The following is a 144,179-nucleotide window of genomic DNA, read 5'->3' as shown; positions in this document are numbered from 1 at the left end:
AGGGCGTGTTTTCCTTGAGTTATGTAACAGCTCTCCTGTTTACATAAGGGCGTGTTTCCCTTGAGTTATGTAACAGCTCTCCTGTTTACATAAGGGCGTGTTTCCCTTGAGTTATGTAACAGCTCTCCTGTTTACATAAGGGCGTGTTTCCCTTGAGTTATGTAACAGCTCTCCTGTTTACATAAGGGCGTGTTTCCCTTGTATGACAGGAATTCTTGACAGGTAGGACTGGAAATGCTTATGAAGGACACCTTTGCAGAACTGATTTCACTTTTCCCTAAAACTGCCTTTGTGTATTCTAAAATACGCCTAAGGCAGCAATGGAACTGGTCCGATCATTTTTGTCCACAAATTGAGAAAGCTAGGAAACATGTGAATAAATCTGTTTCTGCTTTTCTCAGAGACTATAGAATGGGGTCCATTTACAATAACAATCTGCGCTTTTATATGCAAGAGATGTATAGGAGAGTTGGAGTACACTTTACTGATGAAGGAAACAGAGTCTTCCTCAACAATTTTAGACTCTGTATAGGTACTTATTTATAAGTACCAAAAACTCTCAATGAACTGAACGGCTCTTTTTAGAGCCACTTAAGAACAAAACACTGCAGCTTGATGTTTATCTCCCAAAAATTCAAATTTCTTTTTCCTTGGATCCTCGCACCCAGCGCGTTAGGAACCGCATACCCAACGCATTAGGATCCGCGCACCCAACGCAAGAGGATCCGCATACCCTGCGCGCATTTCGCCATTTTCTTTTTAAAAAGGGGGCACCAGGTGGTCCTTCTGGGACCCCCTAAGCAGATCTAGAGGGTCAGAGTATTTCCACTCTGCCCCCTTTTTATGTTTCACACACTTATTCCCCTTGCTTCTTCAGCCTCGCTTCTACCGAGGCAGAAAATGGCCGCCAACAGTTCCTGGTTTTGAATGTAGAGAGATGCTTGACAACTAATTAACATTCAGCGCGTGTCGGCAGCGTGCACGCTCGGTTCGGGGAGGGGGCGCTTACGGTGCGGGTAGGGTGCGAGAGTGGAGAGTGAGCAATAGAGATTAGTAGAGAGTAGTAGAGAGAGTAGCAGAGAGTGAGTAGTAGAGAGTAGTAGAGTGAGTAGTAGAGAGTAAGTAGTAGAGAGTGAGTAGTAGAGAGTAGTAGAGAGTGAGTAGTAGACTGAGTAGTAGGGAGTAGAATAGAGTGAGTGATAGAGAGAGAGTAGTAGAGAGTAAGTAGTAGAGAGTAGTTGAGAGGAAGTAGTAGAGAGTGAGTAGTAGAGTGAGTAGTAGAGTGAGTAGGAGAGATGGAGTAGTAGAGATTAGTAGAGAGTAGTAGTAGAGAGAGTATTAGACAGTGAGTAGTAGAGAGTAGTAGAGAGTGAGAAGTAGAGAGTGAGTAGTAGAGAGAGAGTAGAAGAGAGCAGTAGAAAGTGAGTAGTAGAGAGTAGTAGAGAGAGAGTAGTAGAGAGTGAGTAGTAGAGAGAGAGTAGTAGAGAGAAGTAGAGTAGTGGAGAGTGAGTAGTAGAGAGTAGTGGAGTAGTAGAGAGTGAGTAGTAGAGAGTAGTAGAGAGTGAGTAGTAGAGGGTAGTGGAGTAGTAGAGAGTGAGTAGTAGAGAGTAGTAGAGAGTGAGTAGTACAGTGAGTATTAGAGAGTAGTAGAGTGAGTAGTAGAGAGTAGTAGAGAGCGAGTAGTAGAGAGCAAGTAGTAGAGAGCGTGTAGTAGATAGTGAGAAGTAGAGAGTAGTAGAGAGTGAGTAGTAGAGAGAGTAGTAGAGAGTAGTAGAGTAGTAGAGAGTGAGTAATAGAGTGAATAGTAGAGAGTAGTTGAGAGCGAGTAGTAGAGAGGGAGTAGTGGAGAGTGAGAAGTAGAGAGTAGTTGAGAGCGAGTAGTAGAGAGTGAGTAGTTGAGAGGGAGTAGTAGAGGGTAATAGAGAGTGAGTAGTAGATAGAGAGTAGTAGAGAGTGAGTAGTAGAGAGTAGTAGAGTGAGTAGTAGAGAGTGAGTAGTAGAGAGAGAGTCGTAGAGAGTGCATAGTAGAGTAGTAGAGAGTGAGAGGTAAAGAGTAGTAGAGAGTAGTAGAGTGAGTAGTAGAGAGTAGTAGAGAGTGAGTAGTAGAGAGTAGTAGAGAGTAGCAGTGTAGTAGAGAGTGAATAGTAGAGAGTGAGTAGTAGAGAGCAGCAGAGAGCGAGTAGTAGAGAGCGAGTAGTAGAGAGTGAATAGTAGAGAGTGGGTAGTAGAGAGTGAGTAGTAGAGAGTGAATAGTAGAGAGTGAGCAGAAGAGAGTAGTAGAGTGAGTAGTAAAAGTGAGCAGTAGAGAGAGAGTATTAGAGAGTAGTAGAGAGTGAGAGGTAGAGAGTAGTAGAGTGAGTAGTAGAGAGTATTAGAGAGTGAGTATTAGAGAGTGAGTAGTAGAGAGCAATAGTAGAGAGTAGCAGTGAGTAGTAGAGAGTAGTAGAGAGTGAGTAGTAGAGAGTAGTAGCGAGTGAGTAGTAGAGAGTGAGTAGTAGAGAGAGAGTAGTAGAGAGTAGAAGAGAGTGAGTAGTAGAGAGTGAATAGTAGAGAATAGTAGAACGTGAGTAGTAGAGAGTGAGTAGTAGAGAGTAGAAGAGAGTGAGTATTAGAGAGTAGTAGAGTAGTAGAGAGTGAGTAGTAGAGAGTAGTAGAGAGAGAGTAGTATAGTGTGAGTAGTAGAGTAGTAGAGAGCAGTCAATCCGTGTCAGTCAGTGTCAGTCAGTGACAGTCAGTCAGTCTGTCAGTCAGTCAGTGTCAGTCAGTCAGAGTCAGTCAGTGTCAATCAGTCAGTGTCAGTCAATCAGTGTCGGTCAGTGTTAGTCAGTCAGTCAGTCAGTGTCAGTCAGTCTGTGTCAGTCAATCAGTGTCAGTCATTGTCAGTCAGTCAGTATCAGTCAGTGTCAGTCAGTATCAATCTGTCAGTGAGTCAGTGCCAGTCAGTCAGTGTAAGCTAGAGCAGCTCTGCTGACCTGGGTCTCTGGCACTAAAGCAAATCTGCTGACTTGGTTCTCTGGCTCTAGAGCAGCTCTGCTGATGTGGTTCTCTGGCTCTAAAGCAGCTCTGCTGACTTGGTTCTCTCCCTCTAAATCAGCTCTGCTGACCTGGTTCTCTGGCTCTAGAGCAGCTCTGCTGACCTGGTTCTCTGCCTCTAGAGCAGCTCTGCTGACCTGGTTCTCTGGCTCTAAAGCAACTCTGCTGACTGGTTCTATGGTTCTAAAGCTGCCCTGTTGACTTGGTTCTCTGGCTCTAGAGCAGCTCTGCTGACCTGGTTCTCTGGCTCTAAAGCAGCTCTGTTGACCTGGTTCTCTGGCTCTAAAGCAGCTCTGCTGTCCTAGTTCTTAGGCTCGAAAGCAGCTCTGCTGACTTGGTGTCGCTGGCTCTACAACAGCTCTGCTGACCTAGTTCTTAGGCTCCAGAGCATCTCTTCTGACCTGGTTCTCTGGCTCTACAACAGCTCTGCTGACCTGGTTCTCTGGCTCTAAAGCAGCTCTGCTGACCCGGTTCTATGGCTCTAAAGCAGTTCTGCTGACCTGGTGCTCTGGCTCTAAAGCAGCTCTGCTGACCTGGTTCTCTGGCTCTAAAGCAGTTCTGCTGACCTGGTTCTCTGGCTCTAGAGCAGCTCTGCTGACCTGGTCCCTTGGCTATAAAGCAGACCTGCTGACCTGGTTCTCTCCCTCTAAAGCAGCTCTGCTGACCTGGTTCTCTTACACTAAAGCATCTCTACTGACCTCGTTTCTCTGGCTCTATAGCAGCTCTGCTGACCTGGTTCTCTGGCTCTAGAGCAGCTCTGCTGACCTGGTTTCTCTGGCTCTACAGCAGCTCTGCTGACCTGGTTCTCGCCCTCTAGAGCAGCTCTGCTGACCTGGGTCTCTGGCTCTAAAGCAGCTCTGCTGACCTGGTTCTCTGGCTCTAAAGCACTTCATCTGACCTGGTTCCCTGCCTCTAATGCAGGTCTGCTGACCTAGTTCTATGGCTGTAGAGCAGCTCTGCTGACCTGGTTCTCTGGCTCTATGACGGCTCTGCTGACCTGGTTCTCTGGCTCTACAGCACCTCTGCTGACCTGGTTCTCTGCACTCACGATGCACGCACCCGACTTCACGAAAATATATTTAAAAATAATATAAGTTTATTATAAGTACAGAGAGTAGTAGAGTGAGTAGTAGAGACTGAGTAGTAGAGAGAGAGTAGTAGAGAGTGAGTAGTAGAGTAGTTGAGAATGAGTGGTAAAGAGTAATAGAGAGTAGTAGGGTGAGTAGCATAGAGTAGTAGAAAGTGAGTAGTAGAGAGAGTAGTAGAGTAGTAGAGAGTGAGTAGTAGAGAGTGAGTAGTAAAGAATAGTAGAGAGTGAGTAGTAGAGAGTGAGTAATAGAGAGCAGTAGAGAGCGAGTATTAGAGAGTGAGTAGTAGAGAGTAGTAGAGAGCGAGAAGTAGAGAGGGAGTAGTAGAGAGTGAATAGTAGAGCGTGAGTAGTAAAGATGAGTAGTAGAGTGAGTAGTAGATAGTGAGTAGTAGAGAGAGAGTAGTAGAGAGTAATAGAGAGTGAGTAGTAGAGAGTGAATAGTAGAGAGTGAGTAGTAGAGAGTGAGCAGCAGAGAGTAGTAGACTGAGTAGTAGAAAGTGAGTAGTAGAGATAGAGTAGTAGATGGTGAGACGTAGAGTAGTAGAGAGTGAGTGGTAGAGAGTAGTAGAGTGAGTAGCAGAGAGTATTAGAGAGTGAGTAGTAGAGTGAGAGTAGAAGAGAGTAATAGTAGAGAGTAGTAGTGAAAAGTAGAGAGTAGTAGAGAGTGATAAGCAGAGTGTAGTAGCGAGTGAGTAGTAGTGCGTGAGTAGTAGAGAGAGTAGTAGAGAGTGAGTAGTAGAGAGTGTATAGTAGAGAGCAGTAGAGAGTGAGTAGTAGAGAGTGAGTAGTAGAGAGTAGTAGAGAGTGCATAGTAGAGAGTAGTAGAGTGGTAGAGAGTGAGTAGTAGAGAGTAGTAAAGAGTGAGTAGTAGAGAGTGAGTACTAGAGAGGGAGTAGTAGAGAGTGAGTAGTAGAGTAGTAGAGAGTAGTCAGTCAGTGTCAGTCAGTGTCTGTCAGTGTCAGTCAGTGTCAGTCAGTCTGTCTGTCAGTCAGTCAGTGTCAGTCAGTCAGTGTCAGTGTCAGTCAGTCAGTGTCAGTCAGTCACTCAGTGTCAGTCAATCAGTGTCAGTGTCAGTCAGTCAGTGTCAGTCCATCATTGTCAGTCAGTGTCAGTCAGTTTCAGTGTCAGTCAGTGTCAGTCATTATCAGTCAGTCAGTGTCAGTCAGTTTCAGTGTCAGTCAGTGTCAGTCAATCAGTGTCAGTCAGTGTCAATCTGTCAGTGTCAGTCAGTCAGTGCCAGTCAGTCAGTGTCAGCTAGAGCTGCTCTGCTGACCTGGTTCTCTGGCTCTAAAGCAGCTCTGCTGATCTGATTTCTCTGCCGCTACAGCAGGTCTGCTGGCCTGGTTCTCTGGCGCTAGAGAAGCTCTGCTGGCTTAGTTCTTAGGCTACAGAGCAGCTTTGTTGATCTGGTTCTCTGGCTCTACAACAGCTCTGCTGACCTGGTTCTCTGGCTCTGAAGCAGCTCTGCTGACCCGGTTCTATGGCTCTAAAGCAGTTCTGCTGACATGGTTCTCTGGCTCTAGAGCAGCTCTGCTGACCTGGTTCTCTCCCTCTGGAGCAGCTCTGCTGACCTGGTTCTCTCCCTCTAAAGCAGCTCTACTGAACTGGGTTCTCTCCCTTTGGACCAGCTCTGCTGACCTGGTTCTCTCCCTCTAAAGCAGCTCTACTGACCTGGTTTCTCTGGCTCTAGAGCAGCTCTGCTGACCTGGTTCTTAGGCTCTAGAGCAGCTCTTCTGACCTGGTTCTCTGGCTCTAAAGCAGCTCTGCTGACCTGGTTCTATGGTTCTAAAGCAGCTCTGCTGACTTGGTTCTCTGGCTCTAGAGCAGCTCTGAGGACCTGGTTCTCTGGCTCTAAAGCAGCTCTGCTGGCCTAGTTCTCTGGCTCAAAAACAGCTCTGCTGACCTGGTTCTCTGCCTCTTGAGCAGCTCTGCTGACCTGGTTCTCTGGCTCTAAAGCAGCTCTGCTGACCTGATTCTCTCCCTCATAAGAGCTCTGCTGACCAGGTTCTGTGGCACTAAAGCAGTTCTGCTGAACTGGTTCTCTGCCTCTAAAGCAGCTATGCTGACCTGGTTCTATGTCTCTAAAGCAGCTCTGCTGACATGGTTCTCTGGCTCTAGAACAGCTCTGCTGACCTGGTTCTCTCCCTCTAAAGCAGCACTGCTGACCTGGTTTCTCTGGCTCTACTGCAGCTCTGCTGACCTGGTTCTCGGCCTCTAGAGCAGCTCAGCTGACCTGGGTCTCTGGCTCTTGAGCAGCTTTGCTGTCCTGGGTCTCTGGTTCTAGAGCAGCTCTGATGACCTGCTTCTTAGGCTCTAGAGCAGTTCTGCTGACCTGGTTCTCTGGCTCTACAAGGGCTCTGCTTACCTGGTTTCTCTGGCTCTACAGCACCTCTGCTGACCTGGTTCTCTGCACTCACGATGCACGCACCCGACTTCGCGAAAATATATTTATATATATATATATATATATACGTTTATTATAAGTACAAATATGTTATTTTTATGACTATCTTAGATAATCTCTTGCCCTAATATGTATATTAAATACACATACATATCATTTTGAAACATAAATTTGTTTTGGGGGCGTTGCGAACCCAGCGCGCCCCAGCACGTATCGTATATGTCATCACGCGGGACCCGCCACCGTGCAAGCATCTGGTACCATAATGCTTGTGTCGCGAATGTGCGGGAGCAGGAGTCGCGGACTGGTCGCATACCAATCGCGCACATCACGTAATATTAAATGTATATGATGTAACTGAAAATCATGCAGCGTCGCACACTGTACGCAGATCCTTCACGACTTTTCTAAAATAGCGGCTAGAATCCACGCACCCACCGTGATGTGTACGCTTTGAGTGCGCGACTATGAAATTTTTTGGGAATTTTTTTTTTTTTTAAAGAAAATTATATAAATATATTAACATAAAAAATTAAATACAAAAAAATTAATCAATATTTCTGTTTGATTTTTTTTTTTTTGCAATTGTCAGAAAAATCTATATTGTTATTTAATGAATAAAATATTTATAAATGAACAGTTAAAAAAACTGCAGAAAATCATTACAAAAAAAGGTATAACTACGATCACACTTAAAAATTAGTATTTAAAAAACCTTTGAAATTTACTGAAAAAAACATAGGTTTCAGAGACGTTATAGATAGAAATTAGAATTTAAAAAAGCTTTGAAATTCACTGAAAAAACATAGGTTTCAGAGACGTTATAGTTAGGAATTAGCATTTAAAAAACCTTAGAAATTCATGGAAAAAACCATAGGTTTCAGTGGTGTTATAGTTAGCTGGCCATTTCACTCTTGCAAAAACATAGACATTCCTCCGTTATAGTTAGTTCTGCTAACTATATCTCGCGCGCCCGCAATGCACTGCTGATGATGTCACATATTGCATCATTCATGACATGGTCAGTGATATCACTGATGACATCACTGATGACATCTCAAATAACATCACTGATGACATCATCCATGTGACAATCTGATACACCTCATCATACACTAGTATAACTTTTCATCACTCACTGTAAAATACAGAGTACCATATTTGAAACCATTGACACACCAATACCAGTTACTACATACCCACTCACTGATTCCTAACTCTACACACACAAATACCCATTCACCAACAGAATTATTTAAGCATGTAGTCACTGATTAATAGAACACTATCAAATGCACTTATACACATATATAGACATTTACACATCAGCAGTCATCTTAGTCGGTTATGCAGTCATCCTACTCACTCACTTAATAAAAAATTAATCACACTTACATTTACTCACTTACACAATTATCCAACAACACCTCATTTATTCAAACACAGAGTAATTCATAGTTAATATGTTAAAAAATCACCATTGCAATTATACACTCATTCATATAATTACTCTCACAATCACTGACTCTTACACATATTTATATACACCAACTCTCACATACAATGACATTTATTTTTTTACTTTGTTGAAGATGTACAACTAAAACATATATTCGCTCTCCAACACACAAATAAATACACTCAGTCACCCAAACAACTGTTTCCACATGCACTCTTAAACCTATACACCTAATCAATCAACCATTCTCACATCTATGCATAGAGTTACACACACCCCATCCAACCACACACAAACTCAGTGTCCCATACAAATACTCACCCAACTAATCAATAACTAATATTAATACTCATGTAGTTAGTGACCAACTGATGCAGCATGTTATACAACAGAGACTGTGATGCACACATTCACATAGCTTAGTTACTAATCAATGTATTAAGTGAGACACTTTTAATTACTCACTTAAACAGACAGTCAGGCAGCTACTAAATTCTCCATCCAGACAGTTATATATCCACTCAACCTTCAATACAGATTGGTATATATATATATATATATATATATATATATATTCACTGAAAAAACCATAGGTTTCACACACGTTATAGTTAGGAATTAGCATTTAAAAAACCTTGCAAATTCACTGAAAAAACCATAGGTTTCACACAAGTTATAGTTAGCTGTATATTTCACTCATAAAAAACCAATGAAATTCCATGTTATAGTTAGTGCAGGCAACTATAACTCACGCAACCGCAATCCTCTGCTGATGCTAATACTGTATTTAGACACTTATTTGCCCATGTCTTCTTCCATTAAATTTTAGCTATACATAAATTACAAATATTTTTTTTTCATAAAGACACATATGTCATCAGCAGAGGATTGCGGTCACGTGAGTTATAGTTGCCTGCACTAACTATAACGTGGAATTTCATTGGTTTTTTATGAGTGAAATGTACAGCTAACTATAACTTGTGTGAAACCTATGGTTTTTTCAGTGAATTTGCAAGGTTTTTTAAATGCTAATTCCTAACTATAACGTGTGTGAAACCTATGGTTTTTTCAGTGAATTTGTACGGTTTTTAAATGCTAAGTTACTTTACGCAGTTTGTGCCGTGCGCGCCCACTTCACGCAGTTCGTTCCGCGCTTTGCGCACCGCGCGCCCACTTTACGCAGTTAGTGCCGTGCACGCACGGTGGGCACGCGGTGCGCTACGCGCACCGCGTGCCCACGTTACGCTGGATGGGCCATGTACGCACTATGTGCTTCGCGCACCGTCCGCACACGGAGGAAACATTATGCGCTTCGTTGTGAAAGGTTTTCGATTACATGTTTGAGCTGTAATAGGCCATGCACAAATGGTGCGCTGCGCTCACCATTTGCACACGGGGGGGGCAATTGGGGGGTTTGTTTTTTTTTATTTATTTTTTGCCGTACGCGTACGGTAAGCGCTTGGTGCGCGCACGGTAAGCGCAATCGGCGTTTTTTCATAAAAAAATTAAATTTAATTTTTGCCCTTGGGGGTCCTTCTTGGACCCCCTGACAAAGGCTAGGGGGTCAGGAGCTGTCTAGCCTGCCCCCTTTTCATGTTATCCACCTTTGTTTTTCCCCCACCTCAGAGTGCGAGAGAGAAAATGGCGGCCGACACTTCCTGGTTTCGACCGATTCGAATGTTTACTAAGATCTAACAGCCAATCAGAATCTCGCTCGCGCACGTCACCGTACGCGTACGGTAAGCTTACCGTAAGCGCACGGAGCGCGCTTACAGATATATATATTGATTTAAATGCTATTTTCTCAGGAAATACTGAACAGATTTACACCAAACCTACAAAAGGCACATCCTTGACCTGTAGACTACCTCTCTGCCCAATTTCAAGTAATTCTGTTCAGCCGTTCGGGCTGTAGCTCGGACTAAAGGTCCTATGGGAAAATGCATGGGTAAAACGCGTTTTGGGACCCCCCCTTTTTCTCTGCGCCCGCTTGACGAATCCCCCCGAGACTTTCAGGGAAGGAGCGGAGCGTAGCACCCCATTAGTTTTGAAAATTTTGCGAAGATTCGTCAACCGGCGCCAAAGTTATTCCAAATAGAATGTTGCGGATTTCCTATGGAAACACGGTCCTAACTATAACTATCTACTGGCGACCGCCAGTAGATAATATATTATCTACTGGCGGTCGCCTACCCTGAAAGTCTCGGGGGGATTGGTCAAGTGGGGGCTGAGAAAAAGGGGGGGTCCCAAAATGCGTTTTCCCCATGCATTTTCCCATAGGACCTTTAGTCCGATCTACAGCCCGAATGGCTGAACAGAATTTCTTGAAATTGGGCAGAGAGGTAGTCCTCAGCTCAGGGATGTGCCTTTTGTAGGTCTGGTGTAAATCTGTTCAGTAGTTTCTGTGAAAATAGCATTTAAATCAATATATATATCTGTAAGCGCGCTCCGTGCGCTTACGGTAAGCTTACTGTACGCGTACGGTGACGTGCGCGAGCTCAAATCTGATTGGTTGTCACATGACTGTAAACATTCGAATCGGACGAAATCAGGAAGTGTCGGCCGCCATTTTGTGTGTTTCACACAGAAAAAAAAGGGAGATAACGTGAAAAGGGGGCAAGGAAGAGAGTTACAGACCCCCTAACATTTGAAAGGGGGTAAGGAAGGACAGAAAAGTACGAAAAATACATTTATTAACTTTATAAAAAAATCACGGGGTCCGCTTACGGTAAGCTTACCGTACGCGTACGGCAAAAAAAAAAAAAACATTAAAAAATAAATAAAATTCAGATTTAAGTGTTTAGATATTAGGGGGCTCTAAAAAGAGCCGTTATGTTTATGAAGTGATTTTTTAGTGGTACCTACAAGTAAGTACCGATGCAGAGTCTAAGGTTCAAGAGGAAGACTCTGTTCCCTTCTTCAGTGAAGTGTACACCATCTCCTCTATAAATGTGTTGCATGTTGTAACGCAAGTTGTTGTGGTAAATGGAACCCATACCATAGTCTCGGAGGAAAGCAGAAACAGATTTGTTGACGTGCTTTCTTGCTTTGTCAATCTGTGGACAAAAATGATTGGACCAGTTCCATTTTTGCCTTTGGCATATGTTAGAATACGCAAAGGCAGTTTTAGGGAAAAGTGAAAACAGTTGTGCAAAGGTGTCCTTCATAAGCATTTCCAGACCTACCCCAGTCAAAGTGCCTAGGTCATTGCCACCACAGTGCACTATTATGAGGTCAGGGTGTTGGATTTGCATGAAGGATTTCACCAATGGCATCAATTGGTGCCACTTTAACCCTCTCTGACCAATCCATTTAATGTCTACATTTGGCAAAGCAAGGTCTCTCACCATACCTGTTTTCTCTGCATACTTTTCACTCCAGAAGACATAGCTGTGTCCTACAATCCACACTGTGAACATCTTCCAAAGAGATCTGGATGCACTCAGGAGGTGTATTTCAGTAGAATGGGAAAATGAAATGAAAGACAGTTGGAAAATGGAGGCATACATATTTTTTTAAATAAAAAGAACTCATTGGCTGCTGTTTCAAACCATTCTACACTCAAAACTAGGCTGCATGTTTACATTTTTAGAAGCATGTTTTGTAATGGTTCAGAAAATTGTGTTCCCACAGAAGAGTAAATTGGATTTGCAGTAAGGTTTGACAGGTCAAGCAGTCTTGCTCTTTGCAAAAGAAACATTGTTTGATGAACTTCTGAACTCTCAGCTCACACCAGTGTTCCATGAGCTGTTGCTATGCTAGGAGGTAGAAGTCATGTTGGGGGAAGGGTGCATTTGGAAAAGGGTTGATATTTTCAACCAATAGAAATGTGTTTTTCCATTTGAAAAAATGTGGGAAGCAGTATTATTTGAAGTTAACATGTATATGTGTGGAAAAAGAGAGGGAAACATTGCCATTATCTGGTTCTGCTGAGAGGAGAGAGGTGTACAGAACAGAGATCCTGGCTATGATAATCTGCTGTTTGAGTGCCACATTTCTTTTACAACTAACTAATTTTAAAGGTGAGTTATGAGTTTGAGAGGTGATGTATGTGGAAAATTTAGAAAAGAATAATATAATTGGGATTCCTTTTGTTGAAGTTGTGTTTTTCATTTTGTGTTTTGGGAGAAATTTAAATGTAAGGAACATGTAAAATATTATGGACTATGTTTTCACCATAAATTAAGGTGTACTGGTATGAATGAGGAATACTGTTTTCTGCATAGAATCAGAAGATGCCAAAAAAAGAGTAGTAAGTGTGCTTTAAAAATGGCAAAGAAATTTCGTTTTCTGCCTTATATCAATTCATGACTCTGTGTGCAAAGAGGAATTGTTGAAAGAGATTTATTTGGTGTTATTCTGGTAACTGTAGATTTGCATTACTAGGAAAAGGGCAGCTATTTTTCTGAAGAAGCAGACTCTTAGCACACACCCAGCTGCTTATCCTTTTGAATCATGCATTTTCTGCATAATATCAAATCATGACTCTGTGTGCAAAGAGGTATTGTTGAGAGAGATTTATTTGGTGTTACTCTGGTAATTGTAGATTTGCATTACTAGGAAAATGGCAGCTATTTTTCTGCAGACTCTTAGCACACACCCAGCTGCTTATCCTGTAGAATCATGCATAGTAGTCACAACCGAGTGGTGTTTGAGGTTGCAGTGAGTAATGCAAATACATTCAACATCACTAAGGCTGGTTGCCTTTGCTGGAGTGTAGTCAGTCACCCAGGTTACACATGTTCCTGGTCTCAAAAAGCTGTTTGGACATGTGCTGTTTGCAGATTCAGAAAAGTGGACTGAAAAAGTGTCAGACTGAAAAAGTACTTATCACTTGCCAAAAAAAGAGTAGTAAGTGTGCTTTCAAAATGGCAAAGAAATTTCGTTTTCTGCCTAATATCAATTCATGACTCTGTGTGCAAAGAGGAATTATTAAGAGAGATTTATTTGGTGTTATTCTGGTAACTGTAGATTTGCATTACTAGGAAAAGGGCAGCTATTTTTCTGCAGAAGCACACTCTTAGCACACACCCAGCTGCTTATCCTGTAGAATCATGCATAGTATTCACAACCGAGTGGTGTATGAGGTTGCAGTGAGTAATGCAAATACATTCAACATCACTAAGGCTGGTTGCCTTTGCTGTAGTGTAGTCATTCACCCAGGTTACACATGTTCCTGGTCTTTAAAAGCTGTTTGGACATATGCTGTTTGCAGATTCTGAAAAGTGGACTGAAAAAGTGTCAGACTGTAAAAGTATTTATCACTTGCCAAAAAAAGAGTAGTAAGTGTGCTTTCAAAATGGCAGAGAAATTTCGTTGTCTGCATAATATCAAAGCATGACTCTGTGTGCAAAGAGGAAATGTTGAGAGAGATGTATTTGGTGTTATTCTGGTAACTGTAGATTTGCATTACTAGGAAAAGGGCAGCTATTTTTCTGCAGACTCTTAGCACACATCCAGCTGCTTATCCTGTAGAATCATGCATAGTATTCACAACCGAGTGGTGTATGAGGTTGCAGTGAGTAATGCAAATACATTCAACATCACTAAGGCTGGTTGCCTTTGCTGGAGTGTAGTCAGTCACCCAGGTTACACATGTTCCTGGTCTCAAAAAGCTGTTTGGACAAGTGCTGTTTGCAGATTCTGAAAAGTGGACTGAAAAAGTGTCAGACTGTAAAAGTATTTATCACTTGCCAAAAAAAGAATAGTAAGTGTGCTTTCAAAATGGCAAAGAAATTTAGTTTTCTGCATAATATCAAATCATGACTCTGTGTGCAAAGAGGAATTGTTGAGAGAGATTTATTTGGTGTTATTCTGGTAACTGCAGATTTGCATTACTAGGAAAAGGGCAGCTATTTTTCTGCAGACTCTTAGCACACACCCAGCTGCTTATCCTGTAGAATCATGCATAGTATTCACAACCGAGTGGTGTATGATGTTGCAGTGAGTAATGCAAATACATTCAACATCACTAAGGCTGGTTGCCTTTGCTGGAGTGTAGTCAGTCACCCAGGTTACACATGTTCCTGGTCTCAAAAAGCTGTTTGGACAAGTGCTGTTTGCAGATTCTGAAAAGTGGACTGAAAAAGTGTCAGACTGTAAAAGTATTTATCACTTGCCAAAAAAAGAGTAGTAAGTGTGCTTTCAAAATGGCAAAGAAATTTCGTTTTCTGCATAATATCAAATCATGACTCTGTGTGCAAAGAGGAATTGTTGAGAGAGATTTATTTGGTGTTATTCTGGTAACTGTAGATTTGCATTACTAGGAAAAGGGCAGCTATTTTTCTACAGACTCTTAGCACACACCCAGCTGCTTATCCTGTAGAATCATGCATAGTATTCACAACCGAGTGGTGTATGAGGTTGCAGTGAGTAATGCAAATACATTCAACATCACTAAGGCTGGTTGCCTTTGCTGGAGTGTAGTCAGTCACCCAGGTTACACATGTTCCTGGTCTCAAAAAGCTGTTTGGACAAGTGCTGTTTGCAGATTCTGAAAAGTGGACTGAAAAAGTGTCAGACTGTAAAAGTATTTATCACTTGCCAAAAAAAGAGTAGTAAGTGTGCTTTCAAAATGGCAAAGAAATTTCGTTTTCTGCATAATATCAAATCATGACTCTGTGTGCAAATAGGAATTGTTGAGAGAGATTTATTTGGTGTTATTCTGGTAACTGTAGATTTGCATTACTAGGAAAAGGGCAGCTATTTTTCTGCAGACTCTTAGCAAACACCCAGCTGCTTATCCTGTAGAATCATGCATAGTATTCACAACCGAGTGGTGTATGAGGTTGCAGTGAGTAATGCAAATACATTCAACACCACTAAGGCTGGTTGCCTTTGCTGGAGTGTAGTCAGTCACCCAGGTTACACATGTTCCTGGTCTCAAAAAGCTGTTTGGACAAGTGCTGTTTGCAGATTCTGAAAAGTGGATTGATAAAGTGTCAGACTGTAAAAGTACTTATCACTTGCCAAAAAAAGAGTAGTAAGTGTGCTTTCAAATTGGCAAAGAAATTTCGTTTTCTGCATAATATCAAATCATGACTCTGTGTGCAAAGAGGAATTGTTGACAGAGATTTATTTGGTGTTACTCTGGTAATTTTAGATTTGTATTACTAGGAAAAGGGCAGCTATTTTTCTGCAGAAGCAGACTCTTTGCACACACCCAGCTGCTTATCCTGTAGAATCATGCATAGTATTCACAACCGAGTGGTGTTTGAGGTTGCAGTGAGTAATGCAAATACATTCTACATCACTAAGGCTGGTTGCCTTTGCTGGAGTGTAGTCAGTCACCCAGGTTACACGTGTTCCTGGTCTCAAAAAGCTGTTTGGACATGTGCTGTTTGCAGATTCAGAAAAGAGGATTGATAAAGTGTCAGACTGTAAAAGTACTTATCACTTGCCAAAAAATGAGTAGTAAGTGTGCTTTAAAAATGGCAAAGAAATTTCGTTTTCTGCCTTATATCAATTCATGACTCTGTGTGCAAAGAGGAATTGTTGAAAGAGATTTATTTGGTGTTATTCTGGTAACTGTAGATTTGCATTACTAGGAAAAGGGCAGCTATTTTTCTGAAGAAGCAGACTCTTAGCACACACCCAGCTGCTTATCCTTTTGAATCATGCATTTTCTGCATAATATCAAATCATGACTCTGTGTGCAAAGAGGTATTGTTGAGAGAGATTTATTTGGTGTTACTCTGGTAATTGTAGATTTGCATTACTAGGAAAATGGCAGCTATTTTTCTGCAGACTCTTAGCACACACCCAGCTGCTTATCCTGTAGAATCATGCATAGTAGTCACAACCGAGTGGTGTTTGAGGTTGCAGTGAGTAATGCAAATACATTCAACATCACTAAGGCTGGTTGCCTTTGCTGGAGTGTAGTCAGTCACCCAGGTTACACATGTTCCTGGTCTCAAAAAGCTGTTTGGACATGTGCTGTTTGCAGATTCAGAAAAGTGGACTGAAAAAGTGTCAGACTGAAAAAGTACTTATCACTTGCCAAAAAAAGAGTAGTAAGTGTGCTTTCAAAATGGCAAAGAAATTTCGTTTTCTGCCTAATATCAATTCATGACTCTGTGTGCAAAGAGGAATTATTAAGAGAGATTTATTTGGTGTTATTCTGGTAACTGTAGATTTGCATTACTAGGAAAAGGGCAGCTATTTTTCTGCAGAAGCAGACTTTAACACACACCCAGCCGCTTATCCTGTAGAATCATGCATTTTCTGCATAATATCAAATCATGACTCTATGTGCAAAGAGGAATTGTTGAGAGAGATTTATTTGGTGTTACTCTGGTAATTGTAGATTTGCGTTACTAGGAAAAGGGCAGCTATTTTTCTGCAGAAGCACACTCTTAGCACACACCCAGCTGCTTATCCTGTAGAATCATGCATAGTATTCACAACCGAGTGGTGTATGAGGTTGCAGTGAGTAATGCAAATACATTCAACATCACTAAGGCTGGTTGCCTTTGCTGTAGTGTAGTCATTCACCCAGGTTACACATGTTCCTGGTCTTTAAAAGCTGTTTGGACATATGCTGTTTGCAGATTCTGAAAAGTGGACTGAAAAAGTGTCAGACTGTAAAAGTATTTATCACTTGCCAAAAAAAGAGTAGTAAGTGTGCTTTCAAAATGGCAAAGAAATTTCGTTGTCTGCATAATATCAAAGCATGACTCTGTGTGCAAAGAGGAAATGTTGAGAGAGATGTATTTGGTGTTATTCTGGTAACTGTAGATTTGCATTACTAGGAAAAGGGCAGCTATTTTTCTGCAGACTCTTAGCACACATCCAGCTGCTTATCCTGTAGAATCATGCATAGTATTCACAACCGAGTGGTGTATGAGGTTGCAGTGAGTAATGCAAATACATTCAACATCACTAAGGCTGGTTGCCTTTGCTGGAGTGTAGTCAGTCACCCAGGTTACACATGTTCCTGGTCTCAAAAAGCTGTTTGGACAAGTGCTGTTTGCAGATTCTGAAAAGTGGACTGAAAAAGTGTCAGACTGTAAAAGTATTTATCACTTGCCAAAAAAAGAATAGTAAGTGTGCTTTCAAAATGGCAAAGAAATTTCGTTTTCTGCATAATATCAAATCATGACTCTGTGTGCAAAGAGGAATTGTTGAGAGAGATTTATTTGGTGTTATTCTGGTAACTGCAGATTTGCATTACTAGGAAAAGGGCAGCTATTTTTCTGCAGACTCTTAGCACACACCCAGCTGCTTATCCTGTAGAATCATGCATAGTATTCACAACCGAGTGGTGTATGATGTTGCAGTGAGTAATGCAAATACATTCAACATCACTAAGGCTGGTTGCCTTTGCTGGAGTGTAGTCAGTCACCCAGGTTACACATGTTCCTGGTCTCAAAAAGCTGTTTGGACAAGTGCTGTTTGCAGATTCTGAAAAGTGGACTGAAAAAGTGTCAGACTGTAAAAGTATTTATCACTTGCCAAAAAAAGAGTAGTAAGTGTGCTTTCAAAATGGCAAAGAAATTTCGTTTTCTGCATAATATCAAATCATGACTCTGTGTGCAAAGAGGAATTGTTGAGAGAGATTTATTTGGTGTTATTCTGGTAACTGTAGATTTGCATTACTAGGAAAAGGGCAGCTATTTTTCTACAGACTCTTAGCACACACCCAGCTGCTTATCCTGTAGAATCATGCATAGTATTCACAACCGAGTGGTGTATGAGGTTGCAGTGAGTAATGCAAATACATTCAACATCACTAAGGCTGGTTGCCTTTGCTGGAGTGTAGTCAGTCACCCAGGTTACACATGTTCCTGGTCTCAAAAAGCTGTTTGGACAAGTGCTGTTTGCAGATTCTGAAAAGTGGACTGAAAAAGTGTCAGACTGTAAAAGTATTTATCACTTGCCAAAAAAAGAGTAGTAAGTGTGCTTTCAAAATGGCAAAGAAATTTCGTTTTCTGCATAATATCAAATCATGACTCTGTGTGCAAATAGGAATTGTTGAGAGAGATTTATTTGGTGTTATTCTGGTAACTGTAGATTTGCATTACTAGGAAAAGGGCAGCTATTTTTCTGCAGACTCTTAGCAAACACCCAGCTGCTTATCCTGTAGAATCATGCATAGTATTCACAACCGAGTGGTGTATGAGGTTGCAGTGAGTAATGCAAATACATTCAACATCACTAAGGTTGGTTGCCTTTGCTGGAGTGTAGTCAGTCACCCAGGTTACACATGTTCCTGGTCTCAAAAAGCTGTTTGGACGAGTGCTGTTTGCAGATTCTGAAAAGTGGATTGATAAAGTGTCAGACTGTAAAAGTACTTATCACTTGCCAAAAAAAGAGTAGTAAGTGTGCTTTCAAATTGGCAAAGAAATTTCGTTTTCTGCATAATATCAAATCATGACTCTGTGTGCAAAGAGGAATTGTTGACAGAGATTTATTTGGTGTTACTCTGGTAATTTTAGATTTGTATTACTAGGAAAAGGGCAGCTATTTTTCTGCAGAAGCAGACTCTTTGCACACACCCAGCTGCTTATCCTGTAGAATCATGCATAGTATTCACAACCGAGTGGTGTTTGAGGTTGCAGTGAGTAATGCAAATACATTCTACATCACTAAGGCTGGTTGCCTTTGCTGGAGTGTAGTCAGTCACCCAGGTTACACGTGTTCCTGGTCTCAAAAAGCTGTTTGGACATGTGCTGTTTGCAGATTCAGAAAAGAGGATTGATAAAGTGTCAGACTGTAAAAGTACTTATCACTTGCCAAAAAAAGAGTAGTAAGTGTGCTTTCAAATTGGCAAAGAAATTTCGTTTTCTGCCTAATATCAAACCATGACTCTGTGTGCAAAGAGGAAATGTTGACAGAGATTTATTTGGTGTTACTCTGGTAATTTTAGATATGCATTACTAGGAAAAGGGCAGCTATTTTTCTGCAGAAGCAGACTCTTAGCACACACCCAGCTGTTTATTTTGTAGAATCATGCATACAGGAATTGTTTTTAGATATTTAATTCGTGATGGTTTTATTGTGATTTTCACTTGTAGGAAAGGGGTACATAGTATTTTAAGATTTGAAAAGATCATAAAAAATATAGTAATGTATTTAAATAAAATAAAGGAATTTTTTTTTTACTTTCTTTCAGGTATTGCTGAAGAGCAGTGAACAAAATTTAAGATGCCTACAAAATCCAGAGTAAGGAAAAACCAGAAAAAAAATCAATATTTGAAGACAACTGGAGGACCCAAGTTAGTTGGAGATGCTCATGTTGGGAAAAAGAGAAAGTCGTCTGGTAAGCAGACAACATTTTTTTAAAAAAATATCTTCAAAAAAAGGAAAAATGTACAAAATGTCTGTACTGGAAATACTGTTTTAAATCGAAAAGAACAGGAAAAAATTGAGCATTTAGTTAATGCAAATATACCTTCAGAAACAATAAAGATTAACTTAAAAAGAAAAACAGCGTTTAAAGAGATTCGTAGAAAAATGTTTCAGAGAAGAGTTATGTCCAATTTGATAAAGGATGTGAAGAAATATAAGAAAAAAGCGAAATTTTATAAGAGAAAAAAAGAAATTGAAGCCATTGTAGCAAAGGCTTTAGAATTAAAAAGGAAACTATTCATTTTAATTTTGAACAGGATGCGTACATTAGATAAAATGGTCAATGTACTGAAATCACAAAGCAAAAGGAAAAGACAAGTGAAAAGAACAAACTTTTGTAAAGTGTTTTTAGGAGAATGGATGCATAGTTCAAGTAGTGAACCTTTTTTAAATGAAGAGAGTTATCTTCAAAGTAATAGTTTGCTGCATGCAGTTGACACCAGAGGTCGTGCTTATGAAGTGAAAAACGGTTGTATAATGGAGAAGGAGAAAATGGTTCCAAGAGATGAGGAACAAGTGATGGCAGATGAGGTTATGGGGAGACGTCCTAAAGCCCCAGTGTATACTTGGAATTGTAGTAGTATTTGCACTGTGCGTCAGGAATCTATTGATAAATTTCGTGAATTTCTAAGAGAATATAGTAAAAAAAGTGTTAAACAGAAGATTAAGGTGCTTCAAAGTCTAGATCCATGCAGAGTGAGAGAGAATACTGGTTTGCAAGGACACTCTCTGGCTTGTCTATCTAGGAAAGTGTGTCAAAGTGTTTTTCACCATTTTAGGATGCTGGCAGTTCATCATACTGAAATGAGAAAGTTTGTGAGACAATTGTATTTTGCTAAAAGTCCAGAAATAAAGTTAGATGAATTGAATAGGGCTCTGTTCCGTGGATCGGTATCAGATGTAGAGAAGGTTACTGATGAAATTCAGTTTAGTTACTTTGGTCCAGAACAAGAGAGTGCAGGTAATGACACTGTTATCGAGGAAGATGTGGAAGAGAATGTAGAACCCTCTGTAAGTAAGGAATTTGATAATCAAATGACAAAATTTGAAATCATCTCTAATGAAAAACCAAATATTACTTGTATTTGTTGCCGCAGAACTCATTATAAAAATAAAACCAGGAATGTTGATCTCTACAGAAAAAGTAAAAATGAAGATAATTATAAGTGGAAGGATTTTGCAACATATATATTTCTGGAAAATTGTTTTGAATTGGGTGAAGATCAGCGTATTTGTAAATACTGTTATAACAAGTTAGAAGAAAATAGAATGCCGACCAGAGCTGTACATAATAATTTAGAATTGGATGCTATTCCTGGTGAACTTTCTGATTTAAATACTTATGAGTCTATACTCATTCAATGTGTCCATCCGTTCCAGACCATAGTACGTATGGAGCCAAAAACAGGCAACTTCCCTCCTTCAGATTTACAGAGAGGTTTAAAAGGTAGAGTTGTCTATTTGCCATTGGATTTGAAAAAAAATATGGAAACTATTGATGCAGATACTTTGGAAACTGAACCATTAGTTATAATGGTTAATGGTGTACCTACAAAGAACAAGAAAATTTGGCAGGAGCTGGTGGATGTACGGAAAGTACAAAGAGCAAATTTGTATTTGAAAAAAAATAATAAATGGTATGAATCAATTTATATAGAAGAAGAAGAAGAAGATTTACAAGAAGACACAGAAACACCAACTGGTCAAATTGAAAAAGTGGACAAGTCAAAGGAAGAAGAAATTTATGAACATTTTAGCATACATCCTCTTCATTCAAAAGAAGTTGTGGGAGATACTATTGATCTGTTTCAGATGAAGAAAGCAAAAGGAACTCCCGTGAGTGTATGGGAGGAGAGCTTGGAAGCTCGATGTTTTCCCCAGCTGTTTCCTACAGGAAAAGGAGGACGATACGATGAACGTCCAGAACAGATTCCAGCTTCTGAGTATCGGACTACAAGACTATATGCAGAAGATTCAAGATTTCGTCAAAGTTTTCCTTATTTGTTCCATCTTTTATTTGAAAGCGACGTGTCTGCATTATCTTATGCAGTAAATCACATTTTAAAAAGTGGAGTACATTTTCAAAATGTGTCTGCTAAGGATTTTATGGAGAAAGTGCAGCACCGAGATGATCATTTGGAAACACAACTGATCAATCTGATGGCTTGTCAGCGTGGGACAAATGAATATTGGTACCGACGCCATGGTGAATTAAAATGCATGTTACGGAATTTAGGAACTCCAACATGGTTTCTAACCCTAAGCTGTGCCGAGTACGCTTGGGATGATTTACTGGATTTTCTACGAGAGGCAAATTCAAACATTAAAAACATCGAAAACAAGACAGCAGGAGAACTGTGCTCATTGGATCCGGTTAATGTTTGCAGATATTTCAATCATAGATTTGAGGCTATGATGTCCTTCATCTGCAATAAAAAAAATCCTCCTCTTGGAGAAGTTGTGGATTTCTTTTGGAGAAAAGAGTACCAAGCAAGAGGTGCTCCTCATATTCATATGCTGTTGTGGATCAAGGATGCTCCAAAATTTGGAACAGATGCTGATGAAGCAGTGTTATCTTCCATTGAAGAATATGCAACATGTGCTATACCTAAAAGCACAGAAGAGAAAAAGTTAAAAGAGCAAGTTTTACGTTTCCAAAGTCATCGGTGTGGAAAATACTGTCGACGGAAGTACAAGACCAAAGATAAATTCTACACAAAATGTCGATTTGGATTTCCTAGACCTGTTCTTTCAAAAGGAAGAGTCAACAGTTATATGTCAGCTGTGCGACATACTATAACCAGAAAATCTCCCAAAAATACATACAACCTAAAAAGAAAAGAAGAGTCTAAATTTATAAATGACTACAACCCAGTCATTTTATCCATGTGGAATGCTAACATGGACATTCAGTATGTGGCAGACAATTCTATTGCTGTTGCTCGGTATGTCACATCTTACATCTCTAAATCTGAGAAAACAGAATTGAAGGAAATGTGGGAAGAGATTTCTCACGAGAAGACTGTCAGTAAAAAGCTGTACAGTTTCAGTTTAAAGATGTTATCGCATCGAGAAATTGGATCCTACGAATGCTCAGATAGGTTATCATCTGCAAGTCTTTACTCGAAATCCAGAAGAATAATTTGGGTAAGCTTAGGCCTTGCAGGAATGAGAAATCTGGTACTCAAATCTGTTGGAGAAACTGAATATTTGGCCGTGAACGACCCAGAAAGTACAGATATTTTGAAAACAAACATGTTGGACACATATTACCCAAAAAGAAGTCATCATCTTGAGAACATGTGTCTCTATGAAGTGCTGCAGAACTACATTTTTTCACGGAAAACCACAGAAGACATCAACAATGGAAAATATAAAGTCATTGGTGAGGAAGGATGTTTGGTGAAGCAAACAAAAGGAAGTTTGATAAATCACAGGAAGCTGAGTTGCGACACTACTGACAAAAAGGAATTTTACTACTTGGCACTTTTACAGCTGTTTAAACCATGGCGTTCAGAGGACGAATTACTGGGAGAATTTCAAAGCTTTGAAGATTCATTTAATGCTAGCAAAGACAGCATAGAATGCAGTACTTTCACAACTTATGTCCAAATGTTAAATGAAGAAATTGAACAGGAAGCAACAATTGCAGCTGAAGTAGCTAGAGACAGTTCTCAAGACAGTCAAAGTTCTGGAACACTCAGTCAAGATCCCCTAGGACAACCTGTTGTACAAAATGAAGCTGCAATAGCCATGACTGAAGTGGAAACGGCTATGAATCCAGCACAGGAAGATTCAATAGACTTACTAAATCTGGAACAACAACTGAATGAAGAACAAAAACAAATTTATGAAGAAGTCACCCAAAGAATTGATCATGGATTACTACATGAAAAAAAGAGTGCTCATGCACATCTTTTGAACCAATCAGGATGTATGTGAGTGGACAAGCTGGAACTGGTAAAAGTTTCTTAATAAAAGTCATTAGAAGCTACCTACAGCAAAAAACAGCTTCAATTTTGTCTTGTGTGGTAACTGCTCCAACTGGGTTAGCAGCCTATATCATTAAAGGAGTTACCTTACATCGCTTGCTAATGTTACCAGTGGAGCATGAGAACAAAATAGAATACCACAAGCTAACAGGAGAAGCATGCTTAGAAGTGTCAAGAGTGTTGAAGAAGATGCAAGTTCTGATTATTGATGAGGTAAGCATGGTATCAAACTTAATGCTTGCCTCTGTGCATTTAAGAATGCAACAAATTCTAAAGAGAGATTATGACGTGTTATTTGGAGGAAAACACGTCATAGTTTTTGGAGATCTTTTACAGCTCACTCCAGTTAAAGGACAACCAGTGTTTAATACTGTGACACATGAAGACACGAAGAAGTCATTAGGAAGCATTGGTAATGCGAATATTTGGTCCTTCTTTGAGTACAAGGAACTCACTACCAATATGAGGCAAGCAAACGACGAAGATTATGCAAGTATTTTGAAAGATATCAGAATTGGACTACTCACAGAAGTTGGCAAAAAAGCATTACAGAGTAGGATGCTACATAATTTATTTCCAAATGAAGAAATAGTTGCAGAGAAAATATACAAGAACATTGCTGAAAAAAATACTGTAATCTGCTTAATGCCAACACTACGTGAGTGCTCAATATTCAATGAGGAACTTTTGAAATTGGAAAAGAAAGAGATTAAAAAAATGGAAGCAGAGGACAAAATTCAGCATGAAAGAATTACTTTTACATTTACAGGCAAACTGAAAAATAAATTGGATTCACTAGAGAAGAACATTTCCAAAACAGCTGGATTAGAAAAAAATCTATATGTTTGCATGAATTGTCGAATGATTTTAAGGAGAAATTTGGATGTAGAAAAAGGTTTAGTGAATGGAGCTATGGGAAGAGTTGTGGGTTTTATTAATTATCAGAAAAAAGAAGGAATTGATTGTTTAAAAATAAAATTTGATCAGATAGAAGAAGTTAAAGACATTTGTCGTTGTTCAGTTCGTTTCATGCTTGTGAAAGACTTATATGTACGTAGGAAGCAGTTTCCATTTTCTCTAGCATGTGCTGTAACTATTCACAAGTCTCAAGGATTGACTGTAGATAGTGCATTTGTGAACATTGGTTCTACTGTGTTCAAAGAAGGTATGGCATATGTTGCTTTGTCACGAGTGAAAACATTATCTGGTTTATTCATGATAGACTTTGATGAATCAAAAGTTAGTGCTGATGCAAATTGTGTAAAGGAGTATAATAGATTAAGAAGAACCTATGCTCCTCATTTAGGTCAGTATCCTGTTTTGGAAAAACGGGTTGTTTCTCGTAAAAGGAGAATTGAGAATATCTGTAATGAGGATGTAGAGAAGAGAAAACAAAAGAAGAGTGATGTAATTGCAAGGACAAAGAAAAAGGACAATGTTGAAGAGGTTGTTGGTTGTCATTTTGAAAATAGCTCTGGTGTTAACTGCTATGCTAATGTAGTGCTGAATGTTGTATTTTTTCTTGAAAGTTTGCAAGAGCAAATAATAGTAAATCAGGGGAAAAGAGTGCTGAGTCTCCTTTTTGAAAAGCTGAGTGTTGACAAAACTAAAATAGAAAGTGCTACTGAAATTAGAAAACTTTTAGATGTATGTTCAGGATGTACACAGTTTTCTCAAAATGTACAGCAAGATGCTCAGGAATTCTTGATGTATTTTCTTCAGGTACTGGAAGATGAAGGGGTACAAATAGAAAATATGTTTGGTCTCTCTTATAAATGGGAACATAGTTGTGAAAACTGTTTCAATACATGTGGCTCTAATGTTGATTCTGAAAGGTTTATATATTTAACATTGCCAGAGGCTAAATCAGACACTTTCACTAAATTAGTTAAAGATGCTAATCATAGCATGGAATGCGGTGAATGTAAATCTGACATGTTTTCAACGTTAATTTTAAAGGAATACGGACAGTATGTAATTTTAATGATGCAACGATGTAGGCCTGATGGTTCAAAATTGGATACTTTAATAAAGAAGTTTACAGGACAGCAATTATCAATTTCAGTTAAAACTTTTGTAACAGTTGCAATAATTTTCCATGATGGACCTACTGTAACTTCTGGACATTACACAGTTTATCTTAAATGTGAAAAAGGATGGACAATGTGTAATGATTCCCAATTGATTTACAAGCAACGTTTGCCTTTTGATTTAGCAAATCTAATCTTCCTGAAACCTAAATTTTAGACAGAATTGTCAACATCTGTACAAATCAATTTTACCATTTAATTGGATTACCATTGGAATTTTCTAACAAAAAGATTTTTTAAATTACCATTTGGCCAAAAGGAAAGGTAACCAATTTTAATGTGGACTTATTTAATTCCTAATTAATCTTTCGGGAACCAAAATTTTAGAGAGAATTGGTAACATCTGTACAAATCAAATTTTCGAATTTTATTGAATTTGCATTGGAAATTTAATCAACAAAGAATTTAAAAATTACCATTTGGCCTAAAGGAAAGGTAACCAGATGTATTGTGGAGTTATTTGAGATATATTATTTTTGTGATTATGCTTCTGTAACAAAATTGTCAGACGGTATTTTTTAGAAATAGTTATTGTTATTAGATGATATTTTTATTGAATATTTTGCATTTCTATAATGTTATGTTTAAGTGAGAAGAGATTCTGGGCTTTTTTAAAACAATCTTTTGCCCGCTGTTAAGTGATGAATGCAATTGGTTTCACGATTTATAGTGAAATGCAATATATTCTGAAAACAGCAAAAAAATGGCAAAAAATTGTTTTTGAAAAATATGTAAATACGTGTACTGTATTATAAAATGTTTTATTAAATATTAATACTTTTTTCTTTTTTTTCAGATTGAGAAAGAAAATTTTCGAAAATTATAACCATTTTTCTAGCAAATTAAATTAAAATTTAATAGATATTTAATTTTTTGGGTGGGTCAGGTAAGTCAGAAATTTCTTGGTTCCTTTTTTTCCTCTTCTCCTCAATCAGATTTTCAGTTTTTCGTTATAATCCCTCAAGGACCTTGTAATGTGGTAATTGTTTTTTAGTGTTTTTAAAAAAAAAAAAAAAAAATACGCTTACCGTACGCGTACGGTAAAAAAAAAAAAGATAAAAAAGTTTTTTAAAAAAAGAATAAAAAAAGTTGAAAGGTAAGGTTGGCTCTTAAAAGAGCCGTTGTGTTCATTCAGGGACAGAGGAAAGAAAGAATGGGAATATTAGCTGGTAGGACAAATGTGCTGGTCTATTCTGTTGTTGATTAGGGCAAGACTGGTCTCCCCACGAACAATTAGACCATGGCAATTTGAGCACCGCATTGTAACCCTTGCAAATCGAGGGTTAGTTTCCAGAGGACCAGAAAAAGGTGATTCTCCCCCCACAGATGAAGGGCTCAGCTGACCTGCCGAAGATGTACTCGGCTGAGCTGCTGTGGATGTGCTCGGACGACTTACTGAAGTGTTTGCTCCAGTATGTCGAGCATTTGTCCTAGGGTGTACATCCTGAAGGTGTCTCAACATAGTGTGATTCCCGAAGGAATACTTCTTGTTGGGATTACCTCTGGAAAGTACACGCTGGCAAAGCTTGCAAGTCACTAAAGGAGCATTAACCTTTTTCTTGTCCTCTGGAAACGTAAAATACTCCCATATAAAAGAGCTCTTTTGTTTCCTCCTTCTCTGCCTGATGGTGGTGCTGCTAGCTTCACTTGAAGAAGAGGACTGCTGGTCTGCCATCGTATCCCAAAGACAATTCAGCTCCTACTCCTAAGGGGTCACAAGCAGAAATGAGGGGAATGGGTGTGGTGTAGGAGAGTTCTAGAACTGAAAGTAGTTTAAACCAATCAAAAGTGTTGTTTAATGATCACATGACCCACCGTGCGCGTACGTTACGCTTACATTACGCTTACGGTGCGCTTACGGTGCGCTTACGGTAAAAGTACGCATGCGCGTATAAAAGACACGCGCACGAGCGCATGCGCATAAAAGGCACGCACCAACACTTCCGCGTAACGTACGCGTATGACGTATGCGCTTACGCGCCGCGTACGCACGTCTACGCAAATTGCGTAACGATACGAGTAGAAATATTACGTAACGTACGCTTACGGTAAGCTTACCGTACGCGCACGTTAAAAAAAAAAACATGGAAAAAAACAATCACTATGTTATACTAATATATCTAACCTGTTTGGATAAAAAAAAGGTGAAAAAAATATATATTACAGAATTTTTTAAATTTTAGAATAGTGGTTAAAGAGAATATACATTTTTTTAAAAAAGGAAAAAACCTTGCCAAAAAAAAAAAACACATTAAAAAAAAGAATTAGCATTTAAAAAACCATACAAATTCACTGAAAAAACCATGGGTTTCACACACGTTATAGTTAGGAATTAGCATTTAAAAAACCTTGCAAATTCACTGAAAAAACCATAGGATTCACACATGTTATAGTTAGCTGGAAATTTCTCTCATAAAAAAAACAATGAAATTCCCACGTTATAGTTAGTTAAGCTAACTATAACTCGCGCACCCGCAATCCACTGCTGATGACGTCACATATAACATCACTCATGACATGGTCACTGACATCACTCATGACATCACTGATGACATCTCAAATGACATCACTGATGACATCACTGATGATATCATCCTTGTGATAAAGAAGCAGACCTCCTCTCACCCTAATATAACCTTTGATACACACATTAAAAAATAGAGACTTAAAAATAAAAAAAATTGGAAATTCCAATACCAGTTTAAAAAAAATCTTCTGTAATTCTAAGAACCACATACACATCTTATCATTTACCAACAGTCCTATACAGTCACTCATACATGTACTCACTCATATGTACTCATACACCTGTACATCCTGTTACACAATGCCACTCATCCATAAAGTTACTCACACACATAGTCACTCATGCAAATAAAGAATCAAACATCCATTTAACAACATATACAGTTAAACACACAACACCACACTTACTTCAAAGGAAACTTACACATACTTGGTCTTTTAAACAATCACTTATAGAAACACATGCTTAGTCATAGAGGAACTCTTTCAAACTCTCACTCACACATATACTCACTTATATACACCAATAGTCACATATACTATTATAAAACATAAGTAGTTACTCATGGAGACACTATTGAGACAGTCATTCACTCACTAACACACCCACACACACACTTATCCACCCATACAGTCCTGCACACATGCTGTCTTCAACACATACATTGAGTCACTCATTCATGCACCTATGCACTACGTAATACCCCCCACCAAACCATGCAGACACTCAGACAGTCATACTGATACTCAAAAAAACAACTAATAACCTATATAGACACTCATGTAGCTACTCATCAACCGATGCAGCCACTTATACACAAAGTGAGAGACTGATACAGATATTTACATATTATAACATTACTCGCTAAGCCATGTATTCACTTTGATACACTTTATCAGTCAGTTACAAAATATATTTTTCAAAAAAAATCATCCATTTAGACACTTATATACCCATTTATTCTTACATTGACCTTGAGATATACATATCTAAAACATATTTAATTTTCAGAAAAACACACATTCACTGGATGATGTCATCAGTGATGTCATCAGTGATGTCATTTGAGATGTCATCAGTGATGTCATGAGTGATGTCAGTGACCATGTCATGAGTCATGTTATATGTCATCAGCAGTGGATTGCGGGTGCGCGAGTTATAGTTAGCTTAACTAACTATAACGTGGGAATTTCATTGGTTTTTTATGAGAGAAATTTCCAGCTAACTATAACATGTGTGAAACCTATGGTTTTTTCAGTGAATTTGCAAGGTTTTTTAAATGCTAATTCCTAACTATAACGTGTGTGAAACCCATGGTTTTTTCAGTGAATATATATTACCTACTGGCGGTCGCCAGTAGGTAGTTATAGTTAGGACCCCTTTTCCATAGGAAATCCGCAACATTCTATTTTGAATAACTTTGGCGCCGGTCGATGAATCCTCGCGAATTTCTCAAAATAGGTGGGGCGCTACGCTCCGCTCCTACCCTGAAAGTCTCGGGGGGATTCGTCAAGCGGGGGCTGAGATAAAAGGGGGGTCCCAAAACGCGTTTTTCCCATGCATTTTTCCATAGGACCTTTAGACAGAGCTACAGCCCGAACGGCTGAACAGAATTACTAGAAATTTGGCAGAGAGGTAGTCCCTAGGTCAAGGAAGTGCCTTTTGTAGGTTTGGTGTAAATCTGTTCAGTAGATTCTGAGAAAATAGCCTTTAAATCAATATATATATCTGAGCCAGCTTACGGTACGCTTACCGTAAGCTTACCGTACGCGTACGGTGGCGTGCGCGAGCGCGATTCTGATTGGCTGTTAGATCTTAGTAAACATTCGAATCGGCCGAAACCAGGAAGCGGCGGCCGCCATTTCGTGTGTTTCACTCTGAAAAAAAAAGAGTGAAAACAAGAAAAGGGGGCAAGGAGGAGAGATACAGACCCCCTTACATTTGTGAGGGGGTCAAAGAAGGACTGTAAAGTACAAAGAAAACATTTATTGATTTTTAAAAAAATCACGGGGTACGCGTACGGTAAGCTTACGGTAAGCGTACGGAAGAAAAAAGAAATAAAAAAAGAAATGAAATGCAGATTTAAGAGTTTAGATATTAGGGAGCTCTAAAAAGAGCCGTTGTGTTTATGAAGTCATTTTTTAAGTGGTACCTACAAGTAAGTACCGATGCAGAGTCTAAGGTTCAAGAGGAAGACTCTGTTCCCTTCATCATTGAAGTGCACACCATCTCCTCTATAAATGTCTTGCATGTCATAACGCAAGTTGTTGTGGTAAATGGCACCCATACCATAGTCACGGAGGAAAGCAGAAACAGATTTGTTGACGTGCTTTCTTGCTTTGTCAATCTGCGGACAGAAATGATTGGACCAGTTCCATTTTTGCCTTTGGCATATGTTGGAAAACACAAAGGCAGTTTTAGGGAAAAGTGAAAACAGTTGTGCAAAGGTGTCCTTCATAAGCATTTCCAGACCTACCCCAGTCAAAGTGCCTAGGTCATTGCCACCACAGTGCACTATTATGAGGTCAGGGTGTTGGATTTGCATGAAGGATTTCACCAATGGCATCAATTGGTGCCACTTTAACCCTCTCTGACCAATCCATTTAATGTCTACATTTGGCAAAGCAAGGTCTCTCACCATACCTGTTTTCTCTGCAAACTTTTCACTCCAGAAGACATAGCTGTGCCCTACAATCCACACTGTGAACATCTTCAAAGGAGAACTGGATGCACTCAGGAGGTGTCTTTCAGTAGAATGGCAATATGAAAAGAAAGACAGTTTGGAAATGGAGGCATACATATTTTTTTCAAAACAAAAAGAACTGTTTGGCTGTTTCATACCATTCTAGAATAAAAACTAGGCTGTATGTGTAAATTAATAGAAGCATGTTTTGTATTGGTACAAAAAAATGTGTTACCAAAGAACAGTACTATGGATTTGCTGTTAGGTTTGAAAAGTCAAGCACTCTTGCTCTGTGGAATTGAAACATTGTGTGGCGAACTTCTGACCTAACTCCACACAGCAGTGTTCCATGAGCTGTTGCTATGGTAGCAGGCAGAAGTCAAGTTGGGGGAAGGGTACTAGGCAGAAGTCAAGTTGGGGGAAGGGTACTTTTGGAAAAGGGTTGGTTTTCAACCAATAGAAATGTGTGATTACATTTGAAAAAAAGGGGGAAGCACTGAGATTTGAAACTTACATGTATATGTGTGGAAAAATAGAGGGAAAGTTTGCCATTATCTGGTTCTGCTGAGAGGAGAGAGGTGTAGAGAACAGAGATCCTGGCTCTGATAATCTGCTGTTTGAGTGCCACATTTCTTTCACAACTAACTAATTTTAAAGGTGAGGTTAGAGTTTGAGAGGAGATGTATATGGTAAATTAAGAAATGAATAATAGAAATGGAAATCCTTTTGTTGAAGTTGCGTTTATCATTTTCTGTTTTGGGAGAAATTTAAATGTGAGGAACATGTAAAATAATATGGACTATGTTTTCACGATAAATTAAGGTGTACTGGAAAAAAAAAGAATAGTTTAAGGGTTTGAGGTTGGACTCAGTAATGCAAATATATTCAGCATCACTAAGGCTGGTTGCCCTTGCTGGAATGTAGGCAGTCACCGAGGATACACATGGTGGTGGTCTGAAAAAGCAGTCTGGACATGGGCTTTTTAAAAAAAATCTGAAAAGTGGTTTCATAATGTGTCAGTCTGTAAAAGTGATTTTCACTTGCCAAAAAAAAAGAGCAGTAAGTGTGCATTCAAATTGGCAAAGAAATTTCGTTTTGGGACTAATGTGAAAACATAACTCTGTGTGCAAATGAAATGCAATATATTCTGAAAACAGCAAAAATAAGGCAAAAATATTTTTAGGTAAATATGTAAATACGTGTACTGTTTTTTTTTAAATGTTTAAAAAATATTAATACTTTTTTCTTTTTTTCAGATTGATATAGAAAATTTACGAAAACTAGAACCATTTTTTAAGCAATTGTTTTATAAAAAACAAATGAATAAATATTTTTTGGAGTGGGTATGGTAAGTCAATAATAATAATTGTAGTGTTTCAAAGTCCTTGAAATGTGATTATTGATTTTTAGTGTTTTTTTAAAAAAAAAAAAAAAAATACGCGCACCGTACGCGTACGGTAAAAAAAAAAAAAAAAGTTTTTAAAAACATCTATAAAAAAAAGATGAAAGATAAGGTTGGCTCTTACAAGAGCCGTTGTGTTCATGCAGGGAGAGAGGAAAGAAAGAATGGGAAAATTAGTCTCTGTGACAAGTGTGCTGATCTATTTTGTTGTCCACTAGGGAAACACTGGTCTCCCTATGACAAATTAGATCATGACAAGAGGCACATCGAATATCAACCCTCCGAAATCGAGGGTTAATTTCCAGAGGGCCAGCAAAAGGAGATGCTCCCCCCACAGATGAAGGGCTCACCTGACCTGCAGAAGAAGGAGTCAGCCCTGCAGATGATGGTCCAGGCTGAGCTGCTGTGGATGTACTTGGTTGACTTTCTGAAGAGTTACCTCCAAAAAGATGAGCATGTGTCCTTCTGTGTACATCCTTGAGGTGTCTCTTCATGGTATGATTCCCAAAGGAATACTTCCTGTCAGGATTACCTCTTGAAAGTACACGCTGACACAGCCTACAAGTTACTAAGGGTGCATTTACCTTTTGCTGGCCTTCAGGAAAAGTAAAATAATCCCATACATAAGAGGGCTTTTGTTTCCTCGCTCTCTGCCTCAAGGTAGTGCTGCTAGTGCTAGCCTCACTCTCAGAAGAGCTCTGCTGTTCTGCCATCGTATCACAAAGAGGACCCAGCTCCTTCTCCTAAGGGATCACAAGCAGAAATGAGAGGAATGGGTGTGGTGTAGGAGAGTTCTAGAACTGAAAGTAGTTTCAACCAATCAAAAGTTGTGTTTCATGATCACATGACCTACCGTACGCTTACGGTACGCTTACGGTACGCTTACGGCAAAAGTGCGCATGCGCGTAAAAAAGACACGCGCTTGCGCGCATGCGCATAACAGTCACTACCCGACACTTCCGCGTAACGTGCGCGTGTAGCGTACGCGCGCACGCGTCCCACGCGGAGTACGCGCGGCTACGCAAATTGCGTAACTATACGCAAGCAGCGTAGAAAAATTACGGGCGTTGTGTAAACCATACGCTTACCGTAAGCTTACGGTACGCGTACCAAAAAAATAATAAAAAAAAAGAAAAAATGTACTGCAAATAAATTTTACATGTTTATTATAAAAAATATATTAAAAAAAAACATATTAAAGAATTTTAAAAATTTAACCATAATCTTTATAAAAGGTAAGAAAATAAAAATAAAAATATGTTAAAAAAAATAGAAGAAAAAAAAAAAAAATTAGCATTTAAAAAACCTTGCAAATTCACTGAAAAAACCATGGGTTTCACACACGTTATAGTTAGGAATTAGCATTTAAAAAACCTTAGAAATTCAGTGAAAAAACCATAATTTTCACACACGTTATAGTTAGGAATTAGCATTTAAAAAACCTTAGAAATTCAGTGAAAAAACCATAGGTTTCACACATGTTTTAGTTAGCTGGACATTTTACTCGTAAAAAACCAATGAAATTCCCCCGTTATAGTTAGTAGAGCTAACTATAACTCGCGCGCCCGCAATGCACTGCTGATGACGTCACATATTACATCACTCATGACATGGTCAGTGACATCACTCATGACATCACTGATGACATCTCAAATGACATCAATGATGACATCACTGATGACATCATCCTTGTGATAGAGTGGCAGACCTCCTCTTCCCCTAATATAACCTTTGATACATACATTCAAAAATAGAGACTAAAATTTACAAAACAATGGACATACCAATAACAGTTACAACAACCTCTTCAGTAATTCTAAGATCCACATACACATCCACTCATTCACCAACAGTCCTATACAGTCACTCATACATGTACTCACTTATCATATGTACTCATACACCTATACATCCTGTTACACAATGCCACTCATCCATAGAGCTACTCACACACATAGTCACTCATGCTAATAAAGAATCAAACATACATTTACTTGCATATACAGATATACACACACCACCACACTCACTTCTACGGAAACTTACACATACTTAGTCTTTTAAACAATCACTTATAGAAATACATACTTATTCATACAGGAACTCTTTCAATCTCTCACTCTCACATATACTCACATATATAAACCAATAGTCACATATACTAGTTTTAAACATATGTAGTTACTCATAAAGACACTATTGAGACAGTCATTCACTCACTAACACACCCATACACACACTCATCCACCCATGCAGTCCTGCACACATGCTCTGTTCAACACATACAAACAGTGAGTCACTCATTCATGCACCTATGCACTACGTCATACCCCCCACCGAACCATGCAGACACTCATACTGATACTCAAAAAACCAACTAATAACCTATATAGACACCCATGTAGCTACTCACCAACCCATGCAGCCACTTATACACAAAGTGAAAAAATGATACAGATATTTATATATTTAAACATTACTCACTAAGCCATGTATTCACTATGATACACTTAATCAGTCAGTTACACAATCAATTTTTCTAAAAGAAATCATCCATTTAGACAGTAATATACCCATTTATTCTTCCATCGACCTTGAGATATACATATATAAAACATATTTAATTTTCAGAAAAACACACATTCACTGGATGATGTCATCAGTGATGTCATCAGTGATGTCATTTGAGATGTCATCAGTGATGTCATGAGTGATGTCACTGACCATGTCATGAGTGATGTAATATGTGACGTCATCAGCAGTGCATTGCGGGCGCGCGAGTTATAGTTAGCTCTACTAACTATAACGGGGGAATTTCATTGGTTTTTTACGAGTAAAATGTCCAGCTAACTATAACATGTGTGAAACCTATGGTTTTTTCACTGAATTTCTAAGGTTTTTTAAATGCTAATTCCTAACTATAACGTGTGTGAAACCTATGGTTTTTTCACTGAATTTCTAAGGTTTTTTAAATGCTAATTCCTAACTATAACGTGTGTGAAACCCATGGTTTTTTCAGTGAATATATATATATATATGTAGCTCCTGCTTGTCCCAAACTTGCGAGATGCACTCGAGCTCGATCACGGGCCTCAAGCTGCAGCCCTGTTCAGTAGTGGAAACACTGGCTTGCTGACTCCTTCCGCAGCCGCAACACCACTGCCTGACGCGTTTCGAATTTCTTCATCAGAGGCTGGTGGTGAGAGGAAAATGACGAACAGTCCGGTGCTGACAGCTTCTGAAATACACGATCGCGCGCCCCCATTGGGCTGCTCTGGATGAGCCTGCGCGTTGCTTTCTGGAGGCTGTAGTCGTGGAGGGATGTAGATATCCCCTTATACTGTGTGCATAAATGTACTGTTGGTGATTTAAAAGCCCACCGATGGGCTTCAGCGAGCAAGCGTTTCTTGATGTCAGTGGTCGTGCTCCACTCTCGTGGCCCCCATTTTCGCGGGTGGTGCATCTCGGCGGCCAGGGCGCCGCCTGAATATGTAGCTCCTGCTTGTCCCAAACTTGCGAGATGCACTCGAGCTCGATCACGGGCCTCAAGCTGCAGCCCTGTTCAGTAGTGGAAACGCTGGCTTGCTGACTCCTTCCGCAGCCGCTACACCCCTGCCTGACGCGTTTCGAATTTCTTCATCAGAGGCTGGTGGTGAGAGGAAAATGACGCACAGTCCGGTGCTGACAGCTTCTGAAATACACGATCGCGCGCCCCCATTGGGCTGCTCTGGATGAGCCTGCGCGTTGCTTTCTGGAGGCTGTAGTCGTGGAGGGATGTAGATATCCCCTTATACTGTGTGCATAAATGTACTGTTGGTGATTTAAAAGCCCACCGATGGGCTTCAGCGAGCAAGCGTTTCTTGATGTCAGTGGTCGTGCTCCACTCTCGTGGCCCCCATTTTCGCGGGTGGTGCATCTCGGCGGCCAGGGCGCCGCCTGAATATGTAGCTCCTGCTTGTCCCAAACTTGCGAGATGCACTCGAGCTCGATCACGGGCCTCAAGCTGCAGCCCTGTTCAGTAGTGGAAACGCTGGCTTGCTGACTCCTTCCGCAGCCGCTACACCCCTGCCTGACGCGTTTCGAATTTCTTCATCCACCAGCCTCTGATGAAGAAATTCGAAACGCGTCAGGCAGGGGTGTAGCGGCTGCGGAAGGAGTCAGCAAGCCAGCGTTTCCACTACTGAACAGGGCTGCAGCTTGAGGCCCGTGATCGAGCTCGAGTGCATCTCGCAAGTTTGGGACAAGCAGGAGCTACATATTCAGGCGGCGCCCTGGCCGCCGAGATGCACCACCCGCGAAAATGGGGGCCACGAGAGTGGAGCACGACCACTGACATCAAGAAACGCTTGCTCGCTGAAGCCCATCGGTGGGCTTTTAAATCACCAACAGTACATTTATGCACACAGTATAAGGGGACATCTACATCCCTCCACGACTACAGCCTCCAGAAAGCAACGCGCAGGCTCATCCAGAGCAGCCCAATGGGGGCGCGCGATCGTGTATTTCAGAAGCTGTCAGCACCGGACTGTGCGTCATTTTCCTCTCACCACCAGCCTCTGATGAAGAAATTCGAAACGCGTCAGGCAGGGGTGTAGCGGCTGCGGAAGGAGTCAGCAAGCCAGCGTTTCCACTACTGAACAGGGCTGCAGCTTGAGGCCCGTGATCGAGCTCGAGTGCATCTCGCAAGTTTGGGACAAGCAGGAGCTACATATTCAGGCGGCGCCCTGGCCGCCGAGATGCACCACCCGTGAAAATGGGGGCCACGAGAGTGGAGCACGACCACTGACATCAAGAAACGCTTGCTCGCTGATGTCATGAGGGATGTCACTGACCATGTCATGAGTGATGTAATATGTGACGTCATCAGCAATGCATTGCGGTCGCGCGAGTTATAGTTAGCTGTACTAACTATAACGGGGGAATTTCATTGGTTTTGTATGAGAGAAATGTCCAGCTAACTATAACGTGTGTGAAACCTATGGTTTTTTCAGTGAATTTGCAAGGTTTTTTAAATGCTAATTCCTAACTATAACGTGTGTGAAACCTATGGTTTTTTCAGTGAATTTGTACGGTTTTTTAAATGCTAATTTATGTATTTTTAAATTATATATTTTTTTTAAAAATAAAATATAAATTACTATGTATTCATTTATATATTATCTGTATCATTTAATATATTTTTACTTTTTTTTTAACTTTTAATTTGTGAAAAGTTCAACTTTTTTTTTAATTTTTGTCATTAATTTTACACCATTTTTTTTTTATATTAATTTTTCGGGTGCGCGCTCTGAGCGCGCACCTAGTAAGTTTCCGTAAGCTTTCTATGAATACCGTCGTACGTTATTTACGTACGCTACATGCGTAATAGTGCGCGTTGGGAGCGCGCACCCGATACGTATGCGTAATTACGTACGCTTGCGTGCGTGTGTCGTACGCGGTTCACTTTCGCATACGCTTAAATTACGCGCCTTAACGTTCGTGTAAACGCGTGTGCAACGTATGCGCGTTACGTATGCGCATATGACGTTCGCGCATGCGTAATCACGAGGTGCGCGCTCGGAGCTTGCTCAGTGCGCGCACCTCGGGTTATGTGCATAATAAAACAACACTTCTAATTGGTTTTCATTGCTTTCAGTTTCTGATTGTTTCAACACCACACCCAATCCCCTCATGGCAAGTCATGTGATCAAGAATCATCACTTTTGATTGGTTTGAAGTACTTTCAGTTCCAGATTCTTGCCAAACCACACCTACTCCCCTCATTATTAGTTCTGATTCCCTTGGAGAAGGAGCTAATCTGTTGTTGAGAGACAATGGCTGAGCAGCAACCATCTTCAGAGAGTGAACAGGACACTCTTGAGAGACAGAGGAACAGGAAGCAGAAAGACAGCTTTATATGGCAGTTTTTTACTTTCCCTGAGGGACAAAAAAAGGTGAATGCACCGAAAGTTACTTGTAAATTGTGTCAAAAAGTCTTATCACGTGGGAATGCTAACAAGAAGTACTCTTTTAGCATACACACAATGACGAGGCATGTTGAGGCAATGCATCCAGTGACTTTTCGTCGAGCTTCTGGAGCAAACCCTCCACCTGCTCAGCCGACGACATCTGCAGCAGCTCAGCCGAGCACATCTTCGGCAGCTCAGGCGAGCACTTCAGCTGCGATTGTGCCTTCACCTGTTTCCACACCTCTGGTTGGTCCACCTTGTTTGGCTTGGTTGTCCACACGGTGCACTTTTTGCGGTAATCTTATTTCTGTTGGGGAGACCAGTCTTGACCTCCTTCAGAGAAAATTTGATGCGCATGAGTGCTCTAGGCCATAGATGTTTTTTCTTTTTTTCGTTTTTCTCTTCCTGTTTCCCTACATTAACTCAAGGGCTCTTTTAAGAGCCACTTAAAAACTAAACCCCCAAATTTTTTTGGGAGAATTTTTTTTTTACATTTTTTTTTTTGGGTGCGCGCACTCAGCGCGCACCAAAGGATGTTTTTAAAAAAAAAAAATTTTATTAAAAAAAAAATTAAAGTACAAAATGAGGTGAAGAAATGGAAACATGAAAAGCAAGGATTGTGAAATACAAATATTTTTAGCTTACCTTTTTTAATTAAAAAAATTTTTGTAAAAAATTGTTAAAAATATTTTCCAAGGGAACAGAAATTCCTTTTTTTTTTTCTCTAGTTCTGCAAAAAAAGAAAAAAAGTATTAATATTCAATCACACATTACAAAAAAGCATTACATGTTTTTACATATTTTACAAAGCAATTTTTTGCCCTTTTTTTGCTGTTTTCAGAATTTTTTTGTTTTCACTTAAAATAGTGAAAATAATTGTATTCATCATTTTACAGCAGGCAAAAAAAAAACAATCTGAAAGATTGTTTAAAAAAAGCCCAAAAACTATCCTCACTAAAATATACCTCGTTACAAAAATTACATATATATTACAAGTACTTTTCTAGATGAATAAAAATTTTGTTGATTAACCGTCTTTAAACCTTGTCGCAAAAGCACACATGCCCAAATAATTTCTGTCAAAGGAGTCCTCAATTGTTTTTATTACTTTTCCTTTAGGCCAAATAGTAATTTCAAAATCCTTTTTATGTGATATCTTCAATTATAATCCTTTTAAATTACAAAAAAATGCTTTCTTCAGATGCAGTTTTTAGTTTTCAAAATTTAGGTTTCAGAAAAATTAAATAAGAATTGGGTAAATCATAAGGCAAACGTTGCTTGAAAACCAATTGGGAATCATTACACAGTGTCCATCCTTTTTCACATTTAAGATAAACTGTGTAATGTCCAGAAGTTACAGTAGGTCCTTCATGAAAAATTATTGCAACTGTAACAAAAGTTTTTCCAGAAATTGATAATTGTTGTCCTGTAAACTTCTTTATTAAAGTATCCAATTTTGAACCATCAGTTCAACAACGTTGCATCATTAAAATTACATACTGACCATAATTCTTAAAAATAACGTGGAAAACATGTCAGATTTACATTCAGAACATTCCATGTTGTGATTGGCATCTTTAACTAATTTACTAAAAGTCACTGATTTACTTTGTGGTAATGGTAAAAATATGAACCTTTCAGAATCAACATTACTACTACATGTGTTCATACAGTTTTCACAGCAATGTTCCCATTTGTAAGAGACACCAAATAAGTTTTCTACTTCTACTCCTTCATCTTCAAGTACACTCAAAATATATATTAAGAATTCCTGTGCATCTTGCTGGACATTTTCTTTAAACTGTGTAGAACCACAACATACATCTAAAAGATTTCTAACATCAGTAGCACTTTCTATTTCAGTTTTATCAGTACTCAGCTTCTCAAAAAGGAGACTCAGCAGAGAACACAATCTTTTTCCATGATTTACTATTATCTGTTCTAGCAACTTTTCAAGATAATATACAACATTCAGCACTACATTTGCATAGCAGTTGACACCAGAGCTATTTTCAAAATGGCAACCAACAACCTCTTCAACACTGTTCTTTTTCTTTTTCCTTGCTATCACATCACTGTCCTTTTTTTTTTGTTCTGTTCTTCCACATTACAGATATTTTCAATTCTCCTTTTCCGAGAAACAACATGTTTTTCAATCACAGGATACTGACCTAAATGAGGAGCATAGGTTCTTCTTAATCTATTGTACTCCTTTACACAGTTCGCATCAGCACTAACTTTTGAGTCATTAAAGTCTATCATAAATAAACCAGATAATGTTTTCACTCGTGACAAAGCAACATATGCCATACCTTTTTTGAACACAGTAGAACCAATGTTTACAAAAGCACTATCTACAGTCAATCCTTGTGACTTGTGAATAGTTACAGCATATGCTAGAGAAAATGGAAACTGCTTCCTACGTACATAAAAGTCTTTCACAAGCATGAAACGAACTGAACAACGACAAATGTCTTTAACTTCTTCTATCTGATCAAATTTTATTTTTAAACATTCAATTCCAACTTTTTTCTGGTAATTAATAAAACCCACAACTCTTCCCATGGCTCCATTCACTAAACCTTTTTCTACATCCAAATTTCTCCTTAAAATCACTCGACAATTCATGCAAACATATAGATTTTAATCTAATCCAGCTGTTTTGGAAATGTTCTTCTCTAGTGAATCCAATTTATTTTTAAGTTTGCCAGTTAATGTAAAAGTTATTCTTTCATGCTGAATTTTGTCCTCTGCTTCCATTTTCTTATTCTCTTCCTTTTCCAATTTCAAAAGTTCCTCATTGAATATTGAACACTCACGTAGTGTTGGCATTAAGCAGATTACAGTATTTTTTTCAGCAATGTTCTTGTATATTTTCTCTGGAACTATTTCTTCATTTGGAAATAAATTATGTAGCATCCTACTCTGTAATGCTTTTTTGCCAACTTCTGTGAGTTGTCCAATTCTGATATCTTTCAGAATACTTGCATAATCTTCGTCGTTTGCTTGTCTCATATTGGTAGTGAGTTCTTTGTACTCAAAGAACGACCAAATATTCGCATTACCAATGCTTCCCAATGACTTCTTCGTGTCTTCATGTGTCACAGTATTAAACACTGGTTGTCCTTTAACTGGAGTGAGCTGTAAAAGATCTCCAAAAACTATGACGTGTTTACCTCCAAATAACACATCATAGTCTCGCTTTAGAATTTGTTGCATTCTTAAATGCACAAAGGCAAGCATTAAGTTTGAAACCATGCTCACCTCATCAATAATGAGAACTTGCATCTTCTTCAACACTCTTGAAACTTCAAGGCATGCTTCTCCAGTTAGCTTGTGGTATTCTATTTTGTTCTCATGCTCCACTGGTAACATTAACAAGCGATGTAAGGTAATTCCTTTTATGTTATAGGCTGCTAACCCAGTTGGAGCAGTTACCACACAAGACAAATTTGAAGCTGTTTTTTGCTGTAGGTAGCTTCTGATGACTTTTATTAAGAAACTTTTACCAGTTCCAGCTTGTCCACTCACATACATCCTGATTGGTTCAAATGATGTGCATGAGCACTCTTTCTTTTCATGTATTAATCCATGATCAATTTTTTTGGTGACTTCTTCATAAATTTGTTTTTGTTCTTCATTCAGTTGTTGTTCCAGATTTAGTAAGTCGATTGAATCTTCCTGTGCTTGATTCATAGCCGTTTCCACTTCAGTCATGGCTATTGCAGCTTCATTTTCTACAACAGGTTGTCCTAGGGGATCTTGACTGAGTGTTCCAGAACTTTGACTGTCTTGAGAACTGTCTCTAGCTACTTCAGCTGCAATTGTTGCTTCCTGTTCAATTTCTTCATTTAACATTTGGACATAAGTTGTGAAAGTACTGCATTCTATGCTGTCTTTGCAAGCATTAAAGGAATCTTCATAGATTTGAAATTCTCCCAGTAGTTCGTCCTCTGAACGCCAAGGTTTAAACAGCTGTAAAAGTGCCAAGTAGTAAAATTCCTTTTTGTCAGTAGTGTCGCAACTCAGCTTCCTGTGATTTATCAAACTTCCTTTTGTTTGCTTCACCAAACATCCTTCCTCACCAATGACTTTATATTTTCCATTGTTGATGTCTTCTGTGGCTTTCCGTGAAAAAATGTAGTTCTGCAGCACTTCATAGAGACACATGTTCTCAAGATGACGACTTCTCTTTGGGTAATATGTGTCCAACATGTTTGATTTCAAAATATCTGTACTTTCTGGGACGTTCACGGCCAAATATTCAATTTCTCCAACAGATTTCAGTACCCGATTTCTCATTCCTGCAAGGCCTAAGCTTACCCAAATTATTCTTCTAGATTTCGAGTAAAGACTTGAAGATGATAACCTATCTGAGCATTCGTAGGATCCAATTTCTCGATGCGATAACATCTTTAAACTGAAATTGTACAGCTTCTTACTGACAGTCTTCTCGTGAGAAATCTCTTCCCACATTTCCTTCAATTCTGTTTTCTCAGATTTAGTGATGTAAGATGTGACATAGCGAGCAACAGCAATAGAATTGTCTGCCACATACTGAATATCCATGTTAGCATTCCACATGGATAAAATGACTGGGTTGAAGTCATTTATAAATTTGGACTCTTCTTTTCTTCTTAGGTTGTAGGTATTTTTGGGAGATTTTCTGGTTATAGTATGTCGCACAGCTGATATAAAACTGTTGACTCTTCCTTTTCAAAGAACAGGTCTAGGAAATCCAAATCGACACTTTGTGTAGAATTTATCTTTGGTCTTGTACTTCCGTCGACAGTATTTTCCACACCGATGACTTTGGAAACGTAAAACTTGCTCTTTTATTTTTTTCTCTTCTGTGCTTTTAGGTATAGCACATGTTGCATATTCTTCAATGAAAGATAACACTGCTTCATCAGCATCTGTTCCAAATTTTGGGGCATCCTTGATCCACAACAGCATATGAATATGAGGAGCACCTCTTGCTTGGTACTCTTTTCTCCAAAAGAAATCCACAACTTCTCCAAGAGGTGTTTTTTTTTTATTGCAGATAAAGGACATCATAGCCTCAAATCTATGATTGAAATATCTGCAAACATTAACCGGATCCAATGAGCACAGTTCTCCTGCTGTCTTGTATTCGATGTTTTTAATGTTTGAATTTGCCTCTCGTAGAAAATCCTGTAAATCATCCCAAGCGTACTCGGCACAGCTTAGGGTTAGGAACCATGTAGGAGTTCCTAGATTCCGTAACATGCATTTTAATTCACCATGGCGTCGGTACCAATATTCATTTGTCCCACGCTGACAAGCCATCAGATTGATCAGTTGTGTTTCCAAATGATCATCTCAGTGCTGCACTTTCTCCATAAAATCCTTAGCAGACACATTTTGTAAATGTACTCCACTTTTTAAAATGTGATTTACTGCATAAGATAGTGCAGACAAGTCGCTTTCAAATAAAAGATGGAACAAATAAGGAATACTTTGACGAAACCTTGAATCTTCAGCATATAGTCTTGTAGTCCGATATTCAGAAGCTGGAATCTGTTCTGGACGTTCATCGTATCGTCCTCCTTTTCCTGTAGGAAACAGCTGGGGAAAACATCGAGCTTCCAAGCTCTCCTCCCATACACTCACGGGAGTTCCTTTTGCTTTCTTCATCTGAAACAGATCAATAGTGTCTCCCATAACTTCTTTTGAATGAAGAGGATGAATGCTAAAATGTTCATAAATTTCTTCTTCCTTTGACTTGTCCACTTTTTCTATTTGACCAGTTGGTGTTTCTGTGTCTTCTTGTAAATCTTCTTCTTCTTCATCTATATAAATTGATTCATACCATTTGTTATTTTTTTTCAAATACAAATTTGCTCTTTGTACTTTTCGTACATCCACCAGCTCCTGCCAAATCTTCTTATTCTTTGTAGGTACACCATTAACCAGAATAACTAATGGTTCAGTTTCCAAAGGATCTGCATCAATAGTTTCCATATTTTTTTTCAAATCCAAGGGCAAATACACCACTCTTCCTTTTAAACCTCTCAGTAAATCAGAAGGAGGTAATTTTCCAGTTTTGGGCTCCATACGTACTATGGTCTGGAACGGATGAACACATTGAATGAGTATAGACTCATATGTATTTAAATCAGAAAGTTCGGCAGGAATAGCATCCAATTCTAAATATTATGTACAGCTCTGGTCGGCATTCTAATTTCTTCTAACTTATTATAACAGTATTTACAAATACGCTGATCTTCACCCAATTCAAAACAAATTTCCAGAAATATATATGTTGCAAAATCCTTCCACTTATAATTATCTTCATTTTCACTTTTTTTATACAGATCAACATTCCTTGTTTGAATTTTATAATGACTTCTGCGGCAACAAATACAAGTAATATTTGGTCTTTCATTAGAGGTGATAGTAAATTTTGTCATTTCATCCTCAAAATTTTTAGTAATAATGAGTTCTTCATTTTGTTCCTCATTTTCCTCATTTACTGTGTCCTTTTCTGCACTTTCTTGTTCTGGACCAAAGTAACAAAACTGAATCTCATCAGTAACCTTCACTACATCTGATACAGATCCACGGAACAGAGCATTATTCAACTCATTCAACTTTACTGCTGGACTTTTAGCAAAATACAATATTCTCACAAACTTTCTCATTTCAGTATGATGAACAGCCAGCATCCTAAAATGATGAAAAACACTTTTACACACTTTTCTAGATAGACAAGCCAGAGAATGTCCCTGCAAACCAGTATTTTCTCTCACTCTGCATGGATCTAGTGTTTGAAGCACCTTCATCTTCTGTTTTACACTCTTTTTACTATATTCTCTTAGAAAGTCACGTAATTTATCAATAGATTCCTGACGCACAGTACAAATACTACTACAGTTCCAAGTGTACACTGGGGCTTTTGGACGTCTCCCCATAGCCTCAGCAGCCATTACTTCTTCCTCATTTCTTGGAAACATTTTCTCCTTTTCCATCACACAACCATCTCTAACTTCATATGCTCTACCATTGGTGTCAACTGCATGCAACAAACTATTACTTTGAAGATAACTCTCTTCATTAAAAAATGGTTCAGTACTTGAACTGTGTTTCCATTCTCCCAAGAACACTTTACAAAAGTTACTTTTTTTCACTTCTCTTTTCCTTTTCCTTTGTGACTTCATTGCATTCACTAATTTATCTAATCTACGCATCCTATTCAAAATTAGAATAAAAAGTTTTCTTTTTATTTCCAAAGCCTTATGTACAATATTTTCTATAATTTTTTTTTTCTTAATAAATTTTGTTTTTTTCTTATATTTTTTCACATCCTTTAGCAAATTTAACATCACTCTTCTCTGAAACATTTTTCGACAAATGTTTTTAAAATCTAATTTTCGTGTTAAATCTCTGCTCTGCTTACCAGTAGAGTTTTTCTTTTTGCCATCACCAGCTTCTCCTCCTATTTTTTTTTGCCCAGTTTTGTCCAGATATACTTGTTGTTGCTTTTCTTTCCTCTTTCTTGTCCTTAAAGGCATTTTTTTTTCACTGTTGCTCAGCAATACCTGCAAGGAACTTAAAAAAAAATCCTTTTTGTAATTATAATTTATTAAAATATTTTTTTTTACTTTTAATTAATTTCAAATGTTTTTCCATATGTCTCTCATTTGTGATTTACTAATTTGTGCACAGTGCTAGCCACCACAGTTGAAAATAAACAAGCTGCCCCTTTCCTGCAAGTGCATGTTTTACAGAACAACTGCAACACAAATTATATCTGTGGCCACAATTCCTGTGTGCTCACAGCCTCATGCTATGCTTCTAAGCAGAAAACAGAATTTGATTTGCAAATTCAAAGCACATTTACTACTCTGGTAGATCAAGTGATAATTGCAGTTACAACCTTACACATTTTCCTTGTAGATCACAGAGGCAGATAAGAGCACATTTCCTAACAGCTACTTCATACCATAAGTATCTGCAACCTGGGTGAGTGTTCAGAGTAGAGCAAAGAAAATGAGGCCTTGTTGACGTTCAATGTGTTTGCATTACACACAGTCCTGAGTAGTACGCATGAGAGTGTTGGAGAAGCTGCTGTGTGTGTCCCAAGAATGTGTTTCTGCAGACTATGTATTGTCAGCTGCAAGAGACATGAGCAAAGAGACTTTCAGAACTGCATGAAAACTACAGAGATGTATGTTACAGTGCATGTGTGCTAAGGGTTAATTTGTGTAAACACAACAGGCTGCCCCTTTTCCTGGGACTGCATTTCTTACTGAACAACATCTTCACAAACTAAATCTCTGCCCACAATTCCTGTGTGCACACAGAGTCATACCATCATTTTAAGCACATAACACAGGCTGCTCCTTTCCTGAGACTGCATTTCTTACTGAACAACATCTTCACAAACTAAATCTCTGCCCACAATTCCTGTGCGCACACAGAGTCATGCCATCATTTTAAGCACATAACACAGGCTGCTCCTTTCCTGGGACTGCATTTCTTACTGAACAACATCTTCACAAACTAAATCTCTGCCCACAATTCCTGTGTGCACACAGAGTCATGCCATCATTTTAAGCACATAACACAGGCTGCTCCTTTCCGAAGACTGCATTTCTTACTGAACAACATCTTCACAAACTAAATCTCTGCCCACAATTCCTGTGTGCACACAGAGTCATGCCATCATTTTAAGCACATAACACAGGCTGCTCCTTTCCTGGGACTGCATTTCTTACTGAACAACATCTTCACAAACTAAATCTCTGCCTACAATTCCTGTATGCACACAGACTCATGCCATCATTTTAAGCACATAACACAGGCTGCCCCTTTCCTGGGACTGCATTTCTTACAGAACTAATGCATTTTTCAAATCTGCTGCCATTTTCCTCTTTTTTCTTTCAAAGTGATTTCTGCTAAATGATAACCATCACAATTAAAAAGAAGTTGTCCTTTTCTTTCAAGTGCAAGTCTTACTTTTCAACAGCAACACAAATTATATGTCTGTCAACAATTCTTCTCTGCACACAGACTCATGGTTTCATGGTAGGCACAAAACATTATTCCTCATTGTTACCTGTACACCTTAACTTATGGTGAGAACATACTCCATCATATTTTACATATTCAAGACAGTTAAATATCTCCCAAAACAGAAAATGTAAATCACAACTTTATACAAATAATCACAATTCTTTTTTTTATATCTAAATTAACCACAAACACCCCCTCTCAGAGTCATAACTCACCTTTAAAATTAGTTATTTGGGAAAGAAATCTGGCAGTCACACAGCAGTTTATCAGACCAGAATCTCTGAGCTGAACACCTCTCTCCTCTCAGCAGAACCAGTTAATGGCACAGTTTCCCTCTCTTTTTTCACACATACACATGTTAACTCCAAATCACAGTCCTTCCCACATTTTTTCAAATGGAATCACACATTTTTATTGGTTGTCATTTTCAAACCTTTTCCAACTGAACCCTTCCCCCAACATGACTTCTACCTGCTGCCATAGCAACAGCTCATGGAACACTGGTGTATGCAGAGAGGTCAGAAGTTCAGCATACTATGTTTCAAATCCAAAGAGCAAGAGTGCTTGACCTGTCAAACCTCACAGCAAATCCAAAGTAATGTTCAGTGTCAACACATTTTTCAGAACCAATACAAAACATGCTTCTAAAAATGCATACAGACAGCCTAGTTTTAACTTTATAATTCTTTGAATCAGCCAATCAGTTCTTTTTGTTAAAAAAAAATATGTATGCCTCCATTTTTCAACTGTCTTTCATTTCATATTGCCATTCTGCTGAAAGACACCTCCTGAGTGCATCCAGATCTCCTTGAAAGATGTTCACAGTGTGGATTGTAGGTCACAGCTATGTCTTCTGGAGTGAAAAGTATGCAGAAAAAAGAGGTATGGTGAGAGACCTTGCTTTGCCAAATGTAGACATTAAATGGATTGGTCAGAGAGGGTTAAAGTGGCACCAATTAATGCCTTTGGTGAAAACCTTTCTACATCTCCAGCAGCCTAACCTTATTATTGTGCACTGTGGTGGAAATGACCTAGGCACTTTAACTGGGGTAGGTCTGGAAATGCTTATGAAGGACACCTTTGTGCAATTGATGGCGCTTTTTCCACAAACTGCCTTTGTATATTCTAATATATGCCAAAGGCAAAAGTGGAACTGGTCCAACCAATTTTGTCCGCAGATTAACAAAGCAAGGAAGCACGTCAACAAATCTATTTCTGCTTTCCTCAGAGACTATGGTATGGGTTCTATATACCACAACAACTTGCGTTACAACATGCAAGGCATTTATAGAGGAGATGGTGTACACTTCACTGATGAAGGCAACAGAGTCTTCCTCTTCAACTTTAGACTCTGCATTGGTACTTACTTGTAGGTACTACAAAAAAAAACACTCAATTAACACAAGGGCTCTTTTTAGAGCCACCTAATATCTAAACTCTTTTCTTTGATTTTTTTTAATTTATTTTTTAAAAGTTTTTTTTCGGGTGCGCGCCAGGTGCGCACACTTGGCGATATTTTTTTTTAATTTAAAAATATTTTTTTTTGCCCTACAAGGTCCTACTGTGTCCCCCTGACAATGCCTAGTGGGTCAATTTCTCCCTACTCTGCCCCCTTTTCAAGTTCTCCCCCTTTGTTTATCACCCCCTCTGTCTGTGAGAGACAAAATGGCGGCCGCCGCTTCCTGATTTACACCGATTAGAATGTTTACTAACATCTAACAACCAATCAGAAGTGCGTTCGCGTACTGCCGAGTGCGCGCACCCGTCGCGCACCCTGCGCGCGTACAGATATATATATTGATTTAAATGCTATTTTCTCAGAAAATACTGAACAGATTTACACCAAACCTGCAAAAGGCACCAAACGAACCTTATGGCTACCTCTCTGCCAAATTTCAAGTATTTCTGTTCAGCCGTTCGGGCTGTAGCTGCGACTAAAGTCCCTATGGAAAAATCCATGGGGAAAACGTGTTTTGGGACCCCCCCTTTTTCTCTGCCCCCGCTTGACGAATCACCCCGAGACTTTCAGGGTAAGAGCGGAGCGGAGCGCCCCATCAGTTTTGAAAATTTCGCGAGGATTCGTCAATCGGCGCCAGAGTTATTCAAAATAGAATTTTGAGATTTCCTATGGAAACTCGGTCCTAACTATAACTACCTACTGGCGACCGCCAGTAGGTAATATGTATATATATATATAATACATATTTAAATTTCAAACTAAACTATATTCACTGGATAATGTCATCAGTGATGTCATTTGAGATGTCATCAGTGATGTCATCAGTGATGTCACTGACCATGTCATGAATGATGCAATATGTGACATCATCAGCACTGCATTGCAGGCATGCGAGTTATAGTTAGCAGAACTCACTATAACGGAGGAATTTCTATGGTTTGAGCGAATGAAATGGCCAGCTAACTATAACACCACTGAAACCTATGGTTTTTTGTATGAATGAATATATATATATATATATATATATATATATATATATATATAAATATATATATATATATATATTATCTACTGGCGGTCGACGGTAGATAGTTACAGTTAGGACCTATTTTCCATAGGAAATCTGCAACAGTCTATTGGGAATATCTTTGACGCCGATTGACGAATCTTCGGAAATTTTCCAAACTTTTGGCCAGCTCCGCTCCTACCCTGAAAGTTTTGTGGTGATTCGTCAAGCGGGGCAGAGAAAAAGGGGGTTCCCACAACGCGTTTTCCCTATACAATTTCCCATAGGATCTGTTGTCGCAGCTACAGCCCGAACCGCTGAACGGAATTACACCAAATTTGGCAAAGAGGTAGTCCTCAGTTCAGACTCGTGCCATTTGCTTAAATGGTGTAAACCCTCCCGAGCACGAGCTGAATGCGAATTGGCTGCCAACACTCTGAATCAGGAAGTGTTGGCTGCCGTCTTGTGCCTCGGTAGAACCGAGGCACAAGAAAGCACAAAAACAAAGGCGCAAAACGCGACAAGGGGGCAGGGTAGAAACACCCTGACCCGCTAGGCCCAAAACCTTTTTTTTTTTAAATCGCGGGATGCGCGTAGGGTCCGCGCATCCCGCTAATGAAAAAAAGCAAAGCGCGGACTCCCGCGCTTCGTTTTTAATTATCCCCCGGGGGGCCAAGCCCCGGGGGCAATGTGTTTATCATAATGTGGGGCCCAGAGGGGCCCCCCAGCCCCGGGGACCGCCACCCCCGGGGCTTAACTGAATGTATGCAGGGGGCTCATGGCCCCCCGCAGCCCCGGGGACCGCCACCCCCCGGGGCTTGTTTTAAAAAAATAAATAAATACCTGTGTGGGGGGGCTCGAGCCCCCCACACGCCCCGGGGACTGCCACCTCCCCGGGACACTAAATATTTAAATAGGGGGTCCGTTACAGACCCCCAAACCCCGGGGAACACCACCCCCGGGGCTTAAAATTAAGTGGGGGGCCCTCCTGGAGCCTTGTCGTGGCCCTGGGGACTGCCCCAGGGCCGGCTCCTGCAGTGTCCCGGGGTGCCCACCCCCGGGACACTGCTATTTGCTATGGCAGGGTGGGAGCCTTGCGGCTCCCATCCTGCCATAGCCAACTGCTTTGGTATTTGGAAGAGAGAGCAGGAAACCTGCTCTCTCTTCCAAATACCAAACACGATTGCTTTTCCACACGGGAAGCAGCATGTTAGCTGCTCCCCATGTGGAAAAGCAATGCCGGCTCCCGCAGGACGCAGGGAGCCGGCGGGGCTGTGGGGGGATTGGGGACCCCCCACAGCCCCCAACAGAGGCCAGGCCCCGGGGGATGGGGTCCCCGGGGCCAGTAGTGGCCCGGGAGGGGGGCCACGCAGCCCCCCTCCTTAAAAAAAAAAATAATAAAAAGGGCCATGCCCCGGGGGAAGGGGTCCCCGGGGCAAATTATGACCTCGGGAGGGGGGCCACGCGGCCTCCTTCCCGATTTGTTTTTTTAAATAAAGCCCCCCTTCTTAAAAAGGAGAAAAAAAACGGGATCGGGACGTTTGCAGAGGGGGAACGAATTCCCCTTCAATACTGGGGGTCCCTGGGGGAGAAGCCCACCAGGAACCTCCAGTATGCGCCAGGGGGCTGCATTGCAGAGAGGTGTAATGAGGCCACGCCCCTTTTTACACCTCGCCAGGGGACCTTAGGATTCAAGGGGACTTAATCTCCCAACTTAAAACGCGCCACGGGGCATGTTTGCACGGTGTTGAAGGTAGGGGGCGGGGCCTGAGGTGATACTGTGCAAACACGCCCTGTGGCGCGTTTTAAGTTGGGCAATTCATTCCTCTTCAATCCAGAGGTCCCCTAGGGGACAATTAGCCCATCAGGTACCTCCACTAAGCGCCACGGAGCTGTGTTGCAGAGTGTTGTAAAAAGGGGTGTGGCCTCTGAACACCTCTCTGCAACGCAGCTTCCTGGCACTAAGGGTGGGCGTAGTTTGCGAAGTAGCACTTCGCGAAGCTACGCAAAGTGCAGTTCGCACTACGCGAGCTACGCGTATCACTTCGCGAACTGCGTAGTAACATTTTCACACTGTGCAAGATGTTGTTTTCAATGATTGCACAGTGCGGACAAGCAACCGGCACTGTGCAATCATTGAAAATGGCATCTTGCACAGTGCGAGCTGTAGTTTTCTGCTGCTCGAGTAGATTTTTATTCGAGCTGCAGCTTTCTCAACTCGAACTGGTAGTTTCTCATCGCGAGCAGTCATGAGCATACGCGACCCCTCGCAATGAGAAACCTGACCTCCTCGCGTTGGGAATCTCGCCGGGAGGTTTATTTTCCATGCTTGCGATCGCCAACTTGATGTTGCTGATCGCGAACAAGGAAAAAGTCTCTCTGGGATGTCATTTTGCTTGCGCGCGGTCGGCAACTTGACGTTGAGGACCGCGAGCAAGCAAAAAATGACGGCAGCACTACGCAACACTACGCTACGCGTGTTCGCACTGTGCTACGTGCAATTCGCGTAGTGCGAAGTTACGCAAACTTCGCAAACTACGCGAGCGTAGCGTAGTGTTTTGCCCAGGCCTACCTGGCACATACTGGAGGGACCTGGTGGGCTAGTTGGCCACATGGGGACCTCAGGATTCAAGGGGACTTAATCCCCCAACTTAAAACACCCCATGGGGCGCGTTTGCACAGTGGTGAAGGTAGGCGATGGGGCCTGAGGTGAGATCTGTGCAAACACGCACTGTGGCGCGTTTTAAGGTGGGGAATTAATTCCTCTTCAATCCTGAGGGTCCCTGGGGACTAACTAGCCCACCAGGTATCTCCAGTAAGCGCCACGGAGCTGTGTTGCAGAGTGTTGTAAAAAGGGGCGTGGCCTCTGAAAACCTCTCTGCAATGCAGCTCCCTGGCGCATACTGGAGGTACCTGGGTGGCTAGTTTGCCCCCAGGGGACCACAGGATTGAAGAGGAATTTATTCCCTAAATTAAAACGCGCCACAGGGTGGCTTGGTGAGCCAAGATGGCGGCCGCATTTTAAGCCGGCTCCCGCCTGCCCGTACCAAATATGCGGATAATTATCTCTGTCCCCGGTGCAGAGGCGCCCCGCCAGCAGGCAACGATAGCGGAGGAGCAGCGCCGGCGATAGGAGCGCTCCGGAGGGTCCAGGTCCCCTGTGAGCCCGGGGACGGCTGAGGGACGTTTGAGGCCTGGAGCGGCACCGGGAGCACCGGCCTCACGTGAGCGGGGAGGCCGGGCCGGCTGAGATCGGCTGCTGCGGTGTGGTGCCCGCCGGCGTTGGTGGTCACACGGCGATCCTGTGAGCTGACGGCGGAGCGGAGTCTGGGTCCCAGCTGGCGAGATCCGGCAGAGGCAGTCTGGGGCGTCTCGTCTTGGAGGGACCTGCGACACAGCGGGGCGCGCTGCGGGCTTCGGCCCTGAGGTGAGGTGGCGCCTGGGTCCCCGGTGTGCAGAAACTGGTTCTCCCCTCTCTTCTCCACCCCCCTGGATGGGCTGGTGGTCCCTGGGGGTTCGGCGGCCAGTTCGGGTTGCGAGGGAGGTGAGGGGCCTGGTGTGAGGCAGCGAGGGCTGCTGGGTGGACTGGAAAGGGGCTGCGACTTGGTGGATCCTAGTGGCGACAGGGCACAGTTGACCTGGCCGGCTGGGGTGCAGTGGACGTCGTATCCGCCCCGTGTCATAGTCTGGGGAGTGGTGCTGGGGGCCCCCTCTGCCCCCCCATTATCTGGTAGAGACTGGGCCTGGGCCGGCGCAGGCGAGGTGACGGAAGACCGGCTGGGCCCAGCCCCATGATTTCCCCTGGACGACCGGGGTCGAGGACAGGAGACGGTGGCGCTATCCTGAGGGCAGTCCTGTATGAGAGAGTGAGGATCTGCGGACGGACTGGGGGATCCCGTACGGTGGTGGATTGGGAGCGTCAGTCTGCCACGATGACCAGGGACAAGCCCGGAGGAGGGGCGGCGAAGCAGGGGCCTATGGATAAATTTGCGGGCCCGGCGGGGTCGGTGACCGGGGACCCCCCGGGGCAGTGACAGACAACGCCGCCCTCCTTGCAGCCATAACGCAGTCCTGGGATATGTTGGATGCCAAGATTGGGGCAGTAGGTTCGGACATCATGCTGCTGCGTCAAGATCTGCGAAACGCGGTGACCTGCATCACGGAGGATGAGACCAGGGTGTCGAGCGTGGAGGACGAGGTTGCGATGCTGAGGAAGCAGGTCCTGGCCCTGGAGTCGACCCAGCGGGGCCTGGCGGGCAGGGTTGAGGATGCAGAAGGGCGGGCCCGCAGGAATAACCTGCGCTTCATGGGTTTTCCGGAGGGATGCGAAGGGAACAACATGGAGCGCTTCCTCTCTCAATGGCTGGAGGGGTGGCTACCGGCCGAATCGCTGTCCCGCTATTTCGTGGTGGAGCGGGCGCACCAGGCCCTGCTCCAGAGGCCGCCGGTGGGGGCCCATCCTCGGCCAATTATCGCTAAACTCTTGAACTACCATGACAGGGACGTCATTCTCCGCCAGGCCAGGGAGCGGGAGCCTCTGCAGTTCGAAAACTCCTGTATACTTATATTCCCAGACTATACCCGCATGGTTCAGCAGCAGCGGCAGTCTTTCTTAGCGGCTAAGGCCAGGTTACGAGAACTTCACTTATCCTATGCCCTTCTCTACCCTGCGCGCCTGCGGGTTGTCCATGAGTCCCGAACACTGTTCTTCGAATCACCGAAGGAAGTATTTAAATGGACAGACGAGACAGTCAAATTGCGCCCCCATACACCTCCAGGTAGAGATTTGAACTCATCCCAAGCTGGGGGGGCAGGAACTATAGCTAAGAAGCAGCGCACTCCAGATCCCGCCGTCGGCATAAGTCGGGAGGAGCTTGGCATGGGGCAGGCCCGGAGGCAGGACATCCGCCGAGTGGACCTTAAGAGCCTGGACGTTCCTTGGGTGCGAATCTTCCTGGCTTCCATATCATGGACATGCCGCCTGCTGCCTTACTCTCCTAGATATGGGGGGCTACCTTGGTCTGGGGGACAGAGTTTGGGGGCGACCACCCTCGTAGCCAGTTGCAGGCGGGGTCTTTGGGGATTTGGTGGCGGGGGGTACGTTGGGGATCCCTTGGTTGAGCACTACTGCGGCTCAATGTTTGGGCCTGAGGAAGTTTCTCACCGCGACAGGTACTTCCATGTTTGTGAGGTATGGGGTGGGGGGAGCGGGGTGGGGGGATTGTGGGAGAGTTGGGGTTTTGAGTTAGGGGTTGACCGTACCTTAGAACACTATTGGGCATGGGCGGGGTAGATACAGGAGTCCCTGAGTGGTCCCTATGGTCTGGATATGATCACTATGGCGACAGCTGTCCTGGGGCCTAGTGGGCGACTAGCTGCGCTCAAAGTGCTGAGTCAGAATGTTCGGGGTGCCCTCGATAAGATTAAGAGAGGGGCAGTCCTGCAGTACGTGAAGAGGGCATCGGCGGATGTGGTGCTCCTGGGAACGAAGGTGCTATGCCTACAATGCTACGGATATACACAGGTGTTTCATGCAGGGTTTGTCCAGGTTCCAGGGGTGTGGGTATCTTGATACACAGGCGGGTCTCCTTTGCGCATTCCCAGACGTAGACGGACAAGTATGGGAGGTATGTCTTTGTCTTGGGTCGGATTGGAACGGAGCAGGTGGTGTTCGGTAGTGTGTACGCCCCCCCATTGTCCTGGTCCTTTGCGGTGCAGCTCCTGGGGTGCTGGGCAGACATCCCGGAAGTCCCGGGGATTATCGGGGGGGACAGGAACGATGTGATGGATCTTCATAGGGACCGACTTTCGGGGGGCCGGGAGAGAGGGGAAGGGGGACAGACGAAACTACACGCGCTGGTGGGTGGCCTGGCATGGGTGGATGCTTGGAGACGGTGTCATGGAGCTGCTAGGGCTTACACATATTTGTAGGCGGTGCACGGGTCCTTCTCCAGACTGGACTATATATTCCTATCAGGGGCCGCGATGACTCGGTTGGACGCGGCAGAGATCCTACAGCACGGGCTCTCGGATCACTCCCTGGTGTCTGCGGTCCAGCGGATGGGGGGCGCGGGGGGTCGTTTCGCTGGCGACTGTCAGTGTGGCACTTGTAACAGCAGGACTATCGAGTGCATATGACCGCGGTGCTAGATCAGTATCTGTCGCGAAATGTGGGTTCTGTATCCGGGGCAGAGACGTTGTAGGAGGCACTGAAGCCAACACTCTGTGGTGTGGATATCTCCTTTTGTGTGGCGGCCCGCCGTGAACGTAGGGCGGAGCTGGTTCGAGCGGAGGCTGAGGTCCTGGAACTGGAGCGTGGGGCTCGGGAGGTGGGAGGGGGGGCGCATTGTCGACAGTTAATCTTTGCGCAGCAGAAGTACGTCTCCCTGCTGCTTGACGAGGCGCGCCAGGTGTGGCTGGCCACACGGAGTCGGGTGTACCAGTGGGGGGATAAGTCGGGTGCGATGCTACATATGTTGTGCCAGGGGAAATATCATGCCAAGGACCTCCCCGCGATAACGAATTCAGGGGGGCGCCCATAGTGGACCCGGGGGGGCTGGCTGATAGTTTTGCGACATACTATGAGGATCTCTATAGCCCCCATGAGTGCCTCACGGCGACGGCAGTAGAGCACTTCCTGACTGATCACTCGGTCACGGCCTTACCCGAAATGGCACGGAGGGCATTGGATCATCCGCTTACAGTGGAAGAACTGGGGGAGGCTCTGGGTGGCCTGAATCTGGGCAAGGCCCCGGGCCCGAACGGGTTTCCGTGCGAGTTTTTTAAGAAATTGTTTTTGCAATTAGGTCCACACTATGCAGCGGTGGTGGAGGAGGCCCGAGAGGGTGGGTTGTTACCCCGGGATTGGAGACATGCTGAGATTGTAGTGTTTCATAAACCAGGTAGACCCCCAGAGGAGCATGCCTCGTACCGTCCGATCTCCCTCCTCAACGTGGAGGCTAAAATACTCGCGAAGACCTTGGCCACTCGCCTCCTGCCATATGTTGCCTCATTGGTCCACCCGGATCAGGTGGGGTTTATGCCCTCTCGTGCCACGCGGCATAATATCCAATGTGGCGATTGCTGAAGTGCGGCGGTTAGAGGTCCCGGAAGCTCTATTGTTGGCGGACATGGATAGGGCGTTTGACTCCCTTAGTTGGCGCTATTTGTTTCTGCTGCTGCGGCACTTAAACTTCGGATGGCGGTTCCTGTCTTACCTGCGGCTCCTCTATGGAGATTACGGCCTCGGTCAGGGTGGCGGGGGTGTCCTCACGGCCGTTCCCCGTACAGCATGGGACGTGCCAGGGGTGCCCCTTGTCCCCGTATCTGTTCGCCTTGGCCATGGAGTCGCTGGTGGCGTGGGTGCGAATGGAAGCGCAGATATCCGGATTTGAGTGGGAAACTGGCCTGGCTGATCGGATAGCCCTGTACGCCGATGATGTCCTCTTCTTTCTGACGAATCTCGATCGTACGGGGCCCCGGTTGCTCTGGATCATGCAGATATTCGTTGAGACGTCGGGTCTTTTTATGAACCCCCGGAAGTCCACGCTGTGGGTACTTGGGGGTCCGACTCCTGTGCAGGGGTGGGCGTCCTCGGTGCGGATGGCGGAGGGGGGGCTTCAGTATCTGGGGGTATTCTTGTCACCTACCACGGAGATCTCCTGGGGGCGAAACGTGGTGCCCGTGTGGGAGCAGGTTTGTCGGGACATCAAATTATGGGCTTGCATGCCACTCACTATCTTTGGCCGGTCTGCGATTTTTAAAATGGTGGTTCTTGCCCGCCTGCTATATCAGCTGCAGAATCACCCCTATACGATCCCACCGGAATGGTTCTGTAGGGTGAACTCGACCTTGGGTCAGTTCTTGTGGGAGGGAGGGGTGGTGCGGGTTGCCTTACGAGCGTGCCTCCTCTCAACATATACTGGGGGTCTGGCTATGTCGGATTTGCTCTCGTATTACCAGGCCTCCCACCTGCTGGTGCTGATCGAGTGGTGGTATGGGAGGGGGGGACCCGGTGTATGCGGTGGAACGGGGGCTCATGGTCCCACACACACTTCACACCTTGCTTTATTCTGCCGTCCATCGGGCGCGGTTGCCACCGGCGACGCAAGTAATCTTCCAAATTTGGTGCCAGGTGTTGCAACGTATTGGGTGCTGGGGCGTTCTCACGCGTGAGACCCCTCTGTGGCACAATGGGCGGCTACCGCAGTTGGCGGCCCTGTCTGGGTTTGAGGGGTGGGATCAGATTGGCATCTCCGCTATAGGCAACGTCGTGCGTGGGTGTGTGCTGAAGTCCTTCCAGGACCTCCAGCTGGAGTTTGACATGCCGCAGACGCAGTTCTATCGATACCTACAATTTCGCCACGGGTTCTCCCCTAGTCTGGTGGGCCTGGACTCCATAGCTGACTTTAGCCCAGTCGAAGCGAAGTTGTTTATGGGAGACCTTCATGAAAAGAAAATCTCCAAGATATACCGATCACTGGTTATCCATAGTGCCCCTTCGCTCCAACAGCTCAAAGGGAAATGGGAGGACGATGTTGGGCCCCTTGACGAGACAGATTGGACAGATGCACTGGCCTCGCCCCTGGGAGCAGCCATAGCCATGCGACTCCGTTCCATACAATTTAAGTACTTACATAGGGCCTACTTTACTACTTTACCCGGTGGAGTTGGGGCGGGCTGGCTTGGTTGACTCTCCGGAGTGCCTCCGCTGTAGATGGGAAGAGGGTTCCTTCTTTCACACTGTGTGGGTCTGTGGGTCCTTGTCCGGTTTTTGGAGAGGGGTATTGGCTTGTTTATCCGAGGTATTGGGGTGGGATCTCCCAGCGGACCCCAAGCTGACACTCCTGCACATTATGGAGGACATTGGTGGCAACATATACAAGCGGCACCTATTGTTACTGGGTTTTACACTGGCCAAGAGGGATATCGCCCGGGCATGGAAAGCACCGACTGCTCCCTCGCTGAATGTGTGGAAGAGGGGCTTGAACTTTAATATGAGTCTGGAGCTCCCTATCTTTGCTGCTAGAGGGTGCCCTCACAAACATTATAAGATATGGAAAAGGTGTGCAGACTATAGGGGTCTCCCTCTGGAGCCAGCCCCAGAGGAGCTGGAGGAGGGACTCGCCTAGTTGCCCCCGGGTGAGGGGGTGCACGCATGAACAGAGAACTGAACTGTCAGACCTACGCTTATACGCATTATGGATGGCTGAATATAGTATGGTGCGGTCGGGGAGTGGGGAGGTTAGGGGGGGAGAGTTTGGGGGTTTTGTTTTCATCTGAATTGCATTCCAAATATCCTATCATGATAAAATTGTCAATGGCATGCTTGGGCCGATACCTCTGGGTCACAGGGGCCGGCATCATATGTGTCTGTTGATGAATAAAAACAGTTTTAAAAAAAAAAATGCGTCACAGGGCGTGTTTGCACAGGTCACCTCAGGCCCCTCCCCCTTCCTTCACCATTGTACAAATATTCCTCTAAAATCAGCCGAACTACGAATTCCGATTTGCTCACCTGTAAACAGGAGAGAACCCAGTGCTGCATCTTTTAGCCCAGCACTGGCATTGAAAAGTAATTCTAAGCGTACTTACCAGTAACTTGTATTTCCTTAATAGGAATCCATTGTGTGGTTTTCACCAGAAAATGTTCTAAGTGTCCATTTTTGAAACGTACAAATATTCCTCTAAAATCAGCCGAACTACGAATTCCGATTTACTCCCCTGTTATCAGGAGAGAACCCAGGGCTGCATCTTTTAGCCCAGCACAGACCCTGAAAAGTAATTCTAAGCGTACTTACCAGTAACTTGTATTTCCTTCCATAGGAATCCATTGTGTGGTTTTCACCAGAAAATTTTCAGTGTCCATTTTTGAAACGTACAAATATTCCTCTAAAATCAGCCGAACTACGAATTCCGATTTACTCACCTGTTATCAGGAGAGAAACCAGTGCTGCATCTTTTAGCCCAGCACTGACCATGAAAAGTAATGCTAAGCGTACTTACCAGTAACTTGTATTTCCTTCCATAGGAATCCATTGTGTGGTTTTCACCAGAAAATTTTCTAAGTGTCCATTTTTGAAACGTACAAATTATTCCTCTAAAATCAGCCTAACTACGAATTCCGATTTACTCACCTGTAATCAGGAGAGAACCCAGTGCTGCATCTTTTAGCCCAGCACTGACCCTGAAAAGTAATTTTAGGCGTACTTACCAGTAACTTGTATTTCCTTCCATAGGAATCCATTGTGTGGTTTTCACCAGAAAATTTTCAGTGTCCATTTTTGAAACGTACAAATATTCCTCTAAAATCAGCCTAACTACGAATTCCGATTTACTCACCTGTTATTAGGAGAGAACCCAGGGCTGCATCTTTTAGCGCAGCATTGACCCTGAAAAGTAATTCTAAGCGTACTTACCAGTAACTTGTATTTCCTTCCATAGGAATCCATTGTGTGGTTTTCACCAGAAAATTTTCTAAGTGTCCATTTTTGAAACGTACAAATTATTCCTCTAAAATCAGCCGAACTACGAATTCCGATTTACTCACCTGTAATCAGGAGAAAACCCAGTGCTGCATCTTTCAGCCCAGCACAGACCCTGAAAAGTAATTCTAAGCGTACTTACCAGTAACTTGTATTTCCTTCCATAGGAATCCATTGTGTGGTTTTCACCAGAAAATTTTCAGTGTCCATTTTTGAAACGTACAAATATTCCTCTAAAATCAGCCTAACTGTGAATTCCGATTTACTCACCTGTTATTAGGAGAGAACCCAGGGCTGCATCTTTTAGCCCAGCATTGACCCTGAAAAGTAATCCTAAGCGTACTTACCAGTAACTTGTATTTCCTTCCATAGGAATCCATTGTGTGGTTTTCACCAGAAAATTTTCTAAGTGTCCATTTTTGAAACGTATAAATATTCATATAAAATCAGCCAAACTACGAATTACGATTTACTCACCTGTTTTCAGGAGAGAACCCAGGGCTGCACTTTTTAGCCCAGCACTGACCCTGAAAAGTAGTTCTCAGCGTACTTACCAGTAACTTGTATTTCCTTCCATAGGAATCCATTGTGTGGTTTTCACCAGAAAAGTTTCTAAGTGTCTATTTTCACAACGTAAAAATAGTCCTAAAAAATCGTCTGTATGACTTAAACACATTCTTTCAACTGTTTACAGGAGGTTGGCCAGTGCTGGATCCAGGATCCACCACTGAGTAAGAAAAAGTAACGATAACACTACTTACCTGATAAGTGAATTTTCTGCCATAGGATAACATTGGTGATTCTATGGGGAAAAGTTTCTAAGTGTCAACTTTTAAAATACAATAATATTCCTTAAAAATTACTACTGTAACCAAAGCGCTTTTACTCAACTGTTTACACGAGATGTCCAAGGACTGAATCTAGGATCCAGTCCTGTGGTTAGAAAAGTAATCCATAAAGTAACTAATTGCATTTCAATAGAAATTCACATTGAGCTCAATGTTGCTTTGTGTTTGAAATTGTGTTGCCCATTGCAACAACTGTAACTACTGCACTTAAAAGTCTGTTGCCTATTTGCCAAGTATTTAAACTAAAGTAATTCATTCTGAGAAAGTATATTTTGTATTTTAATGTATAATGTAATTATAATGTAATTAAAAAAATATATCTAAAAATAACTAGTTTAAAAAACTGTAGTAAATCAGTATAAAAAAATCAGTATAACAATTAATACATTCAAAATTGTCATTTACAAAACCTTTGAAATTCACTAAAAAAACCATAGGTTTCAGGCCTGATATAGTTAGGAATTAGCATTTAAAAAACCTTTGAAATTCACTGAAAAAACCATAGGTTTCAGGGGCGTTATAGTTAGGAATTGGCATTTAAAAAACCTTAGAAATTCACTGAAAAAAACACAGGTTTCTGGGGTGTTATAGTTAGCTGGACATTTCCCTCGTACAAAACCCTAGAAATTCCCCCTTTATAGTTAGTTCAGCTAACTATAACTCGCGCCCCTGCAATGCACTGCTGATGACGTCGCATATTACATCACTCATGACATGGTCAGTGACATCACTGATGACATAACTGATGACATCTGAAATTACATCACTGATGACATCACTGATGACATCATCCATGTGATAAATTAGGGCATCTTCTCAAACCCTTTGATATACTCAAGCAAAATTTCAGACGTCCATTCTCAAAACCATAGATACTCCAATACCAATAACTACATACTCACTCATTGACTCTTAGATCTACACACACATGCACTCACTCACCTGTACAGTCACTCATACTTACAGTCACTCAGTACAGGACTATCATATGCATTTGTACACCTACATAGACACTCACACACCACCAATCATCCATAGAGGTACTCTCACACCTAGTCAGTCATGCAAATAATTAATCACACTCACATTTACTCACCTATGCAGTTATACACACACAAGTTCACTTACTCATAAAAATAGTACCACATTCTTACGCTCTTATACAATCACTGATACAAGCACACACTCATCCATACAACCACTCTCACAATCACACACTCTCACATATACCCACGTATATACTCTTACACACATATATACTGCTTTTTACATATGTAGTTATTCACACATGTACCACTGAGATATACATTCAATCACTAACACACCCATACATACACTCACCCAACCATACAGTCCATCACAGATGTACTCTTAATGTGCTACCTCAGGTAGTAGATATACACCCTCTCGCTTCCGCAATTCCTCCTTCCTCCCAAGCTACCATTATGGCCGAATCTTCTCTAGTCCCTTTAGCTTTGCCGGCTCTGGCCCCATCGCTTCCTCCTGCGGAGGTGGTCATTACAGGGGGGAAGTATACGCACGGTGAGGGCCCTGCCGGTCCCCCAGAGTGGGTGACTCAATGAGACCAGAAGACGATATATTGGGGGCTGCGAACCCTACGCTCGCCCGTTCTCTCTTACCAGCTACTCAGAGTCAGATTGTAGTAGCGGGGGTAGAGAAGGAAGGGGAAACGTCACTTGAGGATATTCTCACTTCTATGAGGGAAGAGATCAGGAACGGGTTTCAGGTCTCTAATGGAAATCAGAATGAGATCAGGGCTGCTTGTGAAATATTGAAGAGGAAAGTAGATGGACTCTATGCAAGAACTGAATCTCTAGAGGGTTCCGTCGGGGATCTCAAAACTACCCTGGAGTCTGCAGAGGTAAAGATTGAAAGCCTCCATAAGGAAGGAGATGCTCTGCAGGAAAGAGTCGAATCATTGGAAAATTACTCCCGTCGTAACAATCTTCGTCTTTTAAAGGAAGGGAGTGATTTAAGATCCTTTGTGGTGTCTTTGTTAAAAGACTCTCTAAAACTAGACGAGACACCCGAGGCTCTGCTGAAAGACATCCAGCGGATACACAGAGACCCTTTTCGACTAAACCCAGAAAAATCCTGATTAACTTTAATACGTATACCCTGAAAGAAACGATCTTAAATTTAGCATTGAAAGCCAAATCATTACAGGGCCCAGATTTTTCTTATGAAGTTCGGTCCGACCTCTCCAAATCCACCTTGGACCGGCAGTGGGAACTTGGCCAAAGGATGGACAAATTTAGATCATTAGGTGCAACGGTGCAAATGAGGTTCCCTGCGTTTTTGCGGATTATGTTCAACAACAAGATGTACAATATTAGATCCACCTCAGACACAGATCAATTACTGGACTCTATTAAGGCCTCCGCGGGTGGACCTATTTAGGGTGTTGCACTATTTGGGTTAAGACCGGTATAGATACAACTTTGATATTGGAACATCCAACTGCTTCTACATCTGGCCCTAGCCCTTAGATAAAAAAAGAAACATAAAGAGTGAGTATTGGTAATTAAGGAAAATAAAAAAGAATGGGGGAGTCATTTTATATTTAAAAAAAAATATATATATATATATTTGAGAGCTGGGGGATACACAAGCACAGTGGGGTGGAGAAATGAGGAAAAAGGTAATAAAGGAAAGGAAGGGAAAGGAAAAATAAAAATCTATATTTAAATAAGAAGGGAGAAAAGAAAGGAGAAAGAGGGAAAAAAAAAGGAGGGGAAAAAAAAAAGAGAACATTTATGAATAGAAATGATCTATACTGTATGCAGGAGAATTAAAAAAAACACACACACATAACATATGCACTACAGTAAAGTTAAAAGCTAAAAGTAGCTCTTCTCACTTTTTCCCAACACCTTACTCTTTATTCTTCATTTCTCCGACAAAGTATTCTTAGTAGCATTCTTAGTTGTGTTTGCTTTGGTGTGTAAGGGGGGGGGGATGGATAGAGAACGTTAAACTGGCCATACATCTAGCCAGCTTAAGATGGGAGGGGTTCTCTAGGGGAGGGGAAGAGGGGACAGAGGAACGGGGGCACTGGGTGTATTGGGGAAAGGGGAAAAAATCAAAAATCATCCTCAAAAGCCAACCTTCTTTGGCTGATTTTTACGGGTAGGCAAGGGTGATGTGTCACCACTTTACTTTCAGACTATCTTTTTTTTTGAGGCAGTGATCTGGGATGTAGGTTTGGCTAGTGGGTTGGCGGGTCTGTGGAGGGGGAGAGACTTGAGATGAGTTCCCTGCATTACCTATCTTGGAATGTCAATGGCCTGTGTGGTAAGGTTAGAAGAGACCGTATTTTACAATATCTAAGGGACTTTCCCGCACAGGTCATTGCCCTACAGGAGACACATCTTCTCAAAACTGAGATCACGGATATATTAAAAAAACAGAAATAGATTGATAATTTTATTGCTGCAGATCAATCGGCAAATAAAGGAGGGATCGTCCTTATTTTTAAAAAGAATGCTAATGCTCAAATATTAGAGCATAAGGAGGACCAGAGTGGGAGATGGCTTATGTTACGAGTCTCATTAGGTGAGAGTATATACTCACTGGTCACCTACTACGGCCCAAACCAAGATGATCCCTCGCATTTAGACCTCATTTGGAATCACTTGTTAAATGTTAATGACCCTATTATCTGGTGTGGAGATTTCAACGTTGTGCTGAACCCAAAACTCGAAAATTCTCCAAATTCGAGGGCCAGCGTTGCCTATAAATCACGGCAAATTCTAGTATGAATAATAGCACAATTGGGTCTAGCCGACATATGGAGGGAGAGGGAGGACGATGAATTGGAAGTCTCATTTCGGAACCTTAAATATAAGCGCAGATCAAGAATTGACTACGCTTTGTTTTAGTTTTTGTCTTAAAGACTCATTAGTGGAGATATCATATCTCCCCTCTCATCTCTCCGATCACTCAGCAATTTGTTTTACTTTGAATTCCAGCCAGCAGTTAGGACATGTGTCTTGGTCATTTGATCGGTCCATCCTTCATGATGAGGACGAAATTAGTTTTTTAATAGCTGAATCTAAGTTTTTTTTAGAAGCAAACCTAGATTCCACTCTAATTGCCACAGTTTGGGATGCTCTGAAGGCATTTTGGAGAGGAAACATTACTTGTAGAGCCTTTCAGAGACGGAAGATATACAGGGAAAAGATTATAAATATAGAAGTGGAAATGAAATCTATTGAACAACAACTTGGTACTTCTATAGGCTCAACTAGACAGCAAGAAAGATTAGTCCACTTAAAAACACAATTGGAGAGTATTTTACAAGAAAGGGTCGCTAGGAGATGGGAGGCAAGTAATAATTCCCATTTCGAGTTCGGGGAAGCAGCAGGGAGGATGCTAGCGTGGAAAATAAAAGCAGATCAAACAAAAAAATACATAAGGGAGATAAAGTTGGAAGGCGAACAATCCCCTCGATCTGCAAACTCCGATATTGGGAGAGCTTTTCAGGAATTTTTTCAGGCCATTTACAAAGAGGATATCATTGACAACCACTTTGCAAGAGATTCCTGGTTGGATGAAATATCCCTGCCAAGTCTCACTTAGGTTCAAAGTAGCAGCTTGGATTCGGAAATTACATAAGCGGAGGTTAGAGAAGTTATTGGGCAACTTAAGCAAGGGAAGGCAGCTGGTATAGACGGCTTACCAGCAGAACTATATTGTGCGTTGAGCGAGGCTATAATACCAACTCTGACAATCCTTTTTAATAGTATTCTTTTAAAAGGGGATGACCCTCCTAAATCATGGAGTGATGCCATCATAGTCTTGATACTTAAACCGGGGAAAGACCCAACTGAGTGCGGATTATACCGCCCGATATCACTCCTTAATAATGACTATAACATTTTTGCGGCCATTATGTCAGCTAGGTTGGGAAAGGTCATAGCCTCAATAATAAATCAAGATCAGAAAGGATTCATAAAGGGCCGTCAGTTGGCTGACCTTACGCATGATTTAGTCGGGCCATTGATATTGCTTCTAGCTTCTCTCTTCCGTTAGCTGCTTTCACCTTAGACGCAACTAAGGCCTTTGACAGAGTGAGCTGGCCTTACTTGCCTGCGGTATTGAAAAAATGTAAGTTCGGGGACAATTTTTGTCGGGTGATCTCTCTTCTGTATAAGGCTCCATCCGCTAGACTCTTAGTAAACAATATTTTGTCAGAACCGGTAAAAATTACAAGGGGGACAAGACAGGGCTGCCCCCTTTCTCCCCTTCTTTTCAATTTGTACATTGAGCCTTTTGCTCAAGTTTTACGGGAGGAAGTTAATATCACCTCCTTTAAATATGAGGGGTGGGAAAGGAGGGTAGCCCTGTATGCGGATGACATCCTTATATTTACAGTAGACCCGGTCTTAGCATTTCCAACTGTAATTAAGCGTGCAGAAGAATTCGGGCGGATTTCCGGATACGAGATAAATGCAAGTAAAACCGAAATAATGGTGTGGAATATAAATAATACACATCCTGAGGTGACGTCCTCAATGAGATATCTCGGTATCCGCATCACTCAAGAAGTTGGGAACATAGCGCAAATCAACTTGGAACGAGTCTTTAAAGACTGTCAAAAAAAACTAAAAGCGTGGTCCTACCTTCCACTATCTATATTCAATTTAGTGAAAATGGCTATCCTTCCTAAGTTTACTTTCATCTGTAACACTATTCCCCTTGCTTTTGACCCTAAACAAATAGATACATTTCAGCGGGAAATTAATTCTTTTATTTGGAAGTATAAAGCTACTAGATTGGCATGGAAGAAATTGCGAAGGAGGAGGGAAAAGGGTGGGTTGGCATTACCCGACCTGCAGTATTACACTTGGGCCTTCCAATTATCTTACTCTAGAATGCTTCTTAAATCGCCATCCAACTCCTCGATAGGATTAATGTATCGAGCCATGTTAGCTGGGGCGGAATTACCTCCTCAGGGGTTTATGTTTAAGTTTGGAGACCAAAAGTTTTTTAAGAAAGTTAAATTAAAGTCTCTTCAATCTATGGCTAGACTCTGGGTCCAGATTAAAAAGAAAATAGGGTTGTCTTATTTTTCAAACTATGCCCCGGTGTGGGACTCCCCGCGTTTACCAATGTGTTTGAGGGATGGGTTGGCGTCCCCTTTGAAACATGCCGGAATCGTAAGGTGGGGAGAGATGTTGGTAAACGACGCATTGGTGACATGGGATGAACTACGGGTCAAGGTTGGCCCCGGGCTTTCGAGATTTAAATATATGCAGCTTGATAGTTGGGCCCGGGCTCTCGGTAGTAAAGCTGTCCCGCTGGGCAAATTTAGCAACCTGGAACAACAGCTTGTGGTAAGGCAGGCGGGCGGTAAAGATTACTAACGCTAACGCTACTTGATTACTGTGTGGTGGGGGGAACGAATACTGCATTTTTTGCTCCTCTAGCTTGCTTTTTTTTAATGAAATTGCTCATTTGCACATCTTGTTATTTGCACTGACTTCCCTGAACTTTTTAAACGTGAATCGTATTTTATTTGCAAAATTGACATGAAACGTGAATAATTGGTGTTTTAATTCCATCAGTGCTCGGAGCCACTTGGGCTGCAGACACGATACTCTCCGCCTAGCGGACCTCACGGAAGCACGCCCTCAGAGCAACTCCATTAGTCTCGAGGTCGGCGGTCTAGTTGTTTTCCGCTCGGCCCCATTTAGGGCGCGCTGCTGGCTGGCCGAAGGCGCGCCTAAGGCAAGCCCGTCTGCGCCCGTCCGCGCACCGGCCACGCACAGCGCCAGTTACGCTACCGGAAAAGTTGACAATAGTGTTAGCAATGAGAGACTCATCTACTCCAGCGAGGCTCTAAAGCGGATAGGCGAGTCGGCAAATGGTAGGTTCAATCTGCACCATGGGGAGGGCACAGCCGGTATTATGACTGAGATTGCTAGGAAAGAGGCTTTATTGGGAGGGCTACTTAATGTTAGATCTCTGCCGAAACATCAAGTGGAGATCCAATTGCTGCTGGAATTTCATTATTTAGATGTCTTGTTTATAACGGAAACCTGGACCCAACCAGACCTAGAGGTAGAACTAGGACTGGCATGCCCTCCGGGCTATAAAATCTTACATAAGCCCCGTAACAATGGAAGAGGAGGTGGAGTGGGGATTATCTGTAGAGAAGCACTGGACTTTATTCAATTAGAGATTGATGAAGTGGAGGGCTTTGAACTTTTTGGCTTCTCCCTCAAAGATCCTAAGGGCTGCGTACTAGCTGGTATTGTTTGTTATAGACCGCCAGGAGCGGTAAGGTCCTCGCATTTGCATAGTCTAATTTATGTGATTTGCAATATGGCCGTCACCCATTCCAACTTGGTTATACTGGGTGATTTTAATTTATGGTGTAATGGAGTGTTGGACTCCGGCCTTTAAAATCTTTTGCAAGCCTGCGAGAACTTGGATTTATACCAGGGAATCAGCAAGGCGACCCATATAGGAGGAAATACTCTTGATTTCATCTTCTCCAAGGAACAGGCCTTGGAAGTGGTAGAAATTCTTCCAGTTGACTGGTCCGATCATTTTCTGATCAAATTTCGGCTACTTGATCTTCAAAGAGCACAGCTTGCTGTTAGTGAGGCTAGGCTGCTCAAATGTAGAAACTGGAAGGAATTACTCAAGATAAAGATTGGCCCCCCTCCTGTGTTTTCTTTTATTGACACTTTTAACGATTGCAGTACCGTGGAAGATAATTATATGACTCTTTGAACCCAAATCCAAAGTCAACTCGACCAAATTGCAGCCGAAAAAATCTGTAGGAAAGTAGGTAGGCCTTCGGCCAGTTGGTATAACGACCATCTTAAGTCTATGAAACTGGCCTGTCGACAAGCTGAGAGGAAATGGAGGAAAACCTATTCAGATAAGAATAGGACTGATTGGAAGGTACTACTGGGGAAATATAGGAAGGAAATCAATGTGGTCAAGTCGGAATATTTTGCCAATATTATCTTAAACTCTAAAAACAATTCTGGGACAATCTTTAAAATAGTGAAGGATATGACTGCCCCTGAATGTCTGCAATCTAAAGTTGTGCCGAACCAAGCCTTATGTGATAGCTTAGCCATTTATTGCTTGGAAAAAATAAGCAACATAATTGACGGATTAAGGCGCACTGACCCACCCAGTTGTAAAGACTCTGTGGATAATCACATTGAGGTATTGGAATCGGGCAGGGCCAAAGCACCAAAGATGGGCTTGGATCACTTTGAGCTTTTTTCAGAGGATACTTTTCATAGAATTGCAGGGAGTGTATCGTCGGGGTCCCCTTTAGATCCCCTCCCTTACAAAATCTGGAAGGAGCTGGGTTATGAGCTCTTCCCCCTTCTCGGCCAGATCTGTAATAGCTCTCTGACCTCTGGGTCAGTGCCAGCTTGTTGGAAGAAAGCAATGGTCACTCCACTTCTGAAAAAAGTGACTTTAGACCCGACTAGTGCCGCGAATTACAGACCCATTTCTCTCCTTCCTCTTCCGATAAAAATAGTTGAACGTCTGGTCAGCAAAAGTCTATCTGAGTTCCTTGAATTCAACTCTAAGTTGGATGATGTCCAATTTGGTTTTCGACCTGGTCACGGAACCGAGACTGCACTTGTGACCGTATTGGATGATCTTCGGATGCGGGCAGTCAGAGGGCAATCAGGTATTCTAATTTTACTCGATCTGTCTGCCGCTTTCGATACGGTCAACCATGAAATCTTGCTGACTAGACTGGAAGAAATTGGGGTGTCTGGGATTGCCCTTAATTGGTTTCATTCCTATTTATCGGATAGGTGTCAAGCGGTCTTTCTTCCACCGTATCGGTCTAAGTTTTCTGAAGTCCACCATGGTGTTCCACAGGGGTCGACAATAAGTCCCATTCTTTTCAATATTTAAATGCAACCCATGGTCAGACTCATAAAAACAGGTGGTGTGAGACTTGAAATTTATGCCGACGGCACTCAAATCTTTTTCTCCCTTCAGGGGAATCACTCTATCCCATTGACAGCCTTTCATGACTATATGCGAGATACTGCCCAAGGGCTAAGAGCAAACACTCTTCAGTTTAATTCAGGAAAAAAACTGAGGTTCTTTACTGCACCACCGGGAGGATTCCCCCCCCTTTCCCTGAAAATCTCTGGTCATCTCTATCTACGCCTACCTTGGCGCCGGCTAAAGCTGAACGAAATCTGGGAGTTATGCTTGATGCTACTCTAACTCTGGAAATGCACGTCAATAAGGTGGTAGGGACCTGTTTTTCTCTGATTAGAGCTCTGAAGAAATGTTTTCCACTACTACCAGAGGTGGCGAGAGCGCTGGTCACTGGTGGTATTATCCTCAGTAGACTAGATTACTGTAATGCTCTACTGTTGGACGCCCCCAAATTTTTGACTGAACGTCTCCAGAGAGTACAGACCATGGCGGCCAAATTGGCACTGACGAAACCACGTCGGTCATCAGGTTCGTGGGCTCTTGCTGAGCTTCACTGGCTACCGCTAACGCAGAGGATCCAGTTTAAGTCCCTTTGCCTGGTTTTCAAGGCCTTGCATGGACAAGGACCCATACCCCTTCAAGACATTTTTACGTGGTATGTTCCTACCAGGTGTCTTCGTTCTGCTACTGCCTACTTGGTAAAAGTTCCAAAGGTTCAGAAAGTTAAGTCAGGGGGTAGAGCTTTTAGCTTTGCTGCAGCTAACCTCTGGAATGGCCTTCCCCTGGAACTCAGACAGTCGTATGACCTTCTGCAGTTCAGGAGGAAACTTAAGACATGGCTGTTCCGTAGAGCTCAATAATCTTCCTGGCACTATTTGCTCTTTTTCCGTTCCCCCGCTAGCCACATATTTTTGTATCATGTACTGTAGCGCCGAGATGCCCGTTGGGTGATTTTTGAGCTCTATAAATACTCTATACAATACAATACAATACAATACAATACAAAGAGGTGGCTTCCTGGTATTGGAGTATTTTGGAGGAGGTGGATGAAGATTTTAACCTCCTTGACCAACTATGGGGGGAGGAGATGGGGCGACAGTGTGAGCAATTATGGCTTACCTCATTTACTCTCTTACATAGATTATTTAAACCTGCTTGGCTAAGGCGCAACCACCTTTTCACCGTTCACCGTGCATACCTCTCTCCTTTACGACTATCAAAATTTCTGCCAGGAAAGAGATGTATCAAGTGCAACCTCCTCGATGCTTCAGATGTTTAAGGATTGCCCTTCTATCTGTACTTTCTGGGAGAAAACATGTTTAAGGATTGCCCTTCTATCTGTACTTTCTGGGAGAAAATAAAGGAGACGTTGGACTATATACTCAATTTTTCCGTGCCCATTACTCTGTCATTATTTATTTTTGGCATTGACGAAAACATTCTGGGCCAGGCAATATCCTTTCTTTTTTATGCTATTCTCCTGGCAAGGCGTCAAATATGCAGGCTTTGGGTAGACGCCACTGTCCCATCACATGGCGATTGGTTGACATCCTTATACAATACATCCAAGCTGGACCTGGCTAGATGCGTTAATAAAAAAAATTTGGCTTTCTGGGACCTCTTGTTAAACTGGAAATAGGAGCGCCGGGGTTTATTTTTTTTCTCCCCGGGTCCTAAGATTATGCCTATTTTACTCTATGGATCTTTAACGCTGGTCTAACTGTTCAATGATTCGCCCCATCAGGCTGAAAGTTTCCTTGATGGAGTAATCAAGCTAATTAGCTTCCCTCATTGTGGATTTATCTTCCGCCATTCTGTGAATTGTGTTTGGAATGCGAGCTAACCCGAGAACCAGAGCTGTTCTTCCAGCTTGCGACATACTAGGTGGCCGGTGATTCCTATAAGAGGGTAATTGGCAAATGAGGACAACAAAAAAAAACATGCACCCTTAGAATCACCCACTCACACATGTATGCACAGAGTCACACACACCCCACCCACACAAACACTAAGGCACCCAAACAGATACTCAGACAACCAATCAATAACCCATAGAGACACTCATATAGCTATTCACAAAACCATGCAGCCGCTTATACACCAACAGACAGACAGATACAGACATTCACATAGTTTAGTCACTAGTCTGCAGTAAGATACGTTTAATGACTCACTTATAGAGTCAGTCATGCACCTACTGAATCATCCATTCACACACTTATACACCCACTCATTCTTCCATAGGTTTTTCCCTATATATATATTAAACATATTTAAAATTTACAGAAATACACACTCACTGGATGACATCATCAGTTATGTCATCAGTGATGTCATTTCAGATGTCATCAGTGATGTCATCAGTGATGTCACTGACCATGTTATGAGTGATGTAATATGTGACGTCATCAGCAGTGCATTGCGGGGGCGCAAGTTATAGTTAGCTGAACTAACTATAACGGGGGAATTTCTAGGGTTTTGTACGAGGGAAATGTCCAGCTAACTATAACAACCCTGAAACCTATGGTTTTTTCAGTGAATTTCTAATGTTTTTTAAATGCCAATTCCTTACTATAACGCCCCTGAAACCTATCAATCAATCAATCATAACATTTGTAAAGCACGCTACATACCCGTGAGGGTCTCAAGGCGCTGGGAGAAAGGAGGGCTGCTACTGTTTGAAGAGCCAGGTCTTGAGAAGTCTTCTGAAGGCAAGCAGGTCCTGCGTCTGTCGTAGGTCGGTGGGGAGAGTGTTCCAGGGCTTGGCGGCGAGGTGGGAGAAACCTATGGTTTTTTCAGTGAATATATATATATATATATATATATATGTGCAAAAAAAGAAGCAGAGAACTCTGGGTAATTCTCAAGTTTAGGTGGAAAGCAGCTCCGGTATAGAGCATTCTCAACACCAGTGACACTCTAAATTTGATCAACTCAAATGTCTGCTTTTGTATCGGAGTCTTCAAGCGTAGGATTAGCACAGTGAATCCATGCAGAGGTATAAAGGGACAAAGAGGTATATTCACAAGAACAAGTTCTAAACATCAGCAAAAAATGCTAACACAACTTTACACATTGCAAACTATCGCGGGAAAATAACCCCTTGTCAACGTGGAATTCACAACTAGGCAGTACCATACGATAGTCCACCGAAACCGCGGCCAATGTCCGCAATACAACCACCTCGACAGAGATAAAAACACACACTTTAACAAAAAAAAACCTGCGATGGGCCAAAGCGCTATGAGAAAATCAGAGATAAGCACCGCCAGGCCTGCAATACACACATGGCAGGTGGGAAAAAGCACTATAAAAGTAGAAAAAACACACAGACACAAACTGACAAACACCCAAGCACCATTGAGGAAGCCAGAGAAGGTGCAGAGGAAGAGCGCACCCCCACAAGCACCCCGGACGACCATCCCGGGACTTCGGGGACAGGGAAGGGCAAGGACAAGAAGAAGATGAAGACGAAGTTCGGTCCGCATGAGAACAGGATCATAGTCACGGAGGTGATGAAACACCATCAATAACTGTTCGTCACCTCCACTGTGTCATTGGGCACCAAAAATGGAATATGGCAGGAAATTGTGGACAAGGTGAATGCCGTCGGAGAACACAAGAGGTCAATCCATGAGGTCAAGAGGCTATGGAATGACATCAATCAAAAGACCAAGGATAAACTTGCAGCCAACCAGAAGGCAGCAATGCAGACTGAAGGTGGGAGCCCAGTGCCACAGCTGGAACTGGATGACATGGAGGAGCTGGTGTCGACAGTCATCAGTGTGGAGACTGTGGCCAGAGACAGTGGACCGGACACTGCTTGACAGGACACAACACAACCGCAACAGGGTGAATGACCATCAGGTACTGGGGGGATGGGTGGAGATGGCCACGATGGCACACATGCACAATCAAGCAGAGCACAGTGCACACCCACAATGACTCTGGGTCATGGCCCTGATCCACAGACTGTCACAATGTACAATGCCATGTTGTCTGAATGTCAACATGTACCATGTGGCTACATACATGTGGACACATTGTAATACCCCATCTCCCCTTCACATTTCAGGAGCACCATCAACACCTCCTGCAGAGCAGTCCCAGCCACTCTTCACCAATGACAAGGAGGACACCCCCAGCATTGACACCCAAGCCCTCTTAGACATCATTGACATCATCCGCAACTCACCTCTAGGATCAGGGCAGCCCAGCTGCCTCAAGGAGACCCCACACACCACCCAAACCACTCAGCAGGAAGCACCTACAGCGCCGGCAGTCTCCAAAGACTCCCAGGAACAACACATGGCCTTCCAACACCGTGTGCTGAAGGGCCAGAGGAAGACGGCTGAGCAGGTGCCGGTGGGGTTCAAACTCATGGCTGCCAAACTGGACGCCATCCTTGGGTGTCTAGGCCTGCTCAATGGTCTTCAACAAGCCCTGACTGATATCGCTGGAGTCATGATGCGGAGAGAAGAACACCTGTCCGCTCAGAGTGGTTCGAGCGATACCAGCCGGGAGCTGGCACACATGTGGGGGCTCATGGAGGACATGGAGGCGGAAAGGATGGCAGCCACCGCTGCACACCAGCGAAATGTAGCTGGGATCTACCATGCCCTGCAGATCCTCATCATGGCTTTGCTGCCACAAGGCGTGGCGCAGATGAACGCTGCTGCCCCCACACCATCTACATCTCTGCCCCCTGGTGTGTCGGTGCCTCACAGTGCGGCAGATGTATCCACTTCGGCACCTGTTGTGTCACTGCCACACAGTGCAGCCTACAATCATCCTCCAGCCCCTGATGTGTCAGTAGCAAACAGTGCCGCAGCCGGTACTGCCCACGATAGTCCATGCAGAACTGCAGCTCTGGAGTGACAACGGGTGCAGTAGCTTTTGGAACCAAGACCAAGGGGCTGGCCCAAGGACTATTGGGGGGGTCTATCGCCCCTAGCTCCAACATCTTAGAGACCTCCTCTTTGATGCTGGATCTGAACCGATCAGTCACCCTGTAAATCTTCTGTTTCACAGGAGGGCTTTCACTAGTGTTCACCTCATGGGTACCCCAGTGAGTGACACCTGGGTCAGGGAGAACAGCAAGGTGAACTTCCCCAACAATTGGCATTAGTCACTCCGCTGCTCTGGCCTCAGTGCTGGGGAGAGGATCACACCTTCCACTAACCCATTGTTTTCCTTGGTAGACAAGAGGTTAGGGATAGGTTCACTCTCCTCTTCCACCCCATCATCTGTCACCAAGAGAATGTTCACTTCAGACCTCTCAAAGTGAGGCTTAAGGCCGTTCATATGTAGCACCCTCAAAGGGTTCCTGGGAGTATGTAAATTCACCAGGTAGATGACATTACATTTGCGCTCCACCACCTTGAAAGGACCAGTGCACGTGTCCTGCAAGGCACAATGTTCATCTGGGGCCATGACACACAGTTTCTGGCCAGGCTGAAACGCTACCAGAGTGGCATTTTGATCATACCAGCATTTCACCTCCTCCAGGCTTGCTTCCAGGTTCGCCTGACCGAGTTTCCTGAAGTGGGAAGTTTGGTTCCTGAAGGTAAGAATGTAGGAAAATACATCCTGGGGAGTTTTACGAGAGCTGTCCCCAAGCCTTCCTTGACCAAACTGAGAGGTGCTCTCACAGGGTGCCGATACAGAAGCTCAAAGGGACTGAACCCTAATGACTTCTGAGGTACCTCCGTGTATGCAAAAAGAAGGCATAGTAAGAGGACGTCCCATTTACACCTCACGGGTTATGCTTGGCCCTTGATCATGCCCTTTAAGGCTTGGATGAATATATCCACCAAATCATTGCCTTTTGGGTGATAAGAAGTGATAAACTTGTAGGCCACACTGCACTCCCACAAGAATGCTGTCTACTTGTATATGAAATTGGTCCTACGGTCAAATACCACCTCTCTGGGGATGGCCACATGGACTATATCCCCATTGACACCCGACAAACATCTGGTGACATCGTTGTCCGGAGAGGGATAGCCCACGGGTACTGGGTCACATGGTCCACCAAGACCCGAAAGTACCTGTTGCCCATGGCTGTCTTGGTATCCAGTTGCCCCAGAATGTCCATCCCTACCCTTTCAAAAGAGGTTACTACAACTATAAAAGGTTGGAGAGGAGCCTAACACTTCCTCCCACACTTACCACTTGCCTGGCAAGTTTGGCAAGACATGCAATGCCCATCTGACTGTCTTTGCATTTGGGGCTAAAAGAGGTGAGTGCCCCAAATGTCCTACCAAAGGCGCGTCGGGAACCAGACCCAGTAGGAAGGTCTTGAAGTGCTGGGGTACCACCAGCACAATGGCTGGCCCAGGCTCAGTAACTTTAAGCTCACTGTATAGAAGATGATTCTCCCAGTAGATCCAGTATGATCCAGACTGGTCACCAGCTGCCTGATTTGCAGCCTGCTGCTGCAAACCCTCCAGAGAAGAGCATTCTTTCTGCTCACTGCAGAGTTCTTCCCTGGTGGGACCACCTTCTTGCTGCCAATTGACCAGCTAAGATAAGTCCCCCAGTTCAGCTACCTGTTCCCCTGTAGGTACTGGGGCATTTCCCTCAAAGTCAGCCTCCTCCTGGACCGTGGGACCTCAGTGGCGGCTTTCCCGTGCCCCCTGCCCTTTCTCTTGGCAGGAGCCAGGGACACTGTTTTACACTCAAGGGCCTTCTAATCACCCTTCCCGGCTCCCATTGACCGAGTGGATGAACCCCTTCATGGGGAACGTTGGAAATAAGTTGGGTAGGGAAACGTCATTGGCCAGTCCAGTGCTCTGGCTACACGCCATTTTAGTGCATGGAAAATATTGCCATTGTGCGGATAATCCAACCACAATAGCCACCAGCTCAGACAATATAAGACTTATTTCCTGGTTTGAGGACAGCCTGTCTTTTGGTAAGCGACAGTGCCAACATGGACAAAGAGAGAAATACCAAGCACTCCCAATCCAACAAAATCGACCACTATACCCAGGTGCTTGTACTGACAGGACGAACTACAGAATTTCAGATAGACTAAACCGAAACAGTCACAACATGACAGCCTGCCCAAAGAGCCCACACTAGCAGAACTTCTGGCAGCAATTCCAACCACACGTTCGAGACTCGTCCACAAAATAGACTCTGTTGCCATAAATGTAAAGCTTATGTGGGTGGACCTATGTGGGCTTCTAGACTGAGTGACTACTACTGAGACGGTAGTAACAAACCTACAATCCAGATTAGTGTGCCTTTGCAAAACAATATCCTCATTACAAACACTGACCACCTGTTTAGAGGACTGAGAGGAAGACGCGGAAGGGCGTTCCATGAGGAACAACCTCCACTTTGTTGGACTCCCTGGAAAATCGGAAGGACAATCGGCAGAACTTTTTCTTGAGGAGTAGATACGCAAGATTGTGCATCCAAAACCTCTGTTGAGGCTCTTCACAGTGGAACTTGCACAGAGAACCTTAGAGCAGCCCCCTCACAATGAGGCACCTAAGAGACCCATCATTGCCAGGGTACTTAACCATAGAAATAGAGACACAATCCTGCAACATGTGAGAGCAAAAGGTACACCTAACTTCAAAGGGCAACTCATCTCGGTATTTCCAGATTTTACCCCGAAAGTTCAACAGCAGTGGCGAACCTTCCTAGAGCTAAAGGCAAGACTACGAGAACACAACCTGAGCTCTAGCTTAATGTTCCCAGTCAAGCTTAGGGTATTGTACCAGGGTAAGATGCAGATCTTGACCTCAGTGGCAGAAATTTCAGACTAAAGCCCCCCACCCAATTGTCAGGGACATTAAAAGCATAAGCCGACACAGTGAGTAGAAGTAGATCATCAGAACATAAACGCCAAACTTAGAAACCCACACGCCTGAAACCTCAATCGACGCAGGGGAGCATAGAAGTTTGTAGCGGGTCTGAATATACCTTGGACAGCACAGAAAATGGAAAAATATAACTCCTTAGTGCCTATCGCAATGGGATTATACAATTCTTGGCCCTATATGGGGACTGTTTCAAGTTATTGCCACTACTGTATGCAGGTCATGAGATATGGACAATTGTGATAAAGCAGACTTGAGGCTGGAAGGAGGGGCACCTCTGTAACTATGCCGGAGTCTTGTTTTGATATTGGTTATAGGGCGATTTTGTATAGAAGGTGTGAGAAGTTGACCTGGTATATGCTGTTCACTAGGTAAAGTGGACACCTTGCACCAGTACAATTCGACTCTTATGGTCGTAGGTTTAAGACAACCTTTAAAGAAAGCTATCCTAGTGGTAGCTGTGGAGAGCAGCCTTCAGGCTGTCTTGGAAGGAATGTAAAGCAGCTTGTTTTACCACATAATCTCTTGAATTACCAAATGAAATGACATCACAGAGGTACATATATGAAATATATAGGTATTTATTACTAAACAACTCTCTACTAATCTCTTTATGAGATTAGAAGTCAGGAACATATGCACAAATCAACGTTTCACAATAAATTAAGCACAAATATGGCTGGGGCCCTAGGGGCGTACCAGACCATATACTAAAAAAGAGACTTAGAGATAACGACTTGCAAAGGGACAAGGCCTAGGGCCTTCAGAAGCGTTGGGGCCTCACAAAACTACCCAAGGCAGGTAAGTAAAGGACCCACCGGGGACGCATGCAGTGTGTTAACACAGCCACGAATCCCCTTTGACTTCAATGGTGCAAGTCGCGGTTGAAAATTAAGAGTTTAAGGGTACTTCGGGAGAGTCTACAAGCAAGTCACTTACAGGGTAAGTAGTTCTAGAGCCAACACCCACAGGAGATCCGTAGTGCTGGAGCTACCTCACCCAGGGAAGCCGGGTGCATAGGTGTCTTTTGGTGTCGGGTCACGGCATCGTTTTCAATTGGAGCCAATGAAGACATGCAGCTTGTGAAGACAGAAGAAGTGTCCGGTGGAATCCATGCATGGATTCAGAAGAAGGAAGACCTGAAAGCAGAGGGGACAATGTTCAAAGTCACTTGGCAGTGACCCGGGGCAAGGAAGATGGATACCCACAGTCGTCGGGTGTTTTCAGGTAGTTCAAAGGTGTCTTAACTCTTCAGCCATTTAGGTCCAGGAGGTGTCGACGATGAGCAGGAGCTAGATTCGGTGTGTCCCATAAAGTCTGCAGCTTACTGCAGTGTCGGTGACCAGATTGGAGCCAACAAGCCTTGGTAACAGCAAGTCTCATGGCAAGGACAAAAAGTCAGCGGTGCAGACTAGCAAGATCTGGGGGACTCACCTAGCGAGGGTAAGTCAGGGCAGGCCTGGAGCAACCAGGGGAGCCCTTTGGAATTGTAGGAAAGTCTTCAGGGGACCCACAAGCCAGCCGGCAAGGGATCGCGAAGACGCCTCAGGAGGATCTTCTCAACAGGGGCCCACGGTCACTCGGGACGGGGAAGGCCTCTGATCTTTGGAGGGATCCCTGCTAGAGGATTCGATCACACGTGGCCCAAAGCACAGGTTCGTAGAATGTTGTGAAGGGCGTTGCACTCGAAAATAGTGCACGGTACCCAGGGATTGCGGTTCCTTGCACTCGTAGGGTCCACTTACCTCAGCATCGCTGGGGACTCACGATGGCATTGGAGAAGTCAAGAAATCCTCTTCCTGGGCTGCAGGGACTTCAGGCTCTGGCAGGAGCGGTGGAGTTTGCAACTGTGGATTGCAGTTTTTGCTGCCTGCCAAGCAGGGGAGTCATTCCTTGACTCCAAGGGAGATTCTTCAGTCTTCCAGAGGTTTTCAGAGTGTCATCCAGGGGTATCTAGTTTGCAATGGAAAGGGTTCCCTAATTTATACTGGAAGAAAGGGAGGGACTAGCTCTATGACCCCACCTATGGGAGGGTCAGGGGAGTGGATGGCTACACCCACTTCCCTTTGTCCAGTTTCACGCCAGAGCAGGGGCAGGTAGCCCCTGAGCCGATTTGAACTGGTGTATGCACAGAGGAGCCTACTGCTCCCCCAGTGCAGGACTTCAAAGCACTCTAGGAGTGCACCCACACAGCCCCACTACACTAAATCCTGTCTGGGAGATGGTCACACCTCCCTGTGACAGGATACCTTTTGTTGGGCTTCCTCCACTGCGAATTTCGGTCATCAGCAGGAGAGCAGCCCAGTGTCTGTGACTGGTGGCATCCATTTTGTGATGCCAGGGCTCTTCAGGATCCTACCGCGTTTCCACAGTAGGTACATGTCTGTCCCTCTAGAAGGGTGAGATCATACTCCCACACCAGTTACTGGTGTGGGAGTATGATTCCAAAGCGTTTGACACCAAACACAACATGTTTTGATGCAGCATTCCAAAGTTAGCATTTACAGCGAGGTTATAATGCACTTAAGAGTATATGGTTTGACCGCAGTCACAAACAGCCCCAGAGAATGGACTCTGAGAGCTACAGAGGGGTCCTGCTCAGGCAGAGGTACCCCCTCATATGGAAACCAAGCATCCTGCCCTCAGGATTGATAGGGCCTGCCTTAGGGGTGACCAATAGGTTTAAATGTGTGTGCAGGAGAGATATAGGGAACCTATAGCCCAGTGAGGAGTGCTAGCACCACCTCACCCAGGCTGCAGTAGCAGGCCTGTGGTGTCAGATTAAGTCTGCTTCCCAGGAGTGGCATAATACATGCTTCAGCCCCTGTTAGGCCTGTGAAGTACCTATGCCCTTGGTACCTAAGGTACCATATACTAGGGACTCATAAGGTACCACAGTATCCAATCACTAGTGCACCTAATATGCACTCCATGTTGTTTAGAGAGAACAGAGAGGCTGGGGCCCTTATTAGCAGGGTCCCAGCCAGACTATATCCAGAAACCAGTGTAAACATGAGAAAAAAATTGGGGGCAACATAAGAGGCAGATCCTACTCTCCTACACAACCCCCCAAAAAAATGCAGGGACACTAAACTAACCTTCACCAGTTGAGTCGTTGTGCTCTAAGTGGAAATACCTTGAGAGTCCATCTGCATTGGCATGTTGGGTTCCAGGTCTATGTTCCACTGTATGGTCCATCCCCTGTAGGGAATTGGACCATATTAAAAGTTTTGGGTTTTTACCTTTCCTCTGTTTAAGCCATAGGAGGGGCTTGTGGTCAATCTGAACTATGAAGTGAGTGCCAAACACGTATGGCCTCAGCTTCTTCAGGGCCCATACCACAGCAAAGGCCTCCCTCTCTATAGCTGACCAACGTTTCTCTCTAGGGGTCAGCCTTCTGCTAATAAAAGCTACTGGCTGGTCTTGACCTTCATCATTCAGTTGAGACAGTACAGCTCCAACACCCATCTCAGAAGCATCTGTTTGGACAATGAACTTTTTGTTGTAGTCTGGACTCTGTAAGATGGGGGCAGTGCACATAGCCTGCTTTAGGTCTTCAAATGCCTATTGACAGCTAGCTGTCCACTGAACCGTTTTTGGCATTTTCTTTGATGTAAGATCATTCAAGGGGGTCACTATGGATCCATATCCCCTCACAAACCTCCTATAGTACCCAGTCAGGCCTAAGAAGGCTCTCACCTTGTTGAAAGGAGACCTCAGCTAGGCCTACCAGTGCAAGGGGTTTGCCCTTCTCTGCACAGAGTCCTCAGATTAGTATGAAGAAGTTGGCACAGAAACTGGAATAGAAAATACAAGGTTTAATAAACCTTCATGAAGTGGAACCGCATTCACAAAGCACCCTCTGGTGCTGAATGAATGTAGCACACAGAGTAGAAGAACCGTGGGCCTTTTATACCCACACAGGGGCTCAAAAAGAGGGTGGTACAAGTATACATGAGAAGAGTTATGCACATAGATAGTCATACAGAAATGCAGAGTCAACAGTAAAGGAGAAGCTAGCAGTTGCTGACTCTGGTAGAAACAACCTGACAGCTACAGACTAAAAACAGATGCATGGACAGTTAGATTTTCCTGCGCATGTGCAGAGTAGCAGAGTCTAAGTATAGCCAGTCCTTTAAACAGAGCACAAGGGTAAGCAACAGTGAAGAAGGAAACAGCTCTTGGTGAGCACATGGCAGACAAAATGGCTGCCAGAAATACAAAATGGATTCCACAAAATTGACAAGATAGCCTCTAAATACCAGATGGATTCCGCTAATGCTAATCCAATCGCCGCCAATTTACAACAACCTGTGTCTGGGTGGTTAGAGCAACCCATTCCATTATGGTTTGGATTTTTCTCTGTAAAGGCTGAACCTGGCCCCCACCTACAAGGTGGCCCAGGTACACAACCTGGCTCTGTACTATCTGACACTTAGTGGCCTTGATAGTGAGGCCTGCTTTCTGCACAGCCTCCAAAACATTTCTGAGGTGGACCAGGTGATCCTGCCAGGAGGAACTAAAGACAGCAATATCATCTAGATAAGCTGAGCAATAAGTTTCCATCCCTGCCAGAACTTTGTTCACCAACCTCTGAAAAGTGGCAGGTGCATTATTCAATACAAAGGGAATCACCACAAAGTGGTAGTTCCCACTAGGGGTCGAAAATGCTGTTTTGGCTTTTGCATCATCAGCTAACCTGATCTGCCAGTAACCAGCTGTTAGGTCGAATGTGCTGAGATACTTGGCTGAGGCCAACGTATCAATCAGCTCATCTGCCCTTGGAATAGGATAGGCATCAGTCCTGGTGACTGTATTGAGGCCTCTGTAGTCTACACAAAACCTCATTTCTTTCTTACCACCCTGGGTATGAGGCTTGGGTACTAGGACTACTGGGCTAGCCCAGGGGCTATCTGAAGGCTCAATTACACCTCATTCCAACATTTTCTGGACTTCAGTCCTGAGACAGTCCCTGATATGAGCAGGTTGCCTGTTGATTTTCCTCTTGACAGGCAGACTGTACCCAGTGTCCACCTCATGGGTGCACCAGGTAGTCTGCCTAGGGGTCAGGCTAAACATATGTCTGTACTGCTGCAGAACTTGTCTGAACTCCGTTTGTTGATGGTCAGGGAGGCTGCTTGCCACAGCAACACCATCTACAGACCCATCATCAGGGTTCTGTGAGAGGAGGTCAGGGAGAGGGTCACTCTCCTCCTCCGGCTCCTCGTCAGTTGCCATGAGCAAGCCCATGTCAGCCCTGTCAACATATGGTTTCAATCTGTTGACATGGAGCACCCTCAGGGGGCTCCTGTGAGTTCCAAGATTTATCAGATAGGTGACTTCTCCCTTTTGCTCAAATATGGTATGGGGGCCACTCCACTTGTCTTGGAGGGCTGCTGGGGCCACAGGCTCCAACACCCACACTTTCTGTCCCGGCTGGTACACAGTCAGCACAGCCTTTAGGTCATGCCAAGCTTTTTGTAATTCTTGGCTGGCCTCCAGGTTTTTGGTTGCCTTCTTCATTTATTCAGCCATCCTGGAGCGGAAACCAAGTACATAGTCCATCACATCCTGTTGGGGGGTTTGAGAGGTAACACCCAGCCCTCTTTTACCAAACATAATGGACCTCTTACAAGGTGTCCAAACAGAAGCTCAAATGGGCTTTAACCAACCCCTTCTGTGGAACCTCTCTGTATGCAAACAAAAGGCAGGAAAGAAGAAGGTCCCATTTCCGCCTTAGCTTCTCTGGGAGTCCTTTAATCATTCCCTTCAGGATTTTGTTGAAACGCTCAACCAACCCATTGCATGTGGGTGATAGTGGGTGGTGAACTTATAAGTTGCACCACACTCCTTCCACATTGCTTTCAAATATCCTGACATGAAGTATGCATCTCTGTCCGAGATGACCTCCTTTGGGAAACCCACGCTGTAGAAAACTCCAATGAGGGCTCTTGCCACCACAGGGGCTGTGGTGGTCCTTAGGGGAATTGCCTCTGGGTACCTGGTGGCATGATCCACTACCACCAGGATAAATCTGTGCCCAGATGCAGTTGGGGGGTCAAGGGGACCAACAATGTCAATCCCTACCCTTTCAAAGGGTACCCCCACCACAGGTAGTGTTATTAGGGGGGCCTTTGTTGTGCCACCTGCCTTGCCACTGGCTTGACAGGTGACACAGGAGCGACAAAACTCCTTTGTGTCTTCTGACATATGTGGCCAATGAAAATGTTGAACAAACCTGTCCCAGGTCTTGTTTTGGCCCAAGTGACTTGCCAAAGGGATATCATGTGCTAGGGTCAAGAGGAACCGCCTAAAGGTCTGACGTATTACCAACCTCCTGGTGGCTCCAGGGGTTGGATCTCTACCCTCAGAATATAGGAGTCCCTCATCCCAATAAACTTCATGGGACTTACTAGCACTCCCAGCAGCCTCAGCAGCAGCCTTCTGTCTAAGGGGTTCAAGAGAGGGGCAGCACTGTTGCTCCTTACTCAGATCTTCCCTAGAAGGGCCCCCTGCCCCCAAGAACTCAACCTGATCAGGCTCAAGTCCCTCTGGGGCAGTACCTTCATCAAGATCTGCTTCTCCTCCCTCAAGAGGTGAATGTTGAATCTGAGACGGGAGAAGGCACTGCCTTAACCCTACTGCTCCTCTTCTTGGGAAGCATCTGGTACATGGTTCCAGGATCCAGAGCTGGTTCAGTGTTATGCATTTTGGCTTGTGACCTGGTCACAGAAAATACCTCTGCAGGGATGCCCAGCATCTCAGCATGAGTCCATAACTCTACTTCAGACGAGGCTGAAGTCTCAAGATCATTGCCCAACAGACATTCCACAGGGAGGTCTGCACTGACTACTACCTTCTTGAGGCCAGTTACCCCTCCCCAGGAGAAATTCACAACTGCCAGACTATGGTTGGTCCTGACATTGCTTGCATTGGATAGCTGGTACATTTCGCCCAGGAAGATGTGTCCAGGGTCCACAAGATCCTCTGCCACCATGGTGACACTAGCACCTGTGTCCCTAAATGCTAAAGCCTGTTTGCCATTTATTACAGGCTGCTGTTCGTATTTGCCCAGATTACTGGGGCTCAATAGGAAGGACATATCAATGTCTCCATCACAAATCAGCAATGCCTGAGTGGGTACTCTGACTAGGCCAGAGTCCACTTCAGAACCCAGGGTCAACCCTACTATACCTTTATTATGTGCACCACCTCCACCAGAAGCTGAACTAGGGGCAACAGTTGCCTTGGGGGCAGGAGTGGTGGTGTTTTGATCTTTGGACTTGTTACAATCAGAAGTCCAGTGCCCTTTCTGTTTACAGAATTTGCACCAGGGCTTCTTTTGGCCTTTTCCATTGTTGAATTGTGACTCCTCACCAGATGCAGATTTTTGGGGCCCTTGTGAAGACTTCTGGTCTTTTGACTTATCCCCACCTTTCTCAGAGCCCTTACAATCCTGCTTCTTTGTGTCACCCCCTTGGTTCTGGGTTTTCTGCCTCACCCTGGTTCTGACCCATTTGTCTGCCTTCTTTCCCAATTCTTGGGGAGAGGTCAGATCTGAGTCCACCAGGCATTGATGCAACAACTGGTTCTGGCAATTATTAAGGATCTGTTCTCTCATCATTAGATTATACAATCCCTTGAAATCAGTAACCCTACTGCCAACCAGCCAACCCTCCAGAGCCTTGGTTGAACAATCTACAAAGTCAGTCCAGTCCTGAGTCTGTGACTTTTCGGTGTCTCTTAACTTCAACCTGCACTGCTCAGTGGTTAATTCAAACCCATCTATAAGTGTACTCTTCAGGACTTCATAGTCATCAGCATCCTCTTCTCTAACAGTGAGGAGCTTGTCTCTACCTTTATCTGAAAAGGAGAGCCACAAGATTGCTGCCCACTGCTTTTGGGGGACCTGTTGTACTCTACAGGCCCTTTCCATAGCAGTTATCCACTTGTGGATATCATCCTCACTCTGGTAGGGAGGAACAACCTTGCTCAGGTTCCTATGGTCTGGAATATATTCTCTGCCTCTAGGGACACTGTTGCTGCCACCAGGGGGCTCTAACCCCTCTCTTTTAGAAGCTCTCTGAAGCTCAAAGGCTTCTCTATCTAATGCCAAATGATTGGTTTTGAGGGCAAATCTTGCATCCTCATACTGCAGCAGTTTGTACATTCTGTCAGAGCAGGTCTCCCTTCTAGGAAAGTAGGAGCTCCTCTGGTAGACAGATTCTCTGCCAGAGTGATAGGAGTGGTCAGACTCCCTAGAAAGGGACCCAGGCCTTTCATCCACTCTGTCAGTTCTCTTAGGGAGAATTCCTCTGTCCTTTTCAGACCCTTGGGGATCTGGCCCTTCAACCACATAGTCTTGGTCATCTTGATGTTCATCATCTGACCCAGACACTATAATTGACCCACTCACTGATTCAGACTCATTAGCTCCTAGAGCTAATCTAAGATCATCTGCTGTCAGCAGATCTATCAGGTGTAGTGTGGAGGGACTCTGTCCTAGTTTCAGGTGCCTTGCAGCACACATGGCTTTCAAGTCAAAGAAAGTCATGTCCTTATATTGAGGCTGGGTGGATCCACTGGTTCCAACCCTTAAGGACATTCTAGTGTTGTGCAGTGTTGTACTACCTACACTAGTTTGTGGCCTACTGATCCTAGCTTGAGCTGTAGAAAGGGTGTCCTATCCCTAGGCATACAGCTCTAAGTTCAGTAGAACTTATTGATACTAAGCTTGACTTTATATGTACCTTGAGTACCTATAGTGGTTTTCAGTGAGTAATTCAAATAGAGATTTTCTGGTAAAACAATAGCAAGCTGGAATCCCACACGCTGCCCACCAAGGTGAGAAGTTGGCCTGGTATATGCTGTTCACTAGTTAAAGTGGACACCTTGCACCAATACAATTCAACTCTTATGGTAGTAGGTTTAAGACAACCTTTAAAGAAAGCTATCCTAGTGGTAGCTAAGTCTTGGAAGGAATGTAAAGCAGCTTGTTTTACCATAATCTTTTGAATTACCAAATGAAAGGACACGACACAGGTATATATATCAAATATATAGGTATTTATTACTAAACAACTCTCTACTAAGCTCTTTATGTGATTAGAAGTCAGGAACAGATGCACAAATCAAAGTTTCACAATAAATTAAGCACAAATATGGCTGGGGCCCTAGGGGCATACCAGACCATATACTAAAAAAGAGACTTAGAGATAACGACTTGCAAAGGGACAAGGCCTAGGGCCTTCAGAAGCGTTGGGGCCTCTTGAAACCACCCAACGCAGGTAAGTAAAGGACCCACGGGGGACGCATGCACTGTGTTAACACAGCCGCGAATCCCCGTTGACTTCAATGGTGCAAGTCGCGGTAGGAAATTAAGAATTTAAGGGTATTTCAGGAGAGTCTACAAGCAAGTCACTTACAGGGTAAGTAGTTCTAGAGCCAACACCCACATGAGCACCAGGGCGCTGGAGTTACCACACCCAGGGAAGTCTGGGTGTCTTTTGGTGTCGGGTCGCAGCGTCATTTTCAATGGGAGCCAATGAAGACTTGCTGCTTGTGAAGACAGAAAAAGTGTCTGGTAGAATCCAAGCCTGGATTCAGAAGAAGGAAGACCTGAAAGCAGAGGGGACAAAGTTCAATGTCACTTGGCAGTGACCCGGGGCAAGGAAGATGAATGCCCACAGTCATCGGGTGTTTTCAGGTAGTTGATGGGTTTCTTGACTCTTCAGCCACGAGGTCCAGGAGGCATCGATGATGACCAGGATTGGACTTGGTGTGTCACACAAAGTCTGCAGCTTACTGCAGTGTCGGTGACCAGATTGGAGCCAACAAGCCTTGGTAACAGCAAATCTAATGGAAAGGACAAAAAGTCAGCGGTGCAGACAAGCAAGGCATGGGGGACATGCACAGTGAAGGTAAGTCAGGGCAGGCCTGGAACAACCAGGGGAGCCTTTTGGAATTGTAGGAAAGTCTTCAGGGGACCCACAAGCCAGCCGGCAAGGGATTGCAAAGACGCATCAGGAGGATCCACTCAACAGGGGCCCACGGTCACTCAGGATGGGCTAGGCCTCTGATCTTTGAAGGGTTCCCTGCTAGAGGCTTGGACCACATAAGGCCCAAAGCACAGGTTCATAGAACATCGTGAAGGGGTTGCACTTGAAAATAGTGCACGGTATCCAGGGATTGTGGTTCCTCGTCACTCGTGGGGTCCACTTGCCTCAGCGTCACTGGGGACTCACGATGGCCTTGGAGAAGTCAGGAAATCCTCTTCCTGGGCTGCAGGGACTTCTGGCTCTGGCGGGAGCGGTGGAGTTTGCGACCATGGATTGCAGTTTTTGGTGCCTGCCAAGCAGGGGAGTCACTCCTTGACTCCAAGGGAGATTCTTCAGTCTTCCAGAGGTAGTGGAACATTGAAGCTCTGGGATTCATCTTCAGAGCGTCATCCAGGGGTATCTAGTTTGCAATGGCAAAGGTTCCCTAACTTATACTGGAAGGAAGGGAGGGACTAGCTCTTGGACCCCACCTATGGGAGGGTCTGGGGAGTGGATGACTACACCCACTTCCCTTTGTCCAGTTGTGCACCAGAGCAGGGGCAGGTAGCCCCTGAGCTGGTTTGAACTGGTGTATGCACAGAGGCGCCTACTGCTCACCCAGTGCAGGACTTCAAAGCACTCTAGGAGTGCACCCACATAGCCCCAATACACTAAACCCTGTCTGGGAGGTGGTCACACCTCCCTGTGACAGGATACCTATTGGTGGGCTTCCTCCACTGCGAGTTTCGGTCATCAGCAGGAGGACAGCCCAGTGTCTGTGACTGGGGGCATCCATTTTGTGATGCCAGGGCTCTTCAGGATTCTACTGTGTTTCCACAGTAGGTACATGTCTATCCCTCTAGTAGGGTGGGATCATACTCCCACACCAGTTACTGGTGTGGGGGTATGATTCCAAAGCATTTGGCACCAAACATGAAATGTTTTGATGCAGCCATTCCAAAGTTAGCATTTACTGCGAGGTTATAATGCACTTAAGAGTATATGGTTTGACCGCATTCACAAACTGCCCCAGAGAATGGACTCTGAGAGCTGCAGAGGGGCTCTGCTCAGGCAGAGGTACCCCCTCACATGGAAACCAAGCACCCTGCCCTCAGGATTGAAAGGGCGTGCCTTAGGGGTGACTGATAGTTTTAAATGTGTGTGCAGGAGAGATATAGGGAACCTATATCCCAGTGAGGAGTGCTAGCACCACCTCACCCAGGCTGCAGTAGCAGGCCTGTGGTGTCAGATTTAGTCTGCTTCCCAGGGGTGGCATAATACATGCACTCCATGTTGTTTAGAGAGAACAGAGAGGCTGGGGCCCCGATTAGCAGGATCCCTGCCATATTATACCCAGAAACCAGTATAAACATCAGACAAAAAGTGGGGGCAACATTAGAGGCAGATCCTACTCTCCTACAGAAGGTATTGTTGGGATTGTATGCCATTATATTTAGCAAATGTTATTTCAGAATTCTCCCCTTTATGTTAACACACAGGGGTAGCATGGCTATGTCTGGATAGTGGTGGTGAGATTACACCTTGTTTCTTGCTCCTTATTGCTTCCTGTACCAGTTGTGTTTAGCTAACCCCTAGCACAGCAGAATAATTAGCATATGTTTTAGGTTCTAGTATTGTTCTAAGAATAAAAATAGGGTATGGGGCAGGATCAGTTGGTCCTTCAGTTGAATGTCAAAAAATGGAAGGGGTTGGTGGTACTTCCCAAAGGGTGGGGGTGTTAAGGGTTAAAATGGTTACCAATTTGATACAAGATATCACAGGAAAGGGGCACACAAGTGACATTGACTGAGAGGTGGAGACATGTTACACATCACCTAGGAACAGCTCAGTCCCAATGCAACCTAGTAACATCATGGATAGCACACTTAGGATAATAACATGTTATGTTAAAGGCCTGGCGCAGCCCGACAAGCGACAGAGAATATATGCATACCTTAAAAGGTACCGTATAGCAATAGCACTCATTCAGGAGACTCATTTTTGGGGACATGGAAAAGATGGAGAGGACAAATATGCGCAACATCTTACTCGGGGTTTGCCAGAGGCACGCTAATCTGGGGAGTAATGTTCTGACATACTAGCCATGTGGTTGATCCTGATGGGTGATATGTCATACTATTTAATCTCAGTCTATGCCCCGAAATTAGACCATTCACAGTTCTTCACCAACCTAATTATGACTACCCTTCGAACTAATGATATTATACTGGCGGGTGATTGTAACTGCCTGTTAGATCTGGTCCTGGACCGCGATCCCGTTACACTAGAAATGTTCATGTTTGCACAATGCCCTATGTAAGTTAGCATTCACTGCACCATTTCTTTACAGGCACCATTTGAGGCCATTCAAAACTGATCTATTTTAATTCCGAGAAATGCTCCACTAAAAGTTTTGTTTCTGCCATGTAAGACTTGTTCCCGTAATGAGTACACTGTTCCTATTAGGGCATACCTTTCTCACTAGATAGAGGCCCTCTCCCACTAGTCCGGTGACAGGACTGAATGGACGAACTTGGAATTGAGATACAGTGACAGAACAGCTAAAACTGTATTTTACTGTTTAGCTGCACCTGCCTGAAAAATTCCACTGTGGACTTGTTCTTTCCCTGTTGCAAAAGGTACATAATGTATCTTTATGCTTGTCAATTTCAGTCCCGTCTGCAGCACTCATAGCAACTGAGGAGACCGGGCTCCGCTCTGAGTGTATATGAATAAACAAATTGTATTTGCTACTGTCTGACCGACTATTCATTTGTATGGAAGACTAAGAAAAGGTCATTAGTGACCAGGTAACCCTAATCGGGCCACTTCCTTCAGTTGGCGCCCAAACAGAGACTCGGTGATTGATCCATCCCCTTTCTGCAGACGGGGGGAGGTCGAAAACATCGTCAGGTTGGACTGATGGATCAGGGATCCCTGCAAGAAGAGTATTATTTGCTCGCAGCTGATTCTTCTGTCCTGCCGGATGGTGCCTCACACAGTGGTCATCCCAACTGGAGTCCTGAACAGTGAAATCCTTGGATCTGACCATTAGTCTGAAGAGTCGGCAGTGGAGAACTGGTTCATTTGTACTACTTATATCAGGTTAGTTTGATTTGGTTCTTTGTGGATATGGTACCACTGTGGTTTGAGTTTAGTACGGTCTGAGGACTGTTTTGATTCCGTCCATCATCTTGTGTGTTTTGCTGTTTGCCCTATGTGGGAAGGGTATGCCCAGACGTGGGCCCCTGCTCACTACGCCACTGTAGTCAAGCTATACTGGCTGAAGACGGGTGAAACCCCGAAACCGGTCCTAGGATGCTTGATTCCGGTCCAGGGAAGACATGGCTTGGCAGTTCGGGCTGGACTGTTCCCATGAGGCACAGGGTCAAGCCTGATTTGCATATGGCCATGTCTGAACTGGGGTGGCGCGCTGAGCAAAATAACGATGGATTAAACCCAGATCTGTTACTGGGGGTGAATGTTTTGCCAATGTGCAACATTCCGTCCATCATCTTGTGTGTTTTGCTGTTCGCTCTATGTGGGAAGGGTATGCCCAGACATTGGTCCCGTGCTCACTACGCCACTGGAATCAAGCTATCCTGGCTGAAGAGGGGTGACACCCCAAACCGGTCCTAGGATGCTTGATTCCTGTCCAGGGAAGACATTGCTTGGCAGTTCGGGCTGGACTGTTCCCATGAGGCACAGGGTCAAGCCTGATTTGCATATGGCCATGTCTGAACTGGGGTGGCGTGCTGAGCAAAATAACGATGGATAAAACCCAGATCTGTAACTGGGGGTGAATGTTTTGCCAATGTGCAACATTTCGTCCATCATCTTGTGTGTTTTGCTGTTCGCCCTACGTGGGAAGTGTATGCCCAGACTTGGGTCCCGTGCTCACTACGCCACTGGAGTCAAGCTATCCTGTCTGAAGAGGGGTGAAACCCCAAAACCGGTCCTAGGATGCTTGATTTAGGTCCAGGGAAGACATGGCTTGGCAGTTCGGGCTGGACTGTTCCCATGAGGCACAGGGTCAAGCCTGATTTGCATATGGCCATGTCTGAACTGGGGTGGCGTGGTGAGCAAAATAACGATGGATTAAACCCAGATCTGTGGCTGGGGGTGAATGTTCTGCCAATGTGCAACATGCCGTCCATCGTCTTGTGTGTTTTCCACTTGGAAATACTTTGCGAGGTAAAAATAAGAAAATGCCAGTTTTAAGTAAAATTTGGAATTTGTGTTATCATTGTTGTTCTGCAGTTGCTCGATTGGAAGATGCTCAGCCGGCATCCTGAAAGCAGCCCTCATTTTGATATGTAAGTGAAACATGGTCTTGGCCCTATTATGTTTAGTACATTATGGCACAAATATACGAGGGACAATGTTGAGTTGCAGTGCCCGTTGAAGGACACTTTTGATGAACAAAAAATTGGGTTTCTACAGGAGCAGTTATTTAAGAAAAGAAGTAGACACGCCATGTTAGACAACCTTAGGACTTGGCAGAAGGAGGCTAGACAGAGAGGGCTAAAGTTGGAAAGATATGCACTGAAGGGAAAAATGTAAACATTAACGCAGAAAGCTGTGGCATATGATAGAGAAAAACAAGAGTCCGGAATTGAATGTGAAGATAGGAGATTTCAGTTGCATATTGATAAGTCTTATTTGGCCAAAGAAGAAGGCAATACTTTCATAGAGGAGTTGTTAGATACTTGACCCCGCCTCCTTATGCCCCACAGAGAATATATCCTATTGTTTCATTACAGCCCGTTGCTTCTCCTTTTAGGGTTTTGTATCCTCCGACCCCTTTGAATGCTGAGACTCAAGTATATGGGCTTGAGGCTAGAGATTGGACAAAATTCAAGGAGGAAATGGGCCCGTTAGTGCGATCTGGGATAGGGGATGAAGAGAAACAAGTAATGGCTAACCAGGCTGCACAGTGGGCTTGTAATGTAATTTATGGTGTTGAGGATGTTTAGCAAGTTATGTGAGATTTTGAACCCTTTATACAGCGACATGCCCTTAAACATATGTCTGCTACATTGACTAGTCTTTGTAAAACAGACACTGGGACAGAAGCGCCCCAATTTTTTATAATATTACAGATAGTGTATATGTTACTGATTTGGAGCCAGGCCAAGTTTTTGGGAATGTTACAACTCTCGTTGCCTACAAGGGTAGACTTCATGAGAGAAGCCCTACTCCGGTAACTCAGTGTCCGATGCTTGAGGTCCATCCTATTAATCACCCAGAAATACCTGACTAAATGAATCAGTGTGGTACTGTTATTAGAGCAGCTGTAGCAGCCCGTTTCCAGGAACAATGGAAAAGGAGTGAGGTTTTAGCCCTTAAGACTCATTTGCCTGACCCTAGGAAAATCCTACAGCTTATTATAAAGAATTAACAGAGGCTGCCTCTTCTACTGTAATGACTCTTGCTGATATTGAATTGTTTTTTGGTCTCCTCGTTCTAGTTCATGTTTGGAGACACGTTCATACTCAAGATCATGTCACAAAGTTGGCTGGTACATCGGATGTGATTAAAGGATGGAATCAGCAAAGGAAGCCAGGTGATAAACCCCGGGCTGATATACTTGCTTTGCCAAGTCGTATTATTACATATATGCATTCACTTATTTCACCTAAGAAGGTAAGCTGGGACAAATTGACACATTGTTGTCAGAAGAGGGATGAGAGTGTGTCTGATTTCTTTACCTGGTTCGAAGATACTCTTTTGGACTATAGTGGGCAGGATATGTCTATTCAGAGAGTAATTTGATTGTGTGTTGATAGGTTTATTTCAACCCTTCTTCCTGAAATTATGACTTGTTTACAGGTGTCTGAGAGTACTTGGTCCACATCTTCCCCCTCTGTTATTTTGAACATGGCCCAGTATTATGAACACCAGGAACAGGAGGAATATGATAGGACTGACAAGAAACATAAGGATTTAAAAATGAAGGTGTTGTTACAACAAGCATTTAGAGGAAATAGTAGTGGATGAGGTGGTCCTTCCAGACAGTTTCCACATGCCAGCAGGCAGCCTTCAACGACACCTTTAGGGCCAAATCACTGTGCCTAATATAAGGAGGAAGGTCAATGGAGTAGCCAGTGCCCTGTGCTTTTACAAAAAGTTGCGGCTCTTAGAGGGCGATGTTCTGGTGGGAGAGGTCTTGGGACAGAGAGAGTTCAGAACGCTACTGTTTCACAGGGTTGCTCTGCTACTAATTTCTTTGATGACCCTTGTGAGGGCCAGTATTATCATGATGATTACAATATGGATGAGGTGACATGTATGTCTTATAGCTAGGATAGCTAGGACAGTCAGGGACAGGGTGAGGGGCCAGTTCAGATATCTGTAGATCAGCACGGTCCTTATGTCACAGTGGATTTGCAAGGCTCGACTAAGGAATTTTTGGTGGACACAGGTACGACAAAGAGTTCTGTTTCTCAACAGATGGTCCCTTGGGCAGCTTTGTCTGTCCACAATAATGTTTTGGTAGGTTTTTCAGGAGTACCAGTTGTAAGCCCGATTTCACGCCCTCTTGCATTGAATATTGGTCCTTTAACTGTGGGATCTCCGTTTTTTTGACACCGAATTGTGGTAAAAATGTGATGGGTTTGGATTTGTTGAAGAAGTTGCATGCTACTATCTATTGCTCTCCTGCAGGTTTCTATATTACTATGGGTCCGGATGAGAGTACTAAACAGTGTTTGTCTCAGGATGCACCCCTCCCAGCTGAATTTGCTGACGTCCCCCCCACTCTATGGGCCACAGGTGAAAAGGATGTAGGGCTGTTGCATATACCACCAGTTTCTATACAAGTTAAAGAAAATGCTGTTTTGCCTCACATTCCTCAGTATAAAATACCACAGGCAGAAGATTGGGCTCTTCTTCGGATTATTCAGGAGTTGATTCAAAAGGGAGTGGTTGAAGAAATGTCTACCAATATTTGTAATAGTCCTATTCTTCCGATACTTAATAGGACACCAAGGGTAAACAAGAAAGAGTCTGCTGTACCTATATATTTTAACAACACACATTTAAGTCAGTTTCTAATAGAAGACCACTCTAACTAGACCATGCATATAAATTATGCCACAAATCAAGTTGCCATATTTTTACTTTTTTATTTTCAAATTAATTGAAAGGATTTTTTCTCAGATGCATAAATCATATGTTGAAAAGAACAGTTCAACTGACAAAGGACATAATAATCCTACACACAAGAATGTCCATGGAAAATCTGAGACACAAATTATTCAAACATTCTCTCTCACACTTAAATCCATTCAAACCATGACAACATACTACACATACATCCTAAAATCTGGAAAGTGAACAATTCAGAGGCCCAACGTGGTTGGCATATCTTTTTTTCATGAAAAAACACAAATTAATATATTGTAGGTAGGGGTTTATAATCGTAGAGATTCAATGGGGAAAAAAAGGAGAAACAAGGGATTATCCTTTTTGAAAAATGTAAAGTCTCAATGAATCTGTATAGTGAACCACGTTGGGCCTCTGAATTGTTCACTTTCCAGATTTTAGGATGTATGTGTAGTATGTTGTCATGGTTTGAATGGATTTAAGTGTGAGAGAGAATGTTTGAATAATTTGAGTCTCAGATTTTCCATGGACATTCTTGTGTGTAGGATTATTATGTCCTTTGTCAGTTGAACTGTTCTTTTCAACATATGATTTATGCATCTGAGAAAAAATCCTTTCAATTAATTTGAAAATAAAAAAGTAAAAATATGGCAACTTGATTTGTGGCATAATTTATGTGCATGGTCTAGTTAGAGTGGTCTTCTATTAGAAACTGACTTAAATGTGTGTTGTTAAAATATATAGGTACAGCAGACTCTTTCTTGTTTACCCTTGATTTATCCCCTGCTGCTCTACCTTTATTCATTCAGGGGTTCCCCTTATTGTAGTGGTTACTTAATAGGACACCCTCAGGCTCCTCTGAAGACAATAATATTTATTGTTTTGTTATTGATCTGCGCAAGGTTAATAAAATAGTAGTTCCACAGTTCCCTGTGGATCCTGATATTACTAAGCTTTTGCTGATGATTCCTTCTACTGCTAAATTATTTTCTATTACTGACTTAAAAAATGCTTACTTTGTATTCCTATTCATCCAGACAGTAGATATTTGTTTTGGTTCACACTGGCTGGTAGGGGTTTTAGATTCTGTCGCACTCTGCAGAGCTATACAGAGAGTCCTAGTATTTATAGTCAAGCATTAAAAGGTCAATTGAATTCCTAATCACTTCCTCCAGGTAATGTATTAGTAATGTATTGTAATTAGTAATGTAATGTATTAGCATAGTATGTTGATGACCTCCTTATCGCTACTGATTCAGAACAGGGTTGCAAAGATAGTACTGTCAAATTGTTGTTGCATTTAGCCCATCATGGACATAAGGTTTCCCTTTCTAAATTTCAGTATTGTCGACAGGTCACCTACTAAGGTCACCTATTGTCGAAATACAGACCCGGGCCCAGAGCGCATTAGTACCAATGTTAAAATGCCCATTCCATGCACACTCAGAAAGATGTACGTGCTTTTATAGGTATTACTTCCTACTGTAGCCAGTGGATCCCAAACTAATCCTTACTAATCAAACCTTTGCTTGCATTAACAACAAAAGAAGTTCATGAGCCTCTGCCTTGGACGCCTGAATACCAGCAGTCTTTTCAGCAATTGAAAACTGCACTTCGTTCGACTCAAGTGCTTGGCACATCTAGCTATGGCAAATTGTGTGTGCTCTATGTCCACAAGATGTCTGATTGCGTGTTTTCTGTCCAAACACAAAAGTCTGGGGATAACCAGAGGCTGTGTGCTTATTTTTCTGCTGTGCTTGATCCAGTCTCAAGGGCCCTCCAGAGTTGTCTGAGAGTGGTTGTGGCTGTGGCCACTTCAATCAGACAGTCGGTGGGCCTCATACTTGATACAGACCTCACAGCTATAGTACCCCATGATGTGGATACGCTTTTGAATAAGACAAAGACACCTCACCAGTGGTGCTCCCTTTCTCTTCTGTTCCCGTCCCTCGCTGCCCGCTTCCCGCCACCGCGTCCCGTAGCTCCGCCCACTCTCACCCTATTGGCCGCCCCGCTCCCACCTCCCAGCTGCTCCTCCCTCCCTCTCCCACTCATATGGAGGCCACGCAGCGGCCGCACAGCGGCCGCGCGCAGCGGGCGCGCCACTGGCGTGCCTAAGGCATGCCTGTCTGCGCCCGTCCGCGCCTGGCCCGCGCCCAGCGCCGGACCCCCTGGCCCCCACAGATGCCAGCCCACCCGCCAGACCTACAACGCTGCCACTCTCATCGCACTCAACACCGGCCGAATCCCCGGCTGCTGCCGCGCCGCGCCAAGGTGCACCCACGGACCCTTCACCTGCCAGTCCTGCAAATTCTCTTGCATCCGGACCCGTACTACACCCGCCAAGCCAAGCACCAGCAGCAACCACCTGAAGTGCATCCTGCTCAACACCCGCTCCATCCACAGACACGCCGTGGAACTCTCGACACCACATCTCCAGATGTCGCCTTCCTCACGGAAACATGGATGAACGCCTCCTCAGCGCCCGACATCGCCATCGCCATCCCGGACGGATACAAGATCACCCGGAGGGACCGCATCAACCAGACTGGAGCAGGCATCGCCATCATCCACAAGAACACCATCCGCATCACGACCAACTCCGACGACACCCTCACAGCCGCCGAACATCTTCACTTCCAGATTCACACCGACCCCAAGACCACACTCAGAGGCACCCTCATTTACAGACCCCCAGGACCCCGCACAAAATTTCAATGAAGACATCGCTGACTTCATCAGCCCACACGCCCTCCCCTCCGCTGACTACATCCTGCTAGGGGACCTCAACTTCCACCTGGAGAACAACAGCGACAACAACACCACTACCCTACTGGACAACCTCGCCAACCTCAGACTCAAGCAACTGGTGAACACCCCCACACATTACGCCAGACACACGCTTGACCCAGTCTTCTCCTCCAGCAAGCACATCTCCTTCAGCCACTCCACTGGACTCCACTGGACAGACCACAGCTGCATCCATTTCAGCTTCAGAAGAACCATAACTCACCACCACCAGCAACAGGTTCCCCGCAGGAGATGGAACAAGATCACCGCCGACCAGCTCTCCACAGCACTGAGCCAGAACCCTCCCGCCAGCTTAACGGACCCCAACCAAGCAGACAACAGCCTCTCACAGTGGATCACCAACTGCGCCAACGACCTCGCACCCCTGAAAAACCATCCCAACAGGACCAAAAGCAAGACAGCCCCCTGGTTCAACGACAAGCTCAAGAACTCCAAGAAGAACTGCCGCACCCTCGAGAAAGCCTGGCGAAAAAACCAGACTACAGACAACATGAACGCCCTCAAGCACGCCTCCCGCAAACACCACCAGCTGATCCACACCACCAAGAGGACAGCATTCAAGGAACGACTAGACAACAACGCACACAACAGCAAAGAACTCTTCAACATCTTCAAAGAGCTCTCCAACCCCAGCGCCGAAAACAACGACATCACTCCCTCACAAGACTTCTGCGACTCACTGGCCTCGTTCTTTCACCGCAAGATCGCCGACATACACAACAGCTTCGGCGCACAGACCATGCACCCAACCCCCGAACCGACGCCCCCCACCAGCACCCTCCGCGCCTGGACCCCGGTCAGCACCGAAGACACCATCCGCACGATCAACACCATCCACTCCGGATCACCAACCGACCCATGCCCCCACCACTTCTTCAACAAGGCCAACTCCGTCATCGCACCCCAACTCCGGGACATCATCAACTGCTCCTTCAACACCTCCACCTTCCCGGAGAGCTGGAAGCATGCCGAACTCAGCGCCCTCATGAAGAAACCATCAGCAGACCCCACCGACCTCAAGAACTACCGCCCCATCTCGCTCCTCCCGTTCCCTGCCAAAGTCATCGAGAAGACCGTCAACAGACAGCTTGCCACCTTCCTCGAGATGAACGGATCCCTCGACCACTCGCAGTCCGGCTTCAGAGCCAACCACAGCACCGAGACCGCCCTCATAGCAGCCACTGATGACATTCGAACCTTGCTTGACAACGAGGAAACAGCTGCCCTCATCCTCCTAGACCTCTCCGCAGCATTCGATACTCTCTGCCACCGCACCCTGGTGCAGCGCCTCCGCAACATCGGAATCCAAGAGAAGGCCCTGGAGTGGATCATCTCATTCCTCGCCGGAAGAACCCAGAGAGTCCGCCTACCCCCGTTCAGATCCGAGGCCACTGAAGTCATCTGCGGCGTACCACAAGGATCATCACTCAGCCCCACCCTCTTCAACGTCTACTTGAGCCCCCTCGCAGCCATCGCTTGCCGACACAACCTTAACATCATCTCCTACACCGACGACACCCAACTGATCCTCTCCCTCACCAATGACCCAACCTCCGCCAGAACCAACCTACACGAAGGGATGAAAGACGTAGCCGAGTGGATGACGAACAGCCGCCTGTAACTGAACTCTGACAAAACGGAAGTCCTCATCCTCGGACCATCACCCTCTGCATGGGACGATTCCTGGTGGCCCCCTGCCCTTGGCAGCGCACCCAAACCAACGGACCAACCACCCAACCTGGGCTTCATCCTGGACTCCTCCCTCTCGATGACCAGACAAGTCAACGCCGTCTCATCATCATGCTTCAACATCCTACGCATGCTCCGAAAGATCTTCCGATGGATCCCCACCGAAACCAGGAACTCGTCACCAGCCGTTTGGGCTACGGTAACACCCTCTACACCGGAACCACAGCCAAACTACAGAAAAGACTCCAACGCATCCATAACGCCTCCGCACGACTCATCCTGGACATCCCCCGACACAGCCACATCTCCGGACACCTGAAAGACCTTCACTGGCTCCCCGTCAGCAAGAGAATCACGTTCCGACTCCTCACCCATGCACACAAAGCCCTCCACGACCTGGGCCCCAGGTACCTCAACAACCGCCTGACCTTCTACACTCCCACCCGCCAGCTACGATCGTCCATCCACGCCCCCACCGCTGTTCCACGCATTCGAAGAGCCACCATGGGAGGAAGATCTTTCTCCTACCTGGCAGCCAAGACATGGAACTCCCTCCCCATCCACCTCTGCCTTACCCAAGACCACCTCTCCTTCAGGAAGTATCTCAAGACCTGGCTGTTCGAGCAGTAGCGGACCCCCCTTCCCCTAGCGCCTTGAGACCCTCCGGGTGAGTAGCGCGCTTTACAAATATATTGATTGATTGATTGACCAGTATACGTCTTACTGGCCATGAATTGGCACTGTTTGCTAAGCATATTATGATTAAAATATGAACCACTCTGAATCCAACCTCATTACTACCCTCCCTTCCGAGAATGATGCAGTTGAAAACATGATTGTATACTCTGGATAGAAGAAGAGACAAAAGGATGGGTAGACCTGACTGATGTTCCTTTTTCTGACCCCTAAGGAGAACTATATGTCGGTGGCTCTTGTTTTACATTACCAGATGGCACCATGACTACAGCTTATACTATCACTATGTTGCGCATGGTGGTAGAGACATCACGGGTCTCTTATCAGTCGGCTCAAGCTGCTTAACTCATTGCTCTTATTCGAGCTTGCAAATCGAGTGAATGGCTGGTTGTCAACATTTATACTGACAGCCAGTATGCCTTCAGGGTCGCACATCATTTTGGGCTACTCTGGGCAGAGAGAGCGTTTCTTACTTCTCATGGCACCAAGATTCAGCATGGGCACCTCATATTGAGGCTTTTGTCCACTTTAACACTCCACAAGAAATTGGCCATAATTAAATGTAGAGCCCGCAGGAAGGTTACTGATGATGTGGGTAAAGGAAATGCTTTTGAAGATCAGACGGCTAAGGAAACAGCCCGAATAAAGATCAAAATCAAGTTTGTAGATCTGGAGTGACAACGGAGATTGTTTTAATGCGAAAGTGATTCAATTGATTTGTGAGGGTCTCCATGTAAAACAGATATTTCATGCTGCCAATCATCCACAGTCGGTGGGTTTGGTTGAGAAGTACAATGGTACTCTCAAACTGAAATTGGCAAAAATTAATGGAGACTACGGGGTTAAAGTGGCCCAATGCTTTACCATTAGCTCTTTTATCAGCAAGAACAACAGTACATTCTAGGACAGGATTGTCTCCTTGCGAGGTCGTGTTTGGGTGCCCCGCAAATGTCTGGGGCTTCCTGCGTCCTTGTAAGTTCTCTGATGTTGAGTACCCTGTGTTGCTTGATCACCTTGGCCAGTTAACAGAAAGTATAGGTTCTGTTCACCAACAGATGCAGGACTCCCTACCTTCTACATCAGAGGGACCTGGCCACGATATCCAGCCTGGTGACTTTGTTTTGCTGCGTAACTTCCAGAGTAAAAATGCTTGGAGCCATGCTGGAAAAGTTCTGAGCAGGTTTTGTTGGTGACATGTACTGCTGTGAAGGTTGCTGACCATAAGAACTGGGTCTACGCGACCAACTGTTGGAGGATTCCAATGCCGTTACCCTATGACCAGTGGGTCAAAGACGGAATTGGAGACATGGAGTGTGAATAAGTGCCTCAGTTTGTCCCTTTCAGCGATGCCCAGCTAACGTGGAAACAAACGGATAAAGAGAATGAGGATGTGTTGAATGAGGCTTTTCCCCCAGAAATACAAGCGGCCCAAGAGCCTTTGTTTACTGATCATACAGTGCCTGGGGCTACCAGGTACAATTTGTACCCTTGGCTGAGGGATACTGACTCTAAGGAGAAAAGAGATTTGGGATGGACTGTGTAAGACAAACTGCACTGAATTATAGTACCAACAGAATTAGCTGGACTTAGTGCAGAATTCTGCTTCCTTTATCTTAGCTGTTAGAACATTAGTTAGGTAAGGCTGAAGTAAACCTTGAAGGTATACCATCTGGACCAAAGTGGGATACGTTAAAAGAGCTTAGGATGGAGCAAGCTCCACCGCCGGTGCTCAAAAGTGCCAACGTATTGATGGACAATAGGAGCCTGTACCAGTGAGGCTCTTATGGACACTGGGAACTTATATACCTTTTTGCATTTTTGGCCCCCTCTACTGATCTATTATGCATTCCTTTTCCAGACAGGTTGCTGTGGAAGAGCAGCCTATGATTCTTGTTGCCCAGCATAACATGGTGTGGACACGAAGACAGGAAGTAGCATGTGTTGCTCTTGTGGTTTTGTTGCTAATAATATTGTGTGGGGTCTCACAAGTAGGAAAGCCCTGAGTAATGTATTTCTAGACACAAACAAGTGATTCTTTGGAGAAGGGACTGCTTGCTACCCCACTGAATCTGACACTAGTTTATGGACTGCCTAACTATTGTCACTTGTGAATTATACATATACTTGTCCACCTCAATTTACAAAAGTGAAGGGAGTATTTGGTTTCGGCTATTCAGGACCTTGTTTCTGTTATGGAAAGCCACTGGGAATGGGTTATCCAGGTTGTGATAACAATACATATTGTGACATTTTTTATATGGAAGAACAGAATATTACTTTGGTGGGCTGGCATTACAAGGAATTGATAGTCACCTGAGAGGCTGATTATTATCCTGCTTACTGCTCCATTGTGAATAGTACAAACACATCTTTGTATATCAAATGTTCTACAATATTTCTGTATAAGAATACAATCCCTTTAGTAAATGACAAAGATCAGAGTACTTTTGGAATGAACAATAGATATGCTGCAGTAGATTATGAAGGGCCGATTTATGCACACCCGTTTTTCTTTTTTTCTTGTCTAACGGTGCATATTCCATTGTCCATAATGGTACAGATAATGTAGCTCTGAGGATGGTATTGCCCTTAGGTGTGCCTTTTACATATTCTAAGCCTACTGTACGATGGGTTAAGCGGACTTCAACAATTATGGTGCAGAAAGAAATTGAAGATCTCAAATATAAAGACACAGGCATATTTGAGAACTCTTTCCTCTTTACAGTTTCCTTTCCTGATGTTGAAAACATGGAGTGCTCATAAGGATTTATTGTTCTGAATTTGTATTATTGCTTTTGGATTCCTATTTTCCTTGTTGCTGTTAGAAAATGTTTTAGCTTATGCTAAAAGGAGGGTCTATTAGACTGGAAATGTTCACGTTTGCACATTGCCCTATGTAAGTTAGCATTCACTGTGCCATTTTCTTAACAGGCACCATTTTAGGCCATTTGAAACTGATCTTGTTTAATTCAGAGTAATGCTCCACTATATGTTTTGTTTCTGCCAAGTTAGACTTGTTCCTGTAATGAGTACCCTCTTCCTGTTAGCACATACCTTTCCCAATAGATAGAGGGCCTCTCCCACTAGTCTGGTGACGGGCCCGAATGGATGACCTTAGAATTGAGATACTTTGTAAATGATAGAGCCGCTGAAACAGTTTTTTTTGTATTTTACTGTTTAGCTGCACCTGCCTGGCAAATTCCACTGTGGGCATGTTCTAGCCCGGTTGCAAAATGTACATTGTGGGGCAGATTTACAAGACCCTTGCGACACATTTACGCCGCCATTGCGTCACTTCAGTGATGCAGCCGCGGCGTAAACAATGCGCCATGTTGCTTCTTATTTTTCAACTTGACGCATCTAGGGGGATGCGTCACGTTGTAAAGCCCTGCGCCACATTAAACCTGCATCAGGTTTAATGTATGCAGGGTGGGCGTTCCCTCGGGAATAGCCTCGGAAAAGTGATGCAGTAAAATCTACAAGATTTCACTGAGTCACTTTTTCGATGCTGCTGCGTCAAAACCCTGCACCTGCTTGAAGCAGGCGTAAGGCGTGTCGCAGCATGTTAGATATGGGCAGCCCCTGAGCATTGCTGGAGTTGTGTCGCTCTTGCGACACGACTCCAGCAATGCGCCGCCCTTATGCCATCAGATGCGTCACGCATCTGTTTATCCTTGCGCCACGATGCACCGCATTGTAAATGCGGCCCATCTGTGGTGGCGCAAGGGTAAACTTGCGTGACGCTACTTGCCTGGCGAATCCCTGCTGATATGCAGGGATGCGCCAGTCCTTGTAAATCTGCCCCAAAGTATCTTTATGCTTGTTGATTTCAGGCCCCTCGGCAGCACTCCTAGCGCCAACTCTTCATTGGGTATGGAAGGCTGAGAGGTGATCATTAGTGACCCGAGTGACTCTATTCAGGCCACTTCCTTCAAACCCCGTAAGGCAAACACAAAACCACATATGACGGCAGGTTTACAGGCATAGCAACACAAATTTAACCTCAAAGACATCTGGCCGGAAAGGCACCCGACGTTCAGGGCCTTTTCCTGTTATATACCGGCGGTGGGCACACACGATAGGCTAGATAATTTTTTCACAACCCCCAACATTGCCACCCACAGTCTCAGAAGTTTCATATTTAGCCAGATACCTTACTGATCACTCCCCTCTCTTAAAGGCTATAGCACAGGATCAACAACGTCCCACAGTGGCGTCTATGAGCAGAGTCACTGACAGACCCCCATTTCTGGCCACGGTACAAACAACATTAGAAAACTATTTTGCTAGGAACTGGGGTTCCTCCACATCTGTCGTACTTTACTCTTTGGAACCGCGTAGGGGACCAGGCCCTACCCCTGTCTATGTGGTATTAGCGAACCGCAAATGGTAAATGCGGCATGTACGAGTGCTTTACTCGTCGTTCTGGCCTTGAATGCACTGCGTACACGTTATCTTGCTGCACTACGCGGGTTCCATTTTGGAAGCAGTGGCCATCTTGTCATTGCCCTCACACAGGCTATAATGGAGCAAATACGGGCCTCTCAGTACATGTGCTTTCCCGTGACTTCTCGGTGACCTGGGCAGCTGGCTCCGCTGCCCCGGGTCAAACCGGTCTCACGAGCTCCCCTTCCTCCGTACACCTGTGATTAGCATCAGGGCTCGACCCATCATAAAACCCTTCTCATCCTACACAAACCCCCGGCTAATCTCTTCCACACCTGCTTGTTCCTGCTTTATGACTTGTTTCCCAAAACAGGAGATGCTCATGTTTATTGGGGGGTCTACTGACATCTAACGTGGGATCGCAACCTTATTGTGTAAATCATTGTGAGTTGGCCGAACTGGAATGTGGGATGGTCATCGTGACTCTGCCTTTTCTTTGAAATGTACACTGTTATATTGCCGTTTCATAAAACTCAGGAATGTATGCTTGAGGCCGAAAAAGGCCTATTTAAGATGTAGTCCGTTCCTATGATTTGCAGCAGTCTCCTGAGAACATACACGCTGTTGTACTTCTAGGATACCTGTCATTGGTCTGCAGCCAATAAACGATTCTTTGACTTCACCCAGAAGACTCTGTGTTTCTGTAGGTCCGGAACAGGGTGAAACCCCGAAGTCGTAGGGTGTGTGCCCCTGCACCGCTGGGTCTAAAATACCTGGTACTTCAGTTTGGCGCCCAACTCGGGCCGATTTCAGCGGTACCAGTCCAAGCCAGAGGTTCGTGAGGAGCTTCGTGTGGAAATTCCGGAGGAAGGCCGCCACTTCATCGACCCCTGCATGTCGACGTGGTCCGAAAGTCTTTTCTGCGAGGTTCTCCGCGTCCCGACGGCTACGAAGGACTGCTGCCCTGATTAATCGACCTGTTTTGGACCCTTGACGAATTTGAGAGAGCGAAACAATCGAGAGAGTCTTCTGGTGACGTCATCGATCAGCAATATTCAGTTAAGTATAAGTGGAGCGTCTCCCATTTGTTTTGGTATCCCTCGGGATCGTTTGATTTGATTTGGTAATTGGTGATTTGGTGTTTGCAAACCCCAAAGCCAGAGGATTCGTGTATTCACGAGACTATCGTAATCGATAAGCCTTTGACGTTTGGATCTAGACTAGTGAGCGAAGATGCCTGGTTCTAGAATATTTGGTAGATTATTCTGTTTAGGTTGTGGAAAAGATTTCCAGCTGGAAGAATCATGTCCGGTTCCTCCGGTTGGAACTCCAACTTATGAGCTCTATGTAAAACATGGCGTAGGCCCTATTGCATATAACGAAGTGTGGATCCACTACACCAGGAAGGACGGTGTTCTAAAATGGCCCCAAAATGGTAGTTTCGATACCGATATTCTAGATAATTTGGAAATTAAATTGTTTAAGAAGAAAGCCCGGCCGGCGATGTTTGACTCTTTCCGCTTATGGCGGAAGGAAGCCAAACAGAAGGAAATTAAGCTAGCGAAAAAGAATAAAAGAGAGAAAGGTATGTCAGTAATGCAAGCAGCTGTACAATTTAGAGATAATGAGGAGGAGCAGATGAGCGAGCAATCGCACAGGCAGCGTAAGTTAGGGATTGACAAATGTTACCCGGCTTTACCGCACTCTAAGCAAAATGAGTCCGAAGACAAGGAGAAAGATCCCCTAATGTCACACTTGTTGAGTTCGCCACCCCCATATGCGCAAAATGCTACGGCGCCTCCTCAGCTTGTGAATATGCCACCTCCAGTTAATGTATTGCAGGCTTTGCCGCAACCACCAGCTGCCGCACAACCGGCTCTTATTAATGTGACGCAGCCCCCTCAAGGGCCGCCAGTTGTGCTTCCAACTGCCCCCGCGCTTCCTGTAACCTTGCCTAATTCACCAGCGGCCTCTCCCAACACTTTTCCTTGCACCACTTCGGTACCTGTTTCTACGTCCTCTTTTCTTCCCTCTGTTTTCCCCCCTGTTTCTGCCTCAGCTTCTCCTTCAGCGCGACAGCGTTTAGCTAATGTGGTTACTTCATTAATGTCGCCTCTCTTTGAGTTGTCTGGTGCGACCCCTGGTTTGCAGCGTAAGCAATTGCGTAGTCAGTTGCCTACCTCTGACGAGAAGAATGTAATAGACAGCATGGCACGCAGATGGATTGTTTTCCCTTCATTGTATGATGTGGAATCAATTGCTAATGTCTTCCATCAGTGGGATGCCCCGAAGCAGAGATATGTGTTTGAGAAGATGTGCGAAATTCTCTGTGAGGAATTGGAGGATAGTGGTAGAAATCCGAGGCCACGAGAATTGTGTAGAGTAAGGTCCGATTTTGGAGCTGGTATGATTGTAGACCGCGATATAGATAAAGCCGTTGCGGTTGTACTATCCTTCAGGAATGATGAATGTCAACAGTCATTGTTCGAACAGGATGTCCCTGTGGGGAGAAAGGAGAAAGTGCGACAATACCCCATGAGAGAAGTGCCCCCGGTATGGAAGGAAGCGGTTGCAGCTGTCGGTGCTAACCCCGCTGTGGCAGCACATTTCCAGCGTGTTTGGGTGCATGTGCCATGGAAGCGTTCTGAGGTGTTAGCGCTTAAACAGTCCTTGCCTGATCCCCGTAAAAATCCGGCAGGTTATTATAAAGAATTGTCACAAACGGCAGGATCATGTATTATGAATCTGGCCGACATAGACATGTTGTTTGGTAATGTTGTTCCACAGCCCCTATGGGGGTCAATCCGTAATGCGGATCATGACCAAGAGCTGGGGGATACATGGGCTAACATTATTGCTGCCGATGCAAGACAAACTGGTGGCGCGAAACCTGAGCCTTTAGTGGCTGAACTCCCTGGTAGAATCATCACGTATATGAAGACACTAATGCCAGCAATGCGCGTAAATTGGGACAAGTTATCTGCATGCAAGCAGAAAAAGGATGAAACAGTGTCAGACTTCTTTACTAGGTTTGAGGAAACGTTCATTGATCACAGTGGGCAGGATATGAGTACGGAGGGTGGCCAACGGTTGTTTGTGGATAAGTTTGTGCAGAATTTACTCCCTGACCTGTGTAAAAAGTTGAAAGATTCAGAGAGTTCTTGGGCCGTTTCCTCTTCAGCGCAAATACTGGCTACCGCACAGTATTATGAAAACAGAGATAAAGACGAGAAAGATAGAACAGAGAAGAAAACGAAGGAATTAAAGACAAAGGTCCTTTTACAGCAGGCCTATCCGCCACGTGGAGGTGGTAATAATTATAGGCAACCCCAAGGTGTCTATCACCAACCCCAACAATTTCAGAACAATCAGCAAATGAATGGGTATTATCAACCACGTGTCCCGGTAGGTCCCAACCAATGTTCATACTGCAAAGAGGAAGGTCATTTTAAATATAGTTGCCCTAAGCTAATGCAGCGGAATGGTACTATGTATGGCGCAAGAGGTAGAGGTGGTCAGTCAGCTTCTAGAGGTAGAGGGCGTGGAAGTGTTCCCCAAAATGCGCGTCCTCTGCCGCCTCAGAATACCATTAATAGCTTTGATCAACAAGCTAACGCGATCGGTAATACGGCACAGTATTATAATAATGATTATTATGCAGAAGATGGTGATGCAGAAAATAATGATCACTAGGACAGCCGTAGACAGAGAGAGGGAGTTGTTTCAGTGCCTGTGGATCAGAGTGGACCGTATGTTGAGGTGACTACAGCAAATGTAACGGAGCCTTTTCTGCTAGACACTGGTGCTGCAAAGAGTTCAATCATGCATTCAAAACTCCCTGGCGCACCTTTGTCTGGCGACATAAATGTTTCCGTAGGTTTTTCTGGCGCCCCTGTTAGGAACCCAATTTCTAGTCCCATGTCACTTTCCGTTGGACCTTGTGAGCTGAAAGCACCTCTGATTCTGACGACAGGTTGTGGTGAGAATTTGCTGGGACTGGATTTGTTGAAAAGATTGCATGCCACGTTGTATTGCTCTCCTTCGGGAGTACAACTTACATTAGGCAAGAAAGTAATTTCCCCAATGTACTTGTCCAAAAATACAATGCCGCCTGAATTGACATCCCTTCCGGATGCCCTTTGGGCTACTGGTCCCAATGATGTGGGCCTCTTGGAGATACCGCCATATGTGGTGACTTTAAAGGCTAATGTCAGACTGCCACATATTCCCCAGTACAAGATCTCTAATGAAGGCCAAAAAGCATTGTTAGATATTGTCCACGACTTTATTGATAAGGGTGTGATTGAAGAAACAAGAGGCAACGTTTGCAATAGCCCGATTTTACCTGTCTTAAAGCGAACTGACCCTTCACAGCCACCTGTTTACAGATTCGTGATCGATCTTAGAGAGGTTAATAAGATTGTTGTGCCACAGTTCCCAGTTGTCCCTGATATAACTGCTTTGTTAACGATGATTCCAGCCTCTGCTGAATGGTTTTCAGTGATCGATTTAAAGAATGCTTTCTTTAGCATTCCAATTGCAGAAGAGAGTAGAGACATTTTTGGTTTCAGTCTGGGAGGCCGAAGCTTCCGCTTCAAACGCGCTCCCCAGGGCTACTGTGAGAGTCCATCTATATATAGTCAAGCTTTGAAAGCACAGCTTGATGCACTTGTTTTACCTAGTAGCGCTACCCTGATTCAGTACGTAGACGATTTATTAATCGCTGCGGATACTGAGGAGATCTGTAAGGAAGCCACATTATCATTGTTGCGCCATTTATCCGTTTTTCATCACAAGGTATCCTTATCTAAGCTGCAATATTGTCGACAAGAAGTGACCTACTTAGGTCATCTCTTATCGAAGGAGGGAAGGAGACTGACCCCAGAGAGAATTCGAGCCATTGCACAGTTGAGTGTGCCAAAGACACAGAGAGAAGTACGTGCTTTCTTGGGCATTACCTCATACTGTAGGCATTGGATCCCTAGTTTCTCCTTGCTGGCAAAACCTTTGTTAGCCTTAACATGCAAAGACACACCGAATCCTATCCCATGGTCTGAAGAGTGCCAGAAAAGTTTTGAGGAATTGCGTAATGCATTATGTTCAGCACCTGTGTTGGGTACTCCCGACTACAGTAAACCTTTTACATTGTATGTGCACGAGAAAGATGGATGTGCGTTGTCAGTGTTAACACAGCCTTTTGGCGATAGACCACGCCCATGCGCGTATTTTTCATCCACCTTGGACCCTGTAGCGAGGGCATTGCCAAGCTGTCTGAGAGCGACAGCTGCTGCAGCGATGTCTATCCGACAATCTGCTGGTCTGGTAATGGATAACACATTGATCGTTATGGTTCCACATGCTGTAGACACATTATTGAATAGAACCAAGACACAACACTTGACTAGTGCACGCCTATCGGGTTACGAACTTACACTGTTAGCGAATCACATACACATAAAACGATGCAATACACTGAACCCAGCTACGTTGTTGCCGATTCCAGCAGACTCAGATGAGATTGAGCAACATGACTGTCTGTTCAGAACGGAAGAAGAGACGAAAGGAAGAGTGGATCTGAAAGATACTCCCCTGACTGAGTGTGATGGCACTTTATGGGTAGATGGTTCATGTTTTAAGCTCCCTAATGGTGACACGACTGCTGCATATGCTATCACGACTTTACATACGGTTGTGGAAACTGCACGAGTGCCACATAATTCGGCCCAAGCAGCAGAATTAATCGCCCTCACGAGAGCATGTGCGTTGTCTGAAGGAATGAGAGTAAATATATATACAGATAGCCAGTACGCCTTTGGCGTGGCTCATAATTTTGGGCGACTGTGGAAAGAGCGTGGGTTCCTGACGTCACATGGAGCTAAAATTCAGAATGGCAAGTTGGTGAATGATCTCCTTGAGTCACTGACCCTACCGTTGCAAGTTGCGATCATGAAATGCAGTGCGCACAGGAAAGTCACAGACGATGTTGGTCGTGGGAATGCGTTTGCTGATGAGACCGCGAGAGAAACCGCACAGAATGTGAAGACTAGAATGTATGTTGCAGGTCCCGCAAGATGGGTTAATGATGTAGGAATGTGTGAGAATACAATAGAGAGTGTGAAGTCGCTTCAAGCTGAAGCCACAGAGGAAGAGTTAAGCAAGTGGAGAGAGAGTATGGGTAAGTTGGATGAGAATGGTTGTTGGACTGATCTGACAGAACATAGGCGATGGTTGTTGCCTGACGCGTATGTGCTTCCAGTAGTTACTATGGCACATGGAATGGCACACATCAGTACGAAAGGTATATGCAAGTTGTTGGCTCCAGTATGGCAGAATGCTGGGATTCCCAAGTGTGCAGAGAATGTGGTCAAGAATTGTATGGTATGTTTGAAGTACAACCCCGGTAGGGGAACCCCAACTCCGGCCGGTCACTTTGCGCCCCCATCATGTCCATTCGAAGTTTTGCAGCTGGACTTTATTCACATGGAAAGATGCAACAACCTGAAATATGTACTAGTGGTTGTTTGTGCTTTCTCAAAATGGTTAGAGGCTTATCCTCTAAAAGATAACACTGCCCTGTCCACAGCCAAAGTCCTTGTGAAAGAGTTCTTCCCTAGGTTTGGAATGCCGAGAGTGGTATGGTGTGATAATGGGAGTGAGTTCGTGGGTAAAGTGATGAAGAATGTATGTGAAGGTTTAGGCATCCAGCAGAAGTTTCACGCTGCAAATCACCCCCAATCAGCTGGATTGGTAGAGCGCTACAATGGAGCCTTAAAGCTCAAGTTGGCTAAAATTCAGGCGAGCACTGGTCTTAAATGGCCTGATGCCCTGCCTCTAGCACTCCTGTCCACCAGAATGACAATACACTCACGAGTGGGACTTAGTCCCTACGAGGAGGTCTTTGGCCGCCCGGCTAATGTATGGGGTGTGCCAAGGCCCACTAAATTCAGTGAGATAGAGCATCCAGTGCTGCTCGATTACCTGTATGATTTGACTGTTAAACTACGTGTTTTGCACCAACAGGTACATGATACTCTTCCCCAAGCTTCCGAAACTCCTGGACACCCTATCAACCCTGGTACGTGGGTGCTCGTCCGGAACTTCCAGCGCAAGAGCAACGACGAGCCCCGCTGGCTTGGCCCTCATCTTGTTCTACTATCGACAAGGTCAGCGGTGCGAGTGAAAGGGAAGAAGCACTGGGTTCATGGTACCCACTGCAAGGTAGTCCCCTTGCCTTTGCCATATGACCGGTGGGTCAAAGAGGGTATTACCGACTTTGAGACAGACACTGTACTCCGTTTCACACCATTCAGTGATGCACGCCTAAGAAACACAGCTTCAGACCAAGAGAGTGACAATATTCTGCAGGAAGCTGTGCCACCATCGAGTCGATTGGACACCACTGAGCCTGAACTTTTGTTCCGAGACCAGACAGCACCTGGCCGTCTACGTTATAATTTAAGACCTAGGCCCATGGACAAATAAAGATTTCCTCACTATTTCCTTTTTGACATTTTTCACTCTCCCATCTGAAAGACTTTCTTGATTTTTAGTTTTTCGAACCACCATCCGGGTTCTGCCGCAGGGTCGCGGTGTCAAGACTTTGGGGTACAGGCCGAAGACGCTAGGTCGACGGTTCTGGTTGGTCTAGGGCGTTTCCCTGGACTGACAGGCGTACTCCTCAGCAGAAGAAACTCACCCGCCGCGAGCGGCCCGAGTAGAGGATGGAGTTTTTTAAGATGGAGAGACCAATTGAGGAAATGAGCTTTAACGCAAGGATGTGTAGAATTGTAAAAAGTAAATGTTTTGTATTTTTGTGCCTTTTTACACTGTGTAGCATAATAATGTTTATTGTAGGACTTGTGTTCTTCTCCGCTCAAAAGCCTATTGCACCCACTCAACAGCCTATATTCCTTTCTACTGCCTCCTCTCACTCTTTTCACCCCCTGCCTGAGCACGAACAGACCAGACGATCGGAGTTCATAAATAACTCGTTTATCCAGCTCTTGCACCAGCACCAGCTAGTAGTGAATACGACCAATTGCTGGGTCTGTGGGTTAATGCCACATACCATTAACAAGGGTATTCCCTACCTGGTGTTGCCGTATAGTTCAAATGGATCATCATGGGCATTCCAGACCATGTTTCTCTATGCTCTGGAGACGTACTCCCCTCGCCAACCGCGTTCCATCAGACCCATCACCAATAATAAGGCTTTGATGAAAGGAGTTGCCGATATGAGTAGGGATATTGATGCATACTCGTCCATTCCCAAAGAAGAGTTGAGACCTTATGTAGGATGGAACGCGACGGGGTATAGTATTAGTCTGGGTGAAAGACAGCGACAAATCTCATCTCCAATCTGGGTCGTACCCCACATGGGTCGGTTCTGCTTACAGGGTAATGGTCAGAACCCTAGAGCTCAACTGGGTAGAAGTGACTGTACCGAAACGTACACTTTCCCGTCACAGTTTTCCCCAGCGTTTCTAGCTGCCAAGGGTACCTATTTCATCTGTAATGACCGAGCATATACATGGTTGCCCCCTGATTTCTCGGGCACATGTTATATTGCGAATCTGCTACCGCCCACCTTCACTGCTGCCTCTGATTATCACAAGACGAGAGTCGTGAGAGGTGTAATTAGTAAGGAGGACACTGCCGGTCAGGAAGCAGGAGACTTCTTCTTGGGTTTCCTGCCGTTTTGGGGACCTATGGTCAATAGTAGGAACCTGAGACAGCTGACACGTGTGGTTGAATCCACTATCAATGTAACGGCTGGTGCCCTTAGTAATCTGACAGCTGAGCTCCAAGCGGACCGCCTTATGACTCTGCAGAACCGCATGGTCCTAGACGTTATTCTTGCAGACCGCGGTGGGGTATGCAAGGTCATCCAATCCAGTTGCTGCATTTTCATACCAGACAATGCTCCAACGGTGTATCAAGCCATCTCCAAACTCCACAAAATATCTGAATCCATACACGTGGATAAGGGAGATTGGTCATTGATGGGATGGTTCTGGGAACTGATATCTGCCTGGGGTTGGAAAGTCCTGATGGTCATTGGAGTGATTTTAGCCAGTCTCTTCCTGTTCTGTCTGTGCATACAGTGTGCTCCTGCGATGTGTGGCCTCTGTGCTACCTTATGTATAAGGAAGCCTGTATCGAGAGACGAGCTAAGTAATAGGATGATGCTACAGCAACATCTCCATGACTTTGCGGACATTGACCTAGACTCGGATTAAGATGAGTATAGTGATTGCCTATGTAAGGGCAAAAGGAGGGTCTGTCGTACTTTACTCTTTGGAACCGCGTAGGGGACCAGGCCCTACCCCTGTCTATGTGGTATTAGCGAACCGCAAATGGTAAATGCGGCATGTACGAGTGCTTTACTCGTCGTTCTGGCCTTGAATGCACTGCGTACACGTTATCTTGCTGCACTACGCGGGTTCCATTTTGGAAGCAGTGGCCATCTTGTCATTGCCCTCACACAGGCTATAATGGAGCAAATACGGGCCTCTCAGTACATGTGCTTTCCCGTGACTTCTCGGTGACCTGGGCAGCTGGCTCCGCTGCCCCGGGTCAAACCGGTCTCACGAGCTCCCCTTCCTCCGTACACCTGTGATTAGCATCAGGGCTCGACCCATCATAAAACCCTTCTCATCCTACACAAACCCCCGGCTAATCTCTTCCACACCTGCTTGTTCCTGCTTTATGACTTGTTTCCCAAAACAGGAGATGCTCATGTTTATTGGGGGGTCTACTGACATCTAACGTGGGATCGCAACCTTATTGTGTAAATCATTGTGAGTTGGCCGAACTGGAATGTGGGATGGTCATCGTGACTCTGCCTTTTCTTTGAAATGTACACTGTTATATTGCCGTTTCATAAAACTCAGGAATGTATGCTTGAGGCCGAAAAAGGCCTATTTAAGATGTAGTCCGTTCCTATGATTTGCAGCAGTCTCCTGAGAACATACACGCTGTTGTACTTCTAGGATACCTGTCATTGGTCTGCAGCCAATAAACGATTCTTTGACTTCACCCAGAAGACTCTGTGTTTCTGTAGGTCCGGAACAGGGTGAAACCCCGAAGTCGTAGGGTGTGTGCCCCTGCACCGCTGGGTCTAAAATACCCGGTACTTCACGTCGAGGGCTTATGACTGGGAGGCGATAAAGGTGGTTCTTTGGGGAGTGTGCATTAACACTACCTATGGGGTCAGGAAGCAGTTAGAATGCGACCTGGACCACGACCAACCAAACTACTAGAAATACAATGGACCCTTCCTGTTCAACCCAACAAATTAGAGGAATGGCACCAACTGAGAAGCACAACATTAGAGGACTGACACAGGCTTGAAAAATATACCCATATGGCATACAGACAGTGCTTGCTTGCAGAGGGGTACGAAAACGAGGATCGGTTTGCCAGACTCATGAGGCAACAGCAATCCAGAGACCCGATCCTGGCACTGCGAGATGCAGGGGGCACACTACGCACATCCCAGGCATCCATAAATGTCTAATAAAAGAACATCTTAAAAATGTATATAAGCTAAACCAAACAACACCTGAACCCCCAATACAAACCTTCTTAGCTAACCTAGACTTACCAAAATTGTCAAAGGAAAACAGAAATGCACTAGAGACTGACTTGACTAGGGAGGAGATCCTCTCTTCACTGAAAAACCAAAAGCCGGCTAAAACGCCGGGCGGAGATGGTTTAACTGCAACGTTCTACCATAAAACTGCAGGCAGACACTCAGGCAGACTGTTAGAGGTATTCAATGTGGTTTCCCAGACACAATGCGGGAGGCACTTGTGGTTTCGATACCCAAGCTGGGCAAGCCAGTGGATGAGGTAGGGTCCTATAGCCCCTCTCGATGCTTACTGTTGGTGCTAAATACTCAGCGGACCGATTACTCCATCCCTTGCCCACATTTGTACATGAGGACCAGTGAGGTTTTATACATAAAAAGAGTACAACATTAAACCTACGTAAACGCTTTAATATCTTAGTGGCCCCTGAAACCAAGAAGGGTACACATGCACTCACCTTCCTCCACTTAGAACAAGCATTTGGCTCAATGAGGTGGAATTATCTATGGCAGGTCATGAAAAAATAGCTGTTTGGGCCCAAATATATATGGGTACAGATACTTTAACCTGCACCGACTGCCTGAGTTTGAACGAGTGACTAAGTTTCAGAGCTCTTCTCTCTGTGCCGGTGCACCAGGCAGTGATGCCTACTGTCCCCACTGCTGTTCTCAAACGTGATGGAACCACTTGCAGTACTGCTTCGAAGCAGACTGAGACAGTGGGGCATCCTAGTTTGAGGGTCCATCCATGTGGTGTTGTTGTACGACAACTCCACCCTGATTTACCTACGGGACACAGACAAGGCAGTGCCGGTACTACAGATGGCGCTGTCCGAATTTGCAGCCCTCTCCAGCCTTTCAGTAAATACACTGAAGTTGCAAATTCTGCCACTTGGGACAAGCTGCTCCATCGTTTCTCCCTCCCCTGGTGTCAAGAGGGAACCAACTATTTGGGTATTAGGCTGGCCCTAGATAAACAGAGATTCCTAGACTTAAACATGGATAGGGTTCTGGCAGGGTTACATGCCTCACTCCAGTTCTGAAAGGAACTCCCCTTGATGCTAATGGCTTGCTCTGCCCTTTTGAAAATGGCGATCCTTCCTCGCTGTCTGTATGTCATGCAGAATTCGCTATACGAAATACCCCCACATTATTTCCATAAACTAGACAGCCTAATAGTGAATCTTTTGTGGTCTACAAAGCAAAAACCCATTTGCCGATGAATGCTACAACAAGCATGGGATAGAGGAAGCATGCAACTCCCTAACCTAGAGTTTTATTACATGGCATCCCATATGCAGAATGTGATCTACTGCTTTGACAAAGGGGGATAACTGGGACCAAAGGTTATTAGGGGAGTTGGACAGTCAGGTTAGTCTGCCTGAGCTCCGTATGCTGGGAGCAGGTGTCCCAGACAGGTATCCATACTTGGTTAGACTGGCAGGTCGAGTGTGGGTGTAAGTGGTCACATTGGTCCTCCATAGAGCTCCGTATGCAAGAGTCATGCCAATTTGGAGACTCAAAACTTTCAAGGACATCGAAATCACAATGTCCATGAGAAAATGGAATGCTGTAAAGCCCACATTTTCTCAGATCTCTACCTGGGTGGTCAATATATAACCTTAGAGGATGTCTCTTACTCATTTCCACTGGATACAGGACAGTATTTGCAATACAAAAATTGTCAGTCACAGCACAAGAGATTTGGCCAAACTATCCAGACGAACCTGCTCCTTCCCAGACTTCAACCAGGTTGCTTGACATGACAGGGGGTGGGAGGCTCATTACTCATTTATGAAGGGCCAAAAGGGAAGATTCTTCAAGGATCACCCCAAAATCTCATTCTAGTTGTGAAGAGAGCCTCAAAGAAGCCATTATCTAGCAAGTATGGCAGAAAATGCATAAAGGGATGCACACGGTTAGCTCGAATGCCCTGTTGAAACTGATCCATTTTAATTTTGTGCATCAATTATATCCCGTTCCCTAAGATCCTGTATAATATCTACCCCACCAGATCTGATGAGTGCACACACTGCAGGGAGGCTGAAGCAGATTTTTCACATGTATTTTGGGGTTGCAAGGGTATAAGGCTATTCTGGGAAGAGATACTTGCTACTCTTGGGCTAGCAACAGAATTGGACTCTAAGTGAGATATTACTGGGTCTTCTGCCTGCCCCAGTTAATACAAAGAGTGGACATAGGTTTTAGAACTTGGGGCTGGTATTAGTGAAACGTGCATGGCCATTAAATGGCTGAACCCACGACGCACACCAAGTCACAGGGAATGGTTACGGGACATGGTGCAGTGGGCCACTGCCGAAGAAGTCAGAATGAATCAGGTTAGACGGAATGAAAAGCTTGAAGATGATTTGTAAGCAAGGAGACAGATTATAGTGGATGAGACAGATTGTAGTTGAGCTGAGCACCTGGGGAGACATGGTCACAACAGAGAGCACATCTGAATAAACTAAAAGGTTGTATAGCCCCCGTAGCACACCTGAGGAGGGATATAGGTAGAGCTGTGGCTAAAGCAAGTAAATAATGTACAACTGTCCTGTTACAAAAATAAATGGGTGAATGTACTGGTGTTTATGTATCCATAACTAGATGCTGTACCACAAGGCCTTTATTATTTCTCTGTCACTGGATCTTTTTCAACTAGGAGGGAAGGAGGTGGGGGGGAAATGGGACATTATGTTGACATATAAAAAACAAGTATAAGCAGAATGTTGTATTAAGACACATTTATCTTTAACTCCTGGTACTGCAAAATCAACAAAAATCATTTGTTTTAAAACCCTCTAAAATGCAGTTTCTTGAGGTCGGTAGCTTCATTCAGTGACTACTGTGGAGCCTTCAAGTCGCAGTGCAGGCAGCAGCATGGTGATGGTCATCCATCGGTGTCAGTGAGAACAGAGCTGTGGGGTGGAGTGAGGTGATGCTTGTTGCAGTGCTGACAGGTCATGGTGGAAGTGACAGTGCTGGTTGATTGAAGCTGGCATTGGTTGGCCAGACTGCGTTGTGGGATGGTGCGGTGTGTCTTGTGACTTACAAGCAGTGCCCCCAAACCACAGTGCAGTCACAGGTGTCAAGGCAAGTGTACAGCAACATCTTCGGTGAAATCAGGGTTGCGGTGCGAAGTGTGGCGTTGCCTTCTGCGGTTCCTGCAGGACACCAAGCCAGCAGTGGTGTCGGCTGCTTCCTCCTATTTGACAACTAAAACCCATGGTTCCAAAGTAGGTACACAGAGGTAAGTGAAGTCTTTGCTGTCCCTGAGACTTCTTGAACAAGAGGCAAGCTCTATTTCAAGCTCTTGGTGATACTCAGCAACACGTGAAGGAAGTTCTGTCCAGTCCTTTCACTGTTCAAGGCAGGAGCAGCAACTGCATGCCAACCCAATAAAGCAACAACACAGCAAATGGGCAGTACTCCCTCTGGTAACTCTTCCAGCTCTTCTTCATAGCAGGTTCCTTGATCTAAGCGAGGTCTAAAGTTCTGGGATCTGGGCCCCAATATTAATCCTGAATTTCTCTTTGTTCTCTTATGCAGAGTGTCTGTGCTTAGTCTAAACCAGGTTGGTGCTCTCCAGCCACGTTTCTCAGCAGAAGGTGGACACAGCATTGTCCAAGGAAGACCAGGCCCATTCAGGTGCAAGGAAATATCCTCCCACAATAAATGCAGGCCAGGTCAATTCAGCCCAGCCCTGACTCATCCAGAAAAGGCAGGACGCACTTCTACCCCCCTGTGGCTGTCTGAAGATAATTCACATCCCCAGCCCCTGTCACTCCAAAGCCAGATGTTCAATCCACAACCCAGCAGAGGCACACAGGATGGTTAAGCAAGAAAATACCTACTTTCTAAAAGCGATATTTTCAAACAAAAAATATAAAAATCATCTTACCAAAAGATGCATGTCAACATTCTGAGTACAGGCATACTGAACGCCATTTCTCTATCTTGTCCCAATGGGAAGATATACTTGTAAAATGTTACCAAGTATTCCCCATTCTATTCTGTTTTCATGCCAGTATAAACTGCATGCAGACACTGCAGTGGCCAGTTTGAGAACCATTTGAAAGGCTACTTGTGTGGGTGGCAAAATCAGGGCTGCAGGCCCACTAGCAGCATTTGAAATACAGGCCCTGGCAGTCTCAGTCCACTTTACTAGAGGATTTACCAGTAAATCAAATATGCCAATCATGGAAACACCATGTTTTATAAAATAAAACTGTGGTGTGCTTATATGCTGAAACAACAGTTGATGGACAGAATGCAGACTCTGTACCGGGTTTTGCAGCTGGATCTGTACACGGCTGCCGGGCCCTACTGACAGCGCGTGGCTGCTGGATGCACAGGGCGGCGGTGTGGCTGTGGGCCTGCCTGCTCCAGCCCGCTGGAGCCTGACTCCCTGACGAGGCATGCCTGCCGCCCATCGTCTCCTCTACCTGGTGAGTAGTGCCACTGTTGTGGCACTTTCCTTCCGCTGTCTAGAGCCACCCGCTGCCTCATGGGCCCATCGCCGCTCACTGCCTTACTGTAGCCCTGCAATGTGGGTGGCGTGCTCCCCAAGCATCCCCGCTTCCTTCACCCCAGTGAGCGCGGACCTGCCGCAGCGCTCCTGCTAATCCGCCGCAGCGGCTGGGATCTACACAGCGGCCTCCTACCTGCCATGAAGTGAGAGGCCCACCTTTGCTGCCCTGCACGTTCGGATCTTTACACTTACACCCATCCGCATCTGAGGCCTTCTGACCTATTTTGTGGTCTTATTCGCTTGCCGCTGCGTGTGGTTGTGCCCGCCGGCCCTCTTTTGGCCCCCTTCTCTGCAGAGGGCATACCTGCTGCCCCGGTGCCCGGACCGGCACAGGCCTCTGTGGAGGCCCTATCCTCTGTTGGCCTGCAATCAGTGACTGCCTCCCCTTTCACTTCACCCCTCTGCCTCCTGGCTCACTTGGCCTCCTCCCCCCGGCGCCGCTGCTGGTGCCTGCTGCTGGCCTTCGGAGTATAACCTCACTTGGGTGGCCTTGAACATCACCGCCACCTATCCGTATCTGCACGGCCGCTGGGGATCCTTGACGGTCGCTGCTTTCCCGTTCCAGCCTCTCTCTCGGGACCTGCATATGCCACACTTCCAGTGCACCACACACTGCTTTATCTCCTCACTCCAACTCTTGTCCTTTCCTGAGCTGCCTCCAAGCCTTTCTTGACCCTTGGTGGCTCAGGAGGTGCGCCTGTGCGGGGCCGGCGGCCCAACCATGGGGAAGGCTGACCCCAAGCAACCTAAACTGGCCTTTGATCAGCACAGGCAAACAACACAGGATGGGGCGGCCATGGACATGGGTGAGCCTGCCGCCCAGACCGAAGCTAGCCCAACCAGAGAGAATGACTTAAAGGCCATTTTGTTAGTCGTGAAAGCCACCGTCACTGGCATCGCCACCCAGCTCAACCAACTGTCAGCCCGACTGGACACTGTCAAAGCCCGGGTTGACTCACATGATGTACAGCTGACTCACGTGGAAGCGAGAGTCTCGGACATTGAAGATGCTGTGACACGAGACCATCACAAACTACTTCAAATGGACAAAGTTCTTGAGCTGATAAAGAACAAGAACGAGGATTTGGAGGCGTGCTCCCATAAGAGCAACCTCCTCATCATGGGCGATCCCGAATCCTCCAACATCTCTGAAATGGAAGATTTCTTCAAGCAACTCATTCGGGACCTATTTGGCGATGTTCTTTCCCCTGTTTTAATCATTGAGCGAGCTCACCACTCCCCGGGTCCTCGGCACGCTCCTGGCCTGCCTGCTCGCCCAATCATTGCCAAACTGCTAATGCTGTTCACCGTGCAGCCAGGGAGAGGGGGGACATTCAACATCAGGGGAACTCCCTCAACTTCTTCCCTGATTACACGGTGGCGGTGCTGCCTGCCCGCCGCGAGTTCCTCCCGGCCAAGCAGCTGCTCCAGAAACATGACGTCTCCTACTCCCTGGCATACCCTGCTAAGCTGCGAGTTAAACAAGGCTCCCAAGTGCATGTCTTCATGGAGCCTAAGGCGGCACTGGCCTATGCGAACAAACTGGACAAGCCACAACCCTCTTCACCATCCAGTTCCCAGGCTGCTGTCGATGGCAATTTGAGTGACAATGACTGACTTTTTGCTGTTTGTGCTTTCTGGCATAATGCTTCCTGCCCTGGCTAGAGTATCACCTGCTCTGGTAGCCACCTCAGCTTCCATTTTCAATTACTGCTCTCATGCTCGCTGGTCCCTGGGCCTAAGGACTCTCGTTAGTCATGGAGCCACTCACTGGCTTCCCTTCCACCTCTCCCCTCACGCACTTACTACTGGCCCACACTCCAGACTACCACATACTCAATTTGCTTCTATGCAACACACCCCGAACATGCGGGCGCCCCGCTGTCCTTCTTTTGTTTGACATCGATGTCCGCAATACTTCACGGCTTGGCCACCCTATCCTTGTGGCAGGGCCGTACGCCGGGCAGAACCATGCCTTCACTGGAAAATTCCCTTCCTTGACTCTGGTCGTCCCCTTCCTAGTTGGGTCTTCCTTGGGTGGGTGGGGATGGCTTCTCAACCTGATTCGAGGGTTGGTGTGGGTGATGGGGGGTAGGGTTCATTTGGTTTGTTGCCTCCATCCCAAGGCCTGTTGTTTGTTCTGTTTCATGACTGTTTCTGTAACATGTAATTTGCTACATCGACTTCTGCCCTGCACATCCCTTCCCTATCGCATCTGGCTCCCATTTCGCATCTGTCCTCATTCGTCACTCACTTTCATGGCACAGCAGTATGACGCACACCAGACTCTGGACTTGGAACGTCTGCAGTCTCAATGACCATCGTACATGCCCACCTCATTCGACAGAAGGTTGACATTTGTTTCCTTCAGGAGACTCACCTGTTGCTCACCACATCCTCCAGGCTTCTCTTTAGAAATTGGGGCGAAATTCACTCCTCCTTCTACTCCTGCTACTCTCGTGGGGTATCCATCCTAATGCGCAGAGGGCTTCCCTGGCATACATCTCAGGTCATTGCAGACCCTGGGGGGCGCTTTGTCATCCTGCGTGTCACTCTTCTGGCCCAACCCCCAATCCTTGCAGTGATATATAGTCCCAATTTTGATGACCCTGAATTCTTTATGCAAGTATGGCAACACATCACTTCCCTGGGCCCTGCCGCGCTGCTTTGGGGGGGCGATTTTAACATTACACCTTCAGCCTCCCTTGATTGTTCTCGGCCCCATAATCTATACCAACACTCTACCTCTCTTCTGCACTCTATACTAACCGACAACTCGCTGCTCGATGCATGGAGGCACACCCTCCAGAGGCACGCAAAGGCATGTGCATAATGGGCTCTCGAGGCTGTTGGTCCCTTCTGGACCTCTGGATCACCGCTCAATATGCCTTTGCGTGGGTCACCTCCGTAGAGCACATGGCACGTACCCTTTCTGACCACGCTCCCGTCCACCTTAGTATGCACAACCCGTATTCTCTGCGGCACGTGTTTGCCTGGCAGCGGCCCCCAATGCACTCTGGGATTCGGTGTTCTGCGACGAGATCCAAACCGCAATCACAAACTATTTTAACCTAATGCCGGCTCCGTTGACTCCCCTTCCACACTTTGGGAGGGTTTTAAGGTGGTGATTCGGGGTGAATGTATCTCTAAGCAGTCTGGCGTACTTCACTCTATTCGTGGTGCTCTTGAGCGTTTGGAGGGGGAAATCAAGGCTCTGGACTCTTTCTACTCTCTTGGCCCTAGCCCTGACACCCTTGCGCAGCTCAGGGGTAAATTTACAGATTTTAATGATGAGGCCAATAGGGAACTTTCTTTTCAGGGCAGGGAGGCGAGGGCGGTCCGCTTTGGTGAGGGGGATCGCCCGGGCAAGACTCTAACCAATCTTCTATGACAGCCTCATGCTGCCTCTTATATCACAGCACTCCAGGACGGTGGCCCGTAAAGAACAACCTCTCCCAAGGAGGTGGTGGCTAGATTCACAGCCTTCTACTCTCAACTCTACACCACTTGAGTAGCACCCTCGTGCGACATACTTGATCAATACTTCGACACGCTTGAGCTTCTCTGGCTGGGCAACATCCACCGGGAGTACCTCGATGAACCTTTTTCTAAGGAGAAGATCCTGGCAGCCATTAATAGTCTGCCGGCAGCATCACACCCAGAGGGATCTCGGCTTCAGGCTCTGCCCTTGGTCATCTCTATGTATGCAGATCACGTTCCACTCTATGTCCACAATCCCCAGGAGAATCTCGGCCCCATGGTCTGCGAGGTAGTGCGCTTGCGGGGCTTGTCTGGCATCCAGGTCAACTGGGGTAAGTCCATTCTTTTTCCCTTGACGGACGCCAATGTCCCCTTCACTCCGGATTATCCGTTTGTACAGGCATCAGGACCCACTAGATATATGGGCATTTGGCACAGCAGGGACGTGGATGAACTCTGGAGGGCAAATTTTGGCCGGGCGTTGGACTGGCTGGAATCTACGATCCACCTCTAGGAATGACTGCTTTTGTCCCTGGTGGGCAGCATAGCCATCGCCAAGATGGTAGTGCTCCCAAAGTTTCTCTACCTATTCTTGAACATCCCCATCCCACTCACGGCTCACTTTTTTTTCACATACTCTGCTCCCTTATAATCACTCTTGTCTGGGCCGGGCATCAGCCTAGAATTGCATATAACATTCTCACACTTCCCTTATCTCGTTACGGACTGGGAGCCCCAGACTTCAAACTATACGCCTTTAGCACCCAAGACAGCTTCTTTCACTTCAGGCTGCATCCAATGCCTTTTCAGTCTCACGTGACAGTGGAGGCTGATCTGGCAGCCCCCTGGCTGATCCTGACTGCTCTCTTTACCTCTGCAAAACCCCCGCACGGAGAAATCAACACAGTAGAGACCTTGCACTGTGTCTAAGATGGCCTCCGGAGATACTCTGACTCTAGCATGCCTTCCGCCAATGCCATGCCCATCACAAACAATCCGGCATTCCCCCCTTTGCAGACTGCCAGGATGGTTAAACACGCAACTCACCTGGAGCTGGTCACATTATCGGACCTTTACCCTAACAATAGCTTCTTTTCCCTTCCAGCCGAGTCCGGCCCCATGGACAGTCTGCTGTATTACCAACTTAGAGGGTCTTGCAGAGAGATACTCCCCAAGTTTCCTCAGCCCCCTCCTTCGATGGCTGTCCTCGACTTTGCATACACATTTGCCTCCCCCCGCAAGCTGGACACCAGACTTTACGCCCTCACACTGGCAACATCCCCGATTTCCGCTGACCGTGCCCGGGCTGCTTGGAGTGAGGACCTAGGCACCAATCTCTATCAGGTCTGGCTGTACTGTTGCAAGCAGACCAAACATCTGTCCCCTAACTACAGCCTGCGCCTCATACATTTTTAATACCTGCGAAGACTGTACCGCTCCCTTGTCCAGCTGTACAAAATGGACCTCATTCCCAGCGAAAGATGTCTCCGATGCTCCGCTCCCGCTGCGACTTCTCCCATCTCGCCTGGCTGTGCCCAAAGGTCTATGCATATTGGCGCGATGTGTGCACCACCATCACTGAGATCACCTCCATGCCTGCCATGCCAGTCCCACTGATTGGCCTCTTAGGCTTTGTGAGATACTGTCCACACACCTCCCACCGGCTGACCGCTATTTTGCTCGTTCTCACACGGCATAGGGTCATCATGCTTTGGGGACAGAGACCCGCGCCCAAAGCCAGCGCTTGGCTTGAGGATGATGTGCGTTGTCAGACGCTTCTGTCCAAATTCTGGGATTTCAATCAATCAATCAGAGGTTTATAGAGCGTGCTACTCACCCGTGAGGGTCTCAAGGAGCTGGGGGGAGGAGAGCAGGTCCGGGTCAGTCGAAGAGCCAGGTCTTGAGGTCCTTCCTGAACCTTGCCGCCCAATCGACATTTGGGGTCCCCTTGTTTCTTACCTCCTGCGCCAGAGCGCTTTGCCCTCGACGGCCTTTCCTGTGCCCCCGCCAGGTTTTTGCCCATGGTGGCCACCGGGGATGGCTCGTAGAGTGCAGCTTCCCCATCCATGCGCTCTGCTGGTTCCCTGCGGACTCCCTTGCCAGCACTTGACCTCCCCTGGGCACTCCTCAATGCCCTTCTTGCTCCATCTCTTCTCACTTCCCTCCAAATACTGTAATGGGCTGCTTATGTACAATTGTTCCTTTGATGCATGTAACAGATGTGGTTCTCCTCTTTGATTGCACATCCTCCGCCTACATATATTGTAACTTGATGTACAAGTCTCTCAATAAAGGTTTTTGAAAAAGAAAAAAAAAAGAAAATGTGCTCATACAGATTATAGAGCACATTCTGAGGACTGATCAACTTGCCATACTTCTTGAATGGATTCATAGAGTTCTTAGTTAGATACGGGCTGTTCATCAGTACATACATGGTGAATTCCAATAAAATATTTTTACATTTTGCCACTTGGACGATCAATGTACAATAGGCTTTTTACAGTTCATTTAAATTCACCTTGTTCTTGAGTCTGAGTATTTAGGAACTGGGTCAGGAAGTCATCCCATTTCCATCCGGGCCAGCTTCTGTCTTGGTCTCCTTCATTGGGTAATGTTCATGCTAGTCAAGCGTGCTTTTGAATAGCCTTATGTTTGGTTTCCTACTTGCAGCATTGCTTTGAACCACATGATTAATTGGTCCTTGACACAAAGTAGTTCTTTTTTTAACGAATTGTGGAGTCTCCCGTATATCAACATTATTTACTATGATCCTGAAGATGGTCTCATGGATTGACAACGTTTGAGACTGAAACGTTGATGAGTAGCCCATTTCTCTGGTGGAAAATATTTCAACCTGTACAAGTTTTGTCTTAATGCTAAGACGAACATTCACTTGTCCTCAATTTAGAGTGGCTTTTTGATGCATTGACAAATGTAAATGTGGAACGGTGGAGCCTTTATTGGATAATCCATTGTAAATGTATGGTGTGACTTCATTTTTTTTAAGCCCAGCCTTTGTTTTGCTTTAATTGCATCTGTTGTATTCAACCAGTATATACACCTGTAAGTGTGAATTGTTCCTGTGTCTACATGTTCTATGAAATTATTGCTAATTATGGTATGATGCTACGAAAGGACATTTAAAACAGACTTTATGGGGGCGTGGCTAGCGCCCAAGGAAGATGGCGGCACTCCCATGAGTCGCCTGAGAGTACGGGGCTGTCTGAGGGATTTTCTTGCACCACCCACGTCTGGAAGTACGGCAAGTTAATTGAAGGAAGGTCAGAATTTGAACGCTTTCAGATTGCAGGACTTTCAACTCTTTTCTGACTAGCTTTGCACTTCTAACATGCATTGCGCTCACAGCTGAGGACAGCCGTTACTCCATTGCTGCTCGCGCACTTGGGGTGCCTTTTTTCATCACGTTTTATGTTTCCACTGACTGCATGAATTCACGGTCGACAAGGAAATAAACCAGCTTGAGACGGAGTTCACAAGCTAAGTACTGCAATGATTTATCGCCTCCCTTTGACCCGCAATGTCCCCTTTCTGGTCCTCTTTACGTCCTGACTAAATAAAACAGCAACTGTTACTTCAAAGCTGCCTGCACGATGAGGAAATCGTTTTTACCATGCACTGTATCTTTTCAAAGGAGGCAGTGATTTATTGCTTTCACATTAATGACTATTGATGGCAGTAATGAGGAAAAGCGAAATTTGGCCTTTTTTTAACGCGCTTATCCTTTTTATATAGTAGGATTTGATTAGGCATATTAGCAACCTCATTTCTAAATTTCCAATCTGCTTGTATGGAACTGTCTGCATCACTTGGTTGATGTTTCCAGAGCCTGCAACGTTATATGGATGTACTTCACAGCTATTTATTTAGAATGAGTCTTTTGGCTATATCATTAAGTTTAGCATGCTGTGTTGCTCGCTATGCTGTAGACATGCTTCTGTAATGACTTGTGGTGACTTACATTTCACCACACACTTTCCTCTCATTAAGCTTAAGGTTACCACTTTTATATCTTATTTCATGCTTATTGGTAAACGTGTGTTATAATAATCACAATAATGTCAATTGCACATAATTTCGATTACAGTGTATTTGTTCTAATATTATTAAGTGGAATTGCGTACTTAAGTTGTATCTTGCAGTTGTATACAACCTTGTACATATAGGCTTTTACTCCTCCTTTGTATGGGCAGGTTAAAAAGGGTATCCCCTCTGCAAGCATCCTCACATCGTAGTTTCATTGTTCGTTCAAAGCCACGTGCAATGTTCATTCAAATGGAGGATTCCCAAGCATCAGTGTCAAAAACAGCTGCTTCTTCAGCTGTGGCTAATGGTTCCTCTTCTCTTAATAAAGTAACAACTATTTGTCTCAAAAAGGATCCCCCTTCTCCACCAAAGCAATCTTCGTCTGTTTCCATGGATCTTGTTTTGGAGGAAATCCGAGCCCTATGACCATTTGTCGAAGAGACAAATTCCAAGATACAAATCCTAACAGACGGTTGGGAAAAATTGGAAGAAAGAGTCACTAAGGTCGAACATAATGTTGAAACTCTCAATGCATCTTACACCAAAGTAGACATTCTTCACTCTCAAATAACATCTTTGCAAAAACAGGCTGAAAACCTTGAAAACAAAAATAGACTCAACAACCTCCGCATTTAGGCCTATCAGAGGGCGTGGAAAGGTCGGATCCTATCTCCTTTTTTCAAAAATTCTTACCGTCAACACTAAATCTACCAGAGGACAGTACTCTCAATATACAACATGTGCATAGATTGGGCCCACTGCATTCCACATCCTCAAGTACGAAAAGACCGAGAGGAGTCACATCGTATTTTCTTGAGTATACGGATCTCCTCAAAGTGTTATCAGCAGTTAGGCTCCTGAAGCATATTTCATTCACCAATTGTTTTTTTTCACAGGACTACGCTAAATCCACAGCAGATAGATGTAAGGAATTCCTTGCTATGCGTCCAACATTACGTTCTATTGGAGCACGGTTCGGACTAAACCACCCCTGCTTGTCCAAAGTCACTCTTAAGAACAACACCATGACCTATGAGGATCCAACAAAGTTGAAGAGTTTCCTTAATACACATTGCCCAGAAAAGATGGACATTTCTAGTAATCGCTTTAATAACTCTTCTTCTGTTATACACTGAAATAGGGTTTAGCTTTTCAGCATGCTGTTTTACTTACAGAATTCTAGAACAGAGTCTGTAATGGTTTAATGGTTTGTTTGTTCTCATTATCTTCTTTCATCTCAAGTCATGACCTTATATTGTCTGATATCATAATTTGTCATGACATACTCCATCCTGTCTGTATTAACCATTTTTTGTTTCTTTTTTACACAGGACCTAACCTATTGTGCTTGACCTATTAGTCTTGAGTGTTGTTTACATCCCAAAGCCTTCCCCGCCTTACCTCATGGAGTCCAGGTATGTCATCGTTCCATGTGGTCTCCCCCGCAATTGTTCCGTTGTTTTGACCTTTTCTTTCTTCTTATCATGCATGTTTCTATCATTTGTCTCTTTTTCCAATCTTGCTTCTTCCTTTTCTTCATCTTTCCTACCTATTCAGCTTCTCTCAATTGGTTTCAACTTTCAATATCTTCGTACCTAATATAAGGTTTACTACAATGTTTTTTATAGTTCTCTTTGTTTAATTTTTCACAAGTACTATTGTTCATAATATACAGGATGTTATTAGTTCACTTATTTTCTTATTACTGTCATTTTATACGTTTTTGAAAATTGTCAAATGGAACGTCAGAGGCTTGAACGCCCCCATTATGCGAGAGAGAGTCTTATCCCACCTCTCCAAATTAGATGTTAATATTTCGTTACTGTAAGAATCCCATCTCACCAAAGGAGAATCACTAAAACTCAAAAGAAATTGGGTTAGTGAAATCTTTTTCTCACTAGGTGATGGAAAAAGGAATGGGGTTATAACTCTTTATCCCAAAGCACTGAATGCCAAGCTTGTATCTCAAGAATCCGACACAGAAGACAGATGGATTCTCACTAACCTCCTGCTGGGGAAGACCCTCTGACTTTGCTTAACATTTATGCCCCTACCAGAGAAGATGCCAAGTTTTGGTCTCGTATATCTCAGTTACTGCTCAAGTACCCATCAGAAAACTTTATTCTTGCAGGAGACTGCAACCAAGTGATGGACCCATTTATTGATAGAAATTCTAAATCCCCCTTTATCCCAAACACGCCACACAAAATGTTCACATGAACTATTCAGCAGGGAAAGCTATTAGACTCATGGCGCCTTTGTAACCCATCCACAAGAGAATATTCCTCTTTTTGCTCTCGGCATCAAACACAATCTCGAATAGACCATATTTTTATTTCACGCAAAATTTCCCAATCCCTATGTTCTGCTGACATAGGCCCTATACCCATTTCGGATCACGCACCTGTTTCGATACAATTAGACATTTTAAACCAATCCACATTAACAAAAAAAATGGCGCTTCAACAATTCCTTACTCCTTGACCCTAATTTCAATTAATCTTTTATCTCTTTCGCTCAATAGTTTTTTCACATTAATTTAATAATTGATGTCTCCTTTCATACAGTATGGGATGCTTTTAAGGCCACCACTCAGGATTTCATCATTAGATTTATGTCAAATAAACATAAAGTTTCCCAAACACTACATAACATACTTCTTGCTAAGATTAAAAAACTTGAAAACTCCTTCCATACCTCCAAGTCGAAGGACTCCCTCAAAGGGTCTCATCAATGCAAAAATCGCCTTTAATGAATCCACTACTGAACAAGCCTCCCTATACTTACTAAAATCCTCAGTGAAGTATTATGGTGGCCAAAACATATCGGGCAAACTTCTAGCCAATTGTCTGAAGATTAAACAACAGAAACTTCATATTGATTCCATTATAGGTGATAGCCAAGCATCAAAATTCAAAGATACTGAAATACTCCAAGAATTTGTACATTTCTATCAATCCCTCTACACACCAGACAATACACCCTCAGATACAGACACATCCCAATATTTCTCCACAATTCAAAAACATATTAATCTCCAATTAGATTTAGCTTCTTTGGAAGCTGAACTTAGACAAACAGAATTTTTAAATGCTTTAAAAACTGTTAAAAATACAAGGCCCTAGGCCCAGATGGCTTCACAGTGAAATTGTTTGTACATTTTGCTCATTTATTACTCCCACACTTACACACTCTTCTTTCTTCCCTTATCACTTCCCGTAACTCCACTGGCTCTATTTCCGAAGCCTTGATCTCTCTTATACCAAAGGCTGATAAAGATATTTGCTATTGTAAGAATTATAGACCTATATCCTTATTCAACGTAGATTCTAGGTTTTGTCAAAGGTGGCAATATCACTGACAATACATGCTTATTCTTTAACATTTTATCTGAATCATCACATTACCCAGAATCCTTGGCAGCAATTGTGTTAGACACAGAAAAGACCTTTGATAGGGTATACTGGCCTTTTATCTACCACTCTCTCAAGTGGTTTGGGTTTGGACCGAAAATCATTTCTTTAATAGCCCTACTTTACTCTGAGACCCAGGCTGCCATTTCCACCAATGGCCTCATCTCCCCCTACTTCAATCTCAAACGAGGAGCACGCCAAGGATGCCCCTTGTCCCCTTTTCTTTTCAATTTGGCCTTAGAACCCTTTCTCTCAAGAATACGCCAGAGTAACTTAATCACTGGTTTTGTCTCTAACCCTCAACAAATTAAGTTGGCAGCATATGCTGATGATATTTTAGTTTATCTCTCCCAACCTCAATCTTCACTTGCAGCTTTCATGGGAGACGTGGAGGCCTATGGATTGGTATCTGGCTATAAACTGAGTAGAGGTAAATGTGAGATACTACCCTTAACCAAATTCACCTTTAAGGATGATTTTAAGATTTCAAACTTCACTTGGAACCCTAAACATATAAAGTATCTTGGCGTATGGTTCTCTCCCTCCATAAAGACATCAATCTCTTTAAACATCGACAAATGTTCTGCCAAACTTAAAGCGTTGGTCACAAGATGGTATCCTCTTCATCTTTCTTGGTGGGGTCGTCTTGACACGATCAAAATGATGTTGACTCCGATAGATTTGTATATCCTTTCTAACATTCCATTATCCATTCCATCTAAATTCTTTCAAAAGATTAATTCTATTTTGACTTCTTTTTTATGGAACGCTAGAAAATCAAGAATGGCGTCAAAGAAATGAACAAGACCAAAATCTGAAAGCGGTGTCATTTTCCCCATTTCTCCAATTATCACAAAGCCTTTCAGTTACGATAACTATCAAATTGGATCACTAACCAATCTGAGGATAAACCTCTCTGGGTGGATCTTGATACCTCATTTTTAGCTCCCTTCACATTTCAGGAATATCTCTCCTTTACTCACAAACCACAAAAGCTCTCTACTCCCATAATTAAGCAATCCTGTAAACTACTATCCACTGCACCCCACTTAGCGGTACATAATTTAGACACTTTCCTCAATTCCACAATTTGGCACAATAAACAGATCCTCCTCAACAGGAAACCTATATACTGGAAGGTTTGGAGAAACAAAGGTCTACTCTGGGTTCATCAACTTTTAGATCAGGGCTCACCCACTCAATTCACGCAATTTCAAACTCTTAATCATTTACCATCTTCCTTTAAACCTCAATTTTTGATCTTGCAGAACGCAATACCTGATACATATGCTAAACTCAAATCTTCACCTTCCTCACCCCCAACCCCTTTTCCCATGGCATAACCTTTTGAACATAAACCCCAAAGTGTCCACCATTTATTTCCATTTAATGCCACCTCCTGAGATCTGTGACAAGTGGAACTTTCATGGGAATCCGATCTATTTCTTTTTGGAACAAAATTCAGACGAAACTCAGAAAATCGTCCAGAGAGGCCAGCACAACACAAAAACTCTTCTTTATTTACAATAGATTGTTCATTACCCCCACATACCTACATAAAATACACAACACAAATATCAACACTTGCTGAGCATGTTCCCAGGTTGACGCTGATCTTCATCATATGCTATTCACCTGTCCACATGTTTTTATATTCTGGAAAAAGGTCTGGCACCAAATCAACACTATCTTTCACACCACAATTCCCCTTTCTCTCAAAAACATTTTCCTAGGTAGTTTAACATCGGACTGGAAAACAAGTCATTCCCAGTTACCACCTATTGATTTGTTAATAGCTGTAGCTTTCAGCAAATATAAAAAAACTGGAATGATTCCTCTAAATTGTCCTATTTAGCTTGGTGGTATGTTGTATGTCACAATCACCGCCTTGATACAGCACTTGTCCATCCTATCTCTCTTGCTACTAAACGATCTCACCTCTGGGGCCCACTCACACAATTTCTAGATAACACCGTGAAGAAAAGTTCTTTACCTGTTCCCTCACAACAAGAAGTTACCAAGCCTCCTTGGCGTCCTATTGTTTGTTTATAATTATGCTTAATTGATCATTTTCTATAAAAAAAATAAAATGTGCATTTTTGACATGTACTGTTAGTTACGATTTTTGTGAACCTTTAATTGTATTCATATCATCTTCTATATTATCCTTTTACTATTTTAATGGATATTATAAATCATTATTATTCTTTATTACAATTATGTATTTATGTATAAAAAAATAACTGCGTGTACGAAGTATTGTTTTTATGATCATTTTAATCTTTTCAATAAACCTTTACTTGAACTGAAAAAACAGACTTTAAATGTGCAACTCATGTACTTTTGAATGATTCTCTTGATGTCAGTTTACGCTACCATTAGCATACTTGTCACCAAACCTTTTGATCCCCACCACTGCAAAGGCTCCACTGAATCCACCCTCAAATGTTACTTCAAGTCCCTGTAATTCAAAAAGCTGGAAGAGAAGAGAAAATCAAAAGGGTTTCACCAGAGCAACCCATTAGCTTGCTCTGTGCTACTAAGGCTGTGTATATAGCCTGAATCTCATGGCATGGGGCCTTGTGGGTACTTAGTAAGGAGGTTTCTCCAGCAAGAGTATAACCGTAATTTTTTCAGTCCAAGCATAGAGGATAGAAAAATATACAGCTTTAATGTAGTTACTCAGGAGTTTAAATGAGCGGACAGAGCACGGTCAATTAACACTTTGAATCATTTCGGAATGCATGTCAATCGGGCATGACACTTTGCCATTGTAGCAGTTGCCGCTCTTGGCTACACGGCATGGCTTTTTGTTTTGAATATGCCGGTCTGTTTCTATTGCTTAAATGTGGTGACCGAAACTTTTTTGCAATATGTCTCCTTTCCCTGGTTTGCATTTATATGTTTAATACCCGCTCTCAATGCAAATGTCGCTTTTATGAAGTTACTTGGTAGTTTAAAGCAGTTGACTTAGCGCGGTTTTTAGGTACTTGGTCTTATCCTTCAATGCATGATAATTAGATGCTTTGCTTTTATAGCCTTCTTTGGTTTTTGGCTACGCGTCATGTCTTTCAATCTTCAATATACAGCATTTTCCTAATCTTCCATGCCTTGACGGTTTACATTCTTAAAAGCTTTTAGATTTTCGTATTAATCGGGGGTAATATGATTTCTGTTATCCCTATTTGGCAGTATATATACCAGAACTGCTCAGATAATTTGTTCCCTGATGGGACGGTGGTGACTGGGCTTCGCCTATACCTTTAAAGCAATATTCGTGATACTGGATACCTGACACTCGATCGGGTGCTAGGTGAGTCTGTCTTCTTTCAAAATAAGACGCCAATTTTGGAATACATGTTTCTTTATTATTTTGTTTATTACTTTCTAAGAGGCTTTATTTATTATAGTATGCTAGTTAAAATATATGGGATTATTGTTTGGTTATCTATTCTCTCTGTGGTCTTGAGCATTATTTTGACTTATGACCCTGACTTTCTTTCTTCCTTTAGACCTTTTTGATTTTACTCAATCTCGGAAACTATACCCTGCCTTCGAGATCTTGACCTATTCAAAAGACTTTTTGAAAATTATGCATTAGCTGGCCATTTTTGAGGTGAGATACAGTTTGTTACAGGAGCGCACAAATTCACATCTTTCTACAAACTGAGTCACTGTTTTAATATTCTGCTGCTACTATTAGGCTACTACCCAATCTCCAATTCATCGTTCTTATTGATTTGTTTGTGATGTAATTTTCGTTATATGTTCTGTTTATGTAAGTGAATCTTTGTTATATATTTATGAAGATTATCTGAAAGCATCGATATATCTTTATCAGATGTTTGTCTTTTGTAGATGTTTGTTAATGTCATTTGTTATGTCTTTGCTTTCATGAATTTGTTGGCCATCTGCAATTATTATTGTACTTTAAATGTTTTTTAATGTTTATCTATGTGGTATTTATATTATGTATTGTTTATGATGTTTCAGCCCTGACGAAGTTCCCACTGGCAAAACTGGGAACGAAACGCGTTGGCTGTGTGCCAGTTTTTAAGAAATAATGGAATAAAAGAAGCATTTCTTGGAATAGATCTCTGCTTCTTTATTGACCTCACAACGAGTGCACCTTCCATCCCTTTTGAATATTTTGGGCTAGTAGTGGCACCTCTGGACGGCGGGTGCAGGAAGTGATTGCACAACTTTTCTACTTTTAATGTACATATGGACTGAATGTACCTGACCTTGGTCTGCCGTTTGTTTGTTTTTTGCAAGCATAGAGGAGGCCTCAAGTATATGGCAGCAGTAATAATCATTTTGAGCCTGTGCGATGAGACAGTTTCCTTAGAGGTCAAGCACTTCCACACCACTAGCATCATATGGCGCCAACAAACATTCTTAGCTGCCTCCAGGAGAGAAACCTGCCCAGATCAGTCTTATCATAGCAGAGTGCAGACAATTAAAGATGAAAGGACAATAACGGGGGCATTCTGGAAAATGTACAATAACTTAGTAAAACTATTTTAATTGAAGTTATGCATCCTTATATAGACAGAGGTAGTCTGATCCAAGCCCTCACTTTGCACTGCAATTCAGAAAATACCATAATGTAGTTTTCCTGATGCAGGGCGCAAAATGTACATCGTCAATCACCCCCAAATACCTTTTGGCTGAGGGGAACCCATTGAAATGGGAACCCAGCCATTGCCTGTTGGGTTGCAGGGTTAAGTGACAGCAGCACTAACTTGTTCCAGTTAATATACAGACCTGAATACTTGCCAAATGTGATGATATTGGAATGTAATAGGAGGTAAAGTGGTCTGGGGATGTTTAACATAGAGTAAAATATTGTCAACATGTAAGCTAATAATGTGCTTAGATCAGACCACCTTTTAGAGTTGACCTCTCAGGCCTAGCAGGCTGGAAGTTCCACTGTCAAGACACAAAGCAGAGGTGACAGCCAACCTTCTTTCCTCATTCCTCTACCTAAGTAGGTAAAACTAGAAAGCAACCCTTTGATGCGAACCTCTGCTGCAAAGGAAGTTTGAAATTGTTTAACCAGCATAAGGAAGCAGCTTCCCTCCTCTATCCTGCGCAGTACATCTAAAAAGAAAGAAAACTAAATTAAATCACAGGCCCTCTCCACATATAGTAGTTACTGCCACTGCTGGAAGATGGGGTTCCACGTTGTGGGCGATGGAATAGACCCTTCTCAAATAGTTTTATGTGGATCTGCTTTGTGTAAAGCCTGTTTGGTCCAGACATACCAAAAGACACTTATATGGAGCCTATGAGCTTGCAGTTCTGCTAGTATTTTATTACATGTGTTAATCTCTGGCATTGGTCTGTATGACGGATATTTAGTTGGCAACAGCAAAATAAATGCTTATTTGATGAAAGCCAACAATTGCCCCATTGAAAACACCTCATAGTACATTCTTAGGAGGTGAGGTAGAATTGAAATAACGTCAGGGCCTGGAACCTTGTTACTTGGTAGGTCAGTGATAACCTCACCTATCTCCTAAACTGTAAATGGAATGTTCATGTTTACAGTGGTACCACAAATCTACCAGACCATAATATTACTTTGTTTGTAAATTGCAATGCTGCTCAATTTAATTGAAAACTTGTCACTCATTAATGTTTCTAGCAGTCCCTCTATAGTACAAAGTGAAAGTTCACACCATGTCATCTAGAACAGGAGGTGACATTCTTAGTCTTACGAGAATCATAAAGTCTCATCACACTCTAGACATCACTCGTTCAGTGACCGCCATGGATTCCCAAGCATGCAGTATGAAAACAACGAACACACTTTACCCTGGGGAAGACATCTAAGGCAATGATAAGCAGCAACATACCCTGAGTTGGAGGCCTCCTGCATGATCAGTGCATCTAACATGACTATGGCCCACCCCTATTTGAAGGTTCATCCAAGTTGAAATTTCACCAGAAACCCCGTTCTCCACCTTATACTAGGCCTGGGCAAAGCACTACGCTACGCTCGCGAAGTTTGCGAAGTTCGCGCTACTTCGCGCTACGCGAATTGCACGTAGCACAGTGCGAACACGCGTAGCGTAGTCTTGCGTAGTGCTGCGGTCATTTTTTGCTTGCTCGCGGTCCTCAACGTCAAGTTGGCGACCGCGAGCAAGCAAAATGACATCCCGGCGACACTTTTTCCTTGTTCGCGATCCGCAACATCAAGTTGGCGATCGCGAACAAGGAAAATAAACCTCCCGGCGAGATTCCCAACGCGAGGAGGTCAGGTTTCTCATTGCGAGGGGTCGCGTATGCTCGCGACCGCTCGCGATGAGAAACTACCAGTTCGCGTTGAGAAAACTGCCGCTCGAGTAAAAATCTCCTCGAGCAGCAGAAAACTACAGCTCACACTGTGCAAGATGCCATTTTCAATGATTGCACAGTGCCGGTTGCTTGTCCGCACTGTGCAATCATTGAAAACAACATCTTGCACAGTGCGAACATGTTACTACGCAGTTCGCGAAGTGCTACGTGAAGCTCGCGTAGTGCGAACTGCACTTTGCGTAGCTTCGCAAAGTGCTACTTCGCGAACTACGCCCATCCTTACCTTATACCAGATGACAAACTCGACACATTCATTGTTAGAGCTCATGGGACATTTAACAAGCCAGAACAACATCAGTACCCATCCACCTCCCATACCAACCAGTGATTGAACTTCCTCCCTCAGTACATGGACAATGTTCTCTAATGTAGTCGGCTTAGAGAGTGGCACCATACTGGCTTCTTGAGTGACATTTACATCGGCAGTGAGGGAGGCTCCAACCAAATGGAGATGCTGTCTTAGCAGATTTTGACTTCTTTCCGGGCACTGGGGCTAATACCCATGGAGGTGCCGCATCAGGAGGCGTACGTGCTGGCAGAGCCTCACCGATTGAAGACTTACGGCTTGCTATTCTGCATCAGTTCAGAATGACTTCTGTAGCCTTTGAGCTACCCCTCAAGGAGAGATGCTTTCCTGTGGGCCTGGTAACTGTGGCAGAAACTGACTTCTTTGTGGAGTGTTTAAAATATAGTAAAGCTACAGCTCATCCGCTGGGTCTTGCTTCCCCAGCAAATCAATTCCACCACCACTATAGCCATTTTTGTGGGTACTCTAGTGTGATGCAGGCATGCCAGTGACAACTTTCTATGCCAGATTATTTTCCTTAAAAGCTACAATGCTCATTTTGGTGGGGGGGGGGGGTCTAGGGGATAACACCAGCATGGTTATATGTAGTTGTGTCCACCCTCAGCCAGCTCTGCTACCTTAAACCCCTTTGATTCTCCCTCTCGAGCCATTATATTCCAGTGGAGCTGGGTCTTCCAGTTTCAGGTTTCGCCTAACCCTGGGCATAGTTCAAGAAGTAGCACTTCGCAAAGCTACGCAAAGTGCACTTCGCACTACGCGAGCTACGCGTAGCACTCCACAAACTGCGTAGTACCCTGTTCGCACTGTGCAAGATGCTGTTTTCAATGATTGCACAGTGCGAACAAGCATCCGGCACTATGCAATCAGTGAAAACGGCATCTTGCACAGTGCGAGCTGTAGTTTTCTGCCGCTCGAGTAGATCTTTACTCGAGCGGCAGCTTTCTCAACGTGAACTGGTAGTTTCACATCGCGAGCTGTCGCGAGCATACGCGACAACTCGCAATGAGAAACCTGACCTCCTCGCGTTGAGAATCTCGCCGGGATGTTTATTTTCCATGCTCGCGAATGGCAACTTGATGTTGCTGATCGCGAACAAGGAAAAAGTCTCGCCGGGATGTCATTTTGCTTGCTCGCGGTCGCCAACTTGATGTTGAGGACCGTGAGCAAGCAAAAAAAGACTGCTGCACTACGCAATGCTACGCATGTTTGCACTGTGCTACGTGCAATTTGCGTAGTGCGAAGTAGCGCAAACTTCGCAAACTACGCGAGCGTAGCGTAGTGCTTTGCCCAGGCTTAGTTTCGCCTACACATAGCGTGCGCTGTGCTTCAGAAATCTATTGTTTTTTATATAAACTTAAAAGGGACTTACTTTCCTGGCTTTTCACGGGTTCCTGTGAGTGTCACTTACCTTTCCTCCATTTCTATTGGCCGTAACATAATTTCCTGCATTTATCAATGCTTGTTCCTGTCTACTTTTCTTATCAGTTTCCCGCTGGCGAAATACTGTTAACATCCGCTTTGGTGGAACTATATTTTCATAACGTTTTGCCTTTTACTATTGCAGCATATTTATATACCAATTTATCACCGAGAGATTAAGTGATTTGCATGTAATTACAGGATGTTGCGTTGCCGAGACTCAAACTGGAATCCCCAACTATTGAGTCAGCAGCTCTGGCCCCTTTGCCACATCCTCTCCACTCCTGTGTTATCTGTCAGGGAGCTCTTTTCTTCTCCCGGACTACGATTGATGAAAACAGCTCTTTATTCATGACAGAGGTGAAACCGATGCATTACCAATACTTGTTTACACCAGTTGGGAGGCGATTAAAAGGAATTGCTGGGTAAATGAGCTAGTCTGGAATGGCAATGTGCCCTAATCTTTCTGTGTCTCCCCAAGGACCATTCTCTTTCCACCAAGACATTCTCTCTGCAAAACACCCCAATTGTGAAGGAGTAAGTTTTTGCACCATCAACAAAGGAGGCATAGAGGTGGTGCCTCTGAAAGAGAGGGACACTGGATGTTACTTCCTTTATGTCTTGGTCCTGCCAGAATGCAGAGGTCTTCAAAGACTAATCCCAGATCTCTGCCTACTGAACTTGCTTGTTTAGCAGGACAAGTTGTAGATGAGAACAGTTGGCATCCCTGGATCTTCATTGCACCTATTTTCATCTTCTATTTCTTCAACCCATGGACAGTACCTGAGGTATACAGTGGCTCTCTAATACTATCAATTCATAGCGCTACTGTTCTGTCTGACAACTGCACCACACATCTTTGCCAAAGGTGCTTATGGTCATACTGACTTCAGTCTGATGGTCAAGATCCCATGCCTTTCCATACTTAGGTGACGGGCTACTAAATGCAGAGTCTCTGCTGCTGGTCAAGGAACTCCAATGGCAGATGATTACTTTCTTCCATGACTTGGATCATCAACATCCGAAAATCTCAGATTACTCTAGCACATACACTAACCTTTCATGTAGTTGTACTGGACATGACCTGCATGAAGGTTTTTTTCTCTTCTTCAAAGGATAACAGGTATTTTAGGGATGACTGTGAGGTCTATGACTCAGACTTGGATCCCGTGGCCACTGAGGCCTCCTTGCTGGTTTGGGCTGCCCATCTGGGAAAGATGATGGTGCAGGGCATTTCACCTACATCAGAGCAGTACCTGCACATAAATGTGATTGAGCAGTTGAAACGGCCACCTTGATACAGAGACGTTTTCTCACTTTCATCGCAGGGCGCACCAGTCAGATTCTGTAGAACACCACCATCCATCACTTCAGCAGACAGGGTATTGTAGGGTTCATCAGCACTATGCTGAGAGGTGATTTTCCTGTGGCAGTGGGCATACTAATGGAGACTTTTTTCTGGTAGTGGCTCACCTAGCAGGTTCTTCCAGTGTTAAGCTGGATGGGTCTGAGTTGCCTATCACTGGAGGACCATAAGTGGAAGCTGCATCCCCAAGTGGTACAGATGATCTTCTCCAGATTAAGATTTCCACTTTCAGAGCTCGTCACCCCTAACCAGGTCAGGATATATAATCTGACTGACTGATTTCCGGAGGGACGCATTCATGTGCAACTTGTCTCAGACCTTGTTTATGGGTCAACCATTTCTGCCAATTGTAATTCTGCCAAAAGTACTGTGGAAGGTCAGGAGGGACCAAGCACAGCTGATGCTACTTGCTCTAGACTGTGCTTTGAGGATTTGGTATGCCGATCTATTTGTTCTCAGTCCTGGCTCTACTCCTGTAAAAAGGGGACCTGCTCTTGCAGCACAATGGTCAGGTGCTCTTCCTCACTCCCCAGACACTGGAAGTGACCGAGTTGAGATTAAACGGTGCCAATTAGTCTTTTTCCTTTCTGATGAAGTTTCAGACATCACCTTGGCAGCCAGTAAGCCAGCAAACCAAATCAGTCCATGCAGTTTACTGAGATACGTTTGTCCACTGATGTGAATCAGAAAGTGTAAACCCCTTTAATTTTGCCCTTCTGACATCTTGGGGCTTGAATTACCATTTGCACAGCAAGGTTTTTTCGTGACGGTACTTAAGGGTTTTCTGGGGACAGTTAAGATTTAATTGGTGCCCAGTCTGCTTTCATATGCATGCCTGATCAGCCTTCCCAGTTGCACATTTTCTTAAAAGCTTGTTCTATTTGATCCCTCCCAATCATCTGTAGGGTTGGAGCAGTATTTTGACTTTGTTGATAGTATCGCAGTTCCAGAGAGTGTCCTGATTTCTAACATCTGCAGAGTAGTCCATGGTCCTCTTAGCATACCTTGGGAAAGCACTTCTGCCTCACATCTCAGGCATGCTGTGACTGGTACTTTGCCCAAGCTGTGTTGCTTAATTCCTTGGCTAAGCTGTCACTACTCCATTCCACTTCCCAGGGAGGTATTGCTTTGGGACTCATTCATTAGGTGGTCAAAGTGAGGAAAGATGTATCCATCAGAAGAAGAAGGTACTTACCTTTGGTGACGGTGTTTCTGTTCCTCACATGAAGAGTTTGTGCCGTAACTAATAGATTCCAATTTTTTAATACATGTTATGTGCTGTGTTTTGCCCCCCACCTTGCTGGGGCATAGACAAAGTACACAAACTGATGCCAACATACTAGTGGGCACCTAATATAGTGCTGTGAAATTCTGCCCGGAAGTTGAGTCACTTTTGGAGCCACATTGCATTTCCTGGAGGTGTTTGCTAGCCATTGCTGGAGAGAAAGATTTCCAAACTAATCTTTCATCTGGGAGATAATTAATAAGACAAAGAAACTGCAGGAGGACAATGTATCACCACAAGTATCATCATTAAATTGAAGTACCTCTTCAAAGGGAGAACTTTTCAGACTCGTGTTTGTTTAAACATTCAGCATTAGTAACAAATGTATCACTGCAGGGTTGAGGAGCTCACTTAAGACCCTGCTAGTGAGTATGTATGGATCACCTCATTTGAGAAAAGATTACATCAACTACCGAGAGTTAAGAGCTATTTAACATTGAGGGTATTCTTTCTGTAGTTTGGAAGGTGCAAACAAGTTTAAATCCTAATAAAACACCTCAACTATGTCCTATGTGAACAAGCAAAGAAGAATAGAATCAAAGATCCTTTTTACAAAGAAAGAATGAAGTTAAAGGAAAGAGGCTAATGTCAAATTAATTGATCTATTAGCAGCTACGTTAGCTGGGAAGAACAATATGACTGCAGGTATCCTCAGCTGATTTTCTTCCTTGGAGAACAATAGGGAATTTCTCCAGGCAGTAGACTTTAGATTTTTCATTCCTGGGTGGTTCCAATCCTAGGTCTATTCAAGAGTAGTCGGAATGCATAAATCAGTTCACATTTATTTTGTCATATTATTTTAGCCTCAGCAATATTTATACATATTATCCCAATAAATAGCAACAACTCAGTTGAGAAAAAAAAAATGTATTACTTCCCACCGTGTTTCCTTATAAACCCATAACCTGCTCCTAAAACAATAACACAAATAACATAATTACCCATTAATTAATTAATACAAATTAACAGCCAACTATTAATTAATAATATTTAATTGACACAATGAAATCTAAATTAAATACATACTAATAAGTAATAAAATCTAAATATTTTGTTATAATTAAATTACTTCCCACCCTATGCCCCTATAAACCCACAACTCGCTACAGAACTAAACGCATAATTTATTTAACAGAGAATTAATCACTACTAAAACTTTAACAAATATATTAAAAAACAAAAGCAATACTTATACAAATAAAATACATCACATACTTTCAAAATACATACTAACATACATTACACTAATTTAACCCATTCGTTGCATGCGTCGGCCAATGGGCGTCGCGAGCACTACCTCCGTAGTGCTGCGCACATCCGTTGGCTGACGCGGCCCCGCCCGCGCACAGAAACGTCCACACCGTGGCAGATTCTATGCAGCGCTAAAGGGGTTAAACATCGACATTATAAACATCAATATTTTTGCAAACTGTATTGCTAACTTCGATATTTTCAAAAAGTATATTTCTTACCTTAAGGTACATATTCTTGCTGACGATATTCTTGTATCACGATATTTCCAGCTTGATGTTTGTGTATGTCGATATTTAAAACTCAATATTCTGTCTGTGTACCCCTTTTAGCACAATGCTGGCTCTTAGTTATTTTATTACTGTCCTGGCAGCACCACTCAATGCTGCATACTTTGGGGCCCTCAATTGCGGCCCTCATCCAATTAGTCTGTGTCGTGTGAGTCATTAAAAGCCTTCCAAGGACTTCGGCCCCCTTAAACTGCTGTGACAAAGTCCCAGTACCGCAGACACATGGGCTAAAAAGACCACAGAAGCACATCCACAGCTTGCCAGTTTGGCCAGTCAGCACAGCGGCCACAGGCCCAAAGAAGTAGAAAGAAGAAAGCAATCAAACCATGCTGCTGCCTGCACCAGACAAACGTTGCCTAGAGTGCTCAGTAGCCGTGTCAAGCCACCAATGTCCACCTGTACCCACCAAACAAGGAGGTAATTAACAGCACAAGGGAAAACTGGCCAGGAGTCAGGATCACAAGGACGTGGGGGAATCTGAGGGCAGACACAAGCTGCTCTAAAGGACTCTGGAACAGCTGTTGTGCATCCGGGAGCTAGTTTCAGTCTTAGTCTCATGGAACAATTCAGTGATGATTGGTGGCGGTCAGCAGCAGTAGTGTCTCAACTGGTACCAAAAGCAGAAGTGACTACTAGGGTGCTGGTTTTCTGACTCTGATTGTGCCCTGGGCTCTGATAACTAGACTCAGGGCTTCTCCTCTGTGTTAAAGGTAAATGGTAATTAGGTATAATTACAATTGGTACTGACAGACCCCTGTAAGTCCCAAGTATATAATAAGGCAAGGGGGATTCAAACTACCTATAAGTCCCTAGTATGTAATAGGGCAAGGAAGTTCAGAGGCCCATTAGATTTCCTGCACTGGTGTGTGCCTTGCTGTGTTGCCTGTTGTCATTTTAAAGGCAGCACTGCTTTGCAGACTGTCTTTAAAGCTCAATTATATGCAAATTCAACTTTGGACTTTAAGTGACTTCCAAAGTCTCAAAATACCTTCTTTGTACATATAAGTCACCCCTAATGTCTCCCCTAGGTGCCGCAGTGGTAGGGTATCTTGTAACTATAAGCATGGTCATTATAAAAGATGTTTTAGAAGCCCTGGTGAGGGAACAACTGTCAATTTTGTATTTATCTCATTGTAGCAAATGGCTCCATAGGCTTACATTGGGATTTTTTATTTTATTTATATAAGTATAAGTATTGACAGGAGCGAAATAAAAATCTAATTTGAGGTATTAAAATGATAGCTATGATATAATGTGCCACTGTTAGATTTATAAGAATTGTCACAGAAAAAAGTTATTAAACTTTAGTTTCTGCAAGCCAAAATCCAACTTTCCAGCTGCCCTCTTCTGTTTGGCTAGTCTCTGCCAGGCTGAGCCAAGCTGTCTTAGTGAGGTGTGAAGAAACATGCTAGAGAGACTATGAGTCGCATGTAGGAAGAGAGATGCAGCTACAGAAGCTGCTGGCAGTAAGGGGGGGGGTGGAGTGGCCAAACTGGACTTCAAT

The sequence above is a fragment of the Triturus cristatus genome, chromosome 8 (assembly GCF_964204655.1).
Source record: "Triturus cristatus chromosome 8, aTriCri1.1, whole genome shotgun sequence".
Classification (NCBI taxonomy): Eukaryota; Metazoa; Chordata; class Amphibia; order Caudata; family Salamandridae; genus Triturus; species Triturus cristatus.
The sequence above is the reverse complement of the archived record's forward strand: the minus strand, read 5'-3'. Positions refer to the sequence as shown.